This window comes from Salmo trutta, chromosome 17, assembly GCF_901001165.1.
Source record: "Salmo trutta chromosome 17, fSalTru1.1, whole genome shotgun sequence".
NCBI classification, from domain to species: domain Eukaryota; kingdom Metazoa; phylum Chordata; class Actinopteri; order Salmoniformes; family Salmonidae; genus Salmo; species Salmo trutta.
The window spans coordinates 43,758,278-43,899,746 of record NC_042973.1 but is presented as its reverse complement, the minus strand read 5'-3'; the positions used below and the strand labels follow the sequence as shown (position 1 = coordinate 43,899,746).

General features: G+C 42.4%; 2 protein-coding genes, 1 long non-coding RNA gene, 2 other non-coding genes and 1 pseudogene across 5 annotated transcripts; 4 read left to right on the top strand and 2 right to left on the bottom strand.

The window, feature by feature from the left end:
* Nucleotides 1-54,728: 54,728 nt before the first annotated feature.
* On the top strand, nucleotides 54,729-55,325 carry LOC115151319 (ras-related protein ORAB-1-like; annotated as a pseudogene).
* A 13,361-nt stretch (nucleotides 55,326-68,686) lies between these two features.
* On the bottom strand, nucleotides 68,687-97,913 carry LOC115152250 (protein VAC14 homolog). The gene is made up of 19 exons (XM_029696918.1): nucleotides 97,492-97,913; nucleotides 96,597-96,747; nucleotides 96,180-96,347; nucleotides 96,046-96,108; nucleotides 95,721-95,828; nucleotides 93,889-93,998; nucleotides 93,664-93,785; nucleotides 91,460-91,597; nucleotides 91,081-91,224; nucleotides 87,233-87,296; nucleotides 72,423-72,567; nucleotides 72,254-72,319; nucleotides 71,792-71,939; nucleotides 71,570-71,690; nucleotides 71,225-71,399; nucleotides 70,868-70,986; nucleotides 70,672-70,751; nucleotides 69,906-70,056; nucleotides 68,687-69,751 (listed from the first exon to the last, which is right to left on the bottom strand). Exons 1-19 carry the CDS (start codon nucleotides 97,593-97,595, stop codon nucleotides 69,577-69,579), a joined length of 2,352 nt encoding a protein of 783 aa, XP_029552778.1. The 5' UTR covers nucleotides 97,596-97,913; the 3' UTR covers nucleotides 68,687-69,576.
* On the top strand, nucleotides 76,964-77,037 carry trnaa-ugc (transfer RNA alanine (anticodon UGC)). The gene has a single exon. It is a non-coding gene; the product is annotated as a tRNA-Ala (tRNA).
* Nucleotides 87,623-87,693, bottom strand: trnag-gcc (transfer RNA glycine (anticodon GCC)). The gene has a single exon. It is a non-coding gene; the product is annotated as a tRNA-Gly (tRNA).
* A 377-nt stretch (nucleotides 97,914-98,290) lies between the features above and the next one.
* Nucleotides 98,291-111,828, top strand: LOC115152251 (uncharacterized). The gene is made up of 2 exons (XR_003867448.1): nucleotides 98,291-98,617; nucleotides 110,812-111,828. It is a non-coding gene; the product is annotated as an uncharacterized LOC115152251 (long non-coding RNA).
* Nucleotides 111,829-123,418: 11,590 nt separating this feature from the next.
* On the top strand, nucleotides 123,419-141,238 carry LOC115152249 (matrix metalloproteinase-15). Its single transcript, XM_029696917.1, has 10 exons — nucleotides 123,419-124,343; nucleotides 129,689-129,837; nucleotides 130,114-130,236; nucleotides 131,633-131,940; nucleotides 132,128-132,289; nucleotides 132,975-133,366; nucleotides 133,501-133,639; nucleotides 139,372-139,522; nucleotides 139,763-139,878; nucleotides 140,466-141,238. The coding sequence occupies exons 1-10, from the start codon at nucleotides 124,224-124,226 to the stop codon at nucleotides 140,936-140,938; spliced, it is 2,133 nt and encodes a 710-aa protein (XP_029552777.1). The 5' UTR covers nucleotides 123,419-124,223; the 3' UTR covers nucleotides 140,939-141,238.
* The last annotated feature ends 231 nt before the right edge of the window (nucleotides 141,239-141,469 follow it).

Here is a 141,469-nt window from a genome sequence, read left to right as displayed (position 1 = left end):
TACTGAAACATAAATACTGGAGGCTGAGACAGGAGGGGTCAGGAGACACTGTGGTCCCATCCGATGATACCCCCGGACAGGACCAAACAGGCAGGATATAACCCCACCCACTTTGCCAAAGCACAGCCCCCACACCACTAGAGGGATATCTTCAACCACCAACTTACCATCCTGAGACAAGGCCGAATATAGCCCACAAAGATCTCCGCCACGGCATAACCCAAGGGGGGCACCAACCCAGACAGGAAGACCACGTCAGTGACTCAACCCACTCAAGTGACGCACCCCTCCTTGGGATGGCATGGAAGAGCACCAGTAAGCCAGTGACTCAGCCCCTGTAATAGGGTTAGAGGCAGAGAATCCCAGTGGAGAGAGGGGAACCGGCCAGGCAGAGACAGCAAGGGCGGTTCATTGCTCCAGAGCCTTTCCATTCACCTTCACACTCCTGGGCCAGACTACACTCAATCATAGGAATTACTGAAGAGATGAGTCTTCAGTAAAGACTTAAAGATTGAGACCGAGTCTGCGTCTCTCACATGGGTAGGCAGACCATTCCATAAAAATGGAGCTCTATAGGAGAAAGCCAAGCCTCCAGCTGTTTGCATAGAAATTCTAGGGACAATTAGGAGGCCTGCGTCTTGTGACCGTAGCGTACGTGTAGGTATGTAGGGCAGGACCAAATCGGAAAGATAGGTAGGAGCATGTAATGCTTTGTAGGTTAGCAGTAAAACCTTGAAATAAGCCCTTGCCTTAACAGGAAGCCGTGTAGGGAGGCTAGCACTGGAGTAATATGATCACATAGCACTAACTGAAGTTTATTTAGTGCTTTATCCGGGTAGCCAGAAAGTAGAGCATTACAGTAGTCCAACCTAGAAGTAACAAAAGCATGGATTCATTTTTCTGCATAATTTTTGGACAGAAAGTTAGATTTTTGCAATGTTACGTAGATGGAAAAAAGCTGTCCTTGAAACAGTCTTGATATGTTCTTCAAAAGAGAGATCAGGGTCCAGAGTAATGCCGAGGTCCTTCACAGTTTTATTTGAGACGATTGTACAACCATCAAGATTAATTGTTAGATTCAACAGAAGATCTCTTTGTTTCTTTGGACCTAGAACAAGCATCTCTGTTTTGTCCGAGTTTAAAAGTAGAAAGTTTGCAGCCATCCACTTCCTTGTGTCTGAAACACATGCTTCTAGCGAGGGCAATTTTGGGGCTTCGCCATGTTTCATTGAAATGTACAGCTGTGTCATCCGCATAGCAGTGAAATGTAACATTATGTTTTCGAATGACATCCCCAAGAGGTAAAATATATAGTGAAAACAATAGTGGTCCTAAAACGGAACCTTGAGGAACACCGAAATGTACAGTTGATTTGTCAGAGGACAAACCATTCACAGAGACAAACTGATATCTTTCCGACAGATAAGATCTAAACCAGGCCAGAACTTGTCCGTGTAGACCAATTTGGGTTTCCAATCTCACCAAAAGAATGTGGTGATCGATGGTATCAAAAGCAGCACTAAGGTCTAGGAGCACGAGGACAGATGCAGAGCCTCGGTTTGACGCCATTAAAAGGTAATTTACCACCTTCACAAGTGCAGTCTCAGTGCTATGATGGGGTCTAAAACCAGACTGAAGCGTTTCGTATACATTGTTTGTCTTCAGGAAGGAAGTGAGTTGCTGCGCAACAGCTTTTTCTACAATTTTTGAGAGGAATGGAAGATTCGATATAGGCCGATTAGTTTTTTAGATTTTCTGGGTCAAGGTTTGGCTTTTTCAAGAGAGGCTTTATTACTGCCACTTTTAGTGAGTTTGGTACACATTCGGTGGATAGAAAGCCGTTTTTTATGTTCAACATAGGAGAGCCAAGCACAGGAAGCAGCTCTTTCAGTAGTTTAGTTGGAATAGGGTCCAGTATGCAGCTTCAAGGTTTAGAGGCCATGATTATTTTCATCATTGTGTCAAGAGATATAGGTCCTGGCAGAGCTGTGCAGACTCAGGACAACTGAGCTTTGGAGGAATACGCAGATTTAAAGAGGAGTCCGTAATTTGCTTCCTAATGATCATGATCTTTTCCTCAAAGAAGTTCATGAATTTATTACTGCTGAAGTGAAAGCCATCCTCTCTTGGGGAATGCTGCTTTTTAGTTAGCTTTGCGACAGTATCAAAAAGAAATTTCGGATTGTTCTTATTTTCCTCAATTAAGTTGGAAAAATAGGATGATCGAGCAGCAGTGAGGGCTCTTCGATACTGCATGGTACTGTCTTTCCAAGCTAGTCGGAAGACTTCCAGTTTGGTGTGGCGCCATTTCCGTTCCAATTTTCTGGAAGCTTGCTTCAGAGCTCGTGTATTTTCTGTATACCAGGGAGCTAATTTCTTATGACAAATGTTTTTAGTTTTTAGGGGTGCAACTGCATCTAGGGTATTGCGCAAGGTTAAATTGAGTTCCTCCGTTAGGTGGTTAACTGATTTTTGTCCTCTGACGTCCTTGGGTAGGCAGAGGGAGTCTGGAAGGGCATCAAGGAATCTGAGAATTTATACCACGACTTTTGATGCTCCTTGGTTGGGGTCTGAACAGATTATTTGTTGCAATTGCAAACTTAATAAAATGGTGGTCCGATAGTCCAGGATTATGAGGAAAAACATTAAGATCCACAACATTTATTCCATGGGACAAAACTAGGTCCAGAGTACGACTGTGGCAGTGAGTAGGTCCAGAGACATGTTGGACAAAACCCACTGAGTCGATGATGGCTTCGAAAGCCTTTTGGAGTGGGTCTGCAATGTCTGATAGGAATTCAGGGAACTCAGTGAGGAATGCTGTATATGGCCCAGGAGGCCTGTAAATAGTAGCTATAAAAAATGATTGAGTAGGCTGCATAGATTTCATGACTAGAAGCTCAAAAGACGAAAACGTTGTAAATTTTTTTGGGTAAATTGAAATTTGCTATCGTAAATGTGAGCAACCCGCCTTTGCGCCTTTGCGGGCTGCACGGGGGATATGGTCACTAGTGTAACCAGGAGGTGAGGCCTCATTTAACACAGTAAATTCATCAGGCTTAAGCCATGTTTCAGTCAGGCCAATCACATCAAGATTATGATCAGTGTTTAGTTCATTGACTATAACTGCCTTTGAAATGAGGGATCTAACATTAAAACCTGTTGAGGCCAGGGGGCAGGATCTTATCCCGGTATTGGGATTCATTGTCATGTGACCATGGCGGGGAATTCAAAACTGCAAGAGTAATCATTTCAAATAATCAAATAATCAACTATTTTCCTCCATTTGAAAGATATATCTCCTAAATCTAACCACGCTGTCCGATTTTCAGAGGCTTTACGGAGAATGCATAAAGTTAGGTTATGTGAGGAGAGTACATTGACAATAGCTGCGTGTAATGTTTAGCCAATTCAAAGAAGGGCATCAACAGACAGAAAACTAGCTAGAATTATGCACTTACCTTTGACAATCTGCATCAGATGACACTCATAGGACATTATGTTAGACAATACATGCATTTTTAGTTCCATCAAGTTCATATTTATATCCAAAAACAGCATTTACAGTCGCGGTGAAATTCAGATTTTTTTTCGGCTAGAATGCTCCCAGTGAATCCAGCATTACAAATTACGGAATTACTATTCGAAAACATTGGTAAATTATAATATTGTCATTCAAAGAATAATATATTATCATCTCGTAATTGCTACCGAATGGCCAGATCTCAAAATAACTTTACTGGGAAATCACATTTTGCTATAAACTGGGTACTATGCTAACAACATAAGCTAAGCTATAAGCTAAGCTATACCGTTAGCATTAGCATCATCTAATATCGATAATAACATTCTAAATATCCCCTTACCTTTGATTATCTCCATCAGAAGTCGCTGCCAGGGATCCCAGGTCCAGAACAAATGTGGTTTCTTTTGACAAAGTTCATAATTTATGTCCAAATAGTTAGCGTTCAGTAGGCTCCCACAAAATGAGGGGGCAGTGTAAAGTCACGCCGAAAAGCTAAAAATAAACCTAGTAAATAATCTATTTATGTTTGTTCAAACATGTCAAACGTTGTTTAGCATTAATCTTTTGGTCCATTTTTAACGTGAAACATCAGTAAACATCAGTAATATTTTCACACAACCTATCAAGTGTCTAGAATAAACGATTATGACAGACACTCTTCTCAGATTTATGCGCAGGCGCAAAAAATGAAGTGATGACGTGTCAACTTGTAAGCATTCTAATTCGGTCTGTATTCATGACAGATGCTTCCAACAACTTTCTAAAGATCGTTGACATCTAGTGGAAGCAGTAGGAGTTGCGAACTGAATCCTTTCTCACTATGGTATCTATAAAACAATGACACTAAATAGTACAGTCACAAAATTCTCATTTTTTTAATCTATTTTTCACAGGTTTTTGCCTGCAATATGAGTTTTGTTATACTTACAGACACCATTCAAACAGACACCATTCGAACAATAATATGCATATTCTAGCTTCTGAGTTGGTGTAGGAGGCAGTTAAAAATGCGCACATATTTTTTTCCAAAATTCTCAATACTGCCCCCTGGCCTCAATTAAGTAGCCCTATTTTAAGATGTGAGATATCACGATCTCTTTCAATAATGGCATGACTGATGTCATGTCTATGCTAATATGGCAACAATTCACTAGCTAGCTAACCAACAACTGTAACGATGTATTTATGTTTTTAATAAACATTTGGAGACAAAATATAGTTCACATATTGTCAACAGTCTAAGCCAACCTTGTTTGTTTTGTCCCATACAGTGGGAGAAAAAAGTATTTGATCCCCTGCTGATTTTGTACGTTTGCCCACGTACAAAGAAATTATCAGTCTATAATTTTAATGGTAGGTTTATATGAACAGTGAGAGACAGAATAACAACAAAAAAATCCAGAAAAACGCATGTCAAAAATGTTATAAAATGATTTCCATTTTAATGAGGGAAATAAGTATTTGACCCCTCTGCAAAACATGACTTAGTACTTGGTGGCAAAACCATTGTTGGCAATCACAGAGGTCAGACGTTTCTTGTAGTTGGCCACCAGGTTTGCACACATCTCAGGAGGGATTTTGTCCCACTCCTCTTTGCAGATCTTCTCCAAGACATTAAGGTTTCGAGGCTGACGTTTGGCAACTCGAACCTTCAGCTCCCTCCACAGATATTCTATGGGATTAAGGTCTGGAGACTGACTAGGCCACTCCAGGATCTTAATGTGCTTCTTCTTGAGCCACTCCTTTGTTGCCTTGGCTGTGTGTTTTGGGTCATTGTCATGCTGGAATACCCATCCACGACCCATTTTCAATGCCCTGGCTGAGGGAAGGAGGTTCTCACAGAAGATTTGACAGTACATGGCCCCGTCAAATGATGCGGTGAAGTTGTCCTGTCCCCTTAGCAGAAAAACACCCCCAAAGCATAATGTTTCCACCTCCATGTTTGACGGTGGAGATGGTGTTCTTGGGGTCATTGGCAGCATTCCTCCTCCTCCAAACACGGTGAGTTGAGTTGATGCCAAAGAGTTCCATTTTGGTCTCATCTGACCACAACACTTTCACCAGTTGTCCTCTGAATCATTCAGATGTTCATTGGCAAACTTCAGACGGGCATGTATATGTATTCTTGAGCAGGGGGACCTTGCGGGCGCTGCAGGATTTCAGTCCTTCACGGCGTAGTGTGTTACCAATTGTTTTCTTGTTGACTATGGTCCCAGCTGCCTTGAGATCATTGACAAGATCCTCCCATGTAGTTCTGGGCTGATTCCTCACCGTTCTCACGATCATTGCAACTCCACGAGGTGAGATCTTGCATGGAGCCCCAGGCTGAGGGATATTGACAGTTATTTTGTGTTTCTTCCATTTGCGAATAATCGCACCAAATGTTGTCACCTTCTCACCAAGCTGCTTGGCGATGGTCTTGTAGCCCATTCCAGCCTTGTGTAGGTCTACAATCTTGTCCCTGACATCCTTGGAGAGCTCTTTGGTCTTGGCCATGGTGGAGAGTTTGGAATCTGATTGATTGATTGCTTCTGTGGACAGGTGTCTTTTATACAGGTAACAGGCTGCGGTTAGGAGCACTCCCTTTAAGAGTGTGCTCCTAATCTCAGCTCGTTACCTGTATAAAAGACACCTGGGAGCCAGAAATCTTTCTGATTGAGAGGGGGTCAAATACTTATTTCCCTCATTAAAATGCAAATCAATTTATAACATTTTTGACATGCGTTTTTCTTGATATTTTTGTTGTTATTCTGTCTCTCACTGTTCAAATAAACCTAACATAAAAATTATAGACTGATCATTTCTTTGTCAGTGGGCAAACATACAAAATCAGCAGGGGATCAAATACTTTTTCCCCCACTGTAGTTGCACACACGTCAGTTTTTGTGGCTAAACAACCAACCCATCTATAGGCCTAGGGTTTCAATCTTTGGTTGATTTAACATATAATCTACAAGGTAATCATTATTATGTTGGAGTCACATCTCCATCTCAACCAAAAGTCAAAGTTAAAGAATAGGACTAAATCAAATCAAAATCTACTTAAAGTGCATTTCAAGTTTGATTTAGTCTTTAACTTAGATATTTGGTTGAGATGGAGACGTGAATCCAACATATCAATTAGTCATTTGTAGACAATCTGGATATTGAATTGTGTTTGATTTCCAACACTTGAAGGAAATGTATATTCTGCTTGGATAGTTCCATCTATGTCACTGAATTAGTCTGACAAAACTCCAGTTTGTCTACAAACTAATAATTGATATGTTGGATTCACATCTCCATATCAACCAAAAATCTAAGTTAAAGAATAGGACTAAATCAAATCAAACGTGAAATGCACTTTAAATAATGTTTGATTAGATTTAGTCCTATTCTTTAACTTAGATTTTTGGTTGATATGGAGACGTGAATCCAACATATCAGTTATTCGTTTCTAGACAAACTGGAGTTGTCAGACTAAGTCAGTAGCACAAAAGATACATTTCCTTCAAATGTTGATATTTGGTTGTGTTGACAACCAAACACAATTCAAAATCACTTTTACAATACAATAAATAGCCTATAAACTTGTTGACAAGTTAACAAATTATGTTTAGTCTCCAACTAAACCAAAAATAGATTTTTAAGTATGGGATTAAGCCAGTGGCTCAGATGAAACTATTCAAGCATTAGATACATCTCCTGTAAATGTTGATATTTGGTTGCATTGTCAAGCAAACACAATAAATATTACTTTTGTAATACAACTACTAACATAAAGTTAAGGCTATTTTACAAACTAATGTAACAGTATTTATTCAAACTTAAAATTAGTAACAGTTCCATGGCCATGTTTTGAGGTTACTGTAACTCTAAACATCGTATGTATTGTTCCCACATGCTTCAAGAGGGCCACCATTGTTCCTGTTCCCAAGAAAGCTAAGGTAACTGAGCTAAACAACTATCGCCCCGTAGCACTCACTTCTGTTATCATGAAGTGCTTTGAGAGACTAGTCAAGGATCATATCACCTCCACCCTACCTGACACCCTAGACTCCAATTTTCTTACCGCCCCAATAGGTCCACAGACGAAGCAATCGCAATCACACTGCACACTGCCCTAACCCATCTGCACAAGAGGAATACCTATGTAAGAATGCTGTTCATCGATTACAGCTCAGCATTTAACATCATAGTACCCTCCAAACACGCCATTAAGCTCGAGACCCTGGGTCTCGACCCCGCCCTGTGCAACTGGGTCCTGGTGGTGAGGGTAGGAAACAACATCTCCACCCCGCTGATCCTCAACACTGGGGCCCCACAAGGGTGCGTTCTCAGCCCTCTCCTGTAGTCCCTGTTCACCCATGACTGCGTGACCATGCACGCCTCCAACTCAATCATCAAGTTTGCAGACGACACTACAGTGGTAGGCTTGATTACCAACCACGACGAGACAGTCAACAAGGAGGAGGTGAGGGCCCTCGGAGTGTGGTGTCAGGAAAATAACCTCACACTCAACGCCAACAAAACAAAGGAGATGATCGTGGACTTCAGGAAACAGCAGAGGGAGCACCCCGCTATCCACACTGACGGGACAGTAGTGGAGAAGGTGGAAATTTTAAGTTCCTCGGCGTACACATCATGGACAAACTGAAATGGTCCACCCACACAGACAGCGTGTTGAAGAAGGTGCAACAGCGGATTAATGCAGGGGCTTACCGGTGCTAAAGCCGCAGGCCCGTGGGGGGCCCAAGAAGCAGCAATAAATAAATATTTTTATTAAAATATTATTATTTTATATGTTTTCACTGCAACCGCCAACCACAGCAAGACTCAGGAGCTCGCTCTCAATGAGTGTGGACTGCCTGCTGCTGCTCTGCTAATCATCAGATGAGATGAGGTAATGGGCCCACATGGTTAACTGGGCCCTGGCTTGATTGGGTATGTGATTAAAAAAAAAAAAACTGCATAATAAATAAATGTGACTGGTCAATTGTGTGAATCAGGGGCTGGGCACAATAGGCAAAAAGAACCACAAAAAAACCTTTTATCCCAACACAGGAGCCCGCTCTCAATGTTCAAAATACATCAGAGAGCCCAATTTAGCCACAGAGGATAAATAGTTAATACAAAATAACTGTGGATTAAGTTTTATCACAAGCACATACAGTTATCTGCCTAAATTAAGGAAACACAAAGGATGTTGCAAAGGATGTCAGCTTGCACCACCACAAACTGACAGAACAATTTCAACGTGCCTTGTCATAGATTCTACAAGTGGACCTAAACCATGCCAGGAAAATGCACCCCACAATATAAGATATCATTTGTATTCCTTGTTTACTCAAGTGTTTCCTTTATTTTTGCAGTTACCGGTATGCCTACAGGAAGGCCGCAGTTTTGGCAGCATGCGTGACAAATATTGGCTGCAGCTTGCTGCATTGTGACCATAGACATAATTCATAGAAGGGTTTTGTAACCTCTTACCCTGGCAATTTGACTTATTAAAAACGCCAAAGCCTATGATTTCCTAATCCGGCCCTGGGTCTGTGGAGATCTTCACAATTGCTATAATAATCTGTGCAGAATCTCGAACAGCATTGATCACTTGCACTGTATGTACTTCTAATATAATCTCAACTGCAATCCTGAGCCCTAGACTACGAATCAGGTTTGAGCAGTTAGCGAGGTAACTTTGGTTAACTCTGAGTTCAACTCAGGATAACCGGTACCATGAAAGTGGCTCACCTTTTAGCCAGATCAATTTCTAAGGCAATGAATCCTTCAAAACGAACCTGCTCAGGGGCAGGCTAACTCATTACTAACTCCATTTATACTGAATTAAGTGTCTGAGCCACGAGTTGAGGACCAATGAAATCAGTTTCCCCTCCCTCTTGCAAAGAATGTGTCATCATCCCCATCATTTGAGGAAGAGGACTGATTACATTTTTTAGTAGTCAAATGTTTTTCTTTGTGTAATTGTTTTAAAATGTTAAAATACCTATCACGTTACACATCTAGTAATGACAGTATTTGCTTTCCAAACTGTACGTTTGTTTTGCACGATTGTATTTTGAAATTTGCAAAAGTGTAATTGACAGATGGCAGTTTACACTTTAGTCAAGACTGACAGCCATTGTTAGTGTACCCATGAGTTTAACAGTCAAATTGCCAGGGTTTCAAAACCCTTCTATGGATTATATGTCTATGGCTACAATGCAGCTGTTCCACAGATAGAAGGAGTGATAGGAGTGGGGAAAAGCTGCTTGTGTATTATCACAAAGCACACCAAAAGACAGTTTAAATGATAAGTACCCTAATAAAATAAATGACGGCACTTCTAAAAGCCAATTTCACGCCATAGCCTGTTGAATTTGGAAGACAACTTTTCTTTAATTTTGATTTCAGCATAAAGGAAAATGTGGCACTGACTTGCCCATGGATTGATGTTTCAGCATTGTCTGAATGAAGAGTTTGGTGTTAAACTAGCCATGTGCGGCATGCACACACAGTTACAATCCTGCTAAAGTTAGTGGCAGGCGGACGAGCAATATCCACCGTAATAGTACAGATGAAGTCTGATCTGGAACCATGTGAAGCTAACTGAAGCCGGCTATCTTTTAAAAGCCTGAGTAGATCTAGCTTGCTTTTCGTTGTATACCACTCAGGTCATTTGGTTGTGCTATTAGTTGAGGCACAGTAATAACACATAAAAAGAATGCTCCAGAACTTTGGCGACTACTAATATTTTTTAAACCTCCTACAGGGAAGACATCCTCCTCCCTCATGTGGTACCCTTCCTGCAGGCTCATCCTGACATGACCCTCCCAATGACAATGCCACCAGCCATACTGCTCGTTCTGTGTGTGATTTCCTGCAAAACAGGAATGTCATTGTTCTGCCATGGCCAGCGAAGAGCCCGGATCTCAATCCCATTGAGCACGTCTGGGACCTGTTGGATCGGAGGGTGAGGATGAGGGCCATTCCCCCCAGAAATGTCCAGGAACTTGCAGGTGCCTTGGTGGAAGAGTGGGGTAACATCTCACAGCAAGAACTGGCAAATCTGGTGCAGTCCATGAGGAGAAGATGCACTGCAGTATTTAATGCAGCTGGTGGCCACACCAGATACTGACTGTTACTTTTGATTTTGACCCCTCCCTTTGTTCATGGACACATTATTCCATTTCTGTTAGTCACATGTCTGTGGAACTTGTTCAGTTTATGTCTCAGTTATTGAATCTTGTTATGTTCACACAAATATTTACACATGTTAAGTTTGCTGAAAATAAACGCAGTTGACAGTGAGAGGACGTTTCTTTTTTTGCTGACTTTATGAGCAGAATTACTGTATTACCTCAACTAGCCACGAAATCCCTAGTTTGAAAGCAACAGTTTTTCTGAAAGCTGTGCTGCGCCATTTTCCTTACATTTTCCCCCACCTGGGCTGGCCCCTAGCAATTCAAGTTCTAGCCAATGAGCTTCAGCCCCTTGCCATTTGAGTGACAGCTAGCCAGATGCACACACAGCAGAGTGAGAGAGAGAGCAATGATGTGGTGCACATACCTGCACATAAAGTATCTGACATAGTACTGCAATTTTCGGTGTACTACCTTTAGAACTACTGGCTAAAAAGTATACAAAAGTACCGGAGAATCTCTTTAAATTGTTGTATATACAGAATATCAGACATATTCCCAATTTAACCTTGTTGTGGTTTTAAATGATTGAAATCAGTGATAACACATTTAGAAGACAACTAAACCAAACATCAGACATTGTTTTTCCATTGGAATTTGGTTGTGCCCTTTAGATGGTTGAAAGTATAGTGATAACACATTGAGAATTCAACAAACTTCTGGCTATAATTTTGAACAAGTGAATAAAAGGTTGAAATCTCAGTGATCAACCTCTCAAGCAAATATTACATTCTAATCTCTTTTGAAGAGGCAACATTATGTCTAATGCAATACAAAGTCAATGGTTTCTCTCTTGGCAGAAAGAGATGATTTAACCAAACAACAAGTCACACGACAGCATCATTGAAGGAACTTACACTTGAACCTGATGTGATCTATAATATTAGATCTGATTATGTTTTAGTGTAGACATCATATCATGACTAGTAACTGGCTAGATGTACACCCGTCTGAGGTGTAGCTTGCTTCACCCTTGACAACAGCCAGAGTAGCAATAGATGTGCCCTCTCTAGCACTGTGTCAGCCATTACCCTGTGTCATATGATGATCTAGGTGGAACCAACAAAGCCCTGTAATTTAAAATAATCTCTGGGGAGACAAGGTTGTCTCATTTCACCCCAATGGATTGAATATCTCCAACCTGCAGGGGTTTAACCGCCATCAGACAATATCAGATTATTATGTTAGGTCATGCTCTGCTGTTGCGAGGCCTTAATTAAATCAAGCGCTGGGTGAATCAATTGAAAGCCTTCTGTCTTGATAAGTGTTTACTCAGAGTGACGCATCAGCCTGGTCCTGCTCAGGAATCTTATCACATAATCAACCAGCATTGATGACACCGACAGACTGCTGGTCAGGGATGAGTCAAGCAAAAGGCTCCCTCAATGCATTGCCACTCATAACATCAGGGAATGAATTGAAACTGCCATAATTTGAATGGGCTGCTGTTGACATCTGGGATGTCCTAGCTATGCTATGGAGTAACCAGGAAAAGTACTACATATGCATTGCACAGTATTTATACAGAAACCGTCTGACTCTTGAAGGATAGAAAAGGATTTTAGCCTCCTCCGTTGTGTTTCACTGTCAGTTTCAAGTATATCTTAAGATCTTACAATGACCTTCGAACTCAAGTAAGGGGACATATATACTGTAAAAGCATCATTAAATGTATTGCTTGGTTGTCAGAGAGCTCATGAAGCTCACACCCCAATATTCACAACTCAATTGCAAATGTTCTCTCCTTAAAATTCTCACTCTTTTTAAATGAAATGTCTCTATTGAAACATTGTGGGTACATTATGATATATACAGTAGAATGACTTACTGAGCTGCGGTCAATTTGGTTCCAATACAATCTCTGTCATTTTCTATTTCTGCACTTTAAAATGCATTTATGATGTCCCATGGAATGACAAACTTTGTAAAATTGCAAGTCTTTCAAAAAAAGTCCCCCAAAATGTCAGTCAAATTGCACTGTGCCTTTGCCAAAAGCAATAATCAGTTGAAATTACAATGATCTGTCAGGAACCTAATGAAATGAAAGCTGACTGCTGTGGCTGTACCATACAGCTGAGTGAGTGACATCCTTTGAACATATTAAATCATTATTGTAATAACATTCAGTGCAGAAGGTAAAGACTATCAACCCACACTCCCTGAGAAGGAGAAGATCAAGGCATCTGAATTTTGCATGTTTCCAGATATTAGGCACAGATGTCAATTCAATGTCCATTCCACGTTGGTTCAGCGTCATGTGGAAACAACGTTGATTCAACCAGTGTTTGCTCAGTTGCCTCCCTCCAGTTTTTAAAAGGAGAGTCATTGCCTTGAGAGTGACTTATTTCCCCAGAATCCATTTATAGCAGAGAGTCCGGTTTTCATGCTTGTCTGAAATGTCTGATTAAATTGTCATCTGAGGAAAACGACACGTGCTGAAGCCTGCTCTGAATTTGGCTCCTGTGTCGAGGTATTGCTTTCCTAAAGGGGACAAGGACATTTCACAATTACCAGCACATCCTCCCTTATTGAGCCTGAATGTCCCAAAGCGACCCCAGTGCAATTTAACAGCAGGCGACTCCTCAGATTTATTGTCCCCCTCTTCCATCATGCCTGTGACGGGCATATAAAACGCTTTTAAAAGGTAGGGTTTGACCATCACAACCAGAAAAGACATTAATGTGCCTAGTTATCTGCGGTTTAGGAGAATGTTCCATCAATATCCCACCAAAAATCACAGAACATGGTTGGCATGTTCTCGGAACATAAGATATTCATTTTCGAGACACATTTCATGGAACGTTGCAAGAACATTTACGTGTCCCCAAAAAATGTATTACACATCACAGTAATGTTGCCGAGCCCATCAAGGCCCTATTTGGTAAACCACAAGGCCCTATTTGGTAAACCATTCATAGCTCTATGTCTGTTGGCAAGGTTAGGGATACTCACACACATAGTGCTTTTAACATACAATGATTTCAACCTACATACAATGCCTTCAGAAAGTATTCATACCCCTTAACTTATTCCACATTTTGTTGTGTTAAAGCCTGAATTCAAAATGGATTACATTAAATACTCTCACCCATCTACACATAATGCCCCATAATGACAAAATGAAAACATGTTATTAGAAATTTTCCTAATGTTTTTGAAAATGAAATAAAGAAATATTTAATTTACATACAGTACCAGTCAAAAGTTTGGACACACCTACTCATTCAAGGGTTTTTATTTATTTTTAACTTTTTTCTACACTGTAGAATAATAGTGAAGACATCCAAACTATGAAGTAACACATATGGAATCATGTAGTAACCAAAAAAGTGTTAAAGAAATCAAAACATGTTATATTTGAGATTCTTCAACCCTTTGCCTTGATGACAGCTTTGCACACTCTTGGCATTCTCTCAACCAGCTCATGAGGTAGTCACCTGGAATACATTTCAATTTGTGGAATTTCTTAATGTATTTGAGCCAATCAGTTGTGTTGTGACAAGGTAGGGATGGTATACAGAAGATAGGGCTATTTGGTAAAAGACCAAGTCCATATTATGTCAAGAACAGCTCAAATAAGCAAAGAGAAACAACAGTCCATCATTGCTTTAACACATGAAGGTCAATCAATCCAGACTTTTTCAAGAACTTTGCAAGTTTCTTCAAGTGCAGTTGCAAAAACCATCAAGGGCTATGATGAAACTGTCTCCCATGAGGACCGCCACAGAAAGGAAGACCCAGAGTTACCTCTGCTGCAGAGGATAAGTTCATTAGAGTTACCAGCCTCAGAAATTACAGCCCAAATAAATGCTTCAGAGTTCAAGTAACAGACACATCTCAACATCAACTGTTCAGAGGAGACTGCATGAATCAGGCCTTCATGGTTGAATTGCTGCAAAGAAACCACCACTAAAGGACACCAATAACAAGAGACTTTCTTGGGCAGAGAAACACAAGCAATGGACATTAGACTGGTGGAAATCTGTCATTTGGTCTGATGAGTCAAAATTTGAGATTTTTGGTGAATGGAGAGTAGGTGAACAGATGATCTTCACATGTGTGGTTCCCACCATGAAGCATGGAGGAGGAGGTGTGATGGTGCTTTGCTGGTGACACTGTCGGATATTTCTTTAGAATTCAAGGCACACTTAACCAGCATGTCTACCACAGTATTCTGCAGCGATACACCATCCCATCTGGTTTGCGCTTGGGACTATCATTTGTTTATCAACAGGGCAATGACCCAACACACCCCCAGGCTGTGTAAGGGCTATTTGACCAAGAAGGAGAGTGATGCATCAGATCACCTGACCTCAACCCAATTGACAAGGTTTGGGATTAGTTGGGCCACAGAGTAAAGGAAAAGCAGCCAAAAAGTGCTCAGCATATGTGGGAACTCCTTCAAGACTGTTGTAAAAACATTCCAGGTGAAGCTGCTTGAGAGAATGCCAAGCATGTGGAAAGCTGTCATCAAGGCAAAGTGTGGCTACTTTGATTCCTACATTATTCTATTTGTGTTATTTCATCGTTTTGATGTCTTCACTATTATTCTACAATGTAGAAAATAGTAAAAATAAGGTAAAATCCTTGAATGAGTAGGTGTCCAAACTTTTGACTGGTACTGTAAGTATTCACACCACTAAGTCAATACTTAGAAATACCTTAGGCAGTGATTACAGCTGTGAGTCCTTCTGGGTAAGTCTCTAAGAGCTTTCCACACCTGGTTTGTGCAACATTTGCCCATTATTCTTTTCAACATTCTTCAAGCTCTGTCGAATTGGTTGTTGATCATTGCTAAACAACCATTTTCAGGTCTCGATATAGATTGTCAAGTAGATTTAAGTCAAAACTGTAAATCGGCCACCCAGGAACATTCACTGTCTTCTTGGTAAGCAACTCCAGTGTAGATTTGGCCTTGTGTTTAAGGTTATTGTCCTGGTGAAAGGTGAATTTATCTCCCAGTGTCTGGTGAAAAGCAGACTGAATGAGTAGTATACAGACATGAACCACATAGTCAATACTGCCAGGGGAGTAGACCTAAGGGAGTGGCAGATATAGGGGAGGTAATGAGAGAGGAAATTGAGTCCAGATGAGCCTAATCATGAAGAGCAGGTGCGCGTAATGATTGATGCCAGGTGCACGTAATGATGGTTGCCTGGACCGGTGGTTAGTAAACTGGCCATGTCGAACACCGGAGGGGAGGAGCGGAAGAAGACATGACACTCTGCAAATTAGGTTAGCAAGGTTGTTGATCCATCCTCAGTTTTCTCCTATCATAGCGATAAAACTCTGTAACTATGTTAAAGTCACCATTGGTCTCATGGTGAAATCACTGAGCTGTTTCCTTCCACTCCGGCAACTGAGTTAGGAAGGATGCCTGCATCTTTGTAGTGACTGAGTGTATTGATACACCATCCAAAGTGTAATTAATAACTTCACCATGCTCGAAGGGATATTCACGGGCTGCATTCCAAACACTTAAAAGACACACCCTATCCCCTCAGCCCTCAAATTAAGTGGACACTTCTCATGACGTATCATGACGTCTGACGAGTATACACTTGCAGGGCAAGGGGTGAGGGAGGAATAAATTATTTTTAAATGGAGCGCCTTTGCCTGGAAATTCGTCACTCGTTCATCTCGCGATGATTGTGTTTTCAGCCACCGGTAGCTTCTGGGTGCTTTATATGCGCTACAGTCAATTATGATTGCATGTCTACTTATATTAACTATATAATTATTAATATACACCTACTGTATGATAGCTAGCAAATTAATTAGCTAACAAATGTTAGCCTGCCTAGCTGGAACTTCTGAGGGAGGAAAATGTTTTATTTCTACAATTTCCAAAAGCTAACCAAACAAAAACATCATTACTTTTACGAGACGTGTTTGTGCTGTCATGTGCATTAGTAGCACAATTTCTAACCTTTTTACATGACTTTTTACTTATACTTGTATATTGACTTATCCATATTGACGTTGAGGTTTTAAGTTTCAGCTGACTCTTCTTACCGGATGTTCGATCATCGCAAATTGAATTATGGGGCGTTTCTGGCCCTGAAGTGAACATAATTGTACACTCGCAAACTCGAGGGCTGAGGGATTTATGTTGCGAACTTCCCTTGTTTGGCTAATCGTTTCGACCGACGTCCAAGATGGTGACAAAGATTCCCCCAAGGGCATAAGGCGAGGGTAAGTGGACGAGGGTGTCTTTTATGAGTTTGAAACAAAGCCAATGTCTGCTTTTTTATCCATCTACCAATAGGTGCCCCTCTTTCCAAGGCATTGGAAAACCTCCATGGTCTTTGTGGGACCTTGCTTGACTGAGGGACCTTACAGATAATTGTGTGTGTGGGTTACAGACATGAGGTAGTCATTAAAAAATCATGTTAAACACTTATTACACACAGAGTGAGTCCATGAACCTTATGATGTGACTTGTTAAGCACATTTTTACTCCTGAATGTATTTAGGCTTGCCATAACAACGGGGTTGAATACTTATTGACTCAAGACATTTCAACTTTTCATTTTCTTTGTCTTGTTCTTTTTTCTTTGCTTTTTTTCTTAACTTTTTACCCCTTTTCTTCCCAATTTTGTGGTATCCATTTGGTATCCACTCAAACACAGAATTTCTAGTGGCACAGCTAGCACTGCAATGCGATGCAGTGCCTTAGACCACAATGTTTTATTAATTTGTAAAAAAAAATTAAAACATAATTCCACTTTGACGTTATGGGGTATTGTGTGTGACAAAATCAAATTTTTTAAATACTTTTTAAATTCAGGCTGTGTAAGAAGGCATGTGTAAGAAGCCAAGAGGTTTGAATACTTTCTGAAGGCACTGTATTTGACACACGATCACATTGTGCATGTTCATTTATAGAGTAATTATTATATTATAATCTGACTATTCTCTCATCATTGATTTTATTGACTTATTTCAGCAATTAATGGGGTTTCTGAAAAGTTGTTTAAGGTTGGTGGGGCATTTACTCCTGAATCATTATGATCAATAAAATATTTTCTTGAGTGTACTTTTAACAGAGCTGAGTTTTACTTCAAAGTGCAATTACTGAATGCCTTCACCTGAAATGTTTCTTCCGCATTTAACCCAACCTCTCTGAATCAGAGAGGTGCGGGGGGCTGCCTTCATCGACATCTTCGGCGGCCGGGGAACAGTGGATTAACTGCCTTGCTCAGGGGCAGAATGACAGATTTTTACTTTGTCAGTTTGTGGATTCAATCCAGCAATTTTTCGGTTACTGGCCCAACGCTCTAACCACTAGGCTACCTGCCGCCCCTATTGCTTATACCAATCAAGTTGTTTCAGTGTCAAGGGAGGAGGGTTTGGGGTTTATTCTAGACAGGGCCTAACTATACTAGCCCAATAAGCACATGCCCTAAAGCTATCCCTTATCATGACACTGGTTAGCACACTTAAACAGCATGGCTATCACAGCATTCTGCAGCGATACGCCATCCCATCTGGTTTGGGCTTAGCGGGACTATCATTTGTTTTTCAACAGGACAATGACTCAACACACCTCCAGGCTGTGTAAGGGCTATTTTACCAAGAAGGAGAGTGATGGAGGGCTGTATCAGATTACCTGGCATCCACAATCCCCCGACCTCTACCAAATTGAGATGGTTTGGGATGAGTCGGACCGCAGAATGAAGAAAAAGCAGCCAACAAGTGCTCAGTATATGTGGGAACTCCTTCAAGACTGTTGGAAAAGCATTTGAGAGAATGCCAAGAGTGTGCAAAGCTGTCATAAGGCAAAGGGTGGCTTTTTTGGTTACTACATGATTCCATATGTGCTATTTCATAGTTTTGATGTCTTCACTATTATTCTACAATGTAGAAAATAGTAAAAATAAAGAAAAACCCTTGAATGAGTAGGTGTTCTAAAACTTTTGACCGGTAGTGTATGTTAATGTCATTATTGCTGTTTTGAATTGCATTTATCAGACATTTCGATTGTTTATATGGAAATGTAATTATTTAGGTATCTTTGTTTATTATCATAATGTGTATAGATTTCTCCTCTTTCACACATTTCTGGAACTATGGCTACCTTTGTGCCTTGTGCACGACCTCCATAACCACGGGGAGATGTTTGGGGGTGGGGTTGCCTGGGTTACAGACTGCTGGATATATTGGTCCACTAACACAGGACTAGTAAAGGCCCAGTGCACCACTTTGTGAGAAGAAAAAAAAATCAGCAAATTGTGAATGATTTAAATTCAGATTTTTCAGGGTGCCTGCAGCACCCCTCAGCACCCCTACTTCCGGTGGCTATGCCTCGAGATGCTTTTTCAGGTTTCATGTGTTGACTAAAATGTTGTTCTCTTTCTTCTTGATTAACTCAAAATAATAGTAGCATTTCCACAAGGAGAAGGTTAAGCGGGGTAACAACACAGCTGCCATCTTTCTTATATTTTCAACTTTATGATAGCCTATTGGAAACGAGTTAACCTACAGCATAAATTCCGTTACATGATACAAGGCTGTAAAAAAGATCTATAACACGCCGGTATTAATATGCTTTTGAAAGTAATATATGGATTACCTGAAAAAGTAACAGTAATAATATTACAATATTTGCAAACAGTAAAGTTATATTACTCCGTTACTCATAAAATAATATATTACTGTTTTTATTTAACTAGGCAAGTCAGTTAAGAACAAATTCTTATTTACAATGGGAGCCTACCCCGGCAAAACCGTAACTCGGATGACACTGGGGCAATTGTGCACCGCCCTATGGGACTCCCAATCACGGCCGGTTGTGATACAGCCTGAAATTAAACCAGGGTCTGTAGTGACTCCTCTAGCACTGAGATGCAGTGCCTTAGACCACTGCGCCACTCGGGAGCCTGTATGTAATATATTACCTCCAACACTGCTCCCATGTTATTCTGTTGGGATTTGTCTATTTTTCCACATTAAAACTTGGAGATGGAACTCTGTGTTGGCAGACTTTTGTATTTTATTACACCGTTATTTAACTAGGCAAGTCAGTTAAGAACATATTATTACTTACAATGACGGCCTACCAAAAGGTAGGCCGTCATTGCGGGGATGGGATTTCATTTTATATATATATATATATATATATATATATATATATATATATATATATATAGGACAAAACACACATCACGACAATATAGACACCACAACACTACATAAAGAGAGATCTAAGACAACAACATAGCATTGCAGCAACACATGACAACACAGCATTTCAGCAACACATCATGGCAGCAGCACAACATGGTAGCAGCACAAAACATGGTACAAACATTATTGGCACAGACAACAGCACAAAGGGCAAGAATGTAGAGACAACAATACATCACGCGAAGCAGCCACAACTGTCAGCTAGAGTGTTCATGATCAAGTCTTTGAATGAAGAGATGGAGATAACACTGTCCAGTTTGAGTGTTTTTTGGAGCTCGTTCTAGTCGCTAGCTGCAGCGAACTGAAAAGAGGAGCGACCCAGGGATGTGTGTGCTTTGGGGACCTTTAACAGAACGTGACTGGCAGAACGGGTGTGGTATGTGGAGGATGAGGGCTGCAGTAGGTATCTCAGATAGGGGGGGAGGTGAGGCCTAAGAGGGTTTTTATAAATAAGCATCAACGTGTGGGTCTTGCGACGGGTATACAGAGATGACCAGTTTACAGAGGAGTATAGAGTGCAGTGATGTGTCCTATAAGGAGCATTGGTGGCAAATCTGATGGCCGAATGGTAAAGAACATCTAGCCGCTCGAGAGCACCTTTACCTGCCGATCTATAAATTACGTCTCCGTAATCTAGCATGGGTAGGATGGTCATCTGAGTCAGGGTTAGTTTGGCAACTGGGGTGAAAGAGGAGCGATTACGATAGAGGAAACCAAGTCTAGATTTCACTTTAGCCTGCAGCTTTGATATGTGCTGAGAGAAGGACAGTGCACTGTCTAACCATACTCCCAAGTACTTGTATGAGGTGACTACCTCAAGCTCTAAACCATCAGAGGTAGTAACCACACCTGTGGGGAGAAGGGCATTCTTCTTACCAAACCACATGACCTTTGTTTTGGAGATGTTCAGAACAAGGTTAAGGGCAGATATACCATGCTATCGCCCTATTGGCCACCCCAATAATGAAATGCAATTGGACGAATGATGACGACAGATAATGTTGTTAAAAGCCGCGCAAAGGCTAAGTGCAGGCAATGGCAAATCTATTCTAATATTCCTTTCTGGTGGAAAAACAAAACAGGTTTGTGTGTACGTCTGTGTCTGTCTGTGTGGCGCGCACATGATGGAGAATTAATTGTCTGATGAAGAACGGGTTATCTTAAAGTAGTAAACTAGCTTATAGGCCTACATCATGGGCTGGATAGAAGCATTCCACTGTCTTCAGAACTGGATAATAATTGCTTTATTTGCCTTATAAAATAATAGAAAAATAAATAATATCGTTCCATCTCTCATAAAGCTATGATTGAGAATAGTCTATGTTTAGGCTTAAACTATAGACTTTTATTCTTGTTATTTTTGAAAGCCACAACTTTAGGACAACACCTTCATAGGCTAAAATATTTGGTAAATAAGCTACTGTTTATAACTTTAAATTTGTCTTAAAGCTTTTATGATAGGCCTAGTAGGAGGATAGGTTATTGCCATTTCGGCCTGCATGGATCATATATTTCTTAATAAGCTTAAACTTGTCATTAGATTTTTCTATAAGCTATTGATATTGTTTGTTCTCCCTCATTATTAGTCCTCTTGGCTACCTTACGTTTTTAGGCTATTCAAATAACTTTTTGAGATGGAAGTCTGTTACATTCATTGTTTGATTGGGAGAAAGCGATTACGATAGAGCAGTGGTTGTCACGTTCTGACCTGTAAAGGTGTTATTTGTTAGTGTTTAGTTTGGCCAGGACGTGGCAGGGGGTATTTGTTTTATGTGGTTCAGGGTGGTTGTGTGTATGTGTCCATGTAGAGAGGGGTATTTGATTTATTAGTCCAGGGTTTTGGTTATTGTTCTATGTTAGTTTATTTCTATGTTCTGTCTAGTCATTTGTATTTCTATGTTTAGTTAATTGGTGTTGGGGCCTTCAGTTGGAGGCAGCTGTCTATCGTTGCCTCTGATTGAAGGTCCTATAATTAGGGGTGTGTTTGTATTGTGGGTAGTTGTATTCTGTTTTGTGTTCTTCACCTGACAGAACTGTTAGTGTCGTTTTCGTAATTGTATACTTGTTTCACCTTCTTCAATATTAAAAAGAAGATGAGTATACACTTCCCTGTTGCGTCTTGGTCCTCCAACCACGACAATCGTTACAGTGGTTCCCAAACTTTTTATAGTCCCGTACCCCTTCAAACATTCATCCTCCAGCTGTGTACCCCCTCTAGCACCAAGGTCAGCGCACTCTCAAATGTTGTTTTTTGCCATCATTGTAAGCCTGCCACACACACTATACAATACATTTATTAAACATAAGAATGAGTGTGAGTTTTTGTCACAACCAGGCTCGTGGGAAGTGTCAAAGAGCTCTTATAGGACCAGGGTACAAATAATAATAATCAATAATTTTGCTCTTTATTTAGCCATCATACATACAAAACTTTATTTGTTCATCAAAAATTGTGAATAACTGACCACAGGTTAATGAGAAGGGTGCGGTTGAAAGGATGCACATAACTCTGCAATGTTGGGTTGTATTGGAGAGTCTCCCATGCTGACCAGACCGGACACGTCGCGTGCGCGAGCTTCGCAAAATACATTTAGAAATCAATGTTATTTAATTATTGCACCCACACAGCTTGCGCGCCAACGAGCGTCTGCGATGCCAAGGGCTAAAATAGAAGTCATTCCTATTTCTGACGCAGATCACGTTGAAAGTCCTGCCTCTCCCATCTCCTTATTGGTTTATAGAAGCAGGTACCCACGTGCCATCTCCTCATTGGTTATACCCATGTGGGTGATTGAAAGACGAACTGTTTTGCCGGTTGTTGTGGTAATACTATGAAAGTGTAGATGCCGATCACCATATAAGTTCAACGATGAAAAAGCCTAGAAGGAGGAGAGATGACTGGAAACGATTCGTTTGGCCGTGTTATGTGTGGATTAATTGTCGGAGTAGAGGACCTTGTGCATTTCAGGTAAAATAACAACTCAATGTTTATATCCCAGGACAAATTAGCTAGCAACAGCAAGCTAGCTAAATAGGACAAATTAGCTAGCAAGTGCAAGATAACTAGCTAAATTGCCATACATGTTTAATGCTTTTCGACCTGTCCCCAAATTAATGTCATTGTTTCAGATTTTGTTTTGATATTTTAACCTGCGTGTCGTGATTGCTTTTGGTGTAGAGAGACAAAATACATTTATGCACGATAGCGCACGATGGCACACGCGCGCAGCCGGATTAGGTTCCGTGTCAGTCTTAAATCCTTTTCCACACACAGTCTGTGCCTGTATTTAGCTTTCATGCTAGTGAGGGCCGAGAATCCACTCTCACATAGGTACGTGGTTGCAAAGGGCATCAGTGTCTTTACAGAGCAATTTGCCAAGGCAAGAAACTCTGAGCGCAGCCCTATCCTGAAATCTGGCAGTGGCTTCTGATTAAATTCAATTTTCACAGAACCGCTTGTTGCAATTTCGATGAGGCTCTCTTGTTCAGATATCGATAAGTGGACTGGAGGCAGTGCATGAAAGGGATAACGAATCTAGTGGTTTGTGTCGTTCGTTTCGGGAAAGTACTTGCGTAATTGTGCACCCAGCTCACTCAGGTGCTTCGCTATATCACATTTGACATTGACCGTAAGCTTGAGTTAATTTGCACACAAAAAATCATACAATGATGGAAAGACCTGTGTGTAGTCCTTGTTAATGCAGACAGAAAAGAGCCCTGACTTCTTAGTCATAGCCTCAATTTTGTCCCGCAAATTGAATATAGTTGCGGAGGGTCCCTGTAATCCTAGATTTAGATCATTCAGGTGAGAAAAAACATCACCCAGTTAGGCCAGTCGTGTGAGAAACTCATCATCATGCAAGAGGTCAGAGAAGTGAAAATTATGGTCATTAAAGAAAACTTTAAGCTTGTCTCTCAATTAAAAAAAACGTTTCTCAATATTTTCCCCTTGATAACCAGCCCACTTCTGTATGTTGTAAAAGTGTTACATGGTCGCTGCCCATATCATTGCATAATGCAGAAAATACACGAGAGTTCAGGGGCATTTTTGGACACTACCATTTTCACTGTAGTGTCCAAACGTCTTTCAAGCTGTCAGGCATTCCCTTGGCAGCAAGAGCCTCTCGGTGGATGCTGCAGTGTACCCAAGTGGTGTCGGGAGCAACTGCTTGCATGCGCGTTACCACTCCACTATGTCTCCCTGTCATGGCTTTTGCACCATTAGTATAGATACCAACACATCTTGACCACCAAAGTCCAAAGCTGTCCAGTACTTTAAAAATATCCTCTCCAGTTGTCCTGGTTTCCAGTGGTTTGCAGAAGAGGATGTCTTCCTTAATTGACCCCTCATAAATGTAACGGACATATACCAGGAGCTGTGCCAGGCCCGCCACGTCTGTTGACTCATCCAGCTGTAACGCATAGAATTCACTGGCTTATATGCAAAGCAGTAATTGTTTCAAAACATCTCCTGCCATGTCACTGATGCATCGTGTCCTTTTCCCCCAGCATTGTCCTAGCCATATCCGCAGCAGCAGGAAGAATTAAGTCATCCACAATAGTATGGGGCTTGCTTCGGTAGCTCACCCTATAAGACGCTTCTTGCCCCTTCTTAGTAATGGTATCTGTTGCTTTTATACATGTCTTACTACTCGAAAGTCGTCTTTATTCTCACTCAAAATGTATTCTCACTCAGATGTTCTGACTTTATACACTGCACTTTGAGAGAGGTAGTTAGCAAACCAGGCCAAAGACCCCTAAGAGACACCAAAACTCCTTAGCCTGCCCACAAGAAGTCAATAAAAATAGCAGCACAACATTGCTTAGAATCAAGGGCGACATCATTTAGGACCTTTAAGGTTTATTTAACAAGGCAAGTGAATTATGAACAAATTCTTATTTACAGGGGCAGAACAACAGATTTGTATCTTGTCAGCTCTGGGATGCGATCCAGCAACCTTTCAGTTACTGGCCCAACACTCTAACCACTAGGCTACCTGCCACCCTTGTGCAGTGACACATCCATAACCTGAGCAGAAACCAGATTGCATACCAGAGATAATACGAAAGACATCAAAAAAGCCAGTCAATTGATTATTGACAAGTTTTTCCAACACTTTTGATAAACAGGGCGAAATAGAAATTGGCCTATAACAGTTGGGATCAGCTTGATCTCCCCCTTTAAATAAAGGACATACCGTGGCTGCCTTCTAAGCAATGGGAACCCCCCCAGAGAGGAAAGACAGGTCAAAAAGGTCAGCGATAGGCTTGGCACTAATAGGGGCTGCAACCTTAAAGAAGAAAGGGTCTAAACTATCTGACACAAATGTTTTTTTGGGGTCAAGTTTAAGGAGCTCCTTTATAACTTCAGACTCAGTGACCGCCTGCAGGGAGAAACTTTGTAGCGCAGCAGGGGAAAAAGAGGGAGGATCATCATGGCTAGTCGCATTATAAGGGGTGGGAGATGTTGGACGGGCAAGGAGACATGGGTCACACCCTGATCTGTTTCACCTGTCTTGTGCTTATCTCCACCCCCTCCAGGTGTCGCCCATTTTCCCCATTTCCCCCTGTGCATTAATACCTGTGTTTTCTGGTTGTCTGTTGCCAGTTTGTCTTGTCTCTTCAAGCCTACCAGCGTTTTTTCCTGTACTCCTGTTTCTCGTTAGTTCCTGTTTTCTAGTTCTCACGGTTTTTGACCATTCTGCCTGCCCTGACCCTGCCTGCCATTCTGTACCTTACGGACTCTGCCCTGGATTACTGACCTCTGCCTGCCCTTGACCTGTCGCTTGCCTGCCCCCTGTTTTGTAAATAAACATTTGTTATTTCGAACTGTCTGCATTTGGGTCTTATCCTGAGGTCTGATAGCATGGCTGAGACAAATAGAAATCCTGACTTAATGAAGTGGTGATTAAAGAGCTCAGCCATGTGCTCCTTGTCAGTAACAACCACATCATCAACATTAAGGGACATGGGCAGCTTTGAAGAGGAGGGTTTATTCTAGAGGTCGACCGAGTAATTGGAATGGCTGATTAATTAGGGCCGATTTCAAGTTTTCATAACAATCGGTAATCTGCATTTTTGGGACACCGATTATGGCCGATTACATTGCACTCCACGAGGAGACTGCGTGGCAGGCTGACTACCTGTTATGCGAGTGCAGCAAGGAGCCAAGGTAAGGTGCTAGCTAGCATTAAACTTATCTTATTAAAAACATACAATCTTAACATAATCACTAGTTAACTACACATGGTTGATGATATTACTACTTTATCTAGCTTGTCCTGCGTTGCATATAATCGATGCGGTGCCTGTTAATTTATCATTGAATCACAGCTTACTTCGCCAAACGGGTGATTTAACAAGCGCATTCGCGAAAAAAGCACTGTCGTTGCACCAATGTGTACCTAACCATAAACATCAATGCCTTTCTTAAAATCAATACACAAGTATATATTTTTAAACCTGCATATTTAGTTAATATTGCCTGCTAACATGAATTTCTTTTAACTAGGGAAATTGTGTCACTTCTCTTGCGTTCTGTGCAAGCAGAGTCAGGGTATATGCAGCAGTTTGGGCCACATGGCTCGTAGCGAACTATGTGAAGACCATTTCTTCCTAACAAAGACCGTAATTAATTTGCCAGAATTGTACAGAATTATGACATAACATTGAAGGTTGTGCAATGTAACAGCAATATTTAGACTTAGGGATGCCACCCGTTAGATAAAATACGGAACGGTTCTGTATTTCACTGAAAGAATAAACGTTTTGTTTTCGAAATAGTTTCCGGATTTGACCATATTAATGACCTAAGGCTCGTATTTCTGTGTGTTTATTATATTATAATTAAGTCTATGATTTGATAGAGCAGTCTGACTGAGTGGTTGTAGGCAGCAGCAGGCTCATAAGCATTCATTCAAACAGCACTTTCCAGCATTTGCCAGCAGCTCTTCGCTGTGCTTCAAGCATTGCACTGTTTATGACTTCAAGCCTATTAACTCCCGAGATTAGGCTGGCAATACTAAAGTACCTATTAGAACATCCAATAGTCAACCTAAAACTTCTTACCTGGGAATATTGAAGACTCATGTTAAAAGGAACCACCAGCTTTCATATGTTCTGAGCAAGGAACTTAAACGTTAGCTTATATTGCACTTTTACTTTCTTCTCCAACATTTTGTTCTTGCATTATTTAAACCAAATTGAACATGTTTCATTATTTATTTGAGACTAAATGGATTTTATTGATGTATTATATTAAGTTAAAATAAGTGTTCATTCAGTATTGTTGTAATTGTCATTATTACAAATATATATATTGTATATATACATATACAATTGTCCAATTAATCGGTATCGGCTTTTTTTGGTCCTCCAATAATCGGTATCGGTATTGGCGTTGAAAAATCATAATCGGTCGACCTCTAGATTATTCTCCAGGTCTTTAACCATTTTCCAGAACTTCTTGGGGTTAGACCCAGAGAGAGAGAACTGCTCCTTAAAGTAACTAACTTCTGGCCTTCCGGATAGCCTGAGTGCATGAGAGCCAGTCAGCCTGAGTATGCGTGTGCCGAGCCTTACGCCAAATGGAATTCTTGAGGTGGAGTAACTCTGCCAGATCACGGTCGAACCAGGGTCTGAACCTGTTTTTAATTGTCATTTTCTTTATGGGGGCGTGTTTGTTAACAATACCACGGAAAATATCAAAAAAGAAGGTCCAAGCGTCTTCGACAAAGGGGATCAAGTTGATTCTATACCAATTTACAGAGGCCAGGTTATGAAGGAAGGCTTGCTCATGAAAGTGTTTTAGCAAGCGTCTATGACAAATCAGGACAGGTCGTTTCACTGAGCAGCCATTACGAACACACGCTGTAAAACAGTTATCACTAAGGTCATCACAGAAATAAATGAAATAGAGCTAAGCACAGGCAAAATCCTTTTGGAAAACCTGGTTCGGTCTGCTTTCCAATACTGGGAGACAAATTCACCTTTCAGCAGGACAATAACCTAAAACACAAGGCCAAATATACACTGGAGTTGCTTACCGGAATGACATTGAATGTTCCTGAGTGGCCTAGTTACAGTTTTGACTTAAATCGGCTTGAAGGTCTATGGCAAGACTTGAAAATGGCTGCATAGCAATGAACAACAACCAATTTGACAGAGCTTGAAGAATGAAAAAAAGAATAACGAGCAAATATTGTACAATCCAGGTGTACAAAGCTCTTAAAGACTTACCCAGGAAGTCTCACAGCTGTAATCGCTGCCAAAGGTGATCGGGTCGGAATCGGGCCCTAAGTCCGCCCCTGGTTGTGTATTGTTTTGGTATGACTGGCATCATCATTGCTTAAATGGCAAATGTGAGAAAGTACAGACATGCTACTGTAAATATGCACATTTCTGATATTCTGAGAATCTGGAAACTATGTTCTGGGTATGCTTTCCATCAGAAGTAACACTACCACCTGGGAAAACAACTTAGGAATGTTAGAGATAGAAATCCAATGACGGGAGTTGATGTGATTCCTTATCAAAGACACGTTTGTTCTACATGGTATGTGGTGTCGATTTCAAGAAGATGATAGAGTTCTCTTTGAGATGCTCAGCTATCTAAAATTCTACTGATCTCAATGTTTCAATGAGAAATACATTTTAATTAGATCAAATTGGTGTGTTGTAACTGTTGCCAAATAAGGAAATTAACTTATATTGCTAAGAATGTGAGATTACCCTAGCAGGTCTCAAACCCAGGCCACCAGCACCAATGACAAACACCCTAACCACAGCCCCTATAAGGGATATCTGTAAGGCATGTGCTTAATGGGCCAGTACAGTTAGTCCATGTACAGAATAAACCCTAATCCCTCCTCTCTAGGCACTTGTGTAGATCTGAAACAACTTGATATGTGTAAGCAATAGGGTGAATGCACTTTGAAGTAAATCTCAGCTCTGTTAAAAGTACACTCAAGAAATACTTTTATTGATATTAGTGAATCAGGACTATCATTAAAACAGGTTAATATTCCCCACCAACATTAGACAACTATACAGAAAGCCCTTAAGTTGTTGAAACAAGTCAATCAAATCAATGATGAGAGAATCGTCAAACTAAGTAATAACTGACACAGATATGTTGGCGTAAGAGGAAGATCTAAATGCTGTGAACCATCAAATCCCAGGGGACAACATGTTGAAGATTAATTACTTTATAATTGAACATGTGCCATCTACAGTGAGGGAAAAAAGTATTTGATCCCCTGCTGATTTTGTACGTTTGCCCACTGACAAAGAAATGATCAGTCTATCATTTTAATGGTAGGTTTATTTGAACAGTGAGAGACAGAATAACAACAACAAAATCCAGAAAAACACGTCAAAAATGTTATAAAATGATTTGCATTTTAACGAGGGAAATAAGTATTTGACCCCTCTGCAAAACATGACTTAGTACTTGGTGGCAAAACCATTGTTGGCAATCACAGAGGTCAGACGTTTCTTGTAGTTGGCCACCAGGTTTGCACACATTTCAGGAGGGATTTTGTCCCACTCCTCTTTGCAGATCTTCTCCAAGTCATTAAGGTTTCGAGGCTGACGTTCGGCAACTCGAACCTTCAGCTCCCTCCACAGATTTTCTATGGGATTAAGGTCTGGAGACTGGCTAGGCCACTCCAGGACCTTAATGTGCTTCTTCTTGAGCCACTCCTTTGTTGCCTTGTTTTGGGTCATTGTCATGCTGGAATACCCATCCACGACCAATTTTCAATGCCCTGGCTGAGGGAAGGAGGTTCTCACCCAAGATTTGATGGTACATGGCCCCGTCCATCGTCCCTTTGATGCGGTGAAGTTGGTGTTCTTGGGGTCATAGGCAGCATTCTTCCTCCTCCAAACACGGCAAATTGAGTTGATGCCAAAGAGCTCCATTTTGGTCTCATATGACCACAACACTTTCACCCAGTTGTCCTCTGAATCATTCAGATGTTCATTGGCAAACTTCAGACGGGCATGTATATGTGCTTTCTTGAGCAGGGGGACCTTGCAGGCGCTGCAGGATTTCAGTCCTTCACGGCGTAGTGTGTTACCAATTGTTTTCTTGGTGACTATGGTCCTAGCTGCCTTGAGATCATTGACAAGATCCTCCCGTGTAGTTCTGGGCTGATTCCTCACTGTTCCCATGATCATTGCAACTCCACGAGGTGAGATCTTGCATAGAGCCCCAAGCCGAGGGAGATTGACAGTTCTTTTGTGTTTCTTCCATTTGCGAATAATCGCACCAACTGTTGTCACCTTCTCACCAAGCTGCTTGGCAATGGTCTTGTAGCCCATTCCAGCCTTGGTGTAGGTCTACAATCTTGTCCCTGACATCCTTGGAGAGCTCTTTGGTCTTGGCCATGGTGGAGAGTTTGGAATCTGATTGATTGATTGCTTTTGTGGACAGGTGTCTTTTATACAGGTAAAAAGATGAGATTAGGAGCACTCCCTTTAAGAGTGTGCTCCTAATCTCAGCTCGTTACCTGTATAAAAGACACCTGGGAGCCAGAAATCTTTCTGTTTGAGAGTGGGTCAAATACTTATTTCCCTCATTAAAATGCAAATCAATTTATAACATTTTTGACATGCGTTTTTCTGGATTTTTTGTTGTTGTTATTCTGTCTCTCACTGTTCAAATAAACCTACCATTAAAATTATAGACTGATAATTTCTTTGTCAGTGTAACAACTGCCATGAGAGAGAGGACCAAAACGCAGCAGAGTTAGTGTTCATCATATTTAATTCTTAAACGGAACACTATACAATTACAAAACAAGAAACTGACAGCCAAACAGTCCTGTCAGGTGAAACACAATGACAGAAACAATTACCCACAAAACCGCAACGGAAAAGCATGCACTTATGTCTGACTCCCAATCAACAACAACGAACTTCAGCTGTGCCTGATTGGGAGCCACACACGGCCCAACACAAAGAAATACAAAAACATAGAAAAAGAACATAGAACGCCCACCCAATGTAACACCCTGGCCTAACCAAAATAAAGAACAAAAACCCCTCTCTATGGCCAGGGCATTACAGTCAGTGGGCAAACGTACAAAATCAGCAGGGGATCAAATACTTTTTTCCCTCACTGTATGTATGTTAAAAGCACTGTGTGTGTGAGTATCCCTAACCTTGCATCAGACAAAAAGAGCTGTGATTGGATCAGTGGTTCACCTTGATGGGCTTGGCAACAGTAATAAGGTGTAAGGAATCTTCTCTTTTGGAGCATGTTTCTTTTGGACCATCAGGCAACGTCCTGATACACAGAAATGTTTTTGCAACGTTCCCATGAAACGTGTCTAGAGCATTAATATAGTATATTCTGAGAACACGGCAACCATGTTCTCAGAATATTTGGTGGGCAATGATGGAATATTCTCTTAACTCTCAGAAAACTGTACACATGAATGTTCTTGCAACGTCCCGTGAACTGTGTCTAGAACATTAATATTGTATATTCTGAGAACATTGTAACCACGTTCTAGATACAATAGGTTCTGCTTGGCATTAAGGGAATGTTCTCCTAACTTTAACACCAAAACACTCTAAAAAGGTTCACAGAAAGTTGTTGCTAACATACAGTAGATTGTGTTCCCCTAACAAAAACTGGACATTCAAACATTAGAAGAACATTACTGGTAACATTACAAAAATGTTCTCTCCCTACAATTGTTAGCTGGGGATTGCCAGTAACTATCCAAGTTTTAGAATCCAAATCTCAATGAAGCACTAGATGGAGAAGTGTAGTAATTGTGGGAGAGGTCTCTCAGTAATACAAACGATCCATTTAAATGACATGAGAGAGCAAACATTGTGCCTAAATATTACAGTGATTCATGTACGCTTTTCACATATCTCAGCAGGCAACCAAAGTCTACCCTGAAATTTCAAGAATCTGAACCACCATTCTCCAGTCAGAACAGAGTTTGCTTCATACTGTGCATACCAAACCTGAGTGTCTTTCAGGTGCATAGAGCAGCAGTTCACGAAACGCTTTTGGCTGCGTGACCCAGCTAAAGATTTTTGGGGTTTTCTTGTGTAACCCACTATGTAAACAAGCCAAAATCTAGCTAGTAAGTCCTGTGACCCTACACTTGGAAACACTAGTTCAGATATTTTGGCCATGAAATTAACTTCCTTGTCAGTTATTACTAAGTTACCGCTTTAACCTTTACTTAGGTACTAATCATCCTGCCAACAACTAAAATAGTCCAATACGATTTGAATAAGATAAATGATATGTATGTACTATTCAGTAGGGTGCCTAACCTTTAAAAATTAAAGTCGCCCATCATCACACATAAATTAGGGCTCACTATCTCTCTTTCCCAGACGTGTCTGTCTGCAGATTGCTGAGGGAGCTATGTTAAAGGTGAACGCAACACCTTATCCATATCAATGAGGTCATCACCGGTTCCTGATGTGCTTTATTCTAAATGGCAACAGGAAGAAAGCAACACCTAACTGTTCCAAACCATCATACCAGTCCAGACATCTCCTGTAAAAGGAAATCCAGATTTATAATTCTATACATATCAGTTTGAAAATATGAAACTTATATACAAACATAAGTTGTATGCTATGGGAAGGAGTTTACGCTGTATTTCATGCTTTGGGGTCTGATGAAGCTATGAGCACTTTGTAATTCTCTCAGGATCAGAGGGGACCGTTGGAAGCTCCATGTGCAATTAGGTCACACTTTCATCAAGCACTAACCACACTGTTAGGGTTATCATGCAGAAGTAACAGATGAAGATGCTGGCAATTCAATGCAACTCATATTACTCCAAACATGTCAACGGCCGTGGGAGAGTAATGGAACTGTTATGACATGACCCCATTCCCACGAATCAGTTGCATTAGCCTCACTTGTCTTTTTCTTCATGGCACATTAGTGTAACTGGCAGTCAGTTACTGTAGCCTATAGTAGTAAATATGACAAAGGCATTGATTGCATTCATCTTTTATCTCTCAGATCTGCTGCCCAAGTATTGTAGGCGTACACACAATGTATGGAACAATGACTTCCTATTGAAGACAACAAGTGTAGTTTTTGCCAAACTGTGAAAGGCGCAACCTTCTTTGAGAGAGAAAATAGGGAGAGCATGTGTCTGAATTACAGGCAGATAATCTGTAAGTGTCAAAGTATGAAAAGAGGAAAGGACATCAAATTTGAGATTAGAATCTACTGAACGAAGTATACCTGAGGAAAAAAGACAAACAAAATGACTCTCCAGCTCTGTCCCTCTCGGTCCCCCCAGATCCGCTTGATGCTCCTGGCCAGCAGATGTCTAGCAGACCATTGTGGTCCTGCAGGAGATGATTCAACAGTGGGAGTCACTGATCTAATGAACACAGTCCTTCTCCTGGTGTCATGAACACTCCCACAGACGGTGTGGGACTATCCAGAGAGCAATAATGACCATCTTCACTCCTGGATTAATGTTGGGCTGAATGTAGTAATTAAAGGGCAATGGGATGTAACTCCAGATGAATAAAGCAAACAGAAAGGAACCTGTGTAGAGTGCTGGGTAAACCAGTTCACTTGCTTTGGCAATGTAAACATACGGGGCGGCAGGTAGCCTAGTGGTTAAAGCGTTGGGCCAGTAACAGAAAGCTTGCTAGATTGAATCCCTGAGCTGACAAGGTAAAAATATGTGGTTCTGCCCCTGAACAAGGCAGTTAACCAACTGTTCCTAGGCCGTCATTGTAAATAAGACTTTGTTTTTAACTGACTTGCCTAGTTAAATATAAATTGAGAGAGAGGCTGAGCAACAAATGTGCACACACATGCAGTTTTAGTTTTGCCTCTGGAAGGCAATTAATTGGCGTTACAGATAGTTCTGCTTATTGTTTCATCTGCCACACATATCACCTAGGGGCCCTTTAACCCATGTCTTTCTGGCATGCTTATTATATTTAGACTATTCCCCCAATTACCATGGCAGTCTATGGATCCTTGGCCACCCACAAACACTATACAATACCTTGCATTGGAAAAGCTCCCTGGTCTTTATGGTTGAATCTTTTTGAAATTCACTGCTCAACTGAGGGGTTGAATAGGTATTGACTCAAGACAGCTTTAAATGTTTTATTAATTTGTAAACATTTCTAAAAACATAATTCCACTTTGACATTATAGGGTATTGTGTGTAGACCAGTGACACAAAATCTCAATTTAATTCATTTTAAATTCAGGCTGTAACACGACAAAATGTGAAAAAAGTCAAGAGGTGTGAATGCTTTCTGAAGGCACTTTAGAGATAGGCATCTGGATTCACTGAAGTGAATTACCCCTCTCATACCAGTAGGAGTCACTGTTAAGGCAGAAATCATTGGGACAGTGGCTTCAAAAATGTTTACCTCTTTTTTTAGGTTGATACCATGACGTTGAAACAATTATGTTGATTCAAACATACCTTTTTACTATTAACATAAAATATTTCTAATCAAATATGAAATTCAAAATAATTTCAACCACTCAATTGAATATATGATGAAAAAGTTGTTACAATTCTATGTGGAATTTTCAAAACAATTTTAACATATACATAGTTCTAAAGATTATGTTGAAATTAGATTGACGTAACAACCTGTTAGAAAGGTTAAGTCAATGTATTTAAGTTGTAGTTTTACCCTAATTTCAATGTTTACAACGCTGGTTGAAATGAAGACAGTACTGGTTGATTACTTTATTTTTAATCCAATGTATTTTCCACATTGACTCCACGTCACAATACGTTGACAAATTACATTGAAACAACGTTGTTTGCAAATGAAGCACAATTATTGCCAGGTGTTGTGAATGATGAGGCAGCTCTTCTAAAATTAGCTATCTAAGCCATGTATTTTCTTTGCGTTTCATCTTCAGAGGAGATTCAGAAATCAGATAAGAAAATAAATCCTCAGTAAACCCACAATGGCATTGGCAACGGCCCTGGCAAAACAGCCCTGGTAATACACAACACACTTGAATGCCAAAATCCACACATTTCCTGTCTGATTATTGAATATTCTGCCATATTTTATTCCTGATCGTAACATATACGGCAACCAATCATCTGTGTGCGTGGGTGTGTGTGTGTTTGCACGTGCATGCGTGTGCCTCCTGACAGGTCTTGTGGGTAATTCTCAGACATCCCCTGACTGCAGAGGGAGGTGATCCAAAGCCCACAGAGGGATTTAGGACAGGTGAACAGAGTGAACTACGATGCTAATTTGACAGAAAAATACTGCCCTTGACGCTCTCTGAACACCATAATATGAGTAATATCATCTAGGTAATGATGCCACATCAAAACTTGAGCCTTGGTCACCTTGGTATTGGACATACTATCCTTTAACACTCACAAACCCTTACAGTCAAGGCAAGGTGGTTCTTTTACTCTGTTAAATTACATCTATGGGGTTTATTCTATTGGGGTTTAAGGTCTGACAGTGGTACACAATGATTCCTTTCATTCACAATACATACATATTGTACTGTTCCCCTTAATTCCCTTAACCTTAAACAGATTCACGTGTCCATTGATGTGGTCATCAATTGACATTGTCCATTGGACAATCAGAGCAATCTGTAAAATGTTTTAGGATAAACTGCCAAATATTCTTGCATCTCAAGATTCCCTAAATACACAGTGGTGGAAAATGTACCTAATTGTCATACTTGAGTAGAGGTAAGGATACCTTTATAGAAAATGACTAAAGTAAAAGTGAAAGTCACCCATGAAAATACTTGACTAAAAGTACAAAATAATTTCAAATGCCTTATATTAAGCAAACCATATGGCACAATGTTCATTTTTTATTTATTTACAGATAGCCAGGGGCACACTCCAACACTCAAATATCATATACAAACCAAGCATGTGTTTAGTGAGTCTGCCAGATCAGAGGCAGTAGGGATGACCAGAGATGTTTTCTTGATAAGGCTGTGAATCTGACCATTTTTCTGTCCTGCTAAGCATTCAAAATACAATGAGTACTTTTGGGTGTCAGGAAAAATGTATGGAGCAAAAAGTACATTATTTTCTTTAGGAATGTAGTGAAGTAAAAGTTGTCAAAAATATAAGTAGTAAAGTACAGATGTGCCCAAAAACGAATTTAAGTAATTGTCACGTCCTGCCAAGTAATAGGGGTTATTTGTTATTGTAGTTTGGTCAGGACGTGGCAAAGGGTATTTGTTTTATGTGGTTCGGGGTGGTGGTTTGTTTAGAAGGGTGTTTGATTTATTATTTCCGGGTTTTGGGTTATGTTCTATGTTTTTGTATTTCTATGTTCTTTCTAGTTTAGTATTTCTATGTTTAGGTATTGGGTGTTGGACTCTCAATTGGAGGCAGGTGTTTTCTAGTTGCCTCTGATTGAGAGTCCTATAATTAGGTATGTGTTTGTGTTTGGAGTTTGTGGGAGATTGTGCTAGGTATAGCTTAGTTGCCTTACCAGCCTGTTATGTGGCATTGTGTTTTGTGTACGTGTTTATTTTTTATTTTTCCTTCTTTGTCCTATTAATAAAGAAGATGAGTGCACATGATCCCGCTGCGTTTTGGTCCGACAATGATTTCTCTTTATCGTCTGGTACTTTTTTTACTTAAGTACTTTACACCACTGTGAATACATTGGTGCTGTTACATTGGCTTCTTTGTCACATAGATCAATCTGGAAATATCTCCCTGTAACTGTAGTTTTTTAGGAGATTTCCATCAACCCCAGCCCTCATGGAAAGCATGAAACAAAGGATAATGAGAGAAGGCAGAGAGGTAGATGACATGTCAATCACAACACACCATCAGCACCTTTCAACTTCAAGACCAAAGAGATCCCATACCTGAATCATTTCTACAGAGACCAGGAAATGGCATTGGGAGTCCTATTCCTATGCTATACCTGGTTGTATAAAGAGGTGGAAATGTAATATACCCCCCCCCCCCCCCCATTTCTCTCTCTTAACAAATTGTTTTATACAAATTGTAATCTATATGCAAACAGGTGAGCATACACATTTTATTATTGCATGGGATACATGCAATCATTTAACATGTTAAGTGATATGCTGATGTAAAGCAAGCCATGAATATGACTGTAAAAACGATTAAATCCCCTTGGATTGATGAGGAATTGAAAAATTGTATGGTAGAGAGGGATGAGGCAAATGTACTGCAGCCCAACTGATTGGCAAACGTACTGCAAATTAAGAAATCATGTGACTAAGCTAAATAAAAGGTAATAAACTATACTATGAAACAAAGATAAATGATATAAAGAATGATAGTAAAAAGCTTTGGAGCACCCTAGACATTTTTGGGAAAAAAGCCAACTCAGCTCCATCATTCATTGAATCAGATGGCTCATTTATCACAAAACCCACTGATAGTGCAAACTACTTTAATGACTTTTTCATTGGCAAGATAAACAAATTTAGGGATGACATGCCAGCATCAAACGCTGACACTACACATCCAAGTACGTCGGACCAAATTAGGAAAGACAAAAATTGTACTTTTGAATTCCATAAAGTCAGTGTGACAATGACAAGCCACCGGGGTCTGACAATTTGGATGGAAAATTACTGAGGATAATAGCGGACGATATTGCCACATCTTCAATTTAAGCCTACTAGAGAGCGTGTGCCCTCAGGCCTGGAGGGAAGCTAAAGTCATTCTGCTACCTAAGAATAGTAAAGCCCCCTTTACTGGCTCAAATAGCCGACCAATCAGTCTGTTACCAACCCTTAGTAAACTTCTGGGAAAAATGGTGTTTGACCAGATACAATGCTATTTCACAGTAAACAAATTGACAACCGACTTTCAGCACGGATATAGGGAAGGACACTCAACAGGTACAGCACTTACACAAATGACTGAGGATTGGCTGAGTGAAATGTATGATAAAATGAATGTGGGGGCTGTCTTGTTAGACTTCAGTGCAGCTTTTGACATTATTGATCATAGTCTGATGCTGGACAAACGTATGTTATGGCTTTACACCCCCTGCTATAATGTGGATAAAGAGTTACTTGTCTAACAGAACACAGAGGGTGTTCTTTAATGGAAGCCTATCAAACATAATCCAGATAGAATCAGGAATTCCCCAGTGTAGCTGTTTAGGCCCCTTGCTTTTTTCAATCTTTACTAACAACATGCCACTGGCTTTGAGTAAGGCCATTGTGTCTATGTATGCGGATGACTCAACACTATACACGTCACCTACTCCAGCAACTGAAATTACTGAAACACTTAACAAAGAGTTGCAGTTAGTTTCACAGTGGGTGGCAAGGAATAAGTTAGCCCTAAATATTTCCAAAACTTAAAGCCTTGTACTTGGGACAAATCATTCACTAAACCCTAAATCTCAACTACATCTCGTAATGAATAATGTGGAAATTGAGCAAGCTGAGGTGACTAAACTGCTTGGAATAACCCTGGACTGTAAACTGTCATGGTCAAAACATATTGATACAACAGTAGCTAAAATGGGGAGAAGTCTGTCCATAATAAAGCGCTGCTCTGCCTTCTTAACAGCACTATCAATGGGGCAGGTCCTACAGGCCCTGGTTTTGTCGCACCTGGACTACTGTTCAGTCGTGTGGTCAGGTGCCACAAAGAGGGACTTGGGAAAATTACAATTGGCTCAGAACAGGGCAGCACGGAGTACACAGATTGAGTCACAATCTCTCATGGCTCAAAGTGGAAGAGAGATTGACTTCCTCATTACTTGTTTTTGTAAGAGGTGTTAACAAGCTGAAGGTACCGAGCTGTCTGTTTAAACTACTAGCACACAGCTCGGACACCCATGCATACCCCACAAGACATGCCACCAGAGGACTCTTCAGTCTCCAAGTCCAGAACAGACAATGGGAGGCGCATAGTACTACATAGAGCCATGACTACATGGAAATCTATTCCACATCAGGTAACTGATGCAAGCAATATAATCAGATTTAAAAAGCAGGTAAAAATACTCCTTATGGAACAGTGGGGACTGAAGTAACACAAACAGGCAAGGACACATGCATACAAACACATGATGACATACGCACTATACACACACGTACACATGGATTTTGTGTTGTAGATATGTGGTAGTGGAGTAGGGGCCTGAGGGCACACACTTTGTGAATTCTGTAATGAATGTATTGTAATGTTTTTAAAATTGTATAACTCCCTTAATTTTTCCGGACTCCAGGAAGAGTAGCTGCTGCCTTGGCAGTAGCTAATGGGGATCCATAATAAACACAAATATGTTAGTGTTAGATATACGACATTGTGGCCTCCCGAGTGGCTCAGTGGTCTAAGACACTGCATCGCAGTGCTAGCTGTTCCACTACAGATTGTGGGTTTGAGTCCAGGCTCTGTCGCAGCCGGCAGTGACCGGCAGACCCATGGGGCGGCGCACAATTGTCTGGGTTAGGAGAGGGTTTGGCCGGCAGGGATGTCGTTGTCCCATTGTGCACTAGCGACTCCTGTGGTGGGCTGGGTGCAGTGCACGCTGACACGGTCAACGGGTGTACAGTGTTTCCTCTGACACATTGGTGTGGCTGGCTTCTGGGTTAAGTGGGCATTGTGTCAAGAAGCAGTGCGGCTTGCTTGTGTTTTGGGGGACGCACGGCTCTCGACCTTCGCCTCTCCCAAGTCTGTATGGGAGTCGCAGTGATGAGACAAGACTAACTTCCAATTGGGTAAAAAAAAGAAGATATATGACATTTCCCTGTTGATCCCGAGTTTAAAGGTCACCATGTCCACCAAAAGGTGTTCTAATGCTTTAGATGTTTGATTTGTCTTTGCTGTAAATACTGTTCAGTCTGCCTGGTTAGAAATGATATTAGGCTGCCTAGCTGGCTCTGGCGTAGTAAATCTAAATGTGCCAGTGAGCCTGAGAAATGACTATGTTGGAAGAATTATTCTGCCGAGTGAAATGTAATAAAGCAATTTGAAGGATACTAAACCACAGCGGACAACCCCTGGCATCTGGCACTGCATGTATTCTTCATGTCACATTTTATTGCTATCAATTCATCCTAAACTTGTATTTATATGAATGTTGTTATTCTGAGCTGTCTCAGCTACCAAGTGTTTTTTTTTTTTACATTTATTTAACTAGGCAAGTCAAATAAGAACAAATTCTTATTTTACAATGACGTCCTACCCCGGCCAAACCCTCCCCTAACCTGGACAAATTGTGCGCCTCACTATGGGACTCCCGATCACGGCCGATTGTGATACAGCCCAGGATTGAACCAGTGTCTGTAGTGACACCTCTAGCACAGAGATGCATTGCCTTAGACCACTGCGCCACTCGGGAGCGTTACCCTTGACTTACCAGTCATGTATTGATGTAATGGAACACTAAATCAGAGTTGCTCCTTAGTGGTCAGAAGGGGATGAGATGCTACAATAGATCTACATTTGGATGGCTTCCATCCATCTAAACCGGAATAAGACAAGATAATCTATAAGACAAACTATAAACCCAACCGTTTTGAGTGTGTTTGTTGTGTGTTTCACCTCCTTCCTATAGAACTTTGCAAAAGAAAGACAAATTATACTAGCAATCCCTCTTTGCCTTAATCAGTCGTTAATGCATTCTATTTAATTATTTGGGATTTGGAAGCTCTGAGAGTGGCTCCATCCCGTTAATGAGAGAAGAAGTCGTATCTAATGGGAGAGAAGGCGGCCATAGGGCAGACTGTAACAGGAAGGGGAAATGAGGCAGTTGGATGTGTCTGTGTGGCTGTCAAACGCCCCTAATTTGCTCCTGTGTGAATCTTGTGGAAAACAGAGTCTCTTTCCCCACTCTTTAATTTAGAGTAAGTGGCCTTGCAGTGCTCTGTATTCACACTCCGTGATTATGTAGTCTCTCAGAGTACAAACATCAACTCATGTTGCTCTGGCCAGCTTTATTTAATCATGGGATTTTCACTGGTCTGCTTGACACTTATCCTGTGCGTTCAACTGTTGCACTGAAATCTCCACAAGTGAAGGGCTGCTGCTGGGACTTAGCTGAACAAAAATGGAAAATGTAATTATTTTTATTTCAGTAAGTTGGACCATATTTGTCCTTAGGGGTTTGAAGAGCCTACAGGCACACAGTCAGATAGCAAAATTGGGATTAACAAAGATTGTCTATAGATTTTCCAGGCCAGCCAAGAGGATGACTCTGTCCAAGGACTTCTAGATTGTATCTCCAGAATGAGAAGGACTACTTTTAGTTAAAGACGAGGACACCTGACAAGGCCTCTCCCTACGCAAGTCTAGTCCTGTTCAATTTTCTTGTAAGAGCACTGCATCAAAATCCCTCTACATGTTTGCATACATCCGATGCTCAGCCCATGTTGGACAGCACGATGAATGCAATGAATGGAAACTAACAGCGGAACTCCTTCGCAGTCTGGTTCAAGAAATCAACCTTTTAGAAAACGCATGTGTAAAAACAAACAATCAGATTATGCTATGGCTTGAATTTACTACCCTGCTTTCAGTCCCACATTCAGTTGTGTCTGCCCATACTTCACTAAGCACTAAAGTTCCCATGATATATTGACTTTGACAGGCTAACTTCCTTTAATACGGCTAACTAATTAGAAAAACAAGAACAGTGGTGGAATAATTTTAGCTCGAAATGGTGGGAATTACCTCTGGGAGAAAATTGTGATGGTCAGGTTATTACAAGGGGTTTTAAATACTGTGTAGCCATGGCAACAGTGTTTTGAAACCAGAGTATGCTTGATGGATGTGAGATTGGATGCAGGATTTGACATGTTGAGAGCCTGGACACAGCTAGTTGCTATAGTACTTTTGACCACAAATGAAGTAACAATGCTGAGGAAAGGAAAATCACAATACTTAATATGTCAATCGACCAGGTCTAGAGAAACCCTTACTTTTCTATAAAAGCAGTGGGGTTAGTAGAATTTACATTCATTTTCATACATATAATAGTGTTCAGATGATTAAGGATAAAATTGTCATTGTGCAAAATAGTATGGAATTTTCCTAAAGTGCATCACTAATACATCAACGCCTCTGTACACATTAGGGCAGTTGATGAGTTTTGTATTGTTAAATGGGAGGATTATTTTCTAAAATAGAATATAAAAAGTCAAAATAGTCCTTTTCCTTGTTATATTTTGTCTGTAAGCCTCCAACTACCCTCGGGCATTTTAGACAATGGGATTCAAATTTAGGATGAATAATACAGATCCACACACAGACAGCAGATTCATCAAATAAGTCCTCACAGTAGATGGTGTGTTGTTCAAAAGGTTTCCCAACTGAGACACAGTTCACCTTGGGTAAGAGTTTATGAGTACCATAAGTAACGTGAAGTAAGGTTAGCACAGCATCCCACTGGTAAAAACTGGTTGAATCAACATTATTTCAACAACAACAAAATCTATGTGATGACATTGAATCAATGTGGAAAAAATGATTGGATTTGCAAAAAGTCATAAACTTAAGGGATTTTGTCTTTTTTTCACCCAACTTTTAACCTAAATCCAGTGACATGGTGAAATGTTTTGTTGATTTCATATTAAATTCATGTTCATTGAAAACGAAATTAAATGTAAATCAAAACTAGACGTTGAACTGATGTCTGTGCCCAGTGGGATGTCACCAGCTTCATGAGGTAGTCACCTGGAATGCATTTCAATTAACAGGTGTGCCTGTATGTGTTTGAGCCAATCAGTTGTGTTGTGACAAGGTAGGAGTGGTATACAGAAGATAGCCCTATTTGGTGACTACCTCATGAAGCTGGTTGAGAGAATGCCAAGAGTGTGCAAAGCTGTCATCAAGGCAAATGGTGGCTACTTTGAAGAATCTAAAATCAAAAAAAGATTTTGATTTGTTTAACACGTTTTTGGATACTACATGATTCCATATGTGTTATTTCATAGTTTTGATGTCTTCACTATGATTTTACAATGTAAAAACAAAGAAACCCTTGAATATATATATATATATATATATATATAGCCCATTGGGGAGTTGCAGCAATGAGATATATATCTTTTCTACCCCCTTTTTCGATCTTGTCTCATCGCTGCAACTCCCCAATGGGCTCGGGAGGCAAAGGTCGAGTCACGAGTCCTCCGAAACATGACCGGCCAATTCGCGCTTCATAACACCCGCCCGCTTAACCCGGAAGCCAACCGCACCAATGTGTCGGAGGAAACACCGTTCAACTGACGACCAAGGTCATCCTGCAGGCACTAGAGCGCAATGAGCCAAATAAAGCCCCCCTGGGCAAACCCTCTGCCAATTGTGCACTGCCCTTTGGAACTCCTGATCACAGCCGGTTGTGACACAGCCCGGGAATGAACCCGGGTCTGTAGTGACACCTCTAGCACTGCGATGCAGTATCTTAGAACACTGTGCCACACAGGAGGCCCATGTTTATATTTTTGGTCAGTATATTTAGGCTTGCCATAACAAAGGGGTTGAATACTTATTGATTCAAGACATTTCAGCTTTTCATTTTTAATTAATTGGTAAAAATGTCTAAACATAATTCCACTTTGGCCTTATGGGGTATTGTGTGTAGGCCAGTGACAAAAAGGCTCAATTTAATCAATTTTAAATTCAGGCTGTTGCACAACAAAATGTGGACAAAGTCAAGGGTTGTGAATACTTTCCGACGCCACTATCATTATAAGCTTAGATTCACAGATATGGGCTATATCTAAACAATAGTTGTAGTTGGTGCTTTCAAAGTTGGTTATATTATAAATCATTTAAAATGTAATTGCATGACCTTTCAAAAACACTTGTCAAACAAAGATTAAAATGTATCAAGGTTTGATTTTTTTAATGCAATTTATACAGGTAAATATTTGTACCCTAGAGGTCAAAGGTCAAGGTTACTTTTACCTGAACATTCCAAAAATGTGTCTGAATTAAGCTTTCCAGTGATATATGATTAAAGCGTATACGTGAGCAATAACTTGTTGTATACTGACATAGTTTGTCATAGGGTAAAATCCCTATGGGGAAAATGAATGGGATGGAGGATGAAAAAAAGAGTGATAACACAGAGAAAGCTGCCATTGCTACACTGCTATCACACATTTACCAACTCTAGGGACTAGAGGTCGACCGATTATGATTTTTCAACACCGATACCGATTATTGGGGGGGGGGGGGGGGGGGGGGGGGGGGCGATGCCGATTAATCGGCCGATTTGGCCGATTAATGAATGACAATGACAATTACAACAATACTGAATGAACACTTATTTTAACTTAATATAATACACTGCTCAAAACAATTAAGGGAACACTTAAACAACACATCCTAGACCTGAATGAAAGAAATAATCTTATTAAATACTTTTTTCTTTACATAGTTGAATGTGCTGACAACAAAATCACACAAAAATAATCAATGGAAATCCAATTTATCAACCCATGGAGGTCTGGATTTGGAGTCACACTCAAAATTAAAGTGGAAAACCACACTACAGGCTGATACAACTTTGATGTAATGTCCTTAAAACAAGTCAAAATGAGGCTCAGTAGTGTGTGGCCTCCACGTGCCTGTATGACCTCCCTACAACGCCTGGGCATGCTTCTGATGAGGTGGCGGATGGTCTCCTGAGGGATCTCCTCCCAGACCTGGACTAAAGCATCCGCCAACTCCTGGACAGTCTGTGGTGCAACGTGGCGTTGGTGGATGGAGCGAGACATGATGTCCCAAATGTGCTCAATTGGATTCAGGTCTGGGGAACGGGCGGGCCAATCCATAGCATCAATGCCTTCCTCTTGCAGGAACTGCTGACACACTCCAGCCACATGAGGTCTAGCATTGTCTTGCATTAGGAGGAACCCAGGGCCAACCGCACCAGCATATGGTCTCACAAGGGGTCTGAGGATCTCATCTCGGTACCTAATGGCAGTCAGGCTACCTCTGGCGAGCACATGGAGGGCTGTGCGGCCCCCCAAAGAAATGCCACCCCACACCATGACTGACCCACCGCCAAACCGGTCATGCTGGAGGATGTTGCAGGCAGCAGAACGTTCTCCACGGCATCTCCAGACTCTGTCACGTGCTCAGTGTGAACCTGCTTTCATCTGTGCAGAGCACAGGGCGCCTGTAGCGAATTTGCCAATCTTGGTGTTCTCTGGCAAATGCCAAACGTCCTGCACGGTGTTGGGCTGTAAGCACAACCCCCACCTGTGGACGTCGGGCCCTCATACCACCCTCATGGAGTCTGTTTCTGACCGTTTGAGCAGACACATGCACATTTGTGGCCTGCTGGAGGTCATTTTGCAGGGCTCTGGCAGTGCTCCTCCTGCTCCTCCTTGCACAAAGGCGGAGGTAGCGGTCCTGCTGCTGGGTTGTTGCCCTCCTACGGCCTCCTCCACGTCTCCTGATGTACTGGCCTGTCTCCTGGTAGCGCCTCCATGCTCTGGACACTACGCTGACAGACACAGCAAACCTTCTTGCCACAGCTCGCATTGATGTGCCATCCTGGATGAGCTGCACTACCTGAGCCACTTGTGTGGGTTGTAGACTCTGTCTCATGCTACCACTAGAGTGAAAGCACCGCCAGCATTCAAAAGTGACCAAAACATCAGCAGGGAAGCATAGGAACTGAGAAGTGGTCTGTGGTCACCACCTGCTGAACCACTCCTTTATTGGGGGTGTCTTGTTTATTGTCTATAATTTCCACCTGTTGTCTATTCCATTTGCACAACAGCATGTGAAATGTATTGTCAATCAGTGTTGCTTCCTAAGTGGACAGTTGGATTTCACAGAAGTGTGATTGACTTGGAGTTACATTGTGTTGTTTAAGTGTTCCCTTTATTTTTTTGAGCAGTGTACATAAATACTATCAATTTAGCCTCAAATAAATAATGAAACATGTTCAATTTGGTTTAAATAATTCAAAAACAAAGTGTTGGAGAAGAAAGTAAAAGTGCAATATGTGCCATGTAAAAAAGCTAACGTTTAAGTTCCTTGCTCAGAACATGAGAACATATGAAAGCTGGTGGTTCCTTTTAACATGAGTCTTCAATATTCCCAGGTAAGAAGTTTTAGGCTGTATTTATTATAGCAATTATAGGACTATTTCTCTCTATACGATTTGTATTTCATATACCTTTGACTATTGGATGTTCTTATAGGCACTTTAGTATTGCCAGTGTAACAGTATAGCTTCCGTCCCTCTCCTCGCTCGAACCAGGAACACATCGACAACAGCCACCCTCGAAGCAGCGTTACCCATGTAGAGCAAGGGCAACAACTACTCCAAGTCTCAGAGCGAGTGACGTTTGAAACGCTATTAGCGTGCACCTGCTAACTAGCTAGCCATTTCACATTGGTTACACCAGCCTAATCTTGGGAGTTGATAGGCTTGAAGTCATAAACAGCGCAATGCTTGAAGAATTGCGAAGAGCTGCTGGCAAAACGCACAAAGGTGCTGTTTGAATGAATGCTTACGAGCCTGCTGCTGCCTACCATCGCTCAGTCAGACTGTTCTATCAAATATCAAATCATAGACTTAATTATAACATAATAACACACAGAAATACGAGCCTTTGGTCATTAATATGGTCGAATACAGAAACTATCATTTCGGAAACGAAACGTTTATTATTTCAGTGAAATACGGAACCGTTCCGTATTTTATCTAACGGGTGGCATCCCTAAGTCTAAATATTCCTGTTACATTGCACAACCTTCAATGTTATGTCATAATTATGTACAATTCTGGCAAATTAATTACGGCCTTTGTCAGGAATAAATGGACTTCTCACAGTCCGCAATGAGCCAGGCGGCCCAAACTGCTGTATATACCCTGACTGCTTGCACGGAACGCTAGAGAAGTGACACAAATTCATGTTAGCAGGCAATATTAACTAAATATGCAGGTTTAAAAATATATACTTGTGTATTGATTTTAAAGAAAGGCATTGATGTTTATGGTTAGGTACATTGGTGCAACGACAATGCTTTTTTCGCAAATGCGCTTGTTAAATCATCACCCGTTTGTCAAAGTAGGCTGTGATTCGATGAGAAATTAACAGGCACCACATCGATTATATGCAATGCAGGACACGTTAGATAAACTAGTTATATCATCAACCATGTGTAGTTAACTAGTGATTATGTTAAGATTGATAGTTTTTTATAAGATAAGTTTAATGCTAGCTAGCAACTTACCTTGGCTTCTTGCTGCCCTCGCATAACAGGTCGTCAGCCTGCCATGCAGGCTCCTCGTGGAGTGCAATGTAAGGCGTTGGACTCGTTGGACTCGTTGGACTCGTTGGACTCGTAACCGGAAGGTTGCAAAAACGAATGCCCGAATCCCCCCGAGACAAGGCAGTTAACCCCCGTTCCTAGGCCGTCATTGAAAATAAGAATGTGTTCTTAGTCTGACTTGCCTAGTTAAATAAAGGTGTACAATTATTATTATTTTTAAATCGCCAAATCGGTGGCCAAAAATACCGATTACCGATTGTTATGAAAACTTGAAATCGGCCCTAATTAAATCGGCCATTCCGATTAGTCGGTCGACCTCTACTAGGGGCCTAGACCTTCATGAAAATCCCTATGAGACATCGTCGGCCCAAGTGAGCCCGACAGGCCCCCTGGCTCATGGACTAATAGATGCCTTACTGGTCAAAGACAGCTCTGCTGGAGCATTGCTCCTATGTGTCCTTTGTGCTATCAGGCAACCAAGACCATGGATACATCTATGTCTATGTAAGGGAAGGGAAAGTCATAAAGCAGACAGGAACAGGTAGTAGGCAGCATGGACTTCAGTGTTCATTTACTCTGTTCACCTGCCTCTCCAACTGAGGAATGGAATGACAGGTCGCACTTAACCCACACTCAGCCAATTGCTCTCGCAGCATGGAAATGATAACTGAGTACAGGGCATGCTACTGTCGGCAAGGTGTGTGAGTTCATCAATAAGTTGAGGTACTACATGTTGCACAAGCAGGAACCGTTGCAACCCCCATCATGCGACACTAGTCATTTGAAAGTGAAAATAAAATACTTTTTGTGCCTTCCAGGTCCCATTATCTCATTCCAAATCAAATGGGCAACAGATGTTTTCAGGGAAAGAGATATCGCACTTTTTTGTCATGTTGTCAGTGGCCAATCAATAAATTCTAAATTGCAGTACCCATTGCTCAAGTTTACTCCATGTCAAGTCCTTCACTCGAAGGAGTCGTATTAGCATCGACGAGTCATTTCCCACAGAGATGTTACTTGAGAGGGAGCAGAGAGCAAGTGTCTGCGGGGGAAAAAAGACTAAGAAATAACTTTTCCATAAAAGCCCCTCTGATCTGCTTTTCTTTTCTCTCAGATGGTTGGGGTTTATTTTTGGTCTCAATGTTTCTACTAGATATTTCCTTTGTACTTTATAGAATGATTGGGATCCAGAGTTTGGATCTCTGTGAGCTGAGGTTTTCTTGTTCTGCCTACTCAGTACATCCCCCTGGTATGTCTTTGTTTGACACAGGGAAGGAAGTGCTACATTACAGGGTGGAGGCTAGCTCATAGCCAGCTTTGGCTCTACTCTGACCCACAGGCAGCGGATGGACTGACAGTGACACGATAAGGAGGAAGGTATGTTGTAAGCCACAGAAGGGGGATGAAAGCAGATCATAGAACAAATAAGTCCGTTTGGCATGAGGCTAGAAAGAAGTGACTAAAAATGTGACTAGGTCAGTTTTACAGATATATTGATATGATCATAATAAGATATATCATAGCTAATGTGGAACTGACAATTGTGTGAAGTGCCCTTAAACATGTTTGCCATGTAAGTAAAGTACAGTTTTCAGTACACCTTGTAGTTTTCTCAAGTCATTCAAGGTAAAGTATCTGCTCCAAAAGATTTTAAAAAATCATTTAATAAAATACCCTTCGGCCGACCTCAGACACAAAGGCTTTTTCTCTCTGCAATGCAAAGGAACTGTCTAGAACAAAAAGTCTATAGATGGATTTTAGCACTAGTTGCTTTCAAGGGGACATTTTCCCATTACTACAATACAAAAGCCTGCTGTGACATGTCTGCTTTCATTTAAGTTTCTCTGTGAAGCATAATGCACTGGAGGGACTGAATGCGTTGGCTGCAGCAAATAGTTGTTCTATAGAGGAAATACATTGGTATACAGTTGACTTATATCACAGTTTCAGAGTTAGTCCATCTACTGACTGACAGGAGAACCAGGAGGTAAGAGGGATGTACTGTATGTAGTATGTACAGTGTGCATCATAAGTATTCACTCCCCCTTGGATTTCTTTACATTTTATTGTGTTAAAGTGACACTAAAATGGATTTAAATGCTCTGTAATGTCAAAGTGGAAGAAAAATGCTAAACCTGTAATATACAGTTACATACACCAAATACATTTAAACTCAGGTTCACAATTCCTGACATTTAATCCTAGTAAAAATTCCCTGTCTTAGGTCAGTTAGGATCACCACTTTATTTTAAGAATGTGACATTTCTGAATAATAGTAGAAAGAATGATTTATTTCAGCTTTTATTTCTTTCATCTCATTCCCAGTGGGTCAGAAGTTTACATGCACTCAATTAGTATTTGGTAGCATTGCCTTCAAATTGTTTAACTTGAGTCAAATGTTTTAGGTAGCCTTCCACAAGCTTCCCACAATAAGTTAGGTGAATGTTGGCCCATTCCTCCTGACAGAGCTGGTGTAACTGAGTCAGGTTTGTAGGCCTCCTTGCTCACACACGCTTTTCAGTTCTGCCCACAAATTTTCCATAGGATTGAGGTCAGGGCTTTGTGATGGCCACTCCAGTACCTTGACTTTGTCCTTAAGCCATTTTGCCACAACTTTGGAAGTATACTTGGGGTCATTGTCCATTTGGAAGACCCATTTGCGACCAAGCTTTAACTTCCTGACTGATGTCTTGAGATGTTGCTTCAATATATCCACATAATTTTCCATCCTCATGATGCCATCTATTTTGTGAAGTGCACCAGTCCCTCCTGCAGCAAAGCACTGCCCACAAGATGATGCTGCCACCCCGTGCTTCACTGTTGGGATGGTGTTCTTTGGCTTGCAAGCCTCCCCCTTTCCTCCAAACATAACGATGGTCATTTTTTCTGATTTTCTTTTGATTTTCCAATGATGTCAAGCAAAGAGGGACTGTGTTTGAAGGTAGGCCTTGAAATACATCCACAGGAACACCTCCAATTGACTGCAATGATGTCAATTAGCCTATCAGAAGCTTCTAAAGCCATGACATCATTTTCTGGAATTTTCCAAGCTGTTTAAAGGCGCAGTCAACTTAGTGTATGTAAACTTCTGACCCACTGGAATTGTGATACAGTGAAATAATCTGTCTGTAAACAATTGTTGGAAAGATTACTTGTGTCATGCACAAAGTAGATGTCCTAACCGACTTGACAAAACTATAGTTTGCTAACAAGACATTTGTGGAGTGGTTGAAAAACGAGGTTTAATGACTCCAACCTAAGTGTATGCAAACTTCTGACTTCAACTGTACCTTGATTAGATAAGTTTTCACCCCCGAGTCAATACGTGTCGAAGACGTGTCGAAGATGTGGATGTCAATTTTAAGGCAGCCCCCCGCACCTCTGATTCAGAGGGGTTGGGTTAAATGTGTTAGACACATTTCGGTTCATTGCATTCAGTTGTACAACTGACTAGATACTCCCTTTCCCGAGAAACACCTTTGGCAGCTGTGATTCTTCTTGGGTAAGTCTCTTTGCACACCTGGATTGTGCAATATTTGCATTATTATTTTAAAAATTCTTCAAGCTCTGTCAAGGTGTTGGGGATCATGGCTAGACAGCGATTTTCAAGTCTTTCCATAGATTTTAGGTCGACTAGGCAAAATGACATCGCTACGAGCAGCACCGCAGATATGAGCCAGATGCAAGACTTCGCTCTCCGTCACAGCGCATGTTTTTTATTTTATTTAACTAGGCAAGTCAGTTAAGAACAAATTCTTATTTTCAATGACGGCCTACCCCGGCCAAACCCTAACCCGGATGACGCTGGGCCAATTGTGCGCCACCCTATGAGTGTGATACAACCTGGAATCGAACCAGGGTCTGTAGTGACGCCTCTAGCACTGAGATGCAGTGCCTTAGACCGCTACACCACTTGGGAGCATGTGCACTGGTTTGCTTCACACTGTTCAGTAGTAGCCAGGGCACCATAACAGCAGAGACGTTGAGCCTAGCGCTTCAGTGCTCTTAGTTGTTGCGGAAACTGACCCACTATGCTGGTTACTTTCTGCATCCTACTATTACTGAGTCTACCTTTAAGTCAAAACTGTAACTTGGCCACTCAGCAATATTCCCAGTGTCTGATGTAAAGCAAACTGAAGCAGGTGTTCCTCTAGTATTTTGCCTGTGCTTAAGTCCATCCCATTTATTTGTATCCTGAAAAACTCCCGTCTTTGCCAATGTCAAGCATATCCATACCATGATGTAGCCACCAACATGTTTGAGGCAAATCCAACACAAACACAACGCTTTGCATATAGGCCAAAAGGTGTATAACTTTGCAATTTTTTGTTATTTTCACTATGTAATTTAGGTCAATATTTTGGAGTCACTACAATGTTGATCGATCCTCAATTTTCTCCCATCACAGCCATTGAACTCCATAGCTATTTTAAAATCAACAATTGCCTCATTGTGACATCTCTGAGCAGTTTCCTTCCTGTCCTGCAGCTCAGTTCAGAGGGACAACTGTATCTTTGATGTGGCTGGGTGGTTTAATATCATACACAGCATAATTATTAACCAAAAGGAATATTCAATGTCTGATTTTGTTATTGTTACCATCTACCAATCACTGCCCTTTATGAGGCGTTTGAAAAGCTCCCTGGTCTTCGTAGATTCATTTGTGCTTGAAATTCAATACTTGACTGAGGGACCTTACAGATGTATGTATTGGGGACAGAGGAAGTGGGTAGTTCGTTAAAAAAATAATGTCAACCCCATTATTTCAGAGTCCATGTAACTTGTGATTTCTTAAGCCAAATTTAACACCTTAACTAATTTAGGCTTGCACAAAGGGGGTGAGTACATATGCAACAATTATATCATTTGTAGAATTTTCTTTTCACTTTGACATTATGGAGTTTTGTGTACATACATTACAATACAATCTATTTCAATCCCATTTTGTAACTCTACAAAATGTGACAATTCCAAGACGGTGTATAGTTATGATACTTGCTGTTATGATGTGCTGTCAATCCGATTCATAATTGGGCAAGTACCACGCACGCACACACAACCAAGATTTAAATGATGTATGTTTTATTGGATGTCCTGTGGTTCTCCATTAAGGAGTATTCCTAGAGTGCAATATAATGAAGAAATGGTGTGTTCTCTGCAAAATACTGTGCAGCTGATGAGGATAAACACCATCACCTATAGTGCACTGTGCCATGAGTCACAGGGAACTGCTTCACAGCCAGAGCCACCTGAAAATTAAACAAAATGGTTGCCATCAAAGCCTATACGATCATCGATCTCCACCGGCTGCACGAAGGGGATCAATCTCAGACAGAACACTGGCGACGCAAATGACTGCTTGTTTGTCAACACCAAAGTGGAAAGTGATGAGATGTGGTGAAGCTGAGGTGGACAAACTGGACTGCATCTGTGGTTTGTTGTCTTGTAGTCTACTCAATTGTTATTAGACCAGGATCACAATGAGCTGCTCCTGCTGGGGTAGTGACACTCCCCAGCTAGCACGTAACGTTCTGAGAACCATATGTTCACTTTCAGTCAACTTCAGTACAACATACTATCGGGAGTCGCACTCCTCTGACTTCGGTAGAAGGAGCTACAATCACGCCTGAAAAGGCAAATGACGAACGTGCGGCTCGGATTAATTCCTTCAATTATTCCGAGGAACAATTCACGCTATGAAAACTAACCATTGGAACATGAGACTGTTACGTTGCGCCAACTAAACTGTCCCTTAGTGGTAAAGCGTGCTCACCCCCTGGACGTTGTGGGCTGAATTTTGTATGGTACTCATAAGTTTCTTAATCGCAAACAATTATCTATTCTTAAATTGCTTGACCTTGCTATAGCAATTAGTTAGATGGCTATCAAATTGTATTTGTCACATGCGTCATAAACAACCGGTTTAAACTAACAGTCAAATGCTTACTTACGGGCCCTTCCCAACAATGCAGAGAAATAACACAAAGAATAAATACATGAGTAACGATAACTTGGCTATATACACGGGGTACAAGTACCAAGTCGATGTGCAGGGGTACGAGGTAATTGAGGTATGTATGTACATATAGGTAGGGGTATAGTGACTAGGCAACAGGATAGATAATAAACAGTAGCAGCAGTGTATGTGATGAGTCAATAGTTAGCGCAAAAGGGGGTCAATACAGATAGCTAACTAGATAGCTACCCAGACTATCTAGTTAACTATATAGAAGTCTTATGGCTTGAGGGTAGAAGCTGTTCAGGGTCCTTGGTTTCAGACGGTGCATCGGTACCACTTGCCATGCGGTAGCAGAGAGAACAGTTTATGACTTGGGTGGCTGGAGTCTGACAATTTTTAGGGCCTTCCTCTGAAACCGCATGGTATAGTGGTACTGGATGGCATGGTGCTTGGCCGTATGCGCTACCCTCTGTAGTTCCTTGCGGTCGGATGCCAAGCCGTTGCAATACCATGCGGTGATGCAGCCAGTCAAGATGCTCTCAATGGTTCAGCTGTAGAACCTTTTGAGGATCAGAGGGCCCATGCCAAAAAAATGTCAGCCTCCTGAGGGGGAAGAGGTGTTGTCGTGCCTTCTTCACAACTGTGGTGGTGTTTGTGTGTGTGGACCATTACATTTACATTTACGTCATTTAGCAGACGCTCTTATCCAGAGCGACTTACAAATTGGTGCATTCACCTTATGATATCCAGTGGAACAACCACTTTACAATAGTACATCTATATCTTTTTTGGGGGGGAGGGTAGGGGGGAGGGTTAGAAGGATTACTTAATCCTATCCCAGGTATTCCTTATTCCTGAAGGAGGGAAACTGAGTACAACAGCTGTTTAGCCACGTGTCATCTGTTCATGGGCTCTGTGAAGAGCAGTATTGAATAGAGGGAATGAATCCGAGCCTCATGCTTATCACCTGTGAAAGGGGGGGCTTCCAGCGAGGCACGGATTTCATTGGCCTTGTCAGGCATGTTGTAGATCCTTCAACCAAAGTTGCGAGAGTGCGACTCCCCATAGTACGATGGACCTCGTTTCCCTCCTCCAGGGAATAGTAGTTATAACGCCACATTTCTTAGAGCTTGGGTGACAGCGGGGTTGTCCTATGTTTATTTTGCATGCTACCTTCCCACAACTTTCTGAGAATGGTACAGGATAGTTGCTTTGATTTGGAACATTCTCTTAAAGAACTTGACGACAATTTTTTTTTTTGCCAAGTTCAAACATATTTCGATTTTGGTAATTTTCTAGGAACATTTTTGACATTGGGAATATTCTCATAGTTAAGAGAATGTTAAATAACATTCTTCTGTGGAAATGTCAGTACTTCAGCATAACGTTTCCTACAGGTTCCTCATGGTTCTATATAAAGTCATGTTCTCCAGTTGTTCCAAGAATGTTGAGAAACAACATGCAGTTGCTATTTCCTGGTTGGTACTAGAAGCCATTTTGATTTTCAGACAATTAGCCTGGTTTTGGAGGAGTACCTTGCCAGCAAGTTAACTTAGCTTGCTACTTTTTTAATCAAAGGAATTAGCTAAGTACTTCGATTTTTCAGAGCAAGAGGAGATTTACTTTGACGAATCCTGATTGACTATTTATTCAAGCTGCTCCTGATCGGTGACTCTGGCATCGGTAAGTCATGTCTTCTACTCCGATTCGCAGATGACACATGCCCAATCGGAGTAATACGAACTACAGAATTAGACGGAAACACCATTCAACTTCAAATCTGGGACACAGCTGGGCAGGAGGTTTCGCACTATCACATCCAGCTACTACAGAGGAGCCCACGGCATCATCGTAGTCTAGACCAGGAGTCCTTCAACAATGTCAAGCAGTGGCTACAGGAAATCGACCGCTATGTCAGTGAAAATGTCAACAAGGTGGGGAACAAGTGACCTAACCACAAAGAAAGTGGTGGATTACACAACAGCAAAGGAGTTTGCAGACTCCCTGGGCATCCCGTTGTTGGAAACGAGTGCCAAGAGCGCCACCAAGGTGGAGCAGGCCTTCATGACCATGGCTGCTGAGATCAAGAAGAGGATGGGCCATGTACTCAAGATCCAGGGCTGCAGCTGAGAGAGAACCCCACCAACACCTCTAGCCCCACCTCAAGCACCCCCTACTGGCCTGTCAGCCCCCTCCACCTGGCCCCATTCTCCACCATGCCCCACCTACCTAGCCTAACAGAAACCGAGAGGGGGGAAAGTCTGAGAGATTGTGTGTGAGGGAAAACAAAATTAAGTTGCCTGAATTTGTACTGCAGCCGCACTACCAAAAAAAAAATCATTATCTCCCCTCCCTTATTGCTCTGGTAATTGATGATTAGTAGTACTGTCTAGGCCATCTGTTTGCAGTCAGATGGACTGCCCATCACTGGTCCCCTCCTAGAGGCTTTACCCCACACCCTTCCCTGGACCTCAGAGACAACTGATTTTGTTTGCTCTCTCACGCCTGCACTTAAATGCCCCCTCTGTGTACAGGTTTATGAGAATGATGTGTGTGTTTATGAGAATGATGTGTGTGTATCTCACTGCATTCCTACTTCAGGGTTGGTCTGTGGTCAAACTCAATTATGTTTTATTTTCTTCTGTCCCCCTCTTTTTTTTCTCTTTGCTTTCCTTTCCTGTTGGTTTTATATGCCATTTTTTATCGGCATGTCTCTTTAAGGTGTTTATTCGCTCATATGTGTGTCAGCCAACTGCACAAGTCTCAGTTTTGCGAAAAAGGACTGAAAAATATACAGTACCAGTCAAGTACCAGTGGGAATTTCAGTACCTCAACATAACGTTTCCTACAGGTTCCTCATGGTTCCATTTCAAGTCATGTTTTGAAATTGTTCAGAGAACATAAACAGAACTTTTGTCACTTTTTCAGAGAAAGTTAAACATATACATTCCATTCTCAGCATCAACAAAACTCTCTATCCTCTATCTTGTTAAGTGGGTTCAGGTGTGTTGGCCACACCTCATCTTAATGAGTGCTTGTTTCCTTTGAAATGGGGTCTGTTTGAATAGAATAAAATGAACAGATTTGTATGCATAAAAAACGTGGCATGCAAGCTCCATCCTGGAGCAGTGGACTAATTCCCTAAGATAGAGAACGAACGATTAGTGTTTCTATGATTAATGACTAAGTAAATTAATATAAATGTGTTCGGTGCTTGGAGTTCTAAAAAGTTAAACTGAGTGGTCTTACTGCTGGCAATGTAATAAGAATCCCCCCATAAAGGCCATAAATCATGCACTATGATTATAGTCCGAGTATGCAATGTAGGTCAAGTCACAAAAAGTGAAAACATTTGGTATGCATGGAAAGGATACACAACCTGATGGTCATTGTAAAGCAATGCATTTCCTTCTCCATCCGCATTACCTTGTATGCATCCTTCACATACGCCGTTGAATGGCATTCAATGAATGGCACCGGAGGGGATGGCCGACGTATTACGAGCTCCTGACCAATTGTGCTAGTCTGTGTGGTTTATTTTTTGCGCAATTGTAACTTTTTTTTTGTACATAATGTTTGTGACATCGTTTCAAAAGAGCCTGTGGACATCAGAACACCGATTACTCTCCTCGAACTGGATAAGGAGTTTTTCTTTAATGAGTGGGATGCAAAGGATATACCGCTCCTCCAGGACAAGGTACAAATCCCTGTCATTCGTATGAAGAGGAGACGCCGTTACAGAGGTCGAAGAGCCGGGTGCTTGGCAAGACTGCGTCGGTGAGTGGATAATCCGCCTTTACCCCCGTTCTACTGGTGAACGTGCAATCACTGCTGAATAAACTGGATGAGCTCCGTTCGAGATCATCCTATCAAATGGGACATTAATAACTGTAATATCCTATGTTTCACCGAGTTGTGGCAGAACAAGGACATGGATAATATACAGTTAGCTGGGTTTTCCATGCATCGGCAAGACAGAACAGCAGCCTCCGGTTAGACCGGAGGGGTGGTGTGTGTCTTTGTCAATAACAGCTGGTGGGCGATCTCTAATATTAAAGAAGTCTCAAGGTTTTGCTTGCCGGAGTTAGAGTATTTTATGATAAGCTGTCGACCACACTATTTACCAAGAGTTCATCTATATTCTTCGTAGCTGTCTATTTATCACCATAAACCAATACCGCACTCCACAAGCTTTATAAGGCCATAAGCAAACAAGGAAATGCTCATCCAGTGGCGGCGCTCCTAGTGGCCGGGGACTTTACTGCAGGAAAAGTCGAATCTGTTTTACCAGCATGTCACATGTGCGACTACAGGAAGAAAAATGCAATAAGTGCAATGACAACATCATCCCCACAGTGACCGTACTTACATATCCCAACCAGAAGCCATGGATTACAGGGAACATTTGCACTGAGCTAAAGGCTAGAGCTGCCACTTTCAAGAAGCAGGACACTAATCCGGACAATTATAATAAATCCCGCTATGCCCTCCAACGAACCATCAAACAGGCAAAGTGTCAATAGGACTAAGATCAAATCCTACTACACCAACTGACACGTGTCAGATTTGGCAGGGCTTGCAAATTATCATAGATTACAAAGGGAAACTCAGCTGCGAGCTGCCCAGTGACGCAAGCCTACCAGACGAGCTAAATGCCTTCTATGCTCACTTCGATGCAGGCAACACTGAACCATACATGAGAGCACCAGCTGTTCCAGACGGCAGTGTGATCACGCTCTCTGTAGCTGATATGAGTAAGACCTTTAAACAGGTTAACATTCACAAAGCCGCAGGGCCAGATGGATTACCGGGACACGTACTCCGAGCATGCGCTGACCAGCTGGCAAGTGTCTTCACTGACATTTTCAACCTCCTGACCCAGTCTGTAATACCTACATGTTTCAAGCAGACCACCATAGTCCCTGTTAGGGATGGGTATTACTACTCTTACCGATACTGCTTATCAATCCGGTACTTTAACGGCATTCTTATCCGTTCTTTTTGTTTTTTAAGAAGAAAAACTAAAATTAAGAACAGAATTAACATTGCTTTATTTTATGATATGTAAAATAAATACAATTTACAGCAAAAAAAAACAGCAATGTTTTGAACAAATCACTATAGACTAATGTTGTGATGATGGAAATGTAAAACAAATTTAAATAACATTTCCTGCAAAAGAAAATAGTGGTGTAGAGCAAAACGAGTGGGGCATGCACGTAGGCTGCAAAAAGACTAGCAGTTCTTCTGGAAAAAGATCAACATATTTGCCTTCTCTGCCAGAAGTTGGGACCTCTCCTGGCTTATTGTGTTCCCTGCAGTCAAATACCCTCTCGCTAGGGGTGGAGGTTTGAGCGCAGAGGTAGCTTGTTGCAATGTTTGTGAGGGGCACTCTTCTCCCACCACCACATCACAGGATCTTTAGCCATGGGGATGGGAGGCAGGCCTTTGTAGAGCTCGACCTCTGGGCCAACACATTCACTGAGGGTGAGGGACGAGGTGTCCTGTTGGATCGTCAACCTCAACTCCCTGTCCTCCTCTGAGAACAGCTCTTCCAAGGCACTCCTTGTTTTTTACAATGGAGGGACTGTCTCCTCCATTTCCTCTCCTTCAGACTCCTCCTCCTGTTACTGGTGCGCTGTGTCTGTCTGCTCCAGCTCCTCTGACAGCCCTGGTGTTGCTCCTGTTACATTGGCCTCAACAGTTGCCTTCCTCAGCCTGTCCCAGGTGGCGTCACTCACCGGCCTCTCTATAAATCTGGGGTCCATTGTAGCCTCATGCAGGAAGGCTTGAATGTCCTCATCCTGATAGCGCTCAGAGGTTCTCCTACACCTTCTCTTTGATGGTTGCCACAAACATATCTTCATGCATCACAGTGAAGTGCTCTTCCAGTTTTTGGAGAACGGGTATGATCTATCCACAGGTGACATTCTTTCACATGACACTCAGTTTGGATGTATAGAGGATTCTCATGAGCTGGACAAACTCCTCAGCCTTATGGAAGTCCTTGTCCTTCAGACGGTCCAGGTTGTCCTTGGTCATTGCTTTTCGCTGCTGCTTGGATCGCTGGATTCTGCTCCATCAATCTCTCTATCATTAGAGTGAGTTCCATTTGATATTGACATCAAGGATGAGTGAGTGTTGCGGAAGGCCTGAAACAACAACAACCCATTACCGCACACTTGAATATTGAATTAGATTGTTAAATGTGGGAATTTCAAAATAATAATTTAATAGATTGAACTGGCTTCTTACCAAGGAGCTGCTGCTTTTCCTTCAAGACTGTTTTGGACATCAAGGATCTCTTGAACCACACTACCACTGCTCTGATTCGGGCTGCCCATTTATCAATGGAAGTAATTTTGCAGATTTTCTGCGCTGCCAGATTCAATGTGGTAGGGCACCACAATGCCTATTCCCCCTCAGGAGGCTGAAAAGATTTGGCATGGGACCTCAGATCTTCAAATTTCTGCAGCTGCACCATCGAGAGCATCCTGACTTGGTTGGCTTAACCTGTTGCATTACCTCATGGTATGGCAACTGCTTGGCATTCGACCGCAAGGCGCTACAGAGGGTAGTGCGTACGGCCCAGTACTTCACTGGGGCCGAGCTTCCTGCCATCCAGGACTTCCATACCAGGCTGTGTCAGAAAGGCCCTGAAAATTGTCAGACTGTTCTCACTGCTACCACACGGGTATGGGTACTCTGCATTGTTGCTTAAGGCCTCACGAGTAAGCATTTCACGGTAAGGTCTTCCTACACCTGTTGTATTCGACGCATGTGGCATTTGATTTCATCACTCACTCGTTTACAATAGGAAAAGTAGTTTGAAGTTTCTTCACCTGTCTGTGTCTTATTTCAATTAACAAATTTGATAACTTGAAAGGCCTGTGTACTATATTAAGATGTTAGGCTTGAAAATACTTTCAACGATTTTCGCCCACTACCCAATCCAGACGCAACTGGTTTCAAGTGGTCTTGTGATCTGCTACTGCCATCTAGTGGACGAACTGGGAATCAGACAGGGGATATTTACATCAATGGATAGGTAGACTTCAGCTTTTTCATCATATGTATAACCTTTTTCTAAGAGGAAAAAATATTCCTGTAAGACAAAGTATTACTTTGCACAAACCCTGGACTTTTAAAATGGAAAGACCTTTATCAGAATACCACAGTTACCTTTCTAACAGTACTAATCATGTGTTTGTAGGACTTATAGGTACTTTGAGGACAGTATACAATATTATGCATTGTTTAAAAAATGCCACCAGAGGGTGTCAGAGTTGAACAGTTTAACCTAAAATAAACTAGATGTGTTATTAAAAGTCTTATTGAATCAGTTGAAGTTATTCAAAAACCTATAATTTAGGCTCGGAAACCATTAAAACCTCCCAGGAAAACTTTCAAGGAACCAGAGTAAAACATTTTCAGAAACTCCCTGCAACCTAAAAATAAACATTCCCAGAACAGGCAAAATTTTCACTTCTGTTCTGAATATTTAAAAAAACATTCAGTTTAGGGCCTCCCGAGTGGCGCAGCGGTCTAAGGCACTGCATCGTAGTGCTAGAGACATCACTACAGACCCAGGTTTGTTCCCAGGCTGTGTCCCATAGGGCGGTGCACAATTGGCCCAGCGTTGTCCGGGTTAGGGGAGGGTTTGGCCGGGGGGGCTTTACTTGGCTCATCGTGCTCTAGCGACTCCTTGTGGCAGGCCGGGCGCCTGCAGGCTGACACCAGTCATCAGTTGAACAGTGTTTCCTTCAACATATTGGTGCGGCTGGCTTCCAGGTTAAGCAGGCAGGTGTTAAGAAGCAGTTTGGTGAGTCATGTTTTGGAGGACGCACGACTCGACCATCGCCTCCGAGCCGATTGGGGAGTTGCAGCGATGAGACAAGATCAAAATTGGGGAGAAAAAGGGGGTAAAATACCAACAACAAAAAAACATTCATTTTTTTACCGGTTAGGAAACGTATGGCGTCATTCCCACAACCAACATGAAACCAAAAACATATGTTCCAAGGAACCAAATGTGATTGCTGGGTCACTGTTCACCGGACTGTTGCCTCCTTAGAGAGCCCATCTTCCTCCCACCGTCTGGGAGTACACAGATAAACATCCTGACAAGATTGGTCATTACTCCCCAACTACATCAGCTCACCTCGGTGAGACCAAGACCAACAAAAGTTAACTTAGATTTTGAGAAAGTAATTGATCACTCTGAACTACATGAGCACTGAGCAGACGTTAGTGTGCTGCAACACTGAATTTGTAATGCATGTGTTCAAAACAATATCAGGCTGTTCAAGATTACAATGGACCAGTGACTGGTTAGTATTTGGCTAGGAGTAGTGAATGATTCATTATCCTAACCATAAGGACTTTCATATCATTTGTGGAGGTATTGTTGTAGGGCAATATCCTGGATCAAACAGCAGCCGTTTGTTGTAATTTGATGTCTCATAACTTTCTATATTAGTGTATTGATTCAAAAAAATATCTATGGGAAAATAAATGTTTATCTATAACAGGCTGTCAAGTGGGACAAATACTTTACTTGTGATCTGTTGATTCACTTCTGAACTGGTTGGGAAAGCCAAGTTAAGCAAGATGTTATTGTCTAATTTTACTTGTACAGAAACTGTCTGAGTAATGTGTTCTGTGTGCAATAGCTGCAGGGGGTAAATAATGTGTGACAAAGGTGAGAATTGAAATCCCATTCAGTTTTGGGTAAAGTACAGAATAAAAACTGCATCCTCTATCTCTAAGGGGGGTTCAGATAATGATCATACACATGTTGTATGTCCATGTACTGGCAGTGAACCAACAAGAATTCCTGGGAGGTTTTAAGGCTCTGAGAACATAAATTACAGGTTATTTTAATGTAACTAAATAAACATTTTAGAACATTCTCTAAATGTTGTGAACATTTTGTTATGGTCATTATTGAAAGCTGTCTTAACGTTGAGGTTTTTCAATAACTTAACTTTTACTGAATTTAATTTTTTACCTTTATTTAACTAGGCAAGTCAGTTAAGAACAAATTCTTATTTGCAACGATGGCCTAAGAACAGTGGGTTAACTGCTTGTTCAGGGGCAGAACAACAGATTTTTACCTTGTCAGCTCAGGGATTTGATCTTGCAACTTTTCGGTTACAAGTCCAAAGCTCTAACCACTAGGCTACCTGTCGCCCCACTGAATGTTTCAGTAAGACTTTGAATAGCACCTCCAGAGCACCTTTACTCTGATAAGCTGGCTTTGTTTTCTTGGAAATGTGTCATACAGTATAAATTGCCTTACATGACATGTGAATTGAAGCCCAAGTAAAAAAATCTCTGAGCCGGACCACATACCCTCTCGGCAATGGGGGTCGAGCCCCAGGTGTCTGTGCCCTTAAAAGGGGGCTGAATTTCCTGATTTAGCCACGGTTTCAATTCTCCTCATTAGGAAATGTGACTGAACGAGATTTGGGCCTTGGAGGCGTGCTTTGATGTGGGTGTCTTTTGTGTGTGTTCAAACGTGGGAAGCGTTTGTACTTTCACTCTGCCAAAACAGTACACAGTTACAGTACAGTCACTCACCCTTCTAGATAACTTGAAATAGTCTAACCTGGTCTTGTGTCTGGAAATAGCCTAGCCTAGCTAGCAAGCTAGACAACTTCTTTTGGCAATTAGCTTCAGCGAGCCAGTGTGCGACCGTGGCAAAGTTGGTTTGACTTTGGAATGTGGGGCTAGTGGTGACCGTCAATACATTACACAATGTAAATTGATTGTCTCATTGAAGCTGCAATATGTAACCTTTTGGCTGACCCAAAATATGTCTAAGAAGCAGTAGACCTCTTCTATGTACGCTATTTCTATGCTTCCCTTCTTAAATTCAGTTTACTACTTTTACGGTTTGGTACACCAGATTCAAACAGCTGAAAATACAATATGTTTTGTTATGGAAAATATATTTCAGTGGTTTAGATGGCACAATGATTCTCAACACTATACTTGTTTTGTAAAAATGAAATTAGGTGAATTATTAGAATTTTAGCAAATGTTGGAGAGATTTCTGCATAGTGCATCTTTTAAATGCTTTCAATATGTGTATATGCATTTCTAGATGGTTTGAGGTTAATTAATTGAAATTTGGAGCTATGGACATTTTTATTACCCCATGTAGATTGTGTAATTTTACTGATGGTCCCTAACAAGCCCTATAAGTATATCAAATATACTTTTTATATTGACAAGATGGTCAACTGACCATTAACAATGGAAATGCATGTCCTCAAAGATGGAAGGCAGGTGAGGAGGCGAGCTGAAGTGAGACCATTCTAGCTAATGAGTGGGCAGATACGTGTGTGAACAGGCATAACTCCGATATAAAGTATAGATATAAATTTTTTCCCCAAAGTTGCTGAAATGGTACGTTTCCACTTACAGTACGAGTCAAGTTTGGACACCTACTCATTCAAGACAATGCCAAGAGTGTGCAAAGCCGTCATCAAGTGGCTACTTTGAAGAATCTCAAATATAAAACTTAATTTGTTTAACACTTTTTTTGGTTACTACATGATTCCATATGTGTTATTTCATAGTTTTGATGTCTTCACTATTCTACAATGTATAAAATAGTCAAAATAAAGAAAAACACTAAAAAGCGTAGGTTTGTCCAAACTCTGGACTGGTACTAGATAGATATATGGTCACATGATCTAAGACTGACAGGTTATGGTACTACTTCTACACTGTCATAGGGAAACAGATGAGTAAACTGCATAAAAGGTACAAGGATAAAGAACCTTTATATAACTAAGTACACACATTTGACACTTCTCAATATAACTGACCACATACAATGCAATCAATTTAACATAATGAACCTTTGGTTTTCAGACATAAGAACATTTGAAATGCCTTGCTTGTAGTGCCTTTCCCCTTTGTAAATCCACCCTACTGCCTGCCTGCTCAAGATTATCCATATTTTCATAAAAACCAGGGTCAAAACTATCCTAAATCACCTTTTGAAAAACGCAAAAGACATTTAATCCTGATTTTAAAGTCTTACTCCTCTCCTTTTCACTTAATTTCTCATGATTTACTTAAGGCCAAGTGCAGTGAAACTTGACATTCCTGTGCTTTATGAAGTTGGAATAATACTGTGAAATTTTGAAAATGATAATGCCCTTTTAGTGCAAGAGCTGTTTGAAAATGCTGCATGAAATTTCAGCCCGTTTTGGTGGGATTGAGTTAAACTTAAGCGTTCCAAACCTCTGGCAATAACATTCCCCACTCAGACCACTCCCAGATAGTCCTTTGCTAAGCTATTTTTTTTCTTTTTGACAATTTTAATTTAAAACAATCACAGTATGGTACTTCATTGTAACCCAGAAATTGATGTTAAGATAAAATCGGCTGCATTGGACCTTTTAAGGGACGAGATATGAGCATTCACTGCCATCTAGTGGAGTTGTTGGGAACTTGAATTATTAATATTTACCACAGCTCAAACGAGTCTGCCTGTCTATTCAGATGTTTGCAGTGGGAATCAACAATGAGCACATCAACCCTTGAAATCCCAAGCCTATTTTTCTGGGTTTTAAAGTCAATAGGAGAGCATCTTAAAGTCACACTCCAGTCCCCTTTTCACCTAATTTACTTAAGGCACATCTCAATAGGTGGTCCAGGTATCCTCATGACATGAGGGGTGGGCCTTTCCTCTTTTGTTCTCTATTCCTCCTCTATAGACAGGATGGCTGACATCACGAAAAAGATGCGCACGCTTTGATGGGTCTGGAAGCTATGCTTTGTTATGATTCTAAATGGTCAGATAGCTAGCAACAATGACAAGAAGCTGCCATGTGGGGAATCGTAGGTGGCTCGTTTCAGTTTTATCTTGTTCTTGGATCCATGCATCTTGTTTTGATTTCATGTCAATGCTAATATGTCATTTGCTAGATAAACTACTAACAATGTATTTGAGGGAAGTGCTCATTGTGCAAATTAATTTGTTTTCAATAAACATTGAGATTAAATATAATTTACATGTCAACCCCTTCCGTTTTGCCCCATAGTTGCGCACGTGTTGGTTTTGTTGTTAAACCGACCCGTCTATTGTTCACGCAAGCAAAGGAGGATGCCGAAGGCAGAGGGCACCATCAGACCAACTCCTTGAATGGCTTACTACTTGAAGTTTGCAGTCTAAAAATACACTATTTTGCTCAAAACATTACTGTATTTATATGTGTAATGTTTTCAACAGGGAAACATTTTTTTTAAATAGCTGGAGTGCATCTTTAAAAGTGAGATTAGATTACCGAATCCCTATCCAGAGGATCAGAACAAAACATCTCAGTTTTGAAATACCCAATTGAGATTTAATCTGATCAGAACTTTTGAAAAACTGTCCCCAGGGCCAAGTTTAACAAAAACTTTTGACAATCGGATTGGAATAAATCTTAGAATTTGGTATAAAAAAAATACGATTTAAATCCTTCGGCATTCGGATTTGGTAATCCAGTTTGACTTTTAAATCAGGATTAAATGTTTTTGCGTTTTCAAAACTCAAAGGTAGTGATTACAATAGTTCCAAATCATAATAATCTTGATACCACTAGAAGGGTGGATTTATACTGAACAAAAATAAAACGCAACAATTTCAGGTATGAGTTAGTTCATATAAGGAAATCAGTCAATTGAGAAATGAATTAGGCCCTAATCTATGGATTTCACATGAATGGGAATACAGATATCTTAAAAAAAGGTTGGGGCATGGATCAGAAAACCAGTCAGTATCTGGTGTGGTGAGTATACAGGCCATGGAAGAACTGGGACATTTTCAGAATCCAGGAATTGTGTACAGATCCTTGCGACATGGGGCCGTGCATTATCATGCTGAAACATGAGGTGATGGCGGCGTATGAATGGCACGACAATGGGCCTCAGGATCTTGTCACGGTCTCTCTGTGCATTCAAATTGCCATCGATAAACTGCAATTGTGTTTGTTGTCCGTAGCTTATGCCTGCCCATACCATAACCCCACCATTACTGTTTTTATTTTATTTATTTAACCTTCACAACAATGACATCCGCAAACCGCTCGCCCACACGACTCCATACACATGCATGGTCTGCGTTTGTGAGGCCGGTTGGACGAACTGCCAAATTCTCTATAAACGAAGGAGGTGGCTTATGGTAGAGAAATAAACATTAAATTCTCTGGCAACAGCTCTGGTGGACATTCCTGCAGTCAGCATGGCAATTGCACACTCAAAACAAGGCCACAAATGTGCAGTTGTCACAACACAATGCCACAGATGTCTCAAGTTGGGGGAGTGTGCTATTGGCATGCTGACTGCAGGTATGTCCACCAGAGCTGTTGCCAGAAAATTTAATGTTCATTTATTTCTCTACCATAAGCCACCTCCGTCCTTTTAGAGTATTTGGCAGTCCAACTGGCCTCACAACCGCAGACCACGTGTAACCATGCCAGCCCATGACCTCCACATCCGGCTTCTTCACCTGCGGGATCGTCTGCGAACAGCCACCTGGGCAGCTGATGAAACTGAGGAGCATTTCTGTCTGTAACAAAGCACTTTTGTTGGGAAAACTTGTACTGATTGGCTGGGCCTGGCGCACAAGTTGGTGGGCCTATGAACTTACAGGCCCACCCATGTGAAATCCATATATTAGGGCCTAATGAATTAATTTAAATTGACTGATTTCCTTAGATGAACAGTAACTCAGTAAAATCATTGAAATTGTTGCATGTTTATATTTCCAGTATAGTTTACTCCTCTCTGTTATCAGGAGTGTAGAAGTAGTACCATAACATGTCCAGTAGATGGCAAGGTGTAGACCTGCTCAAAACCCTGAAAATCTAGATTCTATGACCTTGAGATTGGGCTATCAGAGTGATCCTATCCGATTATTTTCAAAACATTTTTTTTAAAAAGCCAGATCGATCCAATCCTGGATTGCAAAAAAATACTATTACAGGATCCGGATAATTCTGATACAGATTAAAAACATTGACTACTTACCATTGAGCTTCCTCCATTTTAAGGTCCATGCTAAAATGGGTTATATCCATCTAGAGCCCTCACTCTACCTCTATGGTCTATCCGCCTGTAATTCTGGGCCCATTCATTAAGGGTCTCAAACGTAGAAGTGCGATCTGGAATTGGTTTTGGATTTTAGATTAAAATGAATGGACAAGGGGGACCTCATCCTGGATCAACACTCCTACTCAGATATACTTTATGAATATCAACCCTGGTGTTTGTTCTAAAAGGTACACCCACTCCAGTGTATGCTATATCTTGTTTAGTACACAGGGATGCAAACTGGTGAGGGCCCAAAAAGGTGACTTTTTTTTTTTTTTTACACTGAAACATGCAGAAAATCCCTGCTAGGGGGAAATGCAGGTTAACTAATTAAACAACAAAAGAATATGATCTACATGATCAGTCTCTGTGTGTAAAATAAAGTGGTTAATGTGAACCTAACTCACAGCTAAAAAAATTAAGTAACCCAATGTTATTTGTTGCCTAGACATTACTGCAAATGACACTCAAGTCTTGAGAAAAAAAACACACTAATATTGCAATTAGCCATGGCAGCCTTTATAATAGAATGCCTGTGACCACACACACCCCTAAATAATGCACTTGGGGGAGAAAAAAAAACATCTTAAATAGAATGAAACAGGCATTCTGTTTTTGCTCTATTATAGTGGCCACTATAGCAGACATCGATCAAGTGCACAAGAATGTGTGCAAAAATAATTCACTGAGTAAAAAAATGTAATAACCCCCCCTCTCGCACGTGTCAACACAACAAAAGCAATATCTTTTTGGGCTACACTGCACATTATTCCTGTGGACATCTAAACAGGGTTTACGTGAAATGTTAGACACAGCTGGACAAGATGGAAACGGTCACAGGATGCACGGAGGAAATCCTGGTTGAGACTGAACAAATGATCAACGAAACAGCAAGTAAGTGAAAAATGTTTTGATTATGTTTTACTGGTAATGGGGACATATGTAAATGCCAACAAAATAACTTGTTGGTGTGTGTCTCAACTATTTAACTCTACTAGAACCCTTAAAAGGCCGCTACAATATCTGATATCGGTATCGGCCAAAAAAAGTGTCATATCGGTGCATCCCAACTAATAACAAGTTAGATCGCTCTTTTCGTGTTTACAACGGGTCTGAGCAGCATCACCGAAGCGCATCAGCTGTAAACAAAACTGAAACACTGCATATTCATGGTAACTGACAAGTACCATACCACCAGCCTTGTCTAAAATGTGCCCACACCTGCCCAGCTGCTACTGCCCAGCTGCTACAGTAGCTACTGTATGACAAAACATTACTCCGCTAGCTACATCTGCTGAGAGTGAGTATTACCTTGAACAAGATGAAGTACTAACAACTTGTGGCATGAAATCTCATATAAGCTTTACAAATGAAATCTGAAATGATTTGTTATTGTGAATCCAACACCGGACCCACAGATCAATCACCAGCCATAAAAGCATGACTGACATCACCTGCTGTTTACATACGCATGCATAGACTATATGAGCTGATGAAAAGAAAGTCATTATTATTATACATGGTCCACTTTATTTTATACGTTTCACTTGATAACACAAGGTCAGTCTGTCTACAGAAGGCCTGGCCAGGAAGCAGGTATGGTAGCAATAAGAAAAGAAAGTAAATGACAACAGTTCAAAAGAGAAAAGGGGTGCAGAGCAGTCAGTTAGGGGAAAAAAAACTGGCTGTAGAGAAATGAGAAGGAAGGATGGAGAAGAGTTCAGGGGTCAAGAGAGATATTTAACACTGTTCAACAAGCATGACACAAGCATGACTTGAATTCAGGGGAGGGAGTGTCCAGTTGTTTAGCTTTGTGGAACAAGAGCCTAAAACTAGTCGGAAGAACATGTATATTGTAGAGGTCTTTTGGGACAACTGTGGAATATGGGCCTGCCAAGTAACATCAAGCAGTTTAAATAGTGAGAACAAAGATGGTGTTCATTATTTTAAAAACTAAACATAACATGCAAGCGGTTTCCCCTGACCTAATTTCAAGCTTTGATTGTCCTCCAGTCAAAATAAGGTAGTGTCACTTCTTACAATAGGATTGTGTGGGCCTAAACAAATTGTCCATGCATCTGGAGAAAGCAGGGTTAAATACAAATGTATGGTCTGTGTGTGTGTGTGTATGCATCTCAACACTTCCAGCACCTGAACAAAAAAAAATACTGTTTAAAAAAGAAAAATCTGAATTGATGTCCTTTATTCCTACAGAACGTTCAATGGCTAAAAAAAATGTATTAGTACAAGGGTGCTCCTAAACAAGAGATGAGCAGTCTTCATTCAGTTTGGTTCCTTTAAGTTACAGGTTGGGGTGTTTAGCGTCGCCGTGTGTGGGCATGCGTGGGTGAAGGCTTGACGCAGTGCCCTGCCTCAGGGGTCAAAGATGGTCCCAATGCGTCACAGCACCAGCTTCCGGTCTGGGTGGTCAGCGCGGCCTGAGCGCTGGTGGCGCACCTCCAGGTGTTTGCTCTGGACCCGGTCAAAGTGCTGCAGCAGGTCATTGTAGTCCATGTGGGTGTAGGCCGGACGCTTGGTGCCAACAGGCTTAGACTCAATGTACTTTGACTCATCCCTGCAACATAAAAACATGCTTCCAGATAAATTATAACAATACATATGCATGGGGCACATCCGATGAGAAGTGTTAAGATGAATATTGTAATGGCCATGGATAGAATTCTGCACTGTGGGCACACCACAATAACACAGTGTTTAGTTCTACTCACACTGTCCTCATAAGCTCTGGGTTAGGCACACAGCGCAGGCGGTGGGAGAGCAGCTGGAAGGCCTGGCTCTGGGGCAGCAGCATCAGCAGGCCGTACAGGGCCTTGATCAGGTATGGGTTGTTCTCCACATCCAGCAGTTGGAGACGCAAGTCTATAAAAACAAACAGTTGAGAGACCGGTTGGTTGGCTAGTGTGTGTTTGTAGTGCGGTGCAATGTGTGGCTGAATCCCAAATCAGTACCTTCCCCCTCCATTTGCACATTCATGCGCACATCTGCCATATGCACCAGTGTCCCAAAGCTGAGGGAGTGAAAATTGAGGGTGTAGGGGCTAATTACACCTTCCGATAGCCACTCGGCCAAGCCAACAAGGCTGCAGGCTCCAGGGCGAAGTGCTTTACCGATACACACAGCGATATGTTTGGAGAGGCGTGTTACGTCTGAGGCTTGACACATAACAACAAATAATGCCCAAATTAAATGTTAACTGTTACTGAGGTTTATCTTGTAAATCGACAGAGGGAATTTGTTAATTTGAACTTCATGCTTGTTTTATTATTGAAATGTGGAACATGAATTGCATCATTCAAGTCACAAGTGTGTCCCAAAGTTGAAGGGCTGATCCCCCTTGCAACTCTAAGTCGCCCTCAAAAGTTCCATCAGAAACACGTGAAAACGGAGGGCCATCCGTTTGAGTTGGTAGGGGCGAGTGGGTGGTTTGGGATCCACTGTGCGTGTTCTGATCCAATATTGAGCTGTGGGACTCACAGGTAAAGATGGGGCTCTCGATCAACTGTACCAGCTTGTCAACTTCCATGAGGAAGTCTACAGTCACCTCCAAATCACCGCTAAATGGCTAACATTAAGGAAATATAGTATGCCATAATATACCAATAGGCATACACTACGAGGTGCAACAACGCTGATATGCAAAATGTATATCAAAGACAACCAGAAAGGATACAACTTCTGGATGAGGTCATAGGCATGGCGGTAGTTCTGGGTCAGGAAGCAGAGAGACACAGTGGCCACAGGGTTGTGACACCAGGAACGATACAGGCAGCAGAACAGGGCACAGCTCTCCTGCAGGGGGCACCAAACACAATTAACATGAGGATACACACAGCAGGGAAAACTATACCTCATTGGGTCAACAGGGTTGGGTTCAATTCCATTACAATTCTGCCCGTTCAAGAAGTGAATTAAAATTCATGTTCAGCATATTTTTCAAAATACTTTCATTTTTTTTATTGGAAATTTCCTGAATTCAAATGGAATTGGTGGTCAGCCATACAGAGGAATCCCATTTCTCAGGCATTACCTGTGTGCGCAGGTCCTTGAGCTGGTTGCGCAGCTGAAAGAGCTCTGCGGAGGTGAGCAGGATGGTGTTGAGCGTCTGCACCATGGTGGATGCAAACTTCAGGTCCTCTTCCTTCAACAGGATGTCTGCCATGGAGTGGAATATGTTCTCCGCGTGCAGAAGCAGACACAGCTGCCTGGGGGGGATGAGTGCAAGGAGAGTGAGGTGATGGGTAACTGAAACTACAAACAATCCCAGAGGGGTGGAGTAGGTTGAAAAATAAACAAATCCATGGTCTCGAGAAACTTGGAGTTTCCTGTGAGTCTAACTCAATGTCGCAGCTCGTTGATGCACATATGTCACTACCTGATAATGAAGGCTCCTCTGTTCTCCAGCAGCTTTCTCTCCAGGCAGAAGCGCTTCAGCAGGTTGATCATGAACTTGTAGAAGTAAGAGTTCATGCTGGGGGTGGAGGGCGACGCGTCGCCTATTTTGGAACCAGGGTTACAGGACATTAGGTGGGTGAGAATTAATGCATCATTTACTTTTATGCATTATACTACTGTTCCGGAGCCATTTTCTACTCACCCACGACTGTCTGTGGGCCTGCCTTGGCCCCATCAGGAACCTGAAGCTCCAGTTTACTGTCAGAATTATCACAGGAGCCTGAGGAATCGGTCTGTCCTGCTGGGGATGACGCAATCTCAGCCAGAACCTCCAGGTCCTTAAGAATGACCTGGATAATAGATAGGGTGAGGTTGGTTACTTTTGTAAAAACTTGTATTAAAAAGATAGTTGAGCCAAATTACAAATTGCTTACATCGTAAGGAAACCAGTCTATGGACAAGGCAAGTCAGCAATCAATGCTTTGGTTGTTTACCTGGCCAATTGGATTTTCCACAAATGCTCAAAAGTAAGCAGTTGAAACAGTGGCCAAGTAAACAAAACCAAAAGCATGGATTGCTGTTCAACCTTGTCCATAGACTGCTTGGATTAAGTATACCTTTAACATTAGTGAGATACTGAACTGGGGGTGCATGTAGTACTCACCTCATCAGACTCATCTGAGAGTGTCTTCAGCAGCATGGGGAACAGACTGTCTGTGTGCCGGAACATCTGCACGTCAAAGGCACACAAATAGACACACACAGATCAGTGTGCTGATAGACATACTGTAAAACACTCTAAAGAAAGGAGCAGCATTGGTAATACGACCCACTTTGCGAGGTGTCTTGATGTAGAGGTGGTACAGCCACTTGAGCACGGCGATGCGGGTCATCATGCCGGTGGAGGAGTCATGCAGGTGGCGGTCCAGCACCTGAACTATCCCATCAAGGTCAAGGGTCACCTGTGACCGGTCAGCACTATCCAGGAGAGAGAAAACAGGTAAGAATGGAAGTACACAAGACAAAGATATGGAAACACATACTCCAAAATATGTAACAGCAGATACTAAAAAGCCACAGGGGGAAACAGAAACAATACAGAGGAAGATCAAACACTGTAGAGGCTTTTGAGGCATGGTCGAGTATAACAGAAAACAGTAGACCCACATAAATGAGACATGGGTGTCGGACTGCACGACAGATCTGGGCAATTCAGCAGCTTAGCAAGTTAACACTGCTCTAGACTCTAGAGGACACAATGCACAAGCTTTCAGATCTACTGCACAGCTAGGCCAGCAGGAACTATGGGAAATCTGGAGTTTATCTACAGTGCATTCAGAAAGTATTCAGACCACTTGACTTTTTCCACATTTTGCTACATTACAGCCTTATTCTAAAATTGATTAAATAGTTATTTCCCCCATCAATCTACACACAATACCCTATAATGACAAAGCAAAAACAGGTTTAAAAATGTTTGCACATATATATATAAAAAAAAAATATTAAAAGAAAATTGTATTCAGACCCTGCACTCAGTACTTTGTTGAAGCACCTTTGGCAGCGATTACAGCCTCAAGTCTTCTTGGGTATGACACTACAAGCTTGGCACACATGTATTTGGAGAGTTTCTCCCATTCTTCTCTGCAGATCCTCTCAAGCTCTGTCAGGTTGGATGGGGAGCGTTGCTTCACAACTATTTTCAGGTCTCTCCAAAGATATTCGATCGGGTTCTGTCTGGGCTCTGGCTGGGCTGGGCCACTCATGGACATTCAGAGACTTGTCCAGAAGCCACTCCTGCGTTGTCTTGTCTGTGTGCGTGCGTAGGGTCATTGTCCTGTTGGAAGGTGAACCTTTGCCCCAGTCTGAGGTCCTGAGTACTCTGGAGCAGGTTTTCATCAAGAATCTCTGTACTTTGCTCCGTTCATCTTTCCCTTGATCCTGACTAGTCTCCCTGTCCCTGCCACTGAATAACAAACCCCACAGCATGATGCTGCCACCACCATGCTTCACCGTAGGGATGGTGTGAGGTTTCCTCCAGACGTGATGGTTGGCATTCAGGTCAAAGAGTTCAATCTTGGTTTCATCAGAGCAGAGAATCTTGTTTCTCATGGTCAGAGTCCTTTGGGTGCCTTTTGACAAACTCCAAGTGGACTGTCATGTGCCTTTTACTAAAGAGCGGCTTCTGTCTGGCCACTCTACCACGAAGGCCTGATATCTGGAGTGCTGCAGAGATGGTTGTCCTTCTGGAAGGTTCTCCCATCTCCACAGAGGAACTCTGGAGCTCTGTCATTGACCATCGGGTTCGTGGTCTCCTCCCTGACCAAGACCCTTCTCCCCCGATTGCCCAGTTTTGCCAGATGGAACGCTCTATGAAGTGTCTTGGTGGTTCCAAACTTCTTCCATTTAAGAATGATGGAGGCCACTGTGTTCTTGGGTACCTTCAATGCTGCAGAAATATTTTGGTACCCTTCCCCAGATCTATGCCTTGACACAATCCTGTCTCGGAGCTCTACGGACAATTCCTTCAACCTCATGGCTTGGTTTTTGCTCTGACATGCACTGTCAACTGTGGGACCTTATATAGATGGGTGTGTGCCTTTCGAAAGCATGTCGAATGAATTGAATTTACCACAGGTGGACTCCAATCAAGTTGTCGAAACATCTCAAGGATGATCAATGTTAACGGAATGCACCTGAGCTCAATTTCAGGTCTCATAGCAAAGGGTCTGAAAACGTATTTAAATAAGAGATTTAAATGAGAGATATACATACACACACACACACATACACACACACACACACACATATATATATATATATAGTTGAAGTAGGAAGTTAACATAAACTAGTTTTAATGACTCCAACCTAAGTGTTTCAACCACTCCACAAATTTCTTGTTAACAAACTATAGTTTTGGCAAGTCAGTAAGGACATCTATTTTGTGCATAACACAAGTAATCTTTCCAACAATTGTTTACAGACAGATTATTTCACTGTATCACAATTCCAGTGGGTCAGAAGTTTACATACACTAAGTTGACTGTGCCTTTAAACAGCTTGGAAAATTCCAGAAAATGATGTCATGGCTTTAGAAGCTTCTGATAAATGATGTCAATTAGCCTGAGTCAATTGGAGGTGTACCTGTGGATGTATTTCAAGGCCTACCTTCAAACTTGGTGCCTCTTTGCTTGACATCATGGGAAAATCAAAAGAAATCAGCCAAGATCTCAGAAAAAAAGTTGTAGACCTCCACAAGTCTGGTTCATCCTTGGGCGCAATTTCCAAACGCCTGAAGGTACCACTTTATCTGTACAAACAATAGTACGCAAGTATAAACACCATGGGACCACACAGCCGTCATACCGCTCAGGAAGGAGACGCGTTCTGTCTCCTAGAGATGAACGTAATTTGGTGCAAAAAGTACAAATCAATCCCAGAACAACAGCAAAGGACCTTGTGAAGATGCTGGAGGAAACAGGTACAAAAGTATCTATGTCCACAGTAAAACGAGTCCTATATCGACATAACCGTTAAGGCCGCTCAGCAAGGAAGAAGCCACTCCAAAACCGCCATTAAAAATCCAGACTACGGTTTGCAATTGCACATGGGGACAAAGATCATACTTTTTGCAGAAATGTCTTCTGGTCTGATGAAACAAAAATAGAACTGTTTGGCCATAATGACCGTTCCTATGTTTGGAGGAAAAAGGGGGATGCTTGCAAGCTGAAGAACACCATCCCAAACGTGAAGCACAGGGGAGGCAGCATCATGTTGTGGGGGTGCTTTGCTGCAGGAGGGACTGGTGCACTTCACAAAATAGATGGCATCATGAGGGAGGGGAAATGATGTGGATATATTGAAGCAACATCTCAAGACATCAGTCAGGAAGTTAAAGCTTGGTCGCAAATGGGTCTTCCAAATGGACAATGACCCCAAGCATACTTCCAAAGTTGTGGCAAAATGGCAACAAAGTCAAGGTATTGGAGTGGCCATCACAAAGCCCTGACCTCAATCCTATAGAAAATTTGTGGGCAGAACTGAAAAAGTGTGTGCGAGCAAGGAGGCCTACAAACCTGACTCAGTTACAACAGCTCTGTCAGGAGGAATGGGTCAAAATTCACTGAACTTATTGTGGGAAGCTTGTGGAAGGCTACCCGAAAGGTTTGACCCAAGTTAAACAATTTAAAGGCAATGCTACCAAATACTAATTGAGTGTATGTAAACTTCTGACCCACTGGGAATGGGATTAAAGAAATAAAAGCTGAAATAAAATCACTCTACTTCTACATTCTATTCTGACATTTCACATTCTTAAAATAAAGTGGTGATCCTAACTGACCAAAGACAGGGAATTGTTACTAGGATTAAATGTCAAGAATTGTGAAAAACTGAGTTTAAATGCATTTGGCTAAATCTGTTTGCACTTTGTCATTATGCGTGTAGAAGGGAAAAGGGAAAAATACTTAAAATAAGGCTAATGTAACAAAATGTGGAGAAAGGGAAGGGGTCTGAATACTTTCCGAATGCACTGTATGTGTGTTCGAACTGGCTCCATGTAAATGAATGAGCAAACATTTATCGTGACAGATCCTCCTCAGTTCCCAACATTTATCTGAGCACAGACAAACATCTTCTAGCTTCTCTGCAGGTCTATTCGTTCATTCCACCAAACTTACGACTGCAGCTTTTCCACAATCCCTCCCCCCCTTCCAACCCTGCTGTGCCGTGGCATTCTTCTCTCCTTCAGAAACAGAGGGACCCTTTTCTTCACAGCTAAGCATTGGTGGTTGAGTGGTAGAATTCTCACGCTGCCAGGCCTGGGTTCGATTCCCAGCCAATGTATGCACAACCTTTTTGGAGCTTCTATACTGCACAAAATATAAAACGCAACATGTAGTGTTGGTGCCATTTTTCATGCACTGAAATAAAAGATCCAAGAAATGTTCCATATGCAGAAATTTGTTTACATCCCTGTTAGTGAGCTTTTCTCTGTTGCCAAGATAATCCAGCCAGGTGTACCCTGTGCTGGGGAAAATAAAAGGCCACTCTAAAACGTACAGTTTTGTCAAACAATACAATGCCACAGATGTCTCAAGTTGAAGGAGCGTGCAGTTGGCATGGTGACTGCTGGAATGTCCAACAGAGCTGTTGCCAGAAAAATGTTATGTTTATTTCTCTACCATAAGCCGTCTGTCATTTTTAGAGAATTTGGCAGCACGTCCAACCAGCCTCACAACCGCAGACAAATCACAAAAGCTTGAAGATTTTGCGAATACATGGCACCAGTCATGAGGCATGGCACAAGCATGACATGTCGTCTCCATGCAAAACAGAGACGTCAGGTCTAATTAAAAACAAGGCTTCACTGTAAGTCCCGTGTGGCTCAGTTGGTAGAGCATGGTGTTTGCAACGCCAGGGTTGTGGGTTCGATTCCCACCGGGGACCAGTAAGAGAAAAAAATGTTTTATTAAATGTATGCATTCACTACTGTAAGTCGCTCTGGATAAGAGCGTCTGCTAAATGACTAAAATGTAAATAATCCAATAGCTCAGACAAACTGGTAGGGTTGAGTGGCTCAAAGTAAAGTTGGTGGCTACTGACTAGCATTGCGATTCTACAAGTAGAAACAGCAGGTACAGCTTTTGTTCAAGCAAGAGAAGGAAAGCCTCCCACTGTGATAAGTACCTATCAGCAGTGAGATTCTCAATGTGTTTCATGCATAATAAGGGTTGCAAGGAGCAGTACGTCACTAAAGGTTGTACTCAGGGTTTTGCTGTAATCTAAGCATTGTATGGAGTAGGACACCACATTTTTAGAGGTTGAATGGGTTATACCACTAATCTAAAGGGTTATAATACAATAATATTCATAATAATAAATACAGTCAGGTCCATAATTATTGGCACCCTTGAGAAAATAATTAAGACTTGGGACATTTTATAATTACATAAATGCTCAGACAAAGATATTTGGTTTAACAAGTAGTAATACATCTAAAAAAGATGGGGCAAAATTCTCACCATGATTTAATCCTCTAGCACCCTCCCCTTCTAAAATCTTTAATGAGAATGGAGAACACGTTGGGAGGGATGTTAGACCATTCTTCCATACAGAATCTTTCCAGATCCTTGATATCCTTCGTCTGCTCTTATGGACTTCCCTCTTCAATTCAAACCACAGGTTTTCAATGGGGTTCAAGTCCGAGGACAGATGGCCATTGCAAAATATTGATTGTGGTCAATTAACAATTTCTTTGAATTTTGATTTGTGTTTGGGATTATTGTCTTGCTGGAAGATCCACAAGTGTCATCCTCCTGGCAGAGGCAACCAAATTTTTGCCTAAAATGTCCTGATACTTGTTAAAGTTAATGATGTTGTTGACCTTAACAAGGGCCCCAGTACCAGTGAAAGTAAAATAGCCCAATAACAAAGATCCATCATCATATTTTACCGCTATAATGAGGTACTTTCTGCACATGCAAACGACCGGTTCAATTCAGTCTTATGTAGCAAAATAAGATGTCATTTTTTTAAAAAGTAGGTTCTTTTTCATACAGTTAAAGCAATCATTTAAAGAATTAATGCAGCAAAATGGACAATCAGTATGAGTTACCATCGAGAGCATTCTTTTCACTAAAGGCTGTTCCCAATATGTATAAGAAAGTGAGGGGAGAAATTCCCCAAGAACTCAAGACATAACCAATTTCTCTCACAACAGATATTTGGTCTAGCGTAAACATGACCCCATACATGAGCCTGACTGTTCACTACATATCCAGTGATTGGTCTCATGCCCCATTGTCTTGAGACAACCTATATGCCAGAGAACCATACTGCAGACAACCTGAGTGAAGCTCTCCGGTCCGTGTTGGCAGAATGGGCATTGGATGAGAAGAAAGTGTCCTTTGGCACAACTGACAACAGCGCAAACATTGTGGCCGCTGTGAGGCAGTTGGGTTGGCCATGGCTTAACTGCTTTGAACACAAACTGCATCTGGCAGTCACAGAAGGTGTTGCAAGTCAGAAAAAACACGCAACCCGGGCATTCGACAATGTAGAAAATGATAAAAATAAAGAATCCCTGAAATGAGTAGGTGTGTCCAAACTTTCGACTGGTACTGTATATGAAATTATGCCTATTGCATTCCATAAATGTTTGGCTATTTAAATCAAATAAAATTAGTCCTATTAATTGAATGATGTGCACATTTCATTCTATTAATTTTAGGCTATTTAAATCAAATACATGCTACAATTTTTTGTTATCAAGATGTTGGTCCTTGATTAATAAATTGAATAAATCAAATTATATGAAATGCAAGGGAATAAATATTTTAATCCTGCAGGATTGTAAAACACATTGGGGGACCAAACAACAAATGGTCTAAAGAGTTTTGGAGCAGGTCCTGGCCCTTCTTTGGACACTGTGTTAACTACCCTCCAGACGAGCTTCAATGCCATACAACTCTCCTTCCGTGGTCTCCAACTGCACTTAAATACAAGTAAAACTAAACGCATGCTCTTCAACCGATCGCTGCCTGCACCTGCCCGCCTGTCCAGCATCACTACTCTGGACGGTTCTGACTTAGAATATGTGGACAACTACAAATACCTAGGTGTCTGGTTAGACTGAACTCTCCTTCCAGACTCACATTCAAACATCTCCAATCCAAAGTTAAATCTAGAATTGGCTTCCTATTTCGCAACAAAGCATCTTTCACTCATGCTGCCTAACATACCCTCGTAAAACTGACCATCCTACCGATCCTCGACAATGTCATTTACAAAATAGCCTCCAATACCCAACTCAAAAATTGGATGCAGTCTATCACAGTGCCATCTGTTTTGTCACCAAAGCCCCATATACTACCCACCACTGCGACCTGTAAGCTCGTTGGCTGGCCCTCGCTTCATACTCGTCGCCAAACCCACTGGCTCCAGGTCATCTACAAAACCCTGCTAGGTAAAGTTCCCCCTTATCTCAGCTTGCTGGTCACCATAGTAGCATCCACCTGTAGCACGCGCTCCAGCAGGTATATCTCTCTGGTCACCCCCAAAGCCAATTCCTCCTTCGGCCGTCTCTCCTTCCAGTTCTCTGCTGCCAATGACTGGAACGAACTACAAAAATCTCTAAAACTGGAAACACTTATCTTCCTCACTAGCTTTAAGCACCAGCTGTCAGAGCAGCTCACAGACTACTGCACCTGTACATAGCCCATCTATAATTTAGCCCAAACAACTACCTCTTCCCCTACTGTATTTATTTAGCTCCTTTGCACTCCATTATTTCTACTTTGCACTTTCTTCCACTGCAAATCTACCATTCCAGTGTTTTACTTGCTATATTGTATTTACTTCGCCACCATGGCCTTTTTTGCCTTTACCTCCCTTATCTCACCTCATTTGCTCGCTTTGTATATAGACTTATTTTTCTACTATATTATTGACTGTATGTTTGTTTTACTCCATGTGTAACTCTGTGTTGTATGTGTCAAACTGCTTGCTTTATCTTGGCCAGGTCGCAATTGTAAATGAGAACTTGTTCTCAACTTGCCTACCTGGTTAAATAAAGGTGAAATAATAAATAAATAAAAATGACGGGTATTGATTGACGATCGAGACCACAAGCATTTAGATCAGTCATGGCACGTCAATGTTCTGCAAACGGTCAATGCTGCACCGTAGCCTGTGCCCAACTTCACTGATATCCAATCTGGGGAGAACTGTGTGACAGTGTCAGTCAAGCCCATTTTACAACTTTTAACAGGACACACGCAACGACTCAGAGCTATATATATATATAAAAAAAAAAAAGATGGGCAGTGTATTGCAGGACAGTTAAGCTGCCCGTTGTCTATTACGGCTATTGTTTCAGTCCACTATCATAGGCTATAGCACTCGCCAAAGTTAAGCTATAAGGTTTTGAATAAGAAACACCATGTTTCTTAACCTCCCTGGGCAAGGTGGGACGCTTGCATCCCACCTAGTCAACAGCCAGTGGAATCGCGTGGCGCAAAATACAAATACCCCATAAATGCTATAACTTCAATTTCTCAAACATATGACTATTTTACACCATTTTAAAGACAAGACTCTCGTTAATCTAACCACATTGTCCGATTTCAAAAAGGCTTTACAGCTGTGAGTGTGACAAAATAAAAGCAGGGCATTCTACCGGAGTATTTCAGAACTTGGACACTGTCTTGTTTGCATAATGTGATAAACTAATTTGAATTTGGTGTAGGTCATGTTCTTCACATTAGTCTCTGGTAAACACACACTATATCAAATAAAATCTAAATTTGTCACATGCACAGGATACACAAGGTGTAAACGGTACAGTGAAATAGTTAGTTGTGTAGTGGAGTCTTTGCTAGCTAGCTAAACAATTACCCATTATCCCAACTCATGTTACTACCATGCATTAATCTGCAGGTAGGTGAAGCTAACCAATTAGGTTCAATGTTATCGAGCTAACATTGGGCTATATCTAGTAACGCAAATGGCTTTCTGAGATACGAACAATATTACTACACAGATCATACACGTAACGTTAGCTAGCGAGCCAGCCAGCTAACGTTAGCTAGCTAACAGTACGCTTTAACTTCCAATGTTCGCTAGCTACTCTCTTACCCGTATACATGGATGAACGCTTCTCCCTCTGTCACGGATGCCATGGTTGCCCTTAGTTTGAAGATGTAATCCAGTGTTTTTATGCAACAGCCTTCTGTGTGTTCTCCCTCATATTTGCAATCAAACGCCAGAATTTTATCCATCTCTACATATCATACTCTGCTTCCACTGGGCATTTCACCGATTTCAAAACTCAGTCCTCCAGAAAGTGGAGATTTGTAACACTTTTACAGTTCTTCGTGATATCTTTCAAAAAAGCATAATTAGAAAGGTTTACCTACACATACTGCGCAGCTAAATGTTAGACAGAAGCATGCTACATGGCACATGAAATGTTAATGAAAGCCACCACTGGTGTGTGTGATCAAAAAGCTCATGTCACCAGACTTAATAATGTCCCACATGTTTTTAAGCATACAATATAGCTCAGTATTTGTATCATTTATTTAGTACAGCATTTTTTTTCTCATCTTTATCAAGGGTGCCAATAATTATGGACCTGACTGAATATGTGATGGGTTGTATGGGATACATCCTAACGGTTTTATAGACTACATCCTAAGGGTTGTCTAAGTACTTGGATAGTTGGAGGTGGACTGTGGTACTCTTCAGGCCAAGGCGGTGTGTCACCGTGGACACGGTGGAGCAGAACAAGGGTCTTTGGAACTTCTTACGAGGTCTCATAGGGAAGAGAAAGCTAACTTGTGGTTAATCACATATGAATGCTAAATGCAGGCCAAGTGAGGGCACACCGAGCAAAGGGAAATCATTCCAGACGGTTGCCACCAATACGTAAAATGTATGAATGCATGACTAAATCACTTCAGATTAAAGTGTCTGCTAAATGGCATATATTACTATTAAGGCCAGTCTGGATATATTTTATTTTCTAGGACATCTGCATTAATTCTGAACATGCTGCCAGTGAATATTGGAATGCCCACAGGGAAGATGTACATTTGAAATACAAATACATATTGTTAATTAAAATCTCACCATTTACAACTAATACAGCTGCGAAGGTCAGTCTGATAATCAAACAGCACTTTGAAATATAAATTGATGAAATGTCTAATTACCAGAGGTGGGACTAAGTCACTATTATTCCAGTCACAAGCAAGTCTCAAGGTCCGAGTCTCCAGTCGAGTTCCAAGAAGAACAGGCTCGAGTCAAGTGCAAGTCGTGCATTCTAACAGCAAGTCAAGTAAAAAAATGATCTATACATGCTATGAGAAGTTCAACTACCAATCTTTATTTGAGGCTACCAGACATTTGAGGCTACCAGACAGAACTTTTCATTACTGTGTCTATAACACATTGATTGTAATAATTACATTTTAACAAATTCAAAAAGTCAGCTTCATAAGTGAATTATCAATTTCGACATACCAAAAGACCAGTAGCTAAGCCTCTGCTAGTAATTGTTGCCTGATGCCCCATTGCTGGTAAGTTTGCAAAGTAAAGAGTTAATTTTTTGATTACCAAAATGTTTTGCAGCTGGATATTTATAGGAAATCAACTCTCCCTACAATTTGACGTTGGCGCTGCACCTGATCCTGTTGCTGTACAGCAAATCAGCACTCTGTTTGCTAGCTCAGTGGTTCTCAAACTTTGACCCGCGACCCCCAAAAAAAGCAGTGGTTCAAAGCTTGCGACCCGACCCCCCATATGCGCACACAATCACTTCTCAAAATGTAGCTGATCATTACAGCCATAAACGGTGAGGGATTTTCTAAATGTAAGATACAGAAATAAACTGCGTTTTACACCTGCATTTGAAAGTCATTCATGTTAGCAGCAAACGTCAACCATATGTCACTTCTCTGGAGTCTACCTGTATGCAGTGAAGGTGGCAGTATCAGATGGTAAGCAGGGTCTGACTGCGCGCTATCACTTTGGAGGGCCACCTCCCTGCAGAATGCGTTTTGCAAACTGGGTAACCCTTTTCTTCCTCGCTAATTCCGTAATTAGCCAGAATGTTATTCATCCCATAATATTGAAGGCAGCGCAATGTTACAGCCATCTTTACACATATTGCTAGTAGTCACAAACTAGTCCCATCAGAAATATGAAAATGATCAACGAAATCACCAGGTAGCCTATTATTGTTCTGGCAAAGATGCCCCAGTAGTATAATATAAATGTAGGCCTACTCAGTTTTTGTCAGGCAAAACAGAGGAAATGAAGCAAGTGCTTTCTGGTCACTAATCTCTGGATATGCAAGCCCACCTTTGCTCGCCAATGCTGATTACCTCTCATTGGTTAACAATCAAGATGCACAATTTTTGGATTCTGAAGCACAGGCATGCTTGAGACAAATTAGTACAATACTGTAGGCCTATATTACAAACCCGATCAAATAAAATGTTATGTCACATGCTTCTGCCTAGAAGGCAAGCATACCGGGGTCGCCTCTTCAATTGAGACTAGTGTTTTGCGGGTACTATTTAATGAAGCTGCCAGTTGAGGACTTGTGAGGAGTCTTTCTCAAACTAGACACTAATGTACTTGTCCTCTTGCTCAGTTGTGCACCGGGGCCTCCCACTCCTCTTTCTATTCTGGTTAGAGCCAGTTTGCACTGTTCTAGTACACAGCGCTGTACAAGATCTTCAGTTTCTTGGCAATTTCTCGCATGGGATAGTCTAAAGAAGTTGTATTGCTTCTTTAAATCAGGACAACAGTTTTCAGCTGTGCTAACATGATTGCAAAAGGGTTTTCTAATGATCAATTTGCCTTTTAAAATGATAAACTTCCCTCTGTACGGCTATGTAGATATCCTATTAAAAACCAGCTGTCATTTACGACATTAACAATGTCTACACTGTATTTCTGATCAATTTTATATTTTAAGTGCTTTTCTTTGAAAAACAAGGGAATTTCTAAGTGACCCCAAACTTTTGAACGGTAGTGTGTGTATATAAACTCAGCAATAAAAGAAAACGTCCTCTCACGGTCAACTGCGTTTATTTTCAGCAAAAAGTAAAAGTAACAGTCAGTATCTGGTGGCCACCAGCTGCATTAAGTACTGCAGTGCATCTCCTCCTTATGGACTGCACCAGATTTGCTAGTTCTTGCTGTGAGATGTTACCCCACTCTTCCACCAAGGCACCTGCAAGTTCCCGGACATTTCTGGGGGGAATGGCCCTAGCCCTCACCCTTCGATCCAACAGGTCCCAGACGTGCTCAATGGGATTGAGAGCCGGGCTCTTCGCTGGCCATGGCAGAACACTGACATTCCTGTCTTGCAGGAAATCACGCACAGAACAAGCAGTATGGCTGGTGGCATTGTCATGCTGGAGGGTCATGTCAGAATGAACCTGCAGGAAGGGTACCACATGAGGGAGGATGATGTCTTCCCTGTAACGCACAGCGTTGCAATTGCCTGCAATGACAATAAGCTCAGTCCGATGATGCTGTGACACACCGCCCCAGACCATGACGGACCCTCCACCTCCAAATCGATCCCGCTCCAGAGTACAGGCCTTGGTGTAACACTCATTCCTTCGACGATAAACGCAAATCCGAAGATCAGCCCTGGTGAGACAAAACCGCAACTCGTCAGTGAAGAGCACTTTTTGCCAGTCCTGTCTGGTCCAGCGACGGTGGGTTTGTGCCCATAGGCGACATTGTTGCCGGTGATGTCTGAGGACCTGCCTTACAACAGGCCTACAAGCCTTCAGTCCAGCCTCTCTCAGCCTATTGCGGACAGTCTGAGCACTGATGGAGGGATTGTGCATTCCTGGTGTAACTCGGGCAGTTGTTGTTGCCATCCTGTACCTGTCCCGCAGGTGTGATGTTTGGATGTACCAATCCGGTGCAGGTGTTGTTACACGTGGTCTGCCACTGTGAGGACGATCAGCTGTCCGTCCTGTAGCGCCGTCTTAGGCGTCTCACAGTATGGATATTGCAATTTATTGTCCTGGCCACATCTGCAGTCCTCATGTCTCCTTGCAGCATGCCTAAGGCGCATTCACGCAGATGAGCAGGGCATCTTTCTTTTGGTATTTTTCAGAATCAGTAGAAAGGCCTCTTTAGTGTCCTAAGTTTTCATAACTGTGACCTTAATTGCCTACCATCTGTAAGCTGTTAGTGTCTTAACGACTGTTCCACAGGTGCATGTTCATTAATTGTTTATGGTTCATTGAACAAGCATGGGAAACAGTGTTTAAACCCTTTACAATGAAGATCTGTCAAGTTATTTGGATTTTTACAAATTATCTTTGAAAGACAGGGTCCTGAAAAAGGGACGTTTCTTTTTTTGCTGAGTTTACACACACACACACACACACACACACACACACACACACACAAGGTATTTGAGGTAGATATGTACATAAAAGGCAAGGTAAAGTGACTAGGCATTAGAACTTGGAGGGAAGTATAGAGTTGAACGCTGAGCTATAGTCTATGAACATTAGGACCGGGACCAGTATCGTGATACTCATTAGTATCATGGCAAGGAAACAAAACAAGAAGCGGATTTACCTTCAGGGAAAAAGCCTGAATGTTGGACAAACATTATGTTGCCATCCAGAGTCAGTTATTTATTTTCCATGCTATAGCACACAATATTTTACATACAGTAGCTTTTTAAAGGAGCCAAGAGTGTGGTTGCTTTGTGTTCACATTTTTGGAGGAAAAAAATATTGCGATACTGGTATTGTCCCAGCTCGAATGAACAGCACTCACAACTATTTCCCTTCTTGTCCAGGTGGGCGACGGCAGTGTGAAACGCAATTGAGATTGCATCATCTGTGGATCTGTTGAGGTGGTATGCAAATTAGAGCGGGTCCAGGGTGTCTGGGATGATGATGATGGTGTGTTTTTGATGACCAGCCTTTCAAAGCACTTTATAATTAAAGATGTAAGTGCTGCAGGGCAATAGTCATTTGCTCCCGAGTGGCGCAGCGGTCTAAGGCAATGCATCTCAGTGCAAGAGGCATCACTACAGTCCCTGGTTCGAATCCAGGCTATATCACATCCGCCATGATTGGTAGTCCCATAGGGTGGCGCACAATTGACCCAGCGTCGTCCGGATTTGGCCGGGGTAGGCCGTCATTGTAATTAAGAATTTGTTCTTAACTGACTTGAATAGTTAAATAAATAAGATTGAAAATGTCCGTGAAGACACTTACCAGCTGGTCTACGCATGCTCTGAGAGCGAGCCCTGGTATTCCGTCTGGCCCGGCGGCCTTGCGAGTGTTAACCTGTTTAAAAGCTTTACTCACATTGGGAACGGAGAGAGATCACACAGTCATCAGAACAGGGACTTTCATGCAGGACTGTTTTCCTTGAAGCGAGTATAAAAAGGCATTTAGCTCATTTGGGAGTTCTGAGTCACTGGGCATCTCACGGCTGGGTATCCCTTTGTAATCCATTATCTTCTGCAAGCCCTGACACATCAGAGGAGCGTAGGAGCCCGGTGTAATAGAATTCCATCTTGGCAGGTAGCCTAGCGGTTAAGAGAGTCAGGCCACTAACTGGAAGGTCGTTGGTTTGAATCTCCGAGCAGACTAGGTGAACAATCTGTCGATGTGCCATTGAGCAAGACACTTATCCAGAGTGACTTACAGGAGCAATTAAGGTTAAGAGTGTCTGCTAAATTACTAAAATGTATAGCGTCCTTTTGCATGGTTGATGTCTCGGAGGTCGTAAATAAATAGGCAAATATATAAAATACAAAATGGTAGGCTATATGTAGACTATTAAAAAAAAATACTTTTTCCCCCATTCAGTTTAAACCTCACTTTGAAAACTAGCTTGCACAATTTTGCACAATTGTTTTTTTGCAAGTCGATGCTGCGGCTGTCTGTGGCTGTGTGAGAGCCAAAATGAGTGACAAAACCTGGCCAGATAATTTCAAGTTGAGTCTTGAGGCTCCAAGTCAAGCCATTTTATTTATCAAGTCGAGCCTGGAGTCAAATTTGTGACCTTGAGTCCAAGTCATGTGACGAGTCCACACCTCTGCTAATTACTAACTGCACAATTCAAATCACTTAGCACATACCTTGTGGGAGTGAAGAAGCAGATGTTGCTGAAACCCACAGACTCCTGTGACGCGTTGAGCATATCTGAAATCAGAGGTTGTTTAGAGTCAGAGCCATCAAAAAACCCTTTCAAGCTAAATAGTAGCCAATGTTAATACTGGGTGCACCACTACGTGTAAATTATAAATTGATTGTTGCCAGCGATCGCATTGAACGACCGAGAGCAATGTATTTACTGTAGCCTATAAATACTGTGCACTGGAAAACCATCAGAGGACAAGCTAAAAATAGACAATTCTGTGTGGAAATGCATTGTAACTTTAATTGAATATGTTCACGGTACAAGTCATAGCAATGCCAAATGTGTAACCCATTTATACAAATCCACTACCAGCGCAAAATGAAATGCATGCATTGGCCGGGAATCGAACCCGGGCCTCCCGCGTGGCAGGCGAGAATTCTACCACTGAACCACCAATGCTTTACATGCTAGAATTTCCCTGCGTATGGCTTAAAAAGGAACTGCGTCCCACAAAATAATCCAGCCGGAGAGTGGCCACCAACCAGAGTGAAGGGGAGGAGCACAGCAAACAAGTGACTGAGCGTGTCTCAAAGCAGGACGGAGGACTTTCAACACAGAGACTCAGACTGAATGAGCATGTATAACAAAAGGTACATTGAGAACAGGCCGCTGGAGTCTCACGGACTTTATGAGTACCTTAAATACTCCTGCTGTTGAGCTGCTATTGGTCAGGGAGAGGGGTGAGTTACCAGTAGCCTAACGTGATAACCGGCCGATGGCTGCTCATGGCACATTCTTCATGTGCCACTCACCATAGCTGGCGGGCAGACCAACATGGGCAGGCGGGGGAGGGTACAGCTCAGAGCGCATTAGGAGAAGAATGACTCATCACCCTCCTTCCCTCACTGTTTCCCCTCGAGGCAGTACTCCCCTCTCCGGCCAACCCCTTAGTGACGTGGCTCTCGGCCTCGTCCAAAAGAGCAGGATACACCCTACCCCCATCTAAACATGGGTGGTTCAGTGGTAGAATTCTTGCCTGCTGTGCAGGAGCCGGGCGGCCCGGGTTCGTTTCCCAGCCAATGCATAATACCTTTTTTAAGAGCTTCCTCCTTCCGATAATACTGTATAAACCAAACATTGAAAAGGCACAGTTGTGAAATATTACATATTTATAAAAGCTATAATCTCTCCAAATGCTGTCAGTGATTTGTCAAATATAAGAATTGTAAGGCTAAACAGAGGCACAATTTCGATAGCATAGCTCTGTAGTACAGCTACGAGCAAGGATCCATTTGAGCCACAGATGTGGATATTATTGGGTGTATGTCTGAATATGATTAGCTCCAATCTCTACAAAAAGCACTTTCAACCATAAACAGTTGGGCAAATAAATACAGAAAGACAGATATTGGTATGTATGTAAAGACACCAAATAACCAATATACCCAGATAAATAGGACAGGATATGTGACAGTATGTATGAGAGTCAGGCATACATAGAAATGCACATGGATTGTATTGGACTAGAGTTTGCTAGCTAATGCTGGCTAGCTAGCAAATGACGATACATCAGTCACGGGTCCACAAAATCATGCAAATGGTACTGAACTCAGTACCAAAATCATGTTTTGACATTGTAGTGGCTATTGGTGTTTTGCTTGTTTTTTTTTTTAACTTAGCGACATTGCGAATATCATCGTTTTGGCATTTAACTCTGATCTAACTAGCTGCATCTAATCTGGTTTCGGCATGTTGACTGACGTCCCAAATTCCCACGAGATACCGCGAGAATTTGCACACTCACGGATACGGAGCCTCAAAAATAAAAGAAATCCGGGCACAGATTAGGAGCCACTCCCAATTTAAAACTAGATCTTCTTTTCACTGGCCTACACACAACCAATGTAAAAATGAAAAAAGTCAATAAGTACTCAACCCCTTTGTTATGGCAAGGCACATAACTACCTCATCTCTGTACCACACACATACAACTATCTTGAAGGTCCATTCAGTCGAGCAGTGAATTTCAAAACAGAATCAACCAAAGACCAGGGAGGTTTTTCAATTACTTGCAAAGGGCACCTACTGGTAAATGGGAGAAAAAATAAATACATAATAAAAACAGACACTGAATATCCCTTTGAGCATGGTGAAGTTATTACATTTTGGATGGTGTATCAATAAACGCAGTCACTACAACGACGCAGGCATCCTTCCCAATTCAGTCGCCAGAGAGGAAGGAAACCGCACAGGGATTTCACTTTGAGGCCAATGGTGACTATAAAACAAAATTTAATGGCTGTGATAGGAAAAAAATGAGGATGGCTCAACAATGTAGTTACTCCTCAATACTAACCTAAAATGACAGGGGGAAAAGGAAGCCTGTGCAGAATATTCCAAAACATGCATCCTGTTTGCAATAAGGCAATAAAGTCAAACTGCAAAGAAAGTGGCAAATATTTTTGAATACAAAGTGTTATGTTTGGGCCAAATCCAACACAACACATCACCGAGTACCAATCTTCATATGTTCAACAAAACACATCACTGAGTACCACTCTTCATATTTTCAAGCGTGTGGTGGCTGCATCATGTTGTATGTATGCTTGTCATCAGTAAGGACTATGGAAGTTTTTTAAGGATAGAAAAATAAATAAAAATGAAGCGCTAAGCACAGGCAAAATCCTGGAAAACCTTGTTCAGTCTACTTAACAGATACTGGGAGACAAATGTACCCTTCAGCAGGACAATAACCTAAAACACAAGGCCAAATATACACTGGAGATCCTTACCAAGACGACACTGAATGCTGATGAAAGGCCTAGTTAAAGTTATTACTTAAATTGTCTTGAAAATCTATGGCAAGACTTAAATGGCTGTCTAGCAATGATCAACAATCCACTTGACAGAGCTTGAAGAATCTCAAAAAAAGAATAATATGCAAATATTGTACAATCCAGGTGTGCAAAGCTCTTAACCAGAAAAAATAAATCAACTGCAATCACTGCCAAAGTTAATTCTAACATGTATGGACTCAGGGGTGTGAATACTTAAGTACCGTAAATGAGATCTGTATTTAATTTTCAAAAATTTCTAAAAACATGGCATTAACTTTATCATTATGGCGTATTGTGTGGAGATGGGTGAGGAAAAACAATTTAATCCATTTTGAAACCAGGCTGTAACAAATTGTGGAATAAGGGGTATGAAAACTTTCTGAAAGCACTAAATGTCCCACAGCCCTCTGAGGTCAGAGCAAGGGACTACAATACTACGGGGTCTGGGGAGCAGTTGTAGTAGAGGGTTAAGTGCCTTGCTCAAGGGAAAAACGGCAGGAGAAGGCATCTAAGATTTTACAACAGGACCGTCACAACCCTAGTCAGTTCTCCTCCGGGTCGTTCTCACTTACAACCCCCGAGCGCCACCCCCTGCTATTTAAACAGCAGGCGGCGGCTCAACCACGCAGGAAAAAAACCCAGAACCAATCAACGCGTTGGCTCAATTTCTGAGTGAACACTGCATTTTTTTTTTTTAACTATTGTTGCACGGTATTTGAAACTTCAGTACTTTTTCAATACTAGAACAATGACTACAAAATTGACAATGAGCAGGGTGATCAGAAGAGAAAAAGGTCAACATTTTGACACTGGCCCAGACCTAAGGCAAAAAAAAAAATCCCCTTTTTCGAATTGAGTCACAGCAAACTGCTGTAAATAATAACAGGATTTGGGAATAAAATTGCCTTGATTCAATTCTCCTCCCTGTTCACCTTGGACTTAACAACCATCCTTGTCATGCAGGCCAATTTGGACACAACTTAAAACGAAGCATCAAGTGGTAACTTACCGTTAGTGTCCCCCTCTGTCTTTGGCGGGCTGTCTTCTCTGGGTTGGCTGTCACTGCTTCCAGTTTCCTCTTCATCCTCATCATCTTCAGGGGTCACCAGCTTCATCAGGCTGTGGTTACAGGCACTGGCAGCTTCTTTGGTGCCTGGAGAGGATCGGTGAAGGATACAAACCTCCCGAAACAGAGCTATGGTGCCATCTGGTGAACAGATTTGATATAAGCGAGCACTTGCTCATGCTACTCCTATCATACAGTACAATACACAACCACGTTGATCTGTGATAAATGCCTAATAGTTACCATTCTTTGCTAACGCATCAAGTTATACATTCCATCTGACACCGTGGTGTTTCTATACTAAGCTTATGATGAAGGATACTCTTTTTGCGGTCGTCATAGGACAGGCAGGGCAGGACAGCAGTCAGGATGCCGGAGGAGTAGGGCAGGACCACCCTCCCTGCCAGCTGGATAAACTCCCTCATCCACGTCATGGCTGTCAACTGGATTAGGTCATTGGCTAGAAGGACAGAAAGAGAAAGTCATTCTGGGGTCGACTTTGATAAGATAGAGAGAACTTGGATATGGTTCTGTGATAACTTGTTAAACTTTCAGGTGGATTTCAAATCATTCCTGAACTTTCAACTTTCATTCTGTTAGGGATAACTGTGACTAAGTCATATTTTTGTCTAATGGATAGGGAAAACAAATTAAACAGTCAATTTAAAAAGAGAAGATAGTCAAAGCAATGCAAGCTCTCCCTGCCATTGATATCAGATGTCATTGCAGCATTGGAGCAGATCAGTTCTCATTTCTTCATTGGCTAATGAGTCACACTATCCCTGTGATGGTTATAGTGTGATGAAAGCTCAATGCTGGGTTCCTCTTACACACACTAAGCCCAGCTACCATCTATGGTCCCGTTTATCGGTTTTCTGTTAAAACGCTAAGAAACAATTATAAAATTCCATGTCAATTTACAATGCAGAATAATGGTCCTATTACGTATGCATGACCGCTTGGGGAGGGCAATTAAGTTAAGTTATCTACCGCAACCCTTTACAGACATAGAACACAGCTACAGTAACATGTCAATAGAGACAATTGATAACTTTTCAGACAAAAAGTGCCATATCAGGTCTGTACCTTTTCAGACAGTATAATTCTGCTCCGGCATAAAATGTTCTGTATTTTTTCCCTAACAATAAACATTGCTAATTGATTTGCTGCTGTGTTGTTTTATGGTATTGTAGCTAGATGTTTTATTCTACTAAACGTCTTAGTAAGTCACGATATTTAAACTTTAAAATACTTTTTTTAGTAGAGCGGTCAATGCTCAGGCAAGCAGGCTGCACCCAATAGCTCCCGATTATTTGATTGACAGCTCTGGTTGCCTAATGATCGATTTTGAAAACATTTTGAAAACAGCATTCCTTTACAGACAGGTAAAATGTCAGTTCACATCACCAGATAAGGTTGTGTTTCTGCATTTTTTTTAAAACAACCTAGTATAGCCTACACTAACAGAAAAACATGCAGTTGGGCTTTCAAGGGGCCACATTCCATTATGTCTGAAAAGCATTATCGATACAGGCTACCGGTAGCCTGCTGTAATTTAATATTTGGCAAAAACGAAGAGTAGGCTACGCCATGCTCGCAAGACTGGCCCGAAGACATCCGTGCCATGAATAGGCTAGGATATTCTACACGCAACAGACCAAAAACACACTTGAGTCATTAGCGAAGAGAGAGCAGGTAGAGCAGGCAGGCCAGTTAGGGAGAGGGGCAGAAGCATGCTCATATGTTTTGGTAATCTGCATCAAACAATGTCTCATCTTGCATGCCTTGCACTTTGGGCTACTTGGTGAATTTGCAACTCTTCCTCTGGTTTTATTTGAATTACACATATTCCCCAGGCCTTTATAGCCTATAACACAGAAAATATTATTTTGTGGTAACTGAACTGTGATTTGAATTAAGTGGTGGGGGGGGAAACTAAAATAGTTTTTAGTTTAGGGATTTTTCTTAACATTAAGGATGCCAACTTCATTTTAACATTTAAAAGTTCACACCCCTAGTTAGGCTACTGAAGTTGTCATCACTTGACCGCCTGTCTTGCTGACAGTGTGCCTTTGTGGCTGGGCTATTTTATTGTTATAAAAAGAAGCTGTTATCGTGTTCCCACACACATGCTTTCTGTTTCACGGTTGTAACAAAGGCATTCCACAAATAAGTGATTGATCACTTGAATTTGTGGTTGACATACAGCCTACAGTAACAAACTAATTAAAATGCTATTGTGTTATCTGAAATAAAAATCGTATTTTAATAATACCTAAGACCTTCATAAAAAACCCAAAATTGTTTTTTTTGCAATAGCATATATGAAATCTATTTATTATACTGTTAGAATGTCGTAGTCAGAATGACTGCTCATTAACTTGAAGGGGAGTCCCTCGAGGCCCAGCAGTTATAGTGTTAAACCCTAACAATTGCTTACAGATCAATCTAATGACCTATTCCTGAAAATCCACTTTACCAGTTTAACTAAAAGATTTAATGGATAGATCCCAATGTGAAACTTACTGAGTTTCGACTCATCAGAAACCTGGCAATGGATGACCAGGATGTTGGCCATCTCTGCAAACTTGACACTAGAGGGAGTCTTCTTGATCTCCTTCAGGAACTCTCCCAAGACAACTTCACACCTGAAAGACAAGAAACAGTCACAGTTTCCTTCCTAGAGTACAGCAGACTGAGGAGGGGCGAACAGAGGGTTTGGACATGGGAAGAGGAATAAAGGGTTCTTACGTCCTCCGGATCTCTTTGCTGCTGTCCCCTAAGATCTGGAAGAGTCCATCAAGGATTTCTGGCAGGTAGTCCAGGAGGTTGATGTCCGGAACAGATTCCAGAACTAGTATCTGTAGCAGGGGAGAACCAGATTAACAACCTCAGGTGCTATTAATACAACTACCAGTGTATAACATTTTTCATAACACACTTTTAGGTGGGCTATAGGATAGCCAAAAAAACAACTCATTTTTAACAACCTTTAAAATGGCTATTAAAGAATGGATATTAATTAACCTCTCTTGGGTTGGTGGCAGTATTTTCACGTCCAGATGAAAAGCGTGCCCAGAGTAAACTGCCTGCTACTCAGGCCCAGAAGCTAGGATATGCATATTATTAGTAGATTTGGATAGAAAACACTCTGAAGTTTCTAAAACTGTTTGAATGATGTCTGTGAGTATTACAGAACTCATATGGCAGGCAAAACCTAAGAAAAATCCAACCAGGAAGTGGGAAATCTGAGGTTTGTAGTTTTTCAAGTGATTGCCTATCCACTATACAGTGTCTGTGGGGTCATATTGCACTTCCTACAGCTTCCACTAGATGTCAAAAGTATTTAGAACCTTGTTTCATGCTTCTACTGTGAATGGGGAGAGAATAAGAGCTCTAGGAGTCAGGTGTCCCAAAATAAGGCATGAGCTCAGTCACACGGGGCCGAGCGAGCTGAGTTTCTGTTTCATTTATGAAGACAATGGAATTGTCCGGTTGGAACATTATTGCAGATTTATGATAAAAAACATCCTAAAGATTGATTCTATACATCGCTTGACATGTTTCTACAAACTGTAATGCAACTTTTTTGACTTTGTCTGGACCCAGTGCATGCGCTTACTGCATTTGGAATAGTGAACTGAACGCGCTAACAAAAAGGAGGTATTTGGACATAAATATGGACTTTATCCAAACAAAACGAACATTTATTGTGGAACTGGAATTCCTGGGAGTGCATTCCGATGAAGATCATCAAAGGTAAGTGAATATTTATAATGCTATTTCTGACTTCTGTTGACTCCAAAATGGCGGGTATCTGTATGGCTTGTTTTGATGTCTGAGCGCTGTACTCAGATTATTGCAAAGTTTGCTTTCGCCGTAAAGCTTTTTGAAATCTGACACAGCTGTTGCATTAAGGAGAAGTTTATCCATAATTCTGTGCATAACACTTGTATCTTTTATCCAAATTTATAATGAGTATTTCTGTAAATTGATGTGCTCATTCACCGGAAGTTTGAGGCAAAACATTTCTGAACATTACACGGCAATGTAAAATGGGGTTTTTGGATATAAATACGAACTTTATCGAGCAAAACATACATGTATTGTGTAACATGAAGTCCTATGAGTGCCATCTGATGAAGATCATCAAAGGTTAGTGATTCATTTTAGCTGTATTTCTGTTTTTTGTGACACCTCTCCGTGCTTGGAAAATGGCTGTGTGGTTTTTCTTGTCTAGGTGCTGTCCTAACATAATCTAATGTTATGCTTTCGCCGTAAAGCCTTTTTGAAATCGGACACTGTGGTTGGATTAACGAGAAGATTATCTTTAAAATGGTGTATAATACTTGTATGTGTGATAAATTTGAATTATGAGATTTTTGTTGTTTTTAATTTGGCGCTCTGCTATTTCACTGGCTGTTGGCGAGGTGGGACGCTACCGTCCCACATACCCCAGAGAGATTAATAAAGAGTGATGAATAATGATATTGCTGTAAAAGTATAGAAACAGGTCTTATTCTACTCATCAATAACATAAGTTTTAATGTGACATGGCAATTGGTTGTAAAAGCCCTACTCACCCAGGATATGATGAATTGACGGGCATACTGGTTATTGGAGTAGATTCTCTCACGCAGCAGGGGGACAAACGCCACCAGGTCAAACTTGTTACTCTCCGTCACAATGTCCTGTGAAAGCAGAGAAGGGTCATTGTTTTATGAGTTCATGACCGAACTCGTCTCTTACCTTAGTTATACATGAACGGCAGCTGTTTGTTCCGTTTGTCACTTCAGCTATACTGAAAGCACAATCAATCATTAACCACCTCATCTAGTCAATGCCCATTCTAAACTGACATTAAACTTCCAGGAGACGTCTCAACATGTTTTTTTACTGGAATCTCACCTTCAACAGTCTGTCAAGGAGTTCAGAGCCACTCTTCACATTGGGGTCAGGATCTGCAGCAAGCTGGAGTAGAAAGCACACAACATCAGAGGTAGCCTAAAGACATGTCTTCTGAGAATTAAGACTCTGGTTACCTTGCTGAGGCCATCGAAGAGCACGTTGAAGTGGGGTAAGACAGCTCCTCTGGCCACTTTTACTATGTTGTAGAGCGCCTCACAGGCATAGTACCGCAGTCTGCTGTCTGAATCATTAAAGCAGGTGAGTACAGGCTCGATAAGCTCCTTCAGGTACAGCCCGGAGTCCTACAAGACACACCACACATTAGGGATGCAATCAACTTTTTAAAAAATTACTTAAATGCAGTCTTCTCGAACATGTATATTAAGTAGATGCATTTACATGACATGTTGACACGCTTACAAACGTGTAACTTGCTGGAATGGGGTTAACAAAAGCATTTAAAAAAATAAGGATGATATGCAAACAGCAAACCAACCCTGCGTAATGTACAATGTATTACAGATCTGTGTATGAGTGCCCAGAGGCTTTACCTTTCCCAGGGCAATGGAGCATGCTGCCAGGCCGATGAGGCCTCCTTTGCGGCTGTGAGGGTGCTGGGACAGGGCGAACTCCGAGGCCAGGATCTGGATAACATGTCTGATCTGGGTAGAGTTGTTCTGAGCCACAAACTCCCTCACCAGTCTGTGGATTAAGGCAACAGAGAAAGGTTATGTTCATGAACATACAGAAACAAATGTCTGGCAAGATTGGACACACGAAAATCAGAGTAGTGGTCAATCCTGGGGATACACATGGTGTACAATGCAGGCTTTGGCCCAACACATTAGCCTCCACTGACCAACTAGGCTTAATCATAAAAAAAGACATTGATGAGTTTAATCAAGAGTGTTATTACTTGGCTAGAACAAAGCCTGCCCACAGTCTGTCTCCAGCCATCAACTTATCATACAATGCAGCAACATAACCCAATCAGGGGCCTGTGGGAGGACCACCTAATGCTCCATAATCCTTTCCCATTTTAACTTTAGTGTCACGTGATGCATTTTACACGTCCCAATAATGGAAATACAAGAACAAGCCAGTATCATGTGCCTGAAAGAAAGTTGATTTCCTAATTTAATTTCACTTCAAGGCCTCAACTTTCAAAATCCAGAGTATTTCAAATGATAATTTGATGGCAGTGGGTCACATTTCACATGGTTTCTCAGGAGGTTACTTACCATGTGCAAACCCAGCTTACTTAATTATATGGCGTGTGTGAAGAGATGGTCACAATACCGTACAAACCCTTCCCACTAGCTGACTCGTACAAACTCTGCCAGTCATGAGACAGACGAGTAGTCGTTTTGGAAGGCAATATATTAACTCCTACAAATACAAAACAAAATACTTTCACCCGAATTATGTGCAAGAGGAACGACTCACTTTTCAATCTCTAGAGCAGCAACCTTCCTCTTCTCGTACAGTTTGTCGTTGAGTGCTCTGACAATATTTGGGGTCAAAGGCGAGAAGTCTTTCTCGGTGTTCATTTTCAGAGGCTTTAGCGGGGAACTTGACAGTTCGGTTAATGATAAGGGGAACGTTGTTTCATAAACTCGCCCTAAACTATTCCAATAACGACGCAAATCAATTGAAAAAAACAACCCCCGATACCAAACCTGGGAATAGCAGGCTTCGAAGCCTGGGATAACCTGTCACGACGGAGCGTGGCAAGATGATCGTCGCAAAGATACCTATTGACAATAATCAGCGATCGATCCTAATAGACTTGTTCATGTAGCCAAATTTCCTGGCTCACATGACTTCCTTGAAGGGCGGTTAGTCAAGCACCGATCTGAAGATCTGTTTTGAACGTCACGTGCAAATGAACGCGAGAGGTGGGGAGCTTTAACGTCAGGGCTGGGCTCAGCACGAAAAAACGTAATGGAACGTTCAATAAAACGGAAACGTGCTAAAGATCAGCTGAAAAACGGGGAATGGTTGGGTTTGATTTAAAAGTGCCCCGCTGCCATTTAAAAATGTCACTAGTTGCCTCAAGCTACACCCAAACGGAACAAAACGCACAATGTCTGTCAAGAACGTACAGAAGCGTTTTGGGGGAAATGTGTCGTTCATTACAAACCGTTCGGGAACGTAGCAAACGTTCAACCGCAATGAATGCGTCGCCAGAATGACGTCTACATAACGCACACGGTAATCAAAAAATTTCAATTTTTATATTTGGCATGGGACATCACTTGTGGTAAATAAATTAATCACTGTTGCAGAAATGCGTAGGCTAGCTACTTTTAGCAATGCTAGTATTACACACCAACGTTGCCGGAAGTAAATGTTCAACTTACTCTGTCTAACGTTTGGTCCTTATGCAGTCGGGGATTTTTTTTAATGAACATTCATGGAATGTATAATTACACAGAATTTCCACACCTGGGTCTGGTGACCCATGCAATTTCTCAGCGATGTCAAATCAAATGTTATGTCACATGTGCCGAATACAACAGGTACCCTTACAGTGAACTGCCTACTGACAAGCCCTTAACCAACAATGCAGGTAAGAAAAAGTATTTACTCAAATCAACTGAAAATGAGAAAAAAGTCCGTTCCTTTCTGCTTACCTCATGTTAAAATAAGTCCCCCACAAGTTCTTGCTTTTTTGTGCCGGTACGGCCCACATGCATAACTTTTTTGACATGAGGTAAGCCGAGAGAAAAGTGTAATTGACGTTCTCAATTTGCCCCCTGCATAAGGAAACCTACGGACAAAACGATACGACCCTAATGTACATAACGTTGATGCTCGCTTTTTTAAAAACACACACAAAAACTGCAGAGAAAATAGTAATAAGGCACTTACAGTTTGAAGCGCAATTTACGATGGACAACAGCGTTTCAATATAAAAATGAGTTCTGCAGGAGGTTGGCTAACACCTGAAATGTTCATCAAAATGGAGGAAAGCATATGTCTGGGAAAGAGCCACTAGGGGGTGCTAGGAGGTAGGCCTGTTCGCTCAGGTGACATTTAAACAGGTGTTTTTTCATCCAGCTATAGGTCTGGTAATCACCGGTCTAGTCCTTTCCTTTAGTTGAGCATGTGATTGTTGACGATGCTACGTTTTCTTTGGTCTTCTTCAGACAGGAAAATGTTACTTTGACCTTTTTTATAGTTAATAAAAACGAGATTGCAATAACCAATGGCTCTCAAATTCAACTTGTGTTGATAATGTTATGCTTGTATTAACAAAATGACTAACTTTTACAACCTACAACACTGTAAATGTTCTGAAGGTTAATGGATGTTACATTTTACTAGATATTTTTGGTCCTCATTGTCATTTTCTGCTGAGTGCACGATGGTGTCCTTGGGAAGATTATTATTTGCCTGAATTTTAACATGGGATTGTTATAGATGGGATCGTTGACAGTATTTACTCGATTGATGTCACACAGTGCAAGTGTTTGATATCCAGTGGTGTAAAGTACTTAAATAAAAATACTTTCCTTGACACCCTAAAGTAGTCATTACATTTTAAATGCTTAGTAGGACAGGAAAATGGTCCAATTCACACACTTATCAAGAGAACATCTGGTCATTTCTACTGCCTCTGATCTGGCGGACTCACTAATCACAAACGCTTTGTTTGTAAATGATGTCTGTTGGAATGTGCACCTGGGTATCCATAAAATAACAAGAAAATGGTGTCTGGTTAGCTTAATATAAGGAATTTTAAATAATTTATACTTTTGATAATTATATATTGTAGCAATTACGTTTACTTTTGATACACAAGTATATTTAAAACCAAATACTTTTATACTTTAACTCAATTGTATTTTACTGGGTGACTTTCACTTGAATCATTTTCTATTAAGGTATCTTTACTTTTACTCAAGTGTGACAATTGCGTACTTTATCCACCACTGTTGATATCCCCAGACAAACGCAGCTGCAAATGTGCTGTGGGCTAATATGGAGACCTGTGTGACAAATGTATGTTTTTTTGCTGTCAGTAGACCAATAGAACTAGAATAGTTCTGTGTTGGAATTAATGTTCTTAATTGTATTAACCCATTTTTCTTTTAAAGCTGCAACCATATGTCATGTGTGGCAAAGCCATTACTATCATGTTGATTGACTACTATTAAGTACCTGTGGAATCTGTGCAATTGAAAAATGGGTCTTGCATTGCCCACAAGGATGCACTGTCTGGCCTCCTATACTAAGTGCATATATTAAAGGATCGGTACATTACCAGTGGCGGTAAACCCCCAGGAGGCAATGTTCCCTCTAAAGTAGCTCCCCCGGGACTGCCGTGCAGAAGAAATATCAATCCCACGTAGAGAAGCACGAGATTGAACTTCGCTCAATTTTCAAGATTACTAACTATCAACGTTTCCCTTTACTGTTGGAATTGTGATCGAATCAACACAATATTAGCCGCTTTCAATGCAACATACAGAAACAAAACGAACTATGCAAGACTTAGTATGCAAAACTAACTATGCAATAGGTTGTGTTGTAAGCATTACGCATCGTAGTATGATTCTAGTGCATTGACAGGCACGCACGACTCAGGGCCCGTACTCTACACAGACCACTGCGCCATAACCAATGCCTAAATGTATGCATATATGCAAATAGACCATTGCCATACATGGATCAGAGACATTTATTTTGAACTGGACTGTTTACAGCATGAGCAGTTGTGAGTAGATGTGCTTGTTTTGAGATCAAAGCCGTAGCGACATGTGCACATTTGTACATATCCTTTGCTAATTAGTTACTTATTAACCCAGTTATATATCATTTGTAGTCAGCAATGGTTGAGTCATTGCTTCCTGCAAGAGCACAAAACAGGTGCATTTCTAGACATCTTTGAAAAGACAGAGTTTTTTTTGGTCTTAAAGGGGCAGCATTGTGTTATGAGACTTGTGTTATGAGGCTTGAATAAGCTAAGTAGCCAATAGGCAGAGGGTAGCATAATTTGTCTGATTCTCTGTAATAATGGTATGGGAATAATTATGCATTTTATTTTGTAAAGTGGTTCCTTGAATCAAACATTTTCAGTCACCTTGTCTGAAGGACAAGTGGATAAATAGGTTAATGTCAAGCCCTACATGTTGTTGTTCTTTCAAAAGTCTCATGAAATGGTAAGATGGCGCCGACACAAGGCAGCTCTGCTTCTAGCTCCTAAGCAACTTTGCAGTATTGAGTTTTTTTGTGTGTTATTTCTTACATTATTAGCCCAGAACGTTTTTTGTGTTATTACATACAGCCAGAAATAACTTTTGGATATCAGAGCGGCGGTAACTCACCAGCATTACGACCAGGAATACGACTTTCCCGAATTGGATACTTTGTTTGAACCCCCAGGGCAATTGAACTTATCCCAGAGGCTGCTCCAAGACGCCGCCGGCGGAGAAAAGGTATTCGGAGTGGACTTCTAGTCCGACTGAGGAGGTGGGCACACCATCCACCACTTCGGAGTATATTACTCGCTAATGTTCAATCTCTGGACAATAAAGTAGATGAGCTCAGGGCGAGGATCTCCTTCCAGAAAGACATCGGGGACTGTAACATATTCTGTTTCACAGAATCATGGCTCTCTCCGGATATACTGTCCCTGTCTATACAGCCAGCTGGGTTCTCAGTACATCGTGCAGACAGGAAGAAAGAACTCTCCAGGAAGAAAAAAGGCGGTGGTCTATGCTTCATGGTGTGATTGTGATAACGTACAGAAACTCAAGTCCTTTTGTTCACCCGACCTAGAATACCTCACAATCAAATGCCGACCGTATTACCTCCCAAGATGATTCTCTTCGGTTATAGTCACAGCCGTGCATATTCCCCCTCAATCTGACACCACGAGGGCCCTCAAGGAACTACACTGGGCTTTGTGCAAACTGGAAACCACATACAGTTGAAGTCGGAAGTTTACATACACTATTAGGTTAGTCATTAAAACTAGTTTTTCAACCACTCCACAAATGTCTTGTTAACAAACTATAGTTTTGGCAAGTCGGTTAGGACATCTACTTTGTGCATGACACAAGTAATTTTTCCAACAATTGTTTACAGACAGATTATTTCACTGTATCACAATTCCAGTGGGTCAAAGTTTACATACACTAAGTTGACTGTGCCTTTAAACAGCTTGGAAAATTATAGAAAATGATGTCATGGCTTTAGAAGCTTCTGATAGGCTAATTGATATGATTTGAGTCAATTGGAGGTGTACCTGTATTTCAAGGCCCACCTTCAAACTTAGTGACTCTTTGCTTGACATCATGGGAAAATCAAAAGAAATCAGCCAAGACCTCAAACAAATTGTAGACCTCCACATGTCTGGTTCATCCTTAGGAGCAATTTCCAAATGCCTGAAGGTACCACGTTCATCTGTACAAACAATAGTATGCAAGTATAAACACCATGGGACCACGCAGCCGTCATACTGATCAGGAAGGAGACGCGTTCGGTCTCCTAGAGATTAACGTACTTTGGTGTGAAAAGTGCAAATCAATCCCAGAACAACAGCACCTTGTGAAGATGCTGGAGGAAACTGGTACAAAGGTATCTATATCTGCAGTAAAACGAGTCTATATCTACATAACCTGAAAGGCCGCTCAGCAAGGAAGAAGCCACTGCTCTGGGTTATATCCTGTCTGTTTGGCCCTGTCCGGGGGTATCATCTGACGGGGCCACAATGTCTCCCGACCCCTCCTGTCTCAGCCTCCAGTATTTATGCTGCAATAGTTTGGAGAATTTCTCCTGTGTGAATTTTGAGTATTCTTTTCTTTTGACCTGAGCCCTAGGACCATGCCTCAGGACTACCTGGCCTTATGACTCTTTGCTGTCCTCAGTCCACCTGGTCGTGCTGCTGCTCCAGTTTCAACTGTTCTGCCTGCGGCTATGGAACCCTGACCTGTTCACCGGACGTGCTACCATCCCAGATCTGCTGTTTTCAACTCTCTAGAGACAGCAGGAGCAGTAGAGATACACTGAATGATCGGCTATGAAAAGCCAACTGACGTTTACTCCTGAGGTGCTGACCTGTTGCAACCTCTATAACTGCTGTGATTATTATTTGACCCTGCTGGTCATCTATGAACATTTGAACATCTTGGCCATGTTCTGTTAAAATCTCCACCCCTCAGCCTGGTTCCTCTCTAGGTTTCTTCCTGGGTTCTGGTCTTTCTAGGGAGTTTTTCCTAGCCACTGTGCTTCTACACCTGCATGCTTGCTCTTTGGGGTTTTAGGCTGGATTTATGTACAGCAAACTACGGTTTGCAACTGCACATGGGGACAAAGATCATACTTTTTGGAGAAATGTCTGGTCTGATGAAACAAAAATGTAACTGTTTGGCCATAATGACCATCGTTATGTTTGGAGGAAAAAGTGGGAAGCTTGCAAGCCGAAGAACACCATCCCAACTGTGAAGCACAGGGGTGGCAGCATCATGTTGTGGGGGTGCTTTGCTGCAGGAGGGACTGGTGCACTTCACAAAATAGATGGCATCATGAGGATGGAAAATTATGGGGATATATTGAAGCAACATCTCAAGACATCAGTCAGGAAGTTAAAGCTTGGTCACAAATGGGTCTTCCAAATGGACAATGACCCCAAGTATACTTCCAAAGTTAAGGACAACAAAGTCAAGGTATTGGAGTGGCCATCACAAAGCCCTGACCTCAATCCTATAGAAAATGTGTGAGCAGAACTGAAAAAGCGTGTGTGAACAAGAAGGCCTACGAACCTGACTCCGTTACACCATCTTTGTCAGGAAGAATGGGCCAAAATTCACCCAACTAATTGTGGGAAGCTTGTAGAAGGCTACCAGAAACGTTTGGCCCAAGTTAAACAATTTAAAGGCAATGCTACCAAATACTAATTGAGTGTATGTAACCTTCTGACCCACTGGGAATGTGATGAAAGAAATAAAAGCTGAAATAAATCACTCTCTACTGTTATTCTGAACATTTCACATTCTTAAAATTAAGTGGTGATCCTTAATTAACAAGACAGGGAATTTTTACTAGGATTAAATGTTAGGAATTGTGAAACTGAGTTTACATACACCTTAGCCAAATACATTTAAACTTCCAACTTCAACTGTGTCCTGAAACCGCATTTATTGTAGCTGGGGATTTTAACAAAGCAAATTTGAGGAAAACACTACCAAAGTTCTATCAACACATTGACTGTAGTACCCCCGCTGGAAAACGTTCAACCACTGCTACGTCCCCTTCCGGGATGCCTACAAGGCCCTCCCCCGCCCTCCCTTCGGCAAATCAGATCACAACTCCCATTTAATTTCTCCCTTTCTATAGGCAGAAACTCAAACAGGAAGTACCCATGCTAAGGTCTATTCAACGCTGGTCTGATCAATCGGAATCCATGCTTCAAGATTGTTTTGATCACCCGGACTGGGATATGTTCTGGGTAGCATCTAAGAATAACATTGACATGTACACGGACACTGTGACTGAATTAATCAGGAAGTATATAGGGGATGTTGTTCCCATTGTGACTATTAAAACCTACCCAAACCAGAAACTGTAGCTAGATGGCAGCATTCCCGCAAAACTGAAAGCGCAAACCACCACATTTAACCATGGCAAGGAGACTGGGAATATGGTTGAATACAAACAGCGTAGTTATTCCCTCCGTAAGGCTATCAAACAGACAAAAACGTCAGTAAAGCGACAAAGTGGAGTCGCAATTCAACGGCTCAGACATGAGACGTATGTGGCAGGGTCTACAGACAATCACGGATTACAAAGGGAAAACCAGCCACGTCGCGGACACCGTCTTGCTCCCGGCCAAGCTGAACATCACCTTCGCCCGCTTTGAGGATAACACAGTGCCACCAATGCAGTGCGCTCACAAGGACTGTGGGCTCTCGTTCTCCATGGCCGACTAAGACATTTAAGCGTGTTAACCCTCGCAGGGCTGCCGGCCCAGACGGCATCCCTAGCCGCATCCTGGCTGGAGTGTTTACGGACATATTCAATCTCTCCCTATCCCGGTCTGCTGTCCCCACTTGTTTCAAGATGTCCACCATTGTTCCTGTACCCAAGAAAGCAAAGGTAAATCAACTAAATGACTTTTGCCCTGTAGCACTTACTTCTGTCATCATGAAGTGCTTTGATAGGCTTGTTAAGGATCATATTACCTTAACCTGACACCCTAGACCCTCTTCAATTTGCATACCAAATTGAGCCCCGCCCTGTGCAACTGGGTCCTGGACTTCCTGACGGGCTGCTGCCAGGTAGTGAAGGTAGGAAGCAACTCCTCCACTTCGCTGATCCTCAACACAGGGGCTCCACAAGGGTGTGCTCAGCCCCCTCCTGTACTCCCTGTTCACCCATGACTGCGTGGCCATGCACGCCTCCAGTTTGTGGACGACACAACAGTAGTAGGCTTGATTAACAACAATGGCAAGACAGCCTATAGGGAGGAGGTGAGGGCCCTGGCGGAGTGGTGCCAGGAAAATAATCTCTCCCTCAACATCAACACAACGAAGGAGCTGATCGTGGACTTCAGGAAACAGCAGAGGGAGCACATCTCTATCCACATCAACTGGACTGCAGTGGAGCAGGTAGAAAGCTTCAAGTTCCTCGGTGTACACATCATGACAATCTGAAATGGTCCAACCACACAGACAGTGTGGTGAAGAAGGCGCAATAGCGCCTCTTCAACCTCAGGAGGCTAAAGAAATTCGAATTGGCCCCTAAGACCCTCACAAACTTTTGCAGATGCACAATTGAGAGCATCCTGTTAGGCTGTCGGGCTGGTACAGCAACTGCACCGCCGCAACTGCATGGCTCTCCAGAGGGTGGTGCATGCTATTTATATATTTCTTAATTCCATTCTTTTACTTTTGTTGTGAATTGTTAGATACTACTGCACTGTTGGAATTAGGAACATAAGCATTTTGCTACACTCCAATAACATCTGCCAAATATGTGTATGTGACCAATAACATTTGATTTGATATGTAGGCCTACATTGAACACCACACATTGGCTGCTACTGTAGGCTGAACAATATAACATCTTTTTCCATGTTAAAATGTTATGGAATGCATTTTATCCATTGTTTTGATGGTAGGCCACTCTGGTAGGCCTACATTATGATCACATAGCCACTGTTAAAACTAACTTAAAGTGGGTACAGCCTCAGTGTTCACAGTAAACGCGTGCCAGAAGTTGCACAGAATTTTCACAACTTTTCAAGTTTGTGCTCAGCAGATCTGAAATTTGCTCAGTGACCCCAAAAACTTTGAGGGAACATTGCCTGGAGGTCACTGTAAGATTCATCCCATACTTCAAAACTTTGGTCATCCTCTCACTCATCAAAAGCACTCTCTTATCTCAACACTCAATACCCCTAGCCTAAATGTTTCGACTAGAGGCTCATTCTTCTTCCAAATCAAAATGATGCTAAGCCATAATGTTTGCACCGCGGAGCTGGAGCGGGAAATAGTTAAACGTACCTCAATCCAGGGATTGAGGGGTCCTAACGATCCCATTATCTGAAATGACAAATCGAGATGATTGAAATACTGCTAGTTTTTATTAAGCTGCCTTTTTCATCCTCATGCTAGGCTGAAATATCCTTTTGTTGTTCAGCGTGATATTCTACGTGTCATTTCACAGTGGCTGCTGTGACTTCTGCTACTTAGCATAACGAGAAAGGCAGTTTTATAAAAATAATTGAAATACTGCTCTTTTTTAAATCATCCCAATTTGTCAGTTCGGATAATGGAATAATTAGGAGTACAGCCACATCTTCCATCCCTGGATTGAGGTACAAATTGAGCTACTTTGAAAACGATGTAGCGGGCGAAAAATTGGTCACGGTTTTTGGGATACTTCTAAGTTGCACTGTGGCCGCCATGGCGTTTCTCTTAAATTATTTATATACAGTACTAGTCAAAAGTTTGGACACCTACTCATTCGAGGGTCTTTGTCTTTTTTTTTACTATTTTCTACATTGTAGAATAATAGTGAAGACAAACTATGAAGTAACACATATGGAATCATGTAGTAACCAAAAAAAGTGTTAAATATATTTTTGATTCTTCAAATTAGCCACCCTTTGCCTTGACAGCTTTGCACACTCTTGGCATTCTCTCAACCAGCTTCATGAGGTAGTCACCTGGAATGCATTTCAATTAACAGGTGTGCTTTGTTAAAAGTCAATTTGTGGAATTTGTGTTTGAGCCAATCAGTTGTTGTGACAAGATACGGGTGGAATCCAGAAGATGGCCCTATTTGGTAAAATACCAAGTCCATATTATGGCAAGAACAGCTCAAATAAGCAAAGAGAGAAATCTATAAACGCAACATGCCACAATTTCAAAGATTTTACTAAGTGACAGTTCATATGAGGAAATCGGTCAATTTAAATAAATTATTAGGCCCTAATCTATGGATTTCACATGATTGGGAATACAGATATGCATCTGTTGGTCACAGATACCTTTTTAAAAAATGGGCCTCACATTGGGCCTCAGGATCTCGTCACAATATTTTTGTGCATTCAAATTGCCAATCGATAAAATGCAATTGTGTTCATTGTCCGTAGCTTATGTCTGCCCATACCATAACCCCACTGCCACCATGGGGCACTCTGTTCACAACGTTGACATCCGCAAACCGCTTACCTACACGACACCATACACATGATCTGCGGTTGTGAGGCCGGTTGGAAGTACTGCCAAATTTTCTAAAATGACGTTGGAGACAGCATATCGTAGAGAAATTAACATTTAATTCTCTAGCAACAACTCTGGTGGACATTTCTGCAGTCAGCATGCCAATTGCACACTCCCTCAACTTGATGCATCTGTGGCATTGTGTTGTGTGACAAATGTACATTCATGAGTGGCCTTTTAGGTGCTCCTGTGTAATGATCATGCTGTTTAATCAGCTTCTTGATATACCACACCTGTCAGGGGGATGGATTATCTTGGCAAAGGGGAAATGCTCACTAACAGGGATGTAAATAAATTTGTGCACAGAATTTGAGAGAAATCAGCTTTTTTGTGCATATGGAAAATTTCTGGGATCTTTTATTTCAGCTCATGAAACATGGGACCAGCAATTTACATGTTGTGTTTATATTTTTGTTCAGTGTTTATATTTTTGTTCAGTTTATTTACAGTTTATAAACCGAGTTTGAGCCCTGATACTGATTGGCTGAAAGCCGTGGTATATCAGACCTTGTACCACGGTATGACAAAAAAAAACATGTTTTAATGTTCTAATTATGTTAACCAGTTTATAATAGCAGTAAGGCACCCCGGGGGGTATGGTATATGGCCAATATATCCCCTGTATATAGCCTTGTTACTCTTATTTTATTGTTGCTCTTTAATTTGTTTTCGGTTTTCTTTTTTATTACTTTTTACTTCAGTTTATTTCAGTAAATACTTTCTTAACTGCGTTGTTGGTTAAGGGCTTGTAAGGAAGCATTTCACTGTAAGGTCTACACCTGTTGTATCCGGCGCATGTGACAAATAAAATAGGAGCAGGGTAAGAAATGATTGGCTATATGTAATAAAGGCCGACCTGCTCCTCTCCTCTCTACCTAATTTCCCCTCGCAGTCCCTTCAGTATTCCTTAAATCCTGTTATTTTGGCAGCTCAGTCTACCTAATATAGTGTGTGTGTGTGTGTGTGTGTGTGTGTGGGGGGGGTGACTATCAAGAGTACCGTGATGGGCCTCAACATCATGTTCTAACCGGACAGCACTGTAGTGGGCAGAACCAAACCAATCAGTTACAAGTATATAGCGGGTGAGGGCATTTACAGCCAACTGTTTTTACATGGTCCTTCTAGCCAGATTTAGTGACCAATAGTTTTTTACATGGTCTGCCATTTCTCCGGATTTAGCGACCAATAGTTTTTACACTATAACATGAAACTGTATCTTAGGCCTATCAAACATGAAACCGAAATGTCTACATGTTGCAATAAACGGTACAGGATGAAATGATAGAAATGATTGTAGTATTAGATGGAATATAGATTTACCACAAACGTGTGAAAGCAGCCGCAAACATTTCAATAAGAGAAAAAAAGCACTCCACTCTTAAGGTCCGTCTTCGCCACAGTAATAATACATTTGAACAAATTCCAAATGCAAGCTTTATAAGTAAATTATCAATTTCAATCCATTGTTACATACCAAAAGACCAGTAGGCCTATGCTAGTAATTGTTGTCCCATTGCTGGTGAGCTTGAAAAGTAAACCGTTAAAATTCTTGATCACCAAACAATTTTTGGAGCTGCATATTTATTTATTATGGTAATCCTCTCTGCCTACAATTTGATGTTTGTGCTGCACCCGATCCTATGGCTGAAAATCAGCAATCTGTTCGATAGCTCACCCGACCTATGTTGACTGACAGTTTGTTGGTCCAATCAGAGTGCCGAGTGTGCGTTTCACTAAACAATCTGTTGCAGGTTTCTTTTTTGCAAGGGCGATGCTGCAGCTACTCTCTCTGGATGCTTGTAGAGTGATAATCCAAGTAGACTCTGTGCCACAAAATGAGTGACAAAACATTTCAAACCTGGCCAGATAATTTCAAGTCTCAAGTCAAAGTTGAGTCCCGAGTTTTGAAGCTCCAAGTCCAGTATCAAGTTATTTTATTTTCTATCAAGTTTAGTCAAGTCATGAAATTTGTGACAGGACATATTGACTAGACCAGGTGCGTATGTGATTTCATCCACCCACACTAGAGGGGATCCGGACACGTAGGTTGAAATATCAAAACGAACTCTGAACCAACTATATTAATTTGGGGACAGGTCAAAAAGCATTAAACATTTGACGCCTTTTCACATGGAGATTTTATTTTTCAAAGGTCCACAGTTTAAACTATATGATTGATGTTGGAGACAGATTTATAGCAGTGAATATAATCTATTAATTTACTGTTTTATAGTATTTGTAATAAGCAGCCTTATCTACCAGGGAAACTAATTGTTCTCACTTTATGATAGAACATTCAGATTTGTCTGCCTGACTGTGGCTCTCTTTACTTGAATTTTATGCTTTTTTTGTGATCACACCAAAACTACTTATTTTGGTCAAATAGAGATTATAATGTGCTTTCTTAGAAAAAAATGGACCTGGCTGAGAATAGAACATTCCGTTTTCTGCCTATGTGCCAGAAAACCACAATTTTTTGGAATATCTTGTGACCAGAACTCCACTAGAGATTTAAGTAAATGGTGTTTCTTTAAAAAGATGGGCCTGGCTGACGGACTTTTTCCTCACCTTATTCTCATTGTGGTTATCCATGGTTGTTGGTTATTTCCCAGGTAAAGAAGTGAAAACTATTGCTTCAGTCCTTGTTTAGACTCCTTATTTTACTCAAATACAGATTTAATTAAATGTTGTTTCTTTGAAAAGATGGACCTGGCTGACTTAAATACATTAAGGGGAAATGTTCCACAGACAGGCTGATTATCTTGCTCATCTCTTTATTTACAATGCTGGCCACCATGGTTAACACATTGAATGCTACCTGAATTGACTCAGAAAAGTAACATAAGTAGGCCTACAGTATCACAGTGAGGTCAAGTGTGTGTGTGTGTGTGTGTGTGTGTGTTAGTCAGATTATCCATCGTCCACAGCAACACTTTAACTCTCTACCCCCAGTGCATGTGGTGTACTATGGTCTTAGACATGCTCTCACTAGCCCTCATCTTCTCTCTTTCTCTCTCCCTTTTCCCAGACGGCCTGAGGCTCTTGGACCGTGACACCCTGGCCTGACCCCTGTACATGCCTGGCCCAAACCCACCTGGCCCCCATCTACCTGCCTGTTGCTTTAGTCTATAATTAACCTATACAGCTCTGGATCAATTGTCTTGCCTACAGTACTACAACATACCCTTTTTTACTAATGACTCAAAGATGTGTGGCCGTTAACATTGGCTGAATATCCATTGTCTTTCTCCCAAAGTGTGGACCTACACAATTCTTCTCATCTCAGGGATTTAACAATGGTGTAAAGTAGCTCAAGCCATTGCTTCCACCTATCCATTACTTCCACCTATCCATTGCTTCCACCTATCCATTGCTTCCACCTATCCATTGCTTCCACCTATCCATTGCTTGCATATCCATGAGGAGAGGGATGGACAATTGGTATTCAGCCATTGATTTCAGGTGGCTTCACAAACAGATGTAATGTATCCCAAATGGCACCCAATTCTGTATACTTAGTGCACTAATGCTGACCTCTGGTCAAAAGTAGTGCATTATACAGGGAACAGTTATAGGGTGCCCTTTGGGACGCATTCCACCTGTTGAGCTCCACTCTGCCTATTGTAAACCATTTCTACATCCCATTCCCCCAGTTAAGCAAACGGAGGATGGAAGCTGTGACTATAATTGATGTTGTAAATTACTTTCCCTGTCAATTGCTTTATTTTTTTTACTTGCTTTATTGTTTAGGAGTGTGTGCCTTTTTTGGAAGGTTTAATAAAACCTTCACTCAGCCAATAAATCCATATTTTCATTAATGGAATATTCAGACTGAACAGTCATCTACCAATGAGATTAATTAGTTGCATTGCAGAAGTGTGTGGTGTTGCCATTCAGCCATATCTAGCCTTGGTATGGAATAACTGATCACTGACTAAATACTTCAGCCTTAGGAAATCTTTGGGGAAAGAAGTCACACTTCCAGTTTGCACAAATCTTTATTTGACTTGCTGTAATACAGATATAAAGAACATATAAAAGCATGCGTTCAATGTCTTCATTGTGTCTTAATTGAAAATGAAAGCAGTCTTTATTTACCATTTCAATAAGCAAATACAAAGAGCAACACCAGTATAAATGGCCAGCAAACTCCGACAATATCCATATATTGTCGGAGTTTGACTTTCCATAAAGAGATGGCTTTTCATAAAGACGTCATGGTAAGTAATGGTATTCAAGTTTTTGGGTGTGGGCAGTGAGTGACTTGAGGGGGAGAAAGAACCAGCGGCGGCAGCAACCGGCAGGTTGTTTGTTATATGGCTGTTACTTAGAAATACTATAACACCAAATGAATAGATGACATCCACTGCTATAAACCTGTGTCCATATTTAATCGCATCATTTACGCGGACCTGAAAAGGCGTCCCATGGTCTGTTTTGTGAACGAGTTCAATGTATTCCAAACACTGGTGGTCATCGAATGATCCCAATAATATGGGTAGTAATCGATGCCCCCTCTGGTATGTTCTATTGCGAACTGTCTGGGACTCGTTTTTTCCCTGTTCACTACTCAAAGATAAAATTAACTGCAATACACTGGTCTCAAATATATTAGCATAACTAGGCTACACAGAACCACGGCGGACCCATAGTAAATTGAGAGACTTACCATATTAAAATGTATCCAAGCGCAACATGCCTAGCTCTACCCACTGAAGCGTGGCTTACGGGGCGCTCTATTAAATAAGCGCTCGTATCATCATACCAACGGATCGAGGTCTCACCATACCGGAAACATTGTGCAAACACTATAGTTTAGCATCGTTTCGACTTGAGAGGGAATAATGCGCCTCATGTCTAAACATTTAGGCTAGTTGTGTAAAGTACTTAAGTATTACTTTCAAGTATTTTTACTTAAGTAGTTTTTTTGGGTACCACTACTTTACTATTTATATTTTTCACAACTTTTACTTCACTACATTTCTAAAGAAAATGTACTTTTTACTCCATACATTTTCCCTGACACCCAAAAGTACTTGTTACATTTTGAATGCTTAGCAGCACAAGAAAATGGTCTAATTCACACACTTATCTAAAGAACATCCCTGGTCATCCCTACCGCATCTGATCTGGCGGACTCACTAAACACATGCTTCGTTTGTAAATAATGTCTGAGTGATGGAGTGTGCTCCTGGCTATCCGTAAATACATAAAAAAACAAGAAAATGGTGCTGTATGTTTTGCTTAATATAAGGAATGTTAAATGAGTCATACTTTTACCAATTCCATTTACTTTTGATACTTAAGTATATTTAAAACCAAATACTTTTACTTTTACTCAAGTAGTATTTTACTGGGTGACTTTCACTTTTACTCGAGTCATTTTCTATTAAGGTATCTTTACTTTTACTCAAGTATGATAATTGAGTATTTTTTCCACCACTGGGAGTTTATCGAGCACAAGTGAATATCTCGAAGGCAATCAGCCCAACTGTCATCAGTAATCTGCATACCAAGGTCTTCCTCTCAGGTTTCCTTCACATGTGTGGATACAGAGTAATATGCTGTGAAGTAATCTACAAATCTGGAAATCAAACTCTTGGAGTCAAGGGCGAGGTTCATGAAAAGATACAGTTCGCGAGCTGGTGTATTCGCCTCAAAATGTGGTATATTTAAGCGAACGTAACTTCTTATCAGAAGTTATCGGAGGAAATTCGATGCCGGGAGTTTGTAAGCTTCCCTCAACTGTGCGAACGTGGCAAAAGTATTATTGATGTAAAGGTCTGCAATAGTAGTAATGCCCTTTCTCTTCCAGAATAGAAAAGTATTGTCAGTTAGTGGGGGAGGGGGGCATGGTTATGGCAAATAGGCGTACGGTGGTTTTCCTTATTTGATACCAAAATTGTAATACATTTTTTGGCATAAAGTTATTGCCAGTAATACATGTAGGGGATTTAGTTGATGAAACGAGAAGTGCTGGAAGAGAGGTGTTGTGTATCTTCTTCAATAGTAAGCCATGAAGGTGAAGAGAGCTACATTACCACGCCAGGGTAGGGTATGCATCCTGCCAATAAACCAGTGCTCTAACATTTGCTGCCCAATAATAATGCTGTAAATTTGGCAAACTCAGGCCCCCTAATTCTTTGGGCTTGATTACATGTTTTTTTTCCGAGATACGGTGATGTGACAAAAGCTTTAGTGAAATATAGTCAGATTCTGAAAGAGAGAACGTTAACACGGCCTATCATTGATAGAGGCAACACTCTCCAAATCTCAATGTTGCGCTTCAACTTCATGTCTAGATAGTTGACTTATAAATTGAATTTAGGATCCTTGGGGATGACTGCACCAACATATCCAGTTTAGTCTCCTGAGATTTTAAAATGTATATTTTTAAGAAACTCTGGGTTTAAGTAGCCTTTAAGAGGCATGGATTCACTATATATATATATATATATAAGTTAAATATATATAAATAACATAAGTGCGGTGAACAACCTTGCCCGTGTTTAAAGTAGCAATAACAGGATGGCTCCTCATAGTAATAGCTCAGGGTTCCATAGAAATGGCGAATAGCAACGGCCTCAAGGGGAACCCATGGCGGCTGGAACGCTACAGTGAAAACGGAGGTGATTCATTGTAATTAGTGAGAACTGAAGCAGTCGGCCACACATATAGTATTTCAACCCAAGAGACAAAACTCTCGTCCTAACCAAACTCATTTACTACTGTCAGAATGAAGTTCCATTCCACTTGGTCAAATTCTTTTTGAGCGGCAAGTGCAATAATGGCAACTTGAGAATGTTTGTCATGTTTGGAATACATGACATTCATCAGTCGCCTAATGTTGGAAAATTAGAATCTGTCTGGGATAAAATAAAATTTTGGTCAGGATGAATTATAATTAAAATGCATTTATTTAGTCTGTTTGCAAGTATTTTAGTAAACACCTTAAGGAGGGAAATAGGACGATGTGAAAATGGATCTTTATCTTTCTTTAATATTAGGGAGATATTGGCTGAGTAGAAACACTCCGGGAGTATGCGTTTGTCACCGTTATAGTGCAATGAATGTATTGTTTAGTGCTGTGTTGTGCTGTGTAGCGGCTTTACTGGCATGCATCAACAACAACATTTTTTAGTTTGCCCCACCAAGATTTACATGCTAAAATTGCAACTGGTAGTCAATATGTCCCTATATTGAAACAGGGAACCCGGCCGGGTGCGGTCTTTACACCTGTAGAACTATGACAGTGCTGTCATATCCAAAATCGGCGGGATAATCGGATTTACCTCTCCCGGGGGAACAGCTACTCCGGACGGCCCTACCGGTCGGTGGCCATTGTAGTTATCCTGTCAATGAAAGACTCGGCATCCTGTGGTACCTTCTCTACCGTACCATGGGTAAGAATCAGACGAGCAGGGAAGAGGGGAAATTCCCAATCTCTAACAGTTTTGGTATGAGTTCTGCCACAAACTGAGTTGGTCTGCCCTTCTCAATTTCTTCTTCCAAGCCTGTAATTTTGAGATTCGAACGCCTTGAACGTCCCTCGAGGTGAATTAGCTCGAGTTTCATAGCTTGTTGGCTGCTGGTAGCTCTTCAAGTTTGGCGATGCTTGTCTCGTGGTCACCAGCGTTTCCTTCCAGGTCAATAATGCGGGTTGTGTGGTTAGACAATGAGGTTTGCACTGATTGTAAGGATGAGTGCAGATGATTAAATCGAGTGTTCATGTCCTTTTCCATGTTCTTGATAGCTGCTAATATGATAGTCGGTGAAGGCTCCGAGTCAGGGTTAGCCATTACGGCCTGGCTAACGCAAGTGTCGCCATCCTCGTCTTGTGCTGTGGTGGGTTCAGACACAACCGTAGGGACTTTGCCGTCTCTCTTGACGGTTATTTTTTGATTATTTCGTTTCCCCTTGGCCGTGTTTCTCATAGTGTTTGCTCATTGTAGCAGTTTGGTCGGGCAAAAGTAGAATTTAAATAAAATGTAAGCAAGGGTGGGGAGGAGGTAGTCTGAGAAGCGTCTACTCCTTGTGGTGCTCACTATCGACCACCCTTAGGGATTCATCCCTGATGTTAAGGTCAACCCTATTAAGTGAACTGAACTGGGTCATTCTACGAAAATGGTGGCTTTCCTGTCCCGGCCTTATTCACCAGGAAAAACCCTTAAAAGTGTGAGATAATGACACAAAAAATATAGTTTTTGTTTTAATTGAAGTGTTTTATTATTAATAAAACACGTAAGACAGTTATATTGCAAAACTTTATTTTTATATATTGTAGAGCACGGTCAGTACAATGAAATTGGCTTGTCCCTCGGGTCAGGAGTCATGGTTTAGTGACATATTTTGAGTTAAAATATATATTTTTCTCCCTCTTTAAATGTCATAATACAAAGGAAACTATTATAGTTATTTAGTGGACTACTTAAAAATAAAAAATATCTAATAAATATTACAAATCATTTTCAAGTAATAGCTGTCCCTCAATTTCATGTAACTGGTGTTAAAATGTATAAAAACCACCACTTTGAAAAAATGCAACATCCTTGCCAAATTCTTCCTCTGTGAAAGGTTCATTGGAGATGGGACTGTTTTGAAAAGCACATGGTGAGTGTGCACTCTCTCTTCATATGTTAACAATTTGATGATTAACTTGGTCATTTTATGCGAGGACTTAAGATGCGTCACTGGTGTTACACAGTTTATAGTAAGGGGAAAGGAAATTGGATTAAAATGATTGATTAAATTGCATGATTAAGTGATTTATTTACAATTTAAGAAGTGTGGTTTGAGCTACAGTGGCCGCCATCTTAGAAATGCCATCTTGTCTGCAGATTTGTCACTGGTGTTATCGTCACTGGTGTTACCTGTTCTTGCTGGTAACACCAGTGACATGACGATAACGGCAGTGACAATCAATAACACCACAAACTTTTTTCTCAATGTAACGTTTTATAAAACCCTCAACTATTACAGTGACAAGAAAAAGCATTTGAACCCTTTGGAAATACTTGGATTTCTGCATAAATTGGTCATAAAATTTGATCTGATCTTCATCTAGGTCACAACAATAGACAAACACAGTCTGCTTAAACTAATAACACACAAACAATTATACGTTTTCATGTCTTTATTGAACACACTGTGTAAACACTCACAGTGCAGGGTGGGAAAAGTATGTGAACCCTTGGATTTTAATAACTGGTTGGCCCTCCTTTGGCAGCAATAACCTCAACCAAACGTTTTCTGTAGTTGCGGATCAGACCTGCACAGCGGTCAGGAGGAATTTTGGACCATTCCTCTTTACAAAACTGTTTCAGTTCAGCAATATTCTTGGGATGTCTGGTGTGAATTGCTCTCTTGAGGTCATGCCACAGCATCTCAATCGGGTTGAGTTCAGGACTCTGACTGGGCCACTCCAGAAGGCGTATTTTCTTCTGTTGAGGTCATTCTGTTGTTGATTTACTTCTGTGTTTTGGGTTGTCAACCAACTTCTATTGTGCTTCAATAGGTGGACAGATGGCCAAACATTCTCCTGAAAAATGTCTTGATAAACTTGGGAATTCATTTTTCTGTTGATGATAGCAAGCTGTCCAGGCCCTGAGGCACCAAAGCTGCAGCAAAGCAGCCCCAAACCGTGATGCTCCCTCCACCATACTTTACAGTTGGGATGAGGTTTTGATGTTGGTGTGCTGTACCTTTTTTTCTCCACACATAGTGTTGTGTGTTCCTTCCAAACAACTCAACTGTAGTTTCATCTGTCCACAGAATACTTTGCCAGTAGCGCTGTGGAACATCCAGGTGCACTTTTGCAAACTTCAGGCGTGCAGTAATGTTTTTTTTGGACAGCAGGGGCTTCTTCTAGGATGTCCTCACATGAACATCATTCTTGTTTAGTGTTTTACGTATCGTAGACTCGTCAACAGAGATTTTAGCACGTTCCAGAGATTTCTGTAAGTCTTTAGCTGTCACTCTAGGATTCTTCTTAACCTCATTGAGCATTCTGCGCTGTGCTCTTGCAGTTATCTTTGCAGGACGGCCACTCCTAGGGAGAGTAGCAACAGTGCTGAACTTTCTCCATTTATAGACAATTTGTCTTACCAAGGACTGATGAACATCAAGACTTTTAGAGATACTTTTGTAACCCTTTCCAGCTTTATGCAAGTCAACAATTCTTAATCTTAGGTATTCTGAGATCTCTTTTGTTGGAGGCATGGTTCACATCAGGCAATGCTTCTTGTGAATAGCAAACTCAAATTTTGTGAGTGTTTTTATAGGGCAGGGCAGCTTTAACCAACATCTCTAATCTTGTTTCATTGATTGGACTCCAGGTTAGCTGACTCCAATTAGCTTTTGGAGAAGTCATTAGCCTAGGGGTTCAAATACGTTTTCCAACCTACACTGTGAATCTTTAAATTATGTATTCAATATAGACAAGAAAAATACAATAATTTGTGTGTTATTAGTTTAAGCACACTGTTTGTCTATTGTTGTGAGTTAGATGAAGATCAGATCAAGTTTGATATCCAATTTATGCAGAAATCCAGTAATTCCAAAGGGTTCACCTACTTTTTCTTGCCACTGTATACTAAAAAATACTTTATTAGCATTTTATTAGTTTCAGTATTGTAATCACATAATATGACTTTCCTTTTGATAGCACCTGACTGTGTGAAAGTGGCAGATGTGAACTGGCTACTAGTGAAGAAGCCTTCAGTAGCTAGAAAGCAATGGAGATTGCCTCAGAGATGATAAGAGATGGACGTGACACAATAACATGGCAAAGAGAAACATATCTGAAGTAAAAGTGAAGAACGTAGGAAAAATTCCATGAACATGTTTTATTGCATACAAAATGTTCGTATCTGTTACGCTCGTCGTTTGAATGAGGAGACCAAGGTGCAGCGTGGTAGGCGAACATTTTACTTTATTTTAAAATGAACACCGACAAAAACAACAAAATACAAAATGAGCGTAAAGTTCTGCAGGCAACACAGCACCTATGCAAAAACAAGATCCCACAATCTCAGGTGGGAAAAAGGGCTGCCTAAGTATGATCCCCAATCAGAGACAACGATAAACAGCTGCCTCTGATTGGGAACCATACTAGGCCAACAAAGAAATAGAAACATAGATTTGCCCACCCAAGTCACACCCTGACCTAACCTAATAGAGAATAAAACAGACTCTCTAAGGTCAGGGCGTGACAGTACCCCCCCCCCCCAAACGTGCGGACTCCGGCCACAAACCTGAACCTATAGGGGAGGGTCCGGGTGGGCATCTCATCTCGGTGGAGGCTCCGGTGCAGGACGCAGACCCCGCTCCGCTTGGGGCTCCCCCCAGTTCGGTGGCGCCTCTAGTGCGAGGATTGTCGCCGGGGACTCCGGACCGTAGATCGTTGTCGCAGACTCCGGACCGTAGATCACTGCTGGAGGAACCGAACCACCAATCGTCGCCGGGGGCTCCGGCCCGGGGAACGTCGCTGGAGGCTCCGGACCGGGGGCCGTCACTGGAGGCTCCGGGTCGGGGACCGTCGCTGGAGGCTCCGGGCCGCGCACCGTCCCTGGAGGCTCCGTGCCATGGATCACCACTGGAGGCTTCGTGCCATGGATCATCACTGGAGGCTTGGTGCGTGGAGCAGGCACAGGGCGTACCGGGCTGGGGAGACGCACTGGAGACCGGGTGCGCGGAGCTGTCACAGGATATACTGGGCCGTGGAGGCGCACTGGAGGTCTGGAGCGTAGGGCTGGCACAACCCGTCCTGGCTGGATGCTCACTTTAGCCCGGCAAGTGCAGGGCACTGGCACAGGACGCACTGGGCTGTGAAGGCGCACTGGCGACACAGTGCGTAGAACCGGCGCAGGATATCCTGGGACGTGGAGGCGCACTGGAGGTCTGGAGCTTAGAGCTGGCACAACCCGTCCTGGCTGGATGCTCACTTTAGCCCGGCAAGTGCGTGGTGCTGGCACAGGATGCACTGGGCTGTGAAGGCGCACTGGCGACACAGTGCGTAGGGCCGGTGCAGGATATCCTGGACCGAGGAGGCGTACTGGAGACCAGGAGCGTTGAGCCGGCACAACCCGTCCTGGCTGGATGCTCACTTTCGCACGGCAAGTGCGAGGAGCTGGCACAGAACGCACAGGGCTGTGGATGCGCACTGGAGACACATTGCGTATCTCCACAAAACATGGTACCTGAAGGGTCACACGCTCCTCAAAGCGACTGTCTTGCTCCAGACTCCAACCCCTCCAAGCTCTTTCGTCCCTCTCCACTGCCAACCACTCCTCGCTCAAACAATCCAAGAATTCCTCCTCGGTCTCGGACTCACCCCTCAGCACCGATGCCCACGTCATCTGCCCCCCCACAAAAAAAAATTGGGGGGCTGCCTCTTGGGTTTCCGTCGTGTCCTCTCCTCCTGACCACACTGCTTGGTCCGTTTGTGGTGGGATCTTCTGTTACGCTCGTCGTTTGAATGAGGAGACCAAGGTGCAGCGTGGTAGGCGAACATTTTACTTTATTTTAAAATGAACACCGACAAAAACAACAAAATACAAAACGAGCGTAAAGTTCTGCAGGCAACACAGCACCTATGCAAAAACAAGATCCCACAATCTCAGGTGGGAAAAAGGGCTGCCTAAGTATGATCCCCAATCAGAGACAACGATAAACAGCTGCCTCTGATTGGGAACCATACTAGGCCAACAAAGAAATAGAAACACAGATTTGCCCACCCAAGTCACACCCTGACCTAACCAAATAGAGAATAAAACAGACTGTCTAAGGTCAGAGCGTGACAGTATCAGTGTGGTTAGGAAAACAGTTTTAGTTTATGTTCAATGTTAGTGTTTCTAATGTTCTAGTGGACATGTTTTATATGTTTGTATGACAATGTTGTGTTATGAAAGACACATTTTAGTAAATAGGCTTCATCATTTGGTCTTAATCTTTGACCAATAACCCTAATTTTATTGATCATATTAAATCAAACCATCTTATGAAATTTGAAATTATTTCTAATTAAAAATATGACTAATAAATGTATCAAATTTGTTTGAAATAATCTTATGTTTGTCATTGGTGTCACTGGTATTACTGTATGGCATATTGGTGCTCTGGCATCAGAGTTGCCCAATTTAATTGAATATGGTTTTTGTATCTACCTAACTGTTGCTACATTCATTAGTAAACAGTTTAAGGATATGATCATTCAATTTTGATGACTCAACCTGAATTATTTCTAATGTTACAAAAACAACAGTATAAATGGAAAAATGTCAGACAATAGAACTTTACACATACATGTTTAAAGTCAATTATTACTAATCCAAACAATTTCTTAGTATTATCATTAACCTTTTCTGTCTTTGATTATATATGCAAATTAAAGACTGAAATTGCATTCTATATTTTAGATGACAATTCAGGTAACACCAGGTAACACCGGTGACAAAAAGGCAGCACAATTTTTTTTTAAATATAATGTAGTAAAAATATTAAAATATATTAAGCTGTCGTTTATGTTGATTTATAATGTTAAGGGGTTAACTATTATCTGACTAAGTTTTGTAGAAGTTTTGTAAAAAGTGTAGAAGTTGGCTGTTCAAAAAGTCACCATTTTCATAGAATGACCCAACTCTCGTTTTATGGTGAAACTATTCCTTTTTAAATATTTTTTTCAAAAGAGACATTGAACATCTAATAGTCAAATCATAGCGTAAAAGCAGGTAAGCTCATTCTACTTTTTTGTACATTTTCTTGTGTTTTGTGGTGGAAAACTGAGTGGGTCGAGCAAAACAAGTCAACCCTGTTACCCATAAATAGGCAAAAAATGTTTTAACTTTTAAAAAATGTCTGAAGCTTGCATTCAATTGCCCCTCCCTGTTGCGCACAACACACAAGATGAAGTCCTCAACCCTGTTACGGTCATCCCTGTTGCAGTCGACCCTGTTACTTTATTTGACACTGAATAGGTACTTACTGTAGTCATTTTTTTTATTCAACCTCTTGAGACGGAAACAAGTTATCCGTTTCCAGATCACGGAAGAGATAGAATGGAGAAGTCAAGGAGAGAACAGACGTTTATCATTTGGGCAATCTCTCCTTATGTATTACTGCCCCCCACCCCAGTTGAAAGAACCCCCCCCCCCGAAAAAAAAACACAACAAATTCTACAGCACATGGATACTAGCCTCCCACATTCTTCCTGTAGCTAAAACTAAAACTGAAACTAATCACCCAAAACTAAATAAAAACAAGCCAATCAGATCTGAAAACTAACAAACTGAACAGAATTTCAAATACAAATAGAAAACCTAATAGAAATAAAACTATAATAACCTTGATGTGCCGTTATTAAATAAAATCCATATTTTGCTCCATGAAGTAATCTAACAGTGTTTTGCATGGCATACCAAGATGTATACTATTATAGATACAATACTGATAATCTACACCTCTCCATCCTTCCCACTGCTACAGGAGTGCAAATCTATAACCAAGAGGGTGGCAGTGCGTGGAGACCCAACTCGAGGCCTACTGTCATACAGACTAATCAGGGTTGACATACCAGACAGACCCCAATCTAGTTAGGATTTCTGGTTTCTGAAGATAGCCGAAAATACACTTCATTTTGTTTTGGTGAGGGCTCATCAAATATTTCCCTCGCTCACTCCACTTGCATGTGATAATATGATTGTGACGTAGTCCTGGGATCATGTCGAGGCTAGGGGCGGCTGAGGCAAGGTGGTGGTATTTCGAGAGGAGTCAACTGTCCTGACTTTGTTCCAGATCTGCTGATTATGATGGCTCCTGTGGCTGGCATCTGTGTCCTGGGCCTTTTCCTCCTTGTCCTCATCGCCATAGCCAAGACAGGAAACCGACAAGTGTCACGGCTGGCGAACCGCTGACATCCAACAATGTGGATTTAAAAAAGTGAATAAAAGTAATAACTCTTTTTGGTTTCTATGACAATGAAATGAGTCTCTACAGAAATTGTGTGGTTTTGGCATTTGATAAACATGTCTTTACCACAGAAGTCTCCGATAATTCAGACCTGCAGTTATTCAAGAATGTGGCTGTGGGTTACAAACAAGTTTAAACAAGGAACATGAGTTGCTGGTTGAAATCTGTCTGTTATCAAGCACGGCAACTCTTTCAATGTCTCTAAAGTATACGATGGAATAGGAATTGTTCATATTGGACAGTTGACTGTAACTGTACTTTCTGATATTGTATTGATTCTTAGTAATCAGCAGATGGCAATAGGAGCCTTTCTGTTGAGGTGTCCGGTGGTCTATCATCCATCTCCAGAGGCAGCGGAGTTCTACCCTGACGACTCGCACTAAATTCTTCTTGGTCCGTGCTATCCGGAGTACTTGAGACGTCCCTATCCCATTGAAGTTGAAATGTAACATGGCTATGGTTAGGTAAGGGTTATGGTTAGGTTACGATTCGGATTTAGGGGATGGACGTCCCAAGGATCCCGAGTAGCACTTGCCCTAAAATTCGCTAGTCCGTGGGCGTAGCGTTTTTGGCTGGAGCAAGGAGTTTGGGTTGCCAGACAAGGGGGGTTACTTTCCAGAGGAAAATTGCTTTGTCCAATAGACACACCACAGTATGTACACCGCTATCCTCCCCTTCTTTCTAGCAGAAAGTCACTACTCCCTTTTTGTTTTCTATCAGATCTCAGAAGGCAGTGAGTTTATTGGACTATTAATGTCCAACACAGCCTGCAAGAGGCATGCTGTGGTTGAGGGGAAATAAGGAAATCTAACGGATGCCTTCTGGCAACTTGGGGGGGAAATAATTTAAGACAATTGCATTTTTGTTCATTTTTATTAGCCTACAGGTTATCCTCCACATTGATGTTTTTCAGCAAAGTGCATTGTGCATTGGATGGATACATAATCGTACTACAAAGAAGACAAAGCTTGTTGCAACTAAAATACTTTTTTTCGTTCCTGTTCTTCTCCCTCAAACTTCCTCGTGCAGGAAAGCTATTGTTGAATGTGTAGAGTGGAAGGAGCACGCAGTCTGATATCTGTAATATGCCAGAGGAAATGACCGTTTAACCATTAGACCGTGTGGGACATTAGGACATGGGATTTAATAGAAAAACTGACTCCGGGCTTTGAATAACCCGTGATCACATCTTTGGGGAAAATTGCAAATGAAGTATTTCTTCCTGTGAGATTAAGCCGAACTGTTTCGGAAACTTGGATAGTTTGCAAGCGATCTGATTTGAGCGCACCGCGACCTAAATAATGGGCAGGGGTTGAAGTGCGGAGAGAACTTCTAAAACATACAAGAAAAACGGTATTTTGAACTTAACTAAAAAGTGTATGTAGTCACATAGCGGTTCACTCATCACTTGACAGAACTTTCCAATCACATCCGACTGTGAAAATTCCTCTCGCGGGCAAACGAGTGCGTACAAAGATGGCAATCCTTTGGAGACGCGCTTCTCTGAGGCTGTGGAAACAAATAATTCCTCCGCTCGTCTTGCTCTTGTGCAACAGGCTTGTGACCAATGCGGACGATGACACTTTCAACGCAGAGGTGCAGTATTTTATATGAATGTGTGGATGTTTTTTTTATGGAATTGTGGCAGTCCGGCATTGCATGACCATGATCTATATTATCCTAGTGGTCAGATAGTGATGATCTACATGGTCTTGACTGATCTGTTCATCTTCTAATGACTTATCATGTTCTTGTCATCGCTTTCTCTCTTCCACATATGGCAGGCATATTAGGACTAATTATGTGTTGGGGAAAAGTTTGATCTGTAGGTTAAAAGTCAGTTTACATGCCTGTAAATCACAGAATGTGTTCCTTACCTACTGTGCTGTTTTTCCTACAGGCATGTTGTGCAAGACATCCAGCTTGATCACATTTGACCAGTTGTCTTTATGGTGGCTGATTTCTCTCGCTCTCCCGCTCGCTCACTCGCCTGTGCGTGTGTGTGCAATGCATGCCTGTTTACAGAGAACGCATTAACTTTCCAGCTGTGCTCAGTGGGCCCATTACGTTTTTAAATTCCCCTTTCAAGGGGTTAGCAAGGCAAGCTCTCTGTGCTATGTCTTGGTCGGTGTCTTTCTTTGTTTCCATTTGGATTATTAATGGTATTTTAATCTTGCATGCCAGATTTTACAGCCAGATACATTTCTGGTTCTGGCTAGATTAATGGTGTGTGTGTGTGTGTGTGTGTGTGTGTGTGTGTGTGTGTGTGTGTGTGTGTGTGTGTGTGTGTGTGTGTGTGTGTATATATATATGTATATTATATATACTGAACAAAAATATAAAGGCAACATGTAAAATGTTGAGCTGAAATATAAGATCCCCGAAAAAGTCCATACACACAAGAAGCTTATTTCTCTCAAATTTTGTGCACAAATTTGTTTATATCCCTGTTAGTGAGCATTCCTCATTTTCCAAGATAGTCCATCCATCTAATAGGTGTGGCATATCAATAAGCTGATTAAACAGCATGATCATTACACAGGTGCACCTTGTGCTGGGGACAATAAAAGGCCTCTCTAAAATGTGCAGTTTTGTCACACAACACAATGCCACAGATGTCTCAAGTTTTGAGGGGAGCGTGCAATTGACATGCTGACTGCAAGAATTTCCACTAGAGCTGTTGCCAGAGAATTAAATGTTCATTTCTGTACCATAAGCCACCTCCAACATCATTTTAGAGAATTTGGCAATACGTCCAACAGGACTCGTAACCTCAGACCACATGTAACGACGCCAGCCCAGAACCTCCACATCCGGCTTCTTCACCAGCGGGATCGTCTGAGACCAGCCACCCAGACAGCTGATCAAACTGTGGGTTTGCACAACCGAAGAATTTCTGTATAAACTGTCAGAAACTGTCTCAGGGAAACTCATCTGCATGCTCATCGTCCTCACTAGGGTCCTGACCTGACTGCAATTCATTGTCATAACCGACTTCAGTGAGCAAATGCTCACCTTTGATGGCCCCCAGAGAAGTGTGCTCTTCACAGTTGAATCCCGGTTTTAATTGTACCGAGCAGATGGCAGCGTGTATAGCATTGTGTGGGCAAGCGGCTTGCTGATGTCAACGTTGTGAACAGAGTGACCCATGGTGGTGGTGGGGTTATGGTATGGGCAGGCATAAGCTACAGTTAAAGAAGACAATTACATTTTATCGATGGCAATTTGAAGAGGCGACTCCGGGATGCTGGCAAAGAAAAAGCCATATCTCAGACTGGCCAATAAAAAGAAAACATTAAGATGGGCAAAAGAACACAGACACTGGACAGAGGAACTCTGCCTAGAAGGCCAGCATTCTGGAGTCGCCTCATCTCTGTTGACGTTGAGACTGGTGTTTTGCGGGTACTATTTAATGAAGCTGCCAGTTGAGGACTTGTGAGGCATCTGTTTCTCAAACTAGACACTCTAATGTACTTGTCCTCTTGCTCAGTTGTGCACCGGGGCCTCCCACTCCTCATTCTATTCTGAGCCCGTTTGCACTGTTCTGTGAAGGGGGTAGTACACAGCATTGCACAAGATCTTCAATTTCTTGGCAATTTCTCACATGGAATAGCCTTCACTTCTCAGAAAAAGAATAGACTGACGAGTTTCAGAAGAAAGTTCTTTGTTTCTGGCCATTTTGATCCTGTAATCGAACCCAGAAATGCTGATGCTCCAGATACTCAACTAGTCTAAAGAAGGCCAGTTTTATTGCTTATTTAATTAGCACAACAGTTTCAGCTGTGCTAGCATAATTGCAAAAGGGTTTTCTAATGATCAATTAGCCTTTTTTTCCCTTCTTTTTTTTACCTTTATTTAACTAGGCAAGTCAGTTAAGAACAAATTCTTATTTTCAATGACGGCCTAGGAACAGTGGGTTAACTGCCTTGGTCAGGGGCAGAACGACAGATTTGTACCTTGTCAGCTCAGGGATTCGATCTTGCAGCCTTTCGGTTACTAGTCCAACGCTCTAACCACTAAACTTGGATTAGCTAACACAACGTGCCATTGAAACACAGTGGCGGTTCTAGACCATTTCAACTGGGGGGGCCAAGCTGGGGCCAGTTGTACTGTTAGAGGGGCCAGTTACATTAGACGTTATTGTTGTCATATCGTTTTCTTCACTGCATTGCAGGCATTAGCAGGCAAAAGACCATGTTCATAATCATCATCGTTGCCACTGTCTAATAACGGATGTAAAAAAAGAACGATAGCAAAAATGATTTTCTACGTTGTAGAATAATAGTGAAGACATCAACTATGAAGTAACACACATGGAATCATGTATTAACCAAAAAAGTTAAACAAATCAACATATATTTTATATTTGCATACGCTTTGCATTCTCTCAACCAGCTTCGGGAGGTAGTCACCTGGAATGCATTTCAATTAACAGGTGTGCCTTGTTAAAAGTTCATTTGTGGAATTTCTTTCCTTCTTAATGTGTTTGAGCCAATCAGTTGTGCTGTAGGGGTGGTATCCAGAAGATTGCCCTATATGGTAAAAGACCAAGTCCATATTATGGCAAGAACAGCTCAAATAGGCAAAGAGAAACGACAGTCCATCATTACTTTATTAAGGTCAGTCAATCCGGAAAATTTCAAGAACTTGAATTTCTTCAAGTGCAGTCACAAAAACCACCAAGCGCTATGATGAAACTGGCTCTCATGAGGACCGCCACAGGAAAGGAAGACCCAGAGTTACCTCTGCTGCAAGAGGATAAGTTCATTAGAGTTACCAGCCTCAGAAATCTGCAATTAACTGCACCTCAGATTGTAGGCCAAATAAATGCTTCACAGAGTTCAAGTAACAGACAACATCTCAACATCAACTGTTCAGAGGAGACTGTGTGAATCAGGCCTTCATGGTCAAATTGCTTCAAAGAAACCATTACTAAAGGACACCAATAAGAAGAAGATACTTGATTGGGCCAAGAAACACGAGCGATGGACATTAGACCAGTGGAAATCTGTCCTTTGGTCTGATGAGTCCTAATTTGAGATTTTTGGTGACACTGTCTGTGATTTATATAGAATTAAAGGCACACTTAACCTACATGGCTACCACAGCATTCTGCAGTGATACGCCAACCTGTCTGGTTTGTGCTTAGTGGGAATATAATTTGTTTTTCAATAGGACAATGACCCAAAACACACCTCCGGACTGTGTAAAGGCTACATTGACATTGACCCTGTATATAGCCTCGTTATTTTATTTTGTTCCTTTTTATTATTTTTTACTTTAGTTTATTTGGTAAATATTTTCTTAACTCTTTCTTGAACTGCAATATTGGTTAAGGGCTTGTAAGTAAGCATTTCACAGTAAGGTTGTATTCTGACGCCTCCCGGGTGGCGCAGTGGTCTAAGGCACTGCATCGCAGTGCTAGCTGTGCCACCAGAGATTCAAACTCAGGCTCTGGGTTCGAGCCCAGGCTCTGTCGCAGCCGGCCGCGACCGGGAGGTCCATGGGGCGACGCACAATTGGCCCATCGTCGTCCGGGTTAGGGAGGGTTTGGCCGGCAGGGATATCCTTGTCTCATCGTGCACTAGTGACTCATGTGGCCGGCCGGGCGCAATGCACGCTGACCAGGTCGCCAGGTGTACGGTGTTTCCTCCGACACATTGGTGCGGCCGGCTTCCTGGTTGGATGTGCATTGTGTCAAGAAGCAGTGCGGCTTGGTTGGGTTGTGTTTCGGGGGACACATGGCTCTAGACCTTCGCCTCTCCCGAGTCCGTACGGGAGTCGCAGCGATGAGACAAGACTGTAACTACTACCAATTGGATACCACGAAATTGGGGAGAAAAAAGGGGTAAAAAAAAATATAGACAGTTTAATCTTGTTTTTTTTTTACATTTCCTGTATATACTGTAAGTTTGCCCACACGACGCCGGGACAGCGGAGTCAATCACCACCTTCCGTAGACACCTGAAACCCCACCTCTTTAAGGAGTACCTGGGATAGGATATAGTAATCCTTCTAACCCCCCCCCCCCCCAAAAAAAGATATAGATGTACTATTGTAAAGTGGTTGTTCCACTGGATATCTTAAGGTGAATGCACCAATTTGTAAGTCGCTCTGGATAAGAGCATCTGCTAAATGACGTAAATGTAAAAATTTGTTTTGTGTTGAAGAGAGACTTCAGCCAAATTACAAAATGACACATTGGTTTCCTTACCCTGTAAACAGTCTATGGACAAGGTTTGACAGCGATCCATGGTTTGGTTTCTCTGGAACTGTTTCCACATTTGTGGCACAGCTCCCATTCAAGTCATGGGACCGATATTATAATTTTTCCAAAAATGTCCAAATCATCCGAAAGTATCTAAAATTGATTGTAACTTCAACAAAGTCACATAGATGTTTTGAACATGATGCACGAACAATGCTAATATTGGTCCCAATACTAAAACATTAGCATGTGGAAACAGTAAATCAAGGCATGGATTTCTACCATACCTTGTCCATAGACTTCTTACAGGGTAAGGAAACCAATGTCTTTTTGTAATTTGTGTGAACTGTCCCTTTAACGGCTTACATTCCAAAGCTTTTACTGTTAGACCCCATGACTTCTGCTCTGTCGGTCCTATTAACCACAGGATCGGATCAGTAGATATCTAAGCTGCCAATAAGGACTCGAAGGAGGAATGCCATAGAAACCATCTGTTTCTCTGTCCTCTCGGTCTCTATTCTTCTCTTTTTTCACCCCCCCTCTCTCTCCATTTGTTGTTTCTCTCTCATTCTCTTTTTCGCTTTCTCTATCTCTGTCTGGCTCTTTCTCTGTCACACACACACACACACACACACACACACACACACACACACACACACACACACACACACACACACACTCGCTCAATCTCTCTCCATCTGTCCATCTCTCTATCCCTGTTGTGTAATTATAGTCGTGGTTGCGGAGTTTTGGCTACCTGTCCCAGGCCAGCAGACAGATGTCCACCATGCAGTCCTCTCAGATCCTGTCAAATGCTGTCAGCGACATGCAGCGCTTCTATGGCCTGGAGGTCACTGGAGAGATGGACGATGCCACACTGAAGTATGGATGGCACTGACAGCCAAAATTCTACTTTTCTCCTAGTGTCTGAAGCCCTCCAGGTTGACTGTACAGCCTGATAGACTAAATTGATAATGATGCCAAGATAATGTAGAGTCATGATTACATTTCTAGAGCATTTCTGAGCCAGATAAAAGTTGCACCTCCTGGTCTAGGAGTATGGAACCACTCTCTAGCCTTCAATTAACATCAATGTATCTAATCCTATCTGTGGTCATCAGGGCTCTTTTCAATTTAGTTTTCCTCTCTTCCCTTTAGGGCCATGAGAAGGCCTCGCTGTGGAGTCCCAGACAAATCTTTTGGGCAGACTGAGAACGGTATGAGGCGGAAACGCTACACTCTCACTGACCAGAAGTGGGACAAGAATCATCTGACCTACAGGTGTGTGGTAGGTCTATGTATGCCGGGGGATTCTAAGAAATCCATTTTGGGAATCTCACAGATTTCCCCATGCCTGAACTGACGGCCGTGCAAAGCGTCAGTATTAGCAATATGTCAAAGACACCTGCATTCCCATATGTGTATAAACCAATGACAACACATACATCATTTATAATGACCTTCTCTATATATACACTCAACAAAAATATAAACGCAACATGCAACAATTTCATAGATTTGACTGAGTTAGAGTTCATATAAGGAAATCAGTCAATTGAAACGTATTCATTAGGCCTTAATCTATGGATTTCACATGACTGGGAATACAGATATGTATCTGTTGGTCACAGATACTTAATATAAGGTAGGGGAGTGGATCAGACAACAAGTCAGTATCTGGTATGACCACCATTTGCCTCATACAGCGCGACATCTCCTTCGCATAGATTTGATCAGGCTGTTGATTGTGGCCTGTGGAATGTTGTCCCACTCCTCTGTGCGAAGTTGCTGGACATTGGCGGGAACTGGAACGTGCTGTCGTACACATCAATCTAGAGCATCCCAAACACGCTCAATAGGTGACATGTCTGGTGAGTATGTAGGCCATGGAAGAACTGGGACATTTTCACCATCCAGGAATTGTGTACAGATCCTTGCGACACGGGGCCGTGCATTATCATGCTGAAACCTGAGGTGATGGTGGTGTATGAATTTGCACGACAATGGGCCTCAGGATCTCGTCACGGTGTCTCTGTGCATTCAAATTGCCATCGATAAACTGCAATTGTGTTCATTGTCCGTAGCTTATGCCTGCCCATACCATAACCCCACCGCCACCATGGGGCGCTCTGTTCACAACGTTGACATCAGCAAACGGCTCGCCCCCACGGCGCCATACATGTGGTCTGCGGTTGTGAGGCCAGTTGGACGTACCGCCAAATTATCTAAAACTACGTTGGAGGAAGCATATCTTAGAGAAATGAACATTCCTTTCTCTGGCATCAGCTCTGGTGGATATTCCTCCAAATGCACGCTCTCTCAACTTGTGACATCTGTGGCATTGTGTTGTGTGACAAAATTGCACATTTTAGAGTGTCCTTTTATTGTCCCCCGCACAAGGTGCACCTGTGTAATGATCATGCCGTTTAATCAGTTTCTTGATATGCCGCACCCGTCAGGTGGATGGATTATCTTGGCAAAGGAGAAATGCTCACTAACAGGGATGTAATCGAGAGAGAAATAAGCTTCTTGTGCATATGGAAAATGTCTGGGACCTTTTTATTTCATCTCATGAAACATGGGACCAACATTTTACATGTTGCATTTATATATTTCTTCAGTGTTGCATGTGTAAGTACTAAGAATATCTTGTCCTTTCCTCAACCCCCTCTCCCAGTATTATGAATACTACCCCGAAGGTCGGCGAGGAGCGGACACAAGAAGCCATCCGCAAGGCCTTTTTGGTGTGGGAGCATGTGACACCACTGACCTTCGAAGAAATCGCCTTCCAAGACATCACCAACAGCAGCCAGGACGCGCTAGATATCATGCTGTTGTTTGCCTCCGGTTTCCATGGAGACATGTCTCTGTTTGACGGCGAAGGGGGGTCCCTGGCTCATGCCTACTACCCAGGGCCCGGGATGGGCGGAGACACACACTTTGACGCAGACGAACCGTGGACACTTGACAACCATAATCCATCAGGTTAGATAGACACTTTGCCCCCATTGTCTCCTCAGTCAGTCATTACATACAGACAAATGACCGTTACTATTTCCATGTCATTTGTTTCTAAATGAATTCCTTATTGATATCTTTTGATATACATTTTCTTTCTCCTCTTCCTATCATTGTCTCTCCCTCTCTCCGTTCCTCCCTCCTCTCCTCCCAGGTATTGACCTATTCCTGGTTGCGGTGCATGAGCTGGGCCATGCTCTGGGCCTGGAGCACTCTGACAACACCAATGCCATCATGTCTCCCCTCTACCAGTACATGGACACAAAGACCTTCTCACTCCCAGAGGATGACAGGAGTGGAATACAGAAGATATATGGTGAGGAGCCCTTCCTCAGGCACCCACAGTGCGCGCACACACACACACACACACACATGCACAATAGACCCCCTTCAATTGAGATTCTCCCTCACAGCATGCCATACATGCTTTTACAATGATCCTACTCTGTCCATGACTGAATAGAAGTCATTGTGCCTTTGTGTGTCATAAAACTAGTGAATGTTTGTATGTGCACTGCAGACACACTGAAGATAGTATTTAGCGATCCTTATCGTAGTTCACACTCATAGTTCAACAGATTCTTCGGGATTTTGGCAATGAGGCCCTTTATCTTCTTCCTCAGAGTCAGATGAACTGTTGTTAGCGATTGCGCCAGTTAGCAACTTCCCTCAAACAGCATGCAGAGACACAAAAATGCTAACCCCGAGTTCATCTGACTCTAGGGAAGTAGATAAAATCCTGAAGTATCCCTTTAAAGGTTGTAAGTCTTGTGTAAGTACTGTATGTCTGTTTTTCCTCTCTCTGTCACTGTGCAACCAGAAGGGCTTCCTTCCAAAAAGCTTCATGGGCTTCCTGCCACAGCACGGAGTGGAAAATTAGACTCTCTCTCTCAGTGTGTGTGTGCGTGCGCGCCCAAACAAGCAACAGAGAGGGGAATATGTGTTAGATTAATTAATTCAAACTAGTGGAATTTATAACGTCATGATCTTGGATTGTGCAGGACCTCCAGGCGATTCCCCCACTCAGGACCCACCCACCACCACCAATGATGACACCGCCCCCCACCAAGACCCCACCACCACCGCTCCTCCAGATCTAAACCCCACCACCACCCCTTATCGTTCTCTCCAGACAGACCCCCCCAGCCCCACAGATGACCCTGACACCCCAGACCAACCAGAACCTGAACCAGATCCCACCGACGCGCCTCACCTCCCTCCAATACCTGACCCAGAACCCACCATCCCCTGGCCTGACCCTGTGCCGGTGACCCCCTACATCAGGAGAGATGAGCCTCGTCGCCCTGTGCAGCCTGACCACGCCGCCCTGGACATCTGTGACGGGGACTTTGACACGGTCACCATGCTGCGAGGGGAGATGTTCGTCTTCAAGGTGAGAAGCAGAGCTATTCTAAGAATACAGCGTTTTTTGTTGGTTTAGTTGTATTCATTCATACTTCATACTAATCTCCCAAAAGAGGATGAAGTTAGTAAATATGTTCGGACGGTGTGTTCTGTCCTTTCCAGGGTCGCTGGTTCTGGAGAGTTAGAAGGAACCGTGTCCTGGACAACTACCCAATGCCCATTTCTGTCTTCTGGGTTGGACTACCTGATGATATAGACTCTGGCTATGAACGGCACGATGGGAAATTTGTCTTTTTCAAAGGTCTGTATTTTCCTTGAATCTCATATGAAGTTTGAAATCTACTTGGGTGCGTTCACTCTAGAAGCACAGGGACCAAGATTTCTTCCTTCTCCACTGCATTCCTCATGTTTTAAACTCCAGTCGGGAATAGGTTCACGGGGTGCAGCTAGCAGCAGTGGAAAGCAGCTGGCAGGCCTGGATGGATTGCATCAGTCGCTGCTCCAGATGCTGATTTCCCAGGTTTCAGTTTGCGTAGAGAATAAGACTTGGAGGGGATCGAGTAGAGCAGGGGTACGGGCTGCACCGTTTCTTTATGTGTTCGGACTCTTAGAGAGAGAGAGAACAACAACCAATAGTTGCATCAGTAGTCTGTTTACAGCGGTTGAATGTTCTTTAGTGTTTTTAAGAGTGCTACTTTTTTTTGGCTCTGTTATTTGTTGAATCTGAGATAGTAACAAATCACTGGCATCAAATGTTACAAATGAAACCTGTGCTTAACTTCTCTTTCCTCTCTTCTCACATCTTCCTCTTCTTGTGGTCCTCTCCACCCTCTGTCCTCTCCTCTGTCCTCTGTCCTTTCCTCTGTCCTCTGTTCTCTACCCTCTCCTCTGCCCTCTCCTCTGTCCTCTCCTCTGTTCTCTACCCTCTCCTCTGCCCTCTCCTCTGCCCTCTCCTCTGCCCTCTACCCTCTCCTCTGTCCTCTACCCTCTCCTCTGTCCTCTGCCCTTTCCTCTGTCCTCTACCCTCTCCTCTTTCCTCTACCCTCTCCTCTTTCCTCTGCCCTCCTCTGTCCTCTGCCCTCTCCTCTGTCCTTTCCTCTGTCCTCTGTCCTCTACCCTCTCCTCTGTCCTCTACCCTCTCCTCTGTCCTCTGCCCTCTCCTCTGTCCTCTGTCCTCTGCCCTCTCCTCTGCCCTCTACCCTCTCCTCTGTCCTCTACCCTCTCCTCTGCCCTCTACCCTCTCCTCTGTCCTCTGCCCTCTCCTCTGTCCTCTGCCCTCTCCTCTGTCCTCTGCCCTCTCCTCTACCCTCTACCCTCTCCTCTGCCCTCTCCTCTACCCTCTCCTCTGCCCTCTACCCTCTCCTCTGTCCTCTGCCCTCTCCTCTGTCCTCTGCCCTCTCCTCTACCCTCTACCCTATCCTCTGTCCTCTGCCCTCTCCTCTGCCCTCTGCCCTCTCCTCTGCCCTCTGCCCTCTCCTCTGTCCTCTGCACTCTCCTCTTTCCTCTGCCCTCTCCTCTGTCCTCTACCCTCTCCTCTGTCCTCTACCCTCTCCTCTGTCCTCTACCCTCTCCTCTGTCCTCTACCCTCTCCTCTACCCTCTCCTCTGTCCTCTACCCTCTCCTCTGCCCTCTCCTCTGTCCTCTGCCCTCTACCCTGTCCTCTGCCCTCTCCTCTGTCCTCTGTCCTCTCCTCTGTCCTCTGTCCTCTCCTCTGTCCTCTGTCCTCTCCTCTGTCCTCTGTCCTCTACCCTCTCCTCTGTCCTCTACCCTCTCCTCTGTCCTCTACCCTCTCCTCTGCCCTCTGCCCTCTCCTCTGTCACCTACCCTCTCCTCTGCCCTCTCCTCTGTCCTCTACCCTCTCCTCTGTCCTCTACCCTCTCCTCTGTCCTCTACCCTCTCCTCTGTCCTCTGTCCTCTCCTCTACCCTCTCCTGTGTTCTCTACCCTCTCCTCTGTCCTCTACTCTCTCCTCTGCCCTCTCCTCTGTCCTCTGCCCTCTCCTCTGTCCTCTGCCCTCTGCTCTGTCCTCTGTCCTCTCCTCTGTCCTCTGCCCTCTCCTCTGTCCTCTCCTCTGTCCTCTACCCTCTCCTCTGTCCTCTACCCTCTCCTCTGCCCCTCTCCTCTGTCACCTACCCTCTCCTCTGCCCTCTCCTCTGTCCTCTACCCTCTCCTCTGTCCTCTACCTTCTCCTCTGTCCTCTGTCCTCTACCCTCTCCTCTACCCTCTCCTGTGTTCTCTACCCTCTCCTCTGGCCTCTACCCTCTCCTCTGTCCTCTACCCTCTCCTCTGCCCTCTGCCCTCTGTCCTCTGCCCTCTCCTCTACCCTCTACACTCTCCTCTTTCCTCTGCCCTCTCCTCTGTCCTCTACCCTCTCTTCTGTCCTCTACCCTCTCCTCTACCCTCTGCCCTCTGCCCTCTGCCCTCTCCTCTACCCTCTACACTCTCCTCTTTCCTCTGCCCTCTCCTCTGTCCTCTACCCTGTCCTCTACCCTCTCCTCTACCCTCTACCCCTCTCCTCTACCCTCTACCCTCTCCTCTGTCCTTTGCCCTCTCCTCTGTCCTCTGCCCTCTCCTCTGTCTTCTGCCCTCTCCTCTGTCCTTTGCCCTCTCCTCTGTCCTCTACCCTCTCCTCTGTCCTCTACCCTCTCCTCTACCCTCTACCCTCTCCTCTGTCCTCTACCCTCTCCTCTGTCCTCTGCCCTCTCCTCTGTCTTCTGCCCTCTCCTCTGTCCTTTGCCCTCTCCTCTGTCCTCTACCCTCTCCTCTGCCCTCTGCCCTCTCCTCTGCCCCTCTGCCCTCTCCTCTGTCCTCTGCCCTCTCCTCTACCCTCTACACTCTCCTCTTTCCTCTGCCCTCTCCTCTGTCCTCTGTCCTCTGCCCTCTCCTCTGTCCTCTGCCCTCTCCTCTGTCCTCTACCCTCTCCTCTGTCCTCTACCCTCTCCTCTGTCCTCTACCCTCTCCTCTGTCCTCTACCCTCTCCTCTGTCCTCTACCCTCTCCTCTACCCTCTCCTCTGTCCTCTACACTCTCCTCTGTCTTCTGCCCTCTCCTCTGTCCTCTGCCCTCTCCTCTGTCCTCTCCTCTGTCCTCTGCCCTCTCGTCTGTCCTCTACCCTCTCGTCTGTCCTCTACCCTCTCGTCTGTCCTCTACCCTCTCCTCTGTCCTCTACCCTCTCCTCTGTCCTCTACCCTCTCCTCTGTCCTCTACCCTCTCCTCTGTCCTCTACCCTCTCCTCTGTCCTCTACCCTCTCCTCTACCCTCTCCTCTGTCCTCTACACTCTCCTCTGTCTTCTGCCCTCTCCTCTGTCCTCTGCCCTCTCCTCTGTCCTCTCCTCTGTCCTCTGCCCTCTCGTCTGTCCTCTACCCTCTCGTCTGTCCTCTACCCTCTCGTCTGTCCTCTACCCTCTCCTCTGTCCTCTACCCTCTCCTCTGTCCTCTACCCTCTCCTCTGTCCTCTACCCTCTCCTCTGTCCTCTACCCTCTCCTCTGTCCTCTACCCTCTCCTCTGTCCTCTACCCTCTCCTCTCTCCTCTGCCCTCTCCTCTTTCCTCTACCCTCTCCTCTTTCCTCTACCCTCTCCTCTGTCCTCTACCCTCTCCTCTGTCCTCTACCTTCTACTCTGTCCTCTACCTTCTACTCTGTCCTCTACACTCTCCTCTGTCCTCTACACTCTCCTCTACCCTCTCCTCTGTCCTCTACCCTCTCCTCTGTCCTCTACCCTCTCCTCTGTCCTCTACCCTCTCCTCTACCCTCTCCTCTGTCCTCTCCTCTGTCCTCTCCTCTTTCCTCTACCCTCTCCTCTACCCTCTCCTCTATCCTCTACCCTCTCCTCTATCCTGTACCCTCTCCTCTATCCTGTACCCTCTCCTCTATCCTCTACCCTCTCCTCTATCCTCTACCCTCTCCTCTATCCTCTCCTCTGTCCTCTGTCCTCTCCTCTGTCCTCTGCCCTCTCCTCTGTCCTCTGCCCTCTCCTCTGTCCTCTACCCTCTCCTCTGCCCTCTACCCTCTCCTCTACCTTCTACCCTCTCCTCTGTCCTCTGCCCTCTACCCTCTCCTCTGTCCTCTACCCTCTCCTCTGTCCTCTACCCTCTCCTCTGTCCTCTACCCTCTCCTCTGTCCTCTACCCTCTCCTCTGTCCTCTACCCACTCCTCTGTCCTCTCCTCTGTCCTCTGTCCTCTCCTCTGTCCTCTGCCCTCTCCTCTGTCCTCTGCCCTCTCCTCTGTCCTCTACCCTCTCCTCTGCCCTCTACCCTCTCCTCTACCTTCTACCCTCTCCTCTGTCCTCTGCCCTCTACCCCTCTCCTCTGTCCTCTACCCTCTCCTCTGTCCTCTACCCTCTCCTCTGTCCTCTACCCTCTTCTCTGTCCTCTACCCTCTCCTCTGTCCTCTACCCTCTCCTCTGTCCTCTACCCTCTCCTCGGTCCTCTACCCTCTCTTCTGTCCTCTACCCTCTCCTCTGTCCTCTGCCCTCTCCTCTGTCCTCTGCCCTCTCCTCTGTCCTCTACCCTCTCCTCTTTCCTCTACCCTCTCCTCTGTCCTCTACCCTCTCCTCTGTCCTCTACCTTCTCCTCTGTCCTCTACACTCTCCTCTCTCCTCTCCTCTGTCCTCTACCCTCTCCTCTGTCCTCTACCCTCTCCTCTGTCCTCTACCCTCTCCTCTGTCCTCTACCCTCTCCTCTGTCCTCTCCTCTTTCCTCTACCCTCTCCTCTACCCTCTCCTCTGTCCTCTACCCTCTCCTCTGTCCTCTACCCTCTCCTCTGCCCTCTCCTCTGTCCTCTGCCCTCTCCTCTGTCCTCTGCCCTCTCCTCTGTCCTCTACCCTCTCCTCTGCCCTCTACCCTCTCCTCTACCTTCTACCCTCTCCTCTGTCCTCTGTCCTCTACCCTCTCCTCTGTCCTCTACCCTCTCCTCTGTCCTCTACCCTCTCCTCTGTCCTCTACCCTCTCCTCTGTCCTCTACCCTCTCCTCTGTCCTCTACCCTCTCGTCTGTCCTCTGCCTTCTCCTCTGTCCTCTGCCTTCTCCTCTGTCCTCTACACTCTCCTCTACCCTCTCCTCTGTCCTCTGCCCTCTCCTCTGTCCTCTGCCCTCTCCTCTGTCCTCTGTCCTCTGCCCTCTCCTCTGTCCTCTGCCCTCTGCCCTCTCCTCTGTCCTCTACTCTCTCCTCTGTCCTCTACTCTCTCCTCTGTCCTCTACCCTCTCCTCTTTCCTCTACCCTCTCCTCTTTCCTCTACCCTCTCCTCTTTCCTCTACCCTCTCCTCTGTCCTCTGTCCTCTGCCCTCTCCTCTACCCTCTCCTCTCTCCTCTACCCTCTCCTCTCTCCTCTACCCTCTCCTCTGTCCTCTACCCCCTCCTCTGTCCTCTACCCCCTCCTCTGTCCTCTACCCCTCCTCCTCTGTCCTCTACCCTCTCCTCTTTCCTCTACCCTCTCCTCTACCCTTTCCTCTGTCCTCTACCCTCTCCTCTGTCCTCTACCCTCTCCTCTGTCCTCTCCTCTACCCTCTCTTCTGTCCTCTCCTCTGTCCTCTGCCCTCTCCTCTGTCCTCTACCCTCTCCTCTGTCCTCTGCCCTCTCCTCTGTCCTCTGCCCTCTCCTCTGTCCTCTGCCCTCTCCTCTGTCCTCTACCCTCTCCTCTGTCCTCTACCCTCTCCTCTGTCCTCTACTTTGTCCTCTACCCTCTCCTCTGTCCTCTACCCTCTCCTCTGTCCTCTACCCTCTACCCTCTCCTCTGTCCTCTCCTCTGTCCTCTACCCTCTCCTCTGTCCTCTACCCTCTCCTCTGTCCTCTACCCTTTCCTCTGTCCTCTACCCTCTCCTCTGTCCTCTACCCTCTCCTCTGTCCTCTACCCTCTCCTCTGTCCTCTACCCTCTCCTCTGTCCTCTACCCTCTACCCTCTCCTCTGCCCTCTCCTCTCTCCTCTGCCCTCTCTTCTGTCCTCTACCCTCTACTCTCTCCTCTCCTCTGCCCTCTCCTCTGCCCTCTGCCCTCTCCTCTGTCCTCTGTCCTCTACCCTCTCCTCCTCTCCCTCTGTAGGGGACAGGTACTGGGTGTTCAGGGAGGCTGATGTGGTGCCTGGTTACCCCCAGCCCCTGGTAGAGTACGGTCAGGGCATCCCCACAGACAGGATCGACACAGCCATCTGGTGGGAGCCCACTGGCTACACATACTTCTTCAGAGGAGACAGGTGATCACATGCCCCCGAATGCCTTGCCTTTACTCTACCATACCCAATCTCCACTAACTGACTGATGTAGTGTGGAATGATACATGTAAAAGGGAAATGACATTCATTTAGTCAAGGGAGAGCAGTTTTAGCCCTGACTATTGAGAGACAGAAAGACATAAGTTGTTTGCGGTAGTAATCATCAGCCCATTTAACTGCTATGTGCTTAATCATCTGTCTTGTCACCGTCCTTTCCTGCAGATACTGGCGTTTTGATGAAGAGTCCCGCACCGGTGACAGAGACTACCCTAAACCCGTCTCCAGGTGGGGCAAGATCCCATCCTCTCCTAAAGGAGCCTTCCTCAGCGACGATGGCGGTGAGTGAGTCACTATAAGGGAAACTGTCTGTAAAAATGGAGGGAGGCTATAGATTCTGAGCTGAGAGGGGAAAGGGTTGGGACGCATGAGATCTTAGGTTTGGAGAGGTCGCCCATGCTTCACCCAGAAATCGAGTGCCTGGCAAAAGTATTTTAATGTAGACATCTCAGAATCTATCCTAAAGTCCCACCCCAGCTAATGCTTTTCAAAGTGGTTTCCTGTAGTGAAAAAAAACAACAAATCTGACGGCCCAAATGTCTTCCTGATAAGTAGTTTTTTCATTTTTTCATCAAAAGGGAAAGGTACTTGTGAAGGGGAATTAAAAACAGCCTCTAGTCCAATTGAAGCTTCACAGTACTGTAAATATTACTAGCACAGCTCGGCAATGACACTATCCTGTGAAGTGTGACAAACTTGTGTCATGATGAATGAACAGTTGGATCAGAAGATGCATACCCCCAGAAAATGAACAATGACTCAGACTTTCAAAAATAAAAAAAATTAAAAATAGCATGCTCACAGTAAATTCCCACAGTGCATTTCAACAGTTGCCTCAACAATATTTTGTCTTCCCCTACCAAACCAGCTTACACCTACTTCTACAAGGGCTCCAAGTACTGGAGGTTTGACAACCAGAAAATGAAAGATGACCCAGGCTACCCTAGATCCATCCTTAAAGACTTTATGGGCTGTGATGGAGCACCGGATGTGGACCCAGAGACAGATGATACAGTAACAGGCCGCAAGTGGCCCACAGTGGACCAACCGAAACCACAACCACCAATTGGCTCAGACCCGGATGATGTGGACCGAGACTCAGATACGGATTACACCAACGATGTGGATTATGAACCTGATGCAGAGGACAAAGAGGTGGATGTGGTGGTGAGGATGGCTGAGAACGAGGCCAAGGTTATGACCCTGATCATGGTGACCGTGCCCCTAGTCCTGGTGCTGTGCATCCTGCTATTGATCTATGCTATTATTAACACCCTGCAGAAGAAAGAGGCGCCCAGACTTTTGGTCCATTGCAAACGATCCCTGCAAGAGTGGGTTTGATGTGCTCCAGAACTGGATTCACTCACACACACACACACACACACACACAGGCACATACAGTCCGCACACTTACACACACAAACATTGCATACAAATACAAGCACATAATCTCCCTATTGTTCCTCCTTTACCAGTTTATAACAGACAATTTGCACTTTTAACACCCAGTGTTTCGATTTTTTTGCTGTTGTTAGTTTGTACCGTCTTGTAGTTTTTATGTGTTCAAGCCAAAGATTTCCACGAATGTCCTTATAAAACAGAGTGGTGGTGCCTGTCTAGAACCAGCAATGCAATGTCTAACTGGTGTGTGTGTGTGTGCTGAAAACACAAGACCACCACCTCCCACTGTGTCTTTCCTCTAGTCTACAACAGCCCGGACTTTATCCACAAAAGGGCCGATTTAGATATTGATATTCAGACCCCCTTGGGGCAGAATGAAATCCTGGGGTTGAAGAAGTGGTACATCTCATGGTACATATTTAGCACGGCTGCTGGAACGGAGCTGGGTCTGGTTGATATTAACCAGATGTT

Bases quoted from the DNA above. Each gene is read 5' to 3' on its own strand.
- LOC115152250 (XM_029696918.1), bottom strand. From the start codon at position 97,595: ATGAACACCGAGAAAGACTTCTCGCCTTTGACCCCAAATATTGTCAGA. The intron at 91,598-93,663 runs GTAAGTTTCACA...CTGTCCTTCTAG, and splicing joins TTCTGATGAGTCGAAACTCA to CCAATGACCTAATCCAGTTG. The intron at 70,987-71,224 runs GTAATGCCTGAG...TGCCCCCTGCAG, and splicing joins TCAAGGACCTGCGCACACAG to GAGAGCTGTGCCCTGTTCTG.
- LOC115152249 (XM_029696917.1), top strand. From the start codon at position 124,224: ATGGCAATCCTTTGGAGACGCGCTTCTCTGAGGCTGTGGAAACAAATA. The intron at 133,367-133,500 runs GTGAGAAGCAGA...TGTCCTTTCCAG, and splicing joins GGGAGATGTTCGTCTTCAAG to GGTCGCTGGTTCTGGAGAGT. The intron at 139,523-139,762 runs GTGATCACATGC...CCTTTCCTGCAG, and splicing joins TACTTCTTCAGAGGAGACAG to ATACTGGCGTTTTGATGAAG.